The sequence below is a fragment of the Sander vitreus genome, chromosome 20 (assembly GCF_031162955.1).
Source record: "Sander vitreus isolate 19-12246 chromosome 20, sanVit1, whole genome shotgun sequence".
In the NCBI taxonomy this organism is placed as follows: Eukaryota; Metazoa; Chordata; class Actinopteri; order Perciformes; family Percidae; genus Sander; species Sander vitreus.
In genome coordinates this window covers 3,276,404-3,398,723 of record NC_135874.1, presented here as the reverse complement: position 1 = coordinate 3,398,723, position 122,320 = coordinate 3,276,404, and the positions used below count along the sequence as shown (strand labels likewise).

Genomic DNA, 122,320 nt, shown 5'->3' with positions numbered 1-122,320 from the left:
GTGTGTGTGTGTGTGTGTGTGTGTGAAAACTCTTTTGACAACATGGTGAGCAGCACAGGAACTGTTTATCGCCACAAACTGTCCCTCCAGTTCCTTTCACTCTATCTTTCCCTTCCCTTTCCCTTGCAACAAACCTAGCTAATGGCGCTTTCACACCAACAAGTTCTCCAAACCACAAAACCATTTAGGTTGTTCCTAGCCTCTGTAGAATAATGTTCTTACTATTTGCAGATAAATATAATAAGAATGTAAAAGGTTTACATAAGAGACCAAGTGTGTTTTGGTATATGCTTATTGTAAGCCATAACTATAAGATAGTTAGGGTCACAGTGGCCTCGAGCAAAGTACATTGAGTAATAATAAGTGAAACAGGAGCAGAATGTACCGCTTCGCGTGAGAGCAAATGAGGACGAGACATAACACAGTGGCCCCCACCCTGGTGTGTGTTAAGACTTATCGTCTTATTTGGCTCTTGCTTAGGATCAATGTAATTCCAATTTATCGAATGTGCGGGGATATATAGGTCTTTTATTTGGAGTCAGACACATTGTCCCAAAAGGGGGGACACAGAGGAGGGTTTCATAAATGAACCCCACTTGCGGTGGCAGGAACGACCCACAGGAGCGTTTATTCAGCCCATAAAAAACTCTACTCTTTACTTTTATAAGTCAAACAGGACTGGAACCCCAGTCTCCTGGGGGAAAGTTCTGTGTTTGTTTCTTCCTGTTATGCACACAAGGCAGAACGTGACTAAGGGTGTATAGTTTGTTTGCTCTGGTCCAAATCTGTTGATGAGTTTGTAAACTTGGAGAGGTTTCCCCTTGGTTCGTTTTCATTTCACTCCTGGAAAAATCCAAGCGTACCAAAATGCGTCATTACAAACCACGGAAGAACGTTCACTCCAGATGTGTCTGGGGCGCGAGCGAGAAAGTAAATACAGGAAGAAGGTCCTGTATTCTGGACTAGTACATATTTCTTGTAGCCTGGAAATCCAGACCCAAATCCGAAAGATTAAGGGTCTGGCAACGAGTAATGAAAATGGCCCAACTCAAAGGGGCGGCACCAAGCATGCATTTGAAAATCTCACTGCACGCAATTGGATAACACTACGACCAATCACAACAATACACAGGGTGACGTATCCATACGCTTAGCTACCAGCGGAGCTAACTGGTAGATTAAACTCTTGCCGTATCCGGTCGGCAAAACAGCAAAAACGTCCTTCTTGCAAAGGAACGATTGGAGCGCCGTCTTCTGTTCCTCTTTTAGATAAAAAGCCAAGTCTAACTCGTTCATTGTAGCGGCCAAAGCCGTCTCAAACAACTGGTGTTCATCCGTAGCCATCTTGCAATGTTTACTAATGACTTTGACGTCGCAGCGCAAATTCAAATTGTGCTCTTGCGAGAACTCTGGATTTCCAGGGTATATTTCTTGCATATCCATGGTAGAAGCAGCTCATTTTATTTAAACTTGACTAGACTTGGCTCTGCTCTGCCGGCGTCTGTCTCCAACTTTAGCGGCGGCTGGTTTGACCACGGAGATGCGAGTAACCATGAGCTTGACTGCTGTCAGTTTCTATGAGAGAAACACTGCAAGCTGCTACAGTTTGTATGTTCTGCCGCATCGCAGATAGCTAAACATACCTGACTACAGGAGACATTTAGCTCAGACTTGCGGAGTGTACATAGTTGGTGCGGTTCGAGGTCGGATCACGTTCAGACCACAAAAGAACCTCTCCAGAGTTCTATTGAAAGCAAATCGCTTGTTTGGTCCGCTTATGGTGTGCTCCCGAGTGCGATTGCCGCGTTGTCACCTGCCCAAACGAACCGCACCAACGGGGCAAACCAACTCTAGTGCGAATCAACCGAACTAGAGAAGGCAGGTGTGAAAGTTGACGTAAAAACGTAGAGCCACTTGCACATTTGCCTACGTGCAGCCTGGTGAAGCATGTTTCAGCCTTTAATAGTTGGCATATCATGCTGCTGCCAACGGTGATGTTCTCTCACTAACTGAGTCTATTTGGGTCGAGCACAAGTTGAACTATGACTATGTCATACCTGTGATCTGTTCTCCTAATTAAGGATTTTTTATTTGTTTGCAAGCCCCTTCAACATTTTTTGATTCTTTAGCATTGCCCGCGTTCGACTAAATCCTGACTTCTGATTTTTTTATTGATTACACACATTTGTCTAGTTCCCAAAAGCAGTGGTAAGTTTTTACTTATTATATTATACATGGCTCTATATTATATATTCACTGTGTGTAGGACATTAGGGAACTGGAACAAAATGGTGTCAGATTCAGGTGTAAACAACACATTTTCACGAAAAAAAGAAGTTTGCTCTCTCCCAACTCTCCCTATAACCCAATTTTCATAAATATCCATATAACCATATCTCCTCAACATGTTCCTCTACTAAACATTCCTCTCTCTCTTCATCTCATCCCTTCATTTTTTTTCACTCCCCCTCTCTTTTTCTCTGTCAGCCTCCCTTCCTCTGAAGCTCATCTTCTCTATATGTCTGTCTTCATCTTTCGTCTCTTCTTTTCCTACTTTCTCCCCAAAATCCATTTTCATAAACCCGTCTCTGACAGCACATGTTTAAAAACTCACCTCACCTGTTATTTTTTCTTCTTCTCTGCTCTCCCCTGAGCAGAGAAAACGTAAAAAAGAGAATGAGTCACGGAGCAGAAATCCAACCAGAAAGATAAAGACAAAGAAAAGTCACTCAGTGTCTACTTTGCTTGCGTAGCTGACACTTTCCTGCCATCTGCCTGTTGACTTTCTTTTTGTTCTTCCATATTTTATCGTTTGACACAGCTAATGCTTCCCAAATGCTTTTAATGTCAAAAATCCCACTTCATCAACATTTTTTTTAAACATGATCTGAGATGAGACTGTGTCACATTAACTTCCAGTTGAATAACATAGTATGTTACAGAGTGAAGAAGTGGTAGCAAATGACTGCAATACAAGTCTTCTATGTACAGTAACACAGTGCACTTTTTGCCTGGAACTTCTTAGCGTTAGCTCTAGTCTTGTAGCACAATATAATGTATGTGGGCATTAACAAAGTCAACTGGAGGCAACGTTTTTCACCAATTTATAAAGGTAACTTACAGGAAATAGCTAGCCACAGTTGTCATAGTCGACAAAATTGATGGTCACCAGGTAAAAATGAGATTTTGTCTTTTTTTTTTTTTTCTTTTTTTGAATTTATATTTATTAATTTATGTGGGACAACAAATAATAAATAAAAAATAAAAGAAAAACAAAAAGAAACAAAAAGAAAATAAATCAATAAAGACAGATTTCAAAATGTTATCAAAATCAGAGTTTCGTCAAAATGTAATCTCTATTTTTGATATACTATGCTTCCCTCAATACTTATTATTGATTATATCAACCCACCCCTACCAACCCACCCTACCATCCGCCCACCTCTCCCACCCCCGTCCCTATTTACCCGCACGTTGCTGGTCCTCATTCACCACAGATATCGCTCACACACACACACACACACACACACACACACACACACACACACACACACACACACACACACACACAAAAATAAGTAAATTAAAATAATAAAGGGGGTTCTAAAGACATGCTCTAGAGGGCATTATAAATTTGGCTCCATTAGCTATCAAATTTTTTCTTTTTATTTTTGTCCTCTGACGTTGATCTTTCAATACACAGATAATACTTCATTAGGGCCTTCCAATTCTCTATTGAAGGTGCGTCCTTATTTTTCCAATTTTGCAATATCAATTTTTTAAAGATAAGAGAAAAAAAAAGTATCTGCCAACAAGTTGGATATCGTATTCCCTCTATATCTTGAAAAATACACATTTTTGGAGAGAATATGATTTTTCTTTTAGTATACTTAGATAACCAAATCTCTATACTCTCCTAAGTCTTCTTAATTCCTTTGCAGTACCAAAAGGCATGCATTTAATAATAATAATAATAATGCTTTCTTTCCATTTTTCTTTAACGTCAACCCCTAGGTCTTCCGTGCATTTATTGTATAATCTCTGCTTTCCATGCTTATCAGTAAATTGTACATAGAGCCGATCAGCCTCCTTTTTTTGTTGCTTTGGCTTAATATGTTAAACATGTCAGGGCTAATGTTCTTTTCCAAGTCAAAATTGCAGGTAATCCAGTTTTTCAGTTGCATATACCTAAATAATTCTCCATCTTTGCTTTTTAATTCACTAAATGGTTCAACAGTGTGGTGGTTTGTGACATCTGACAACTGCTTGATTCCACCTTTTATCCATGTTTCCCAGTAAAGCTGCGTGCTCTGTATATTTATTGATGGATTGCTCCAAATATGTATATGACTGGGAAGCCCTATTTCCTGATGAAGAATCTTTTTAATTTTATTCCAGGCCTTTAATGTACTATTAATAACAAAGTTCGTTGATTTAATGTTGCCCTTAGAAAAAAGTGCTAACAGTGAACTGTTGCACTGTAATTGATCGTTTTCTATGTCTATCCATGGATCTTCATTTGTTTTATTTATTATGCAACATTAATAATAATTAACATTCCACTTCCGGAATTGTTCCGATGCCGCCGGAAATTCTGCCTGACGTCCTTTTTTTCGGCTGGATGTCCGTCACCTTCCTCTTTCTTTGTGTCTGCGTTCTAACCTCTGGTGGATTTGTGAGGACTATGGTTAACTGCTCCTCAGATCTCTGCAGGGTAAATCCAGACAGCTAGCTAGACTATCTGTCCAATCTGAGTTTTCTGTTGCACGACTAAAACAACCTTAGAACGGAAAACAAGTTCCTTCCCGAGGCTATTTTGCAGCAACACCGGGGCTCCGTCTGGCATGACAATTGTGATTGGTTTAAAAAAATGCCAATAAACCAGAGCACGTTTTTCTCCCATCCCGGAATGCTGTGTGGACTAGGCAGACCTTCCTCCGCAGCGCCGTGGAGGACGGTCTGGCAATGCAAGACTAACCTCTATCTAAATCAAGGACCTATTGGATGTAGGTTTCAGCAATCAATTGATTAAAGCTATAGTGTGTAGTTTCTGTCTCCCCCATAGGGAATTCTAACTTATGACAACAGCAATGTCGGTGCATCAACATGATACAAGCCTTCAGTGATCGCGCACCACCCCCCACCCCTCCTCCACACAGTAACTTGTAACCAAGGAGGACACAGAGGATTCAAAAAACATGATGGACTCTTCAGAAGAGGTAATTAGCTTCACTCAAGCTGAACATAACCATACTGAGAAATACAGAGAGAGTTTTGTGGAGCTGATAGACTCTATTAGCATTGTATCAACTCATTTGGCAGTGGCTCAAATGTAACAGACATTTATATAACATTATTACACGCTATAGCTTTAAGATTTTTCTATTTTTTGAAACTCACTCATTTGTTTTGGGAGCAAGAACTGAAATGTTCCTAATCCCCCAAACCTGTGTTTATGAGGTCATTAAATTGAGTTAGTTTTGTGTTTTATATATATTTTTTTGTTTCCACGAAAATAACTCCTCAACCCTGGACGACATTGTGGCTAGCATGCTGCATAACAACCTAGACTCAGTCGCTGTGACAGATAATGAAAGGATAAAACAGGCTCTGCTGCAGAAACCCTGATAGACAGACTGACACCTCAAACAGAATGGAAATTCACCCTGAACCAGTTAGTGAGAAGGTGGTGGGCTATTTTTTTCTCAGAGCATACTATAATACTGGTGGTAGACAGCCAGAGAACACCCAGTGTGACTTTAAACACAATCTATGAAGACATAGGGGATGCAGATGAGGGAGAAAAGAAAGGAAAGTGACACTTACGCCTTTTCCTATCATACAGCGAGCGAACGTATTGTGCAATGCACACTGCGAGGAGGGGATGAGATTTTTTTTTCTCAATTTTATTAGTGAACTACAGCCACGGAGAGGGTCATACAGTTGTAGTCTAATTGAAAGAGTGAAGCTAGATAAAACGTGATGTGCACTGAACACTGATGTGTCCGAAACGCACTCACCTTACTATTGTTCTGCTAGTGTGACCTTCTCTATCTTGTCCAGTCTGCTAACACTCCACAGGAGTCGACATGGATGGAGCATTCAAAGTGCTTTATTCTGAAATAATGGGACACAAACACAACCACAGTTGCTCAGTATTAAAATGCTCATATTATGCTTTTTGGATTTTTCCCTTTCCTTTATTGTGTTATATATCTTTTTTGTGCATGTTATAGGTTTACAAAGTGAAAAAGCCCAAAGTCCACCCCCAAAGGGACTTACCATCTCCAACAGAAAACACCGTTCACAAACTGCTCCAAACAGCTCTATTACAATAGAAAGTAAACGTGGTCACTTCGTAACACACATTATAATGCTCGCCTAGCTGCTAGCGTGCCACACCCTCATACTCTGCTTCTGACTGGCTAGTAGTCCTTACCTAGGTACTGTTAGGGCACGCCCTCATACTCTGCTTCTGACTGGCTAGTAGTCCTTACCTAACTACTGTACATGTGCGACTCCCAACAAAGATGGAACAGAAGTGCGATGCCTCACTCTGTAGGTAAAACAGAGAGCTCAACACACAGGGTGAAAAGAGGAGCTGCAGCAATGAGCAGTACAACAAAAATATGGTGTTTTTTCAAAATTAAACCATGTAAACCTATTCTGGTACATCTGGAACATCTGGAACATCTAAATACAATTATGAACCTGAAAATGAGCATAAAATGAGCACTTTAATGGAAAGTTGGTCAGACGTCCGCTCTCTCACGAACCACAGTGCGAAATTCCAAACTACTACGTTTTCTCTCATATTATGATCGTATAGTGGTCGAATTTGTATACGAAAATATAAATGTAAATATAAAAAGGTAACAAAAATATAAATGTAGGGATAGACCGATTATCGGCCCTGGTCAGTGTCTGTGCATTTAAATGAGAAATACCAGCACCACGATTCCTCTTTACTCCAGGGCTATGGGTACAAGGTGACACTGCAGTGACGTGGTGGTGTGTGTGTGTGTGTGTGTGTGTGTGTGTGTGTGTGTGTGTGTGCGTGTGTGTGTGTGTGTGTGTGTGTGTGTGTGTGTGTGTGTGTGTGTGCGTGTGTGTGTGTGTGTGTGTGTGTGTGTGTGTGTGTGTGTGTGTGTGTGAGAGCATAACACAGTAGAGCAAATGATAGCCTTAGTGATAGTATACCTACCTTAAATGACGTTACTTCTGTTGACATTCCAAATAAATTCAAAACAAAACAGAGCAAGCTCTCCCCTCCCCCCCTGTCACTAACGCCCACCCCCTCCCCCAACCATCTTGTCGGTGATTGGCTGGAACGTGCTTGTTGTATTTTGGTGCCTATCCTGTGCCCCTAGTGTTTGTTGGATTTTTCACAGTGTATTCAGGGGGGTAATGTATAAATAAATTGAGTACATTTTTACACTGCTGTCTGAATGAAATAATAAAAAATAAAAAAAAACGGAGTAAATATCTGACTGAGGTTGGGGATAACATTAATTTGCGTTTTCTTCTCCACACAATACAACAACGCAACGGACACTATCAGATAATCTCAGTTCATTTCCTCAGCTTAACAAAAAAGGGTTTTATAACACTGCAGGATAATTGGACATTCAACATGGTCTAAGCTCATGGACATCTGGGCGCGCACACACACACCATTCACACGCCACAGTTTTCCTTTTCATTATGCAACACAAATCTGAAAGCCTGGGCTCGAAAGCAGCCGTTGTGTGGCGGAGCTGCGCCCACAATGGTGGAAAGCCCTGGAATGTTGGCAAAACCACTCATACTGTACCATCATCCAAAAGAAGGAAGTAGATGGTTAAAGAGAATAATTATACTGACACAGCTATCATGAAGAATAATAGAACAATAGAAATGAAAGGATAAATAGATGAATGGACTTTAACTGACGCACAGGATGGTAAAATCTAGTAAGTGCAGGTCCAGCTAACCATGTGCTACAGTCTGTTAAAGACATTTAGAACAACAGATGATGAAAATATCTCAACAGTGACTAATAAATAATAAATAAACTAATAAATCCTAATGACTTTGATGATCCCCTGACTTTTCCTCTAGCGCCACCATTAGGTTGACACTTTTTTTTTTTTTGGTGAAATGTCTCGACAACTGTTGGATGGATTGGCATGCAATTTACTAGACACATTCATGTTCCCCTCAGGATGAATTGTAACTTTGGTGATATGTTGACTTTTCATCTAGTGCTACCATGAGGTAAACATTCTTAGCCTGACAAGCCAGACCCACATCAAGATGTTGGGTCTGGGAACTCACCACTGGCAGGGCTCAATCCAAGGGGCAGGATAAACTGCACGCAATAGGATAGCACTACAACCAACCAGAGCAACGAAGAAGGTGACATCTTCCTTTTTAAGAATGACTTCAGTGCCGTTCTTTGTTCTTTTCTCAAAGAAAAGCTTAACTCTAAGTCTTCCAGAGTCGCGGCCAAAGCCGATTTGAAAGACAGCTGTTCGCCAGCAGCAGCAGCCATCTTCTTTGTTTTCAAGTAGCAGGGAATTCACGCAAAACCGTCAAAACTCTGCCGTCATTATGTTAAGCCCGCCCACTGACTCTATACACGTTGTGATTGGCCTGACTAGAGTTTGGTTTTTCCGGCTCGCAGGCCAACGGAGAGTTGCTAGATGACCCTGGCTGCAAATTACATTTGCTGCCGCTAGGGTGGTCTAGAGATGTTTCTAGGCTAAAACATTCAAATTTATCCAGTACTTTGGTTCATTCCCATCAGCCTCAGCTGTACTTTGTGTTTCATGTTAATTGGCTAATATTAGCATGTTAACAGGCAAAGCTAAGACGGCGAACATGGCAACCATTATACCTGCTGAACAGCCGCATGTTAGCATAGGGGCATTAGAGCACAATCGCTGTTGTCCAGTCTTTCGTACATCCTGTGTTTTGCGATCAGTACCATCTTTGATTTCAAGCTGTTGTGCAATCACCTGCCACAATCTGTCTTTAAAGTCCACATCTCTGTATTCTTTACTTTGTTTGTCATAAAGTGTTTTGTGCTAGGTGGCGAAGTGAGTCAGCTTATCAGATGCCATTTTGGATAATGATATGGTGGTCAAACAACTCTTCAGGCTATGGAAACGTTCTGAAAAACTTTATTGACATGCGAAAGCTTTGAAGTCGGTGTCTATATGTGATTGACACAACATGAGGTCATATTTATTTTTTAACAATTTCAGACAAAACAATACGGACTTGGTATGTAAAAACGCCTTTAGTCTTATCGAAGTGATAGATTGTTCAAAATGATTACATATACATGTAAAAGATTGTATTGCAATTGTGAAAACAAGAATTTCCAATCCAATGTGTTATCCTTTTGTACTGTAAGGTTTCACCTACAATTTTCACTAGAGACTTTTGGGACTGATTTAGGTCTGGAGAAATAGAAGACAGAGAAGATACGGAATGATGGATGGATGGATAGATAAGCTGTAGCTGACACTTTAGATAGCAGCTCAGTAACCGTTTCACTCCTGTGTCTCTATAAATCTGTCACTGTACTGTATGTCACACACACACACACACACACACACACACACACACACACACACACACACACACACACACACACACACACACACACACAAGATGGAGCAGTTGGTCACGATGCCACTCGTTTCTGCCCGGAAATGTTCACTGCTGACCTTTTCTGGGCCATGGAGCTGCAGCAGATGTCTGACCTTGTTTTAAACAGCAGCTGAATACAAATATCAATGTTTCTGTCCACATACTTCATTTAACTTCTCTCTCCTGCAATAAAAAAAAAAAAATGAAGATGAGGACAGAGGCTCCTCCACGACTGCACAAGAATTTTTTTCTGGCTCATCCCCAATAAATATGTCACATATCACCCTCCAGTGGAGGTAAACTGCATGACATTCATCATGTTGTATTTTGTGTCATTACAACTTTGGCACACTTTGACATGACCTGGCAAAGTGCAAGTGAAAGCAGGGAGGCATTATCAACAACTGAAGGTTTATTTTAGGTTTGTATGCAGCTCTGTGATCTAGTGGTGCTTAAAGGAATAAGAAAGTCAAGAATCCTGTTACACAAAATCATATTTATAATTCTAATTTGAGCTTTTTTTCTTGAGAACTTTGGAATACTTCTACCTCTCAAAAAAGAATGGAAATATTGTACTTTTTAGTCATTACATTCATCTGACAAGGATAATCTTTACATGAAAAATAAGCTTATAACATACAACACATTGTTAAAGATTAAACCAGTGGTTCCAAATAGTCTTGGCTTGTGGCCCCTTACAAAAAACACAATGTCTAACTGGAGCCCCATGTCATGTTTCAGACGTCTATGAGTTGTTAGCAGAGTCATTTTGTATCTAAACTTCTCAGATATAAACAGTTCAAGACTCCAATATTAACACATTATGTATTTGTTTCCAAAACAATGAAAACTGATTTGTGTAGCCTATCAGAACTATTTTCTCTCTTCCCATTAATCACCTCACGGCCCCTCAGAATTATCGGGTGATCCTTTGGAGGGGCCCGACCCCTAGGTTGGGAACCACAGGACTAAACTAGCTAGCTGTAAATAAAGTAGTTATAACTCGCTCCACCTCGAGCAGCAACATATTAATGCACCGGTATTAATGATCTACAGTGGTGGATGAAGTGCTCAGGTCTTTTGCTTATGTAACATTACAACAATGTAATAATACTCTATTACAAGTAGAAGTCCTGCATTTAAAACCCCTTTTAAAATTTCAGACTATCAGCAACATGTACTTAAAATATGGAAAGTTCAAGTACTCATTCTGCATAACAAATGGCCCCTTTGAGTCAGAGTATCAGATATCATTAGATTATTCTACATCTGAAACTTGACAAGGGACCTCAACTAGACACTGATACAAGTACCTCAAAATTGTACGGTAAATAAGTAAATGTATTTACTCTGACTGTCTAATATTATACAGTCATATATTCTGCAGAATGGGTCATTTTGATACCTAATTTTCTGATAAAAAAACAGTTTTGCACATCCTGCACCAGCCTTCATTTCTTATTGTTAAAACAGCTATATTGTATGTATTTGTTTATATATGTTATCATTTCATTTACATGTATTGTTTATTTCATCTTGATACATTTATGTATGTATACCAACCACCAAGGCAGATTCCTTGTAAGTGTTACTTCCTTCGCAATAAATCATTTTCTGATTCTGATTTCTGATTCTTAGGAACACTTTTTAATGGATAACTTGAACTTACAATGGAGTACTTTTACATTGTTGTACTGGTACTTTTACTTAAGTAATTATTAGGCCTAATTTATGACTCACGACCTGGAAACAGGAATTTACGGGGGCTCTTAAATGCAGCATGGTCACATGCTTTAACGCCACATTCCAGGTAAGAAATCTAATCTACCTGTAAATAAGCCTTGCATCACCTGACCTACCCCCCTGCCCCACCCCGCACTGTGAAGTACCTATAAACTGTAATCTTTTTTTGTATTTTAAGTACAACAATGTTTACTAGGATCACAAATCCTGTCAATAAAACAACTCAGTTGATATCTGTTTAATCATTAACTCATTCTTTGTTTTTTCCCAAACACTAGCTAATCACAGCAGAGGCAGGGAGCTCTTGTCATGTGATTTGCTTGCTTTTCTTGAAACTGGCAGCCCTTCTTTTAAAGCTTTCTTTTCAACCCCATTTTCAGAACAGGTTCCTCCAGGTAAATTCCTAACCCGACTTTACCGTAAAGGTAGATAAAGTAAAAGCATAAAGTTTCAGAGTGAAGGACATAAAAGAGCGGAAGCTGAAAGCTGCCAGAGACCTGAGCTACGCAGGTAAGCAGCTTTACTTTCCCTCTCTCTCTCTCTCAACATGCAGTATGAGCCTGTAACTTTTTCACTTAGTGCACAGTTTTTATGCATCGGTCACATCTTTGAGAGTTTAAAGTGACATGTCATTTAATAATGACATATCTGCTGATATTTACACCGTTGTTGTGTGTTGCATAATGACCAGAGTACGGTGGCCCTGAAGTGCAAATCACAACAGCAAATAGAAAAACGCAACAGCAAATCATAAAACACAACACCAAATAGGAAAACACAACGGCAAATAGGAAAACACGACAGAAAATAGGGAAACACGACTTTTAACAGGAAGGAGAGACGCGCCTACTTTTAACAGAGAGACAGTCCGTCTGTCCAATCAGGAGGGTCCTAGATAGGCCCTACCTTTTCCGGTAGAAGTTAATGCCGTTGTGTTTTATGATTTGTGTTTTATGATTTGAAGTGTTTTCCTATTTGCTGTTGTGTTTTCATATTTGCTGTTGTGTTTTCCTATTTGCTGTTATGTTTTCATATTTGTTGTCGTGTTTTCCTGTTTGCTGTCATGTTTTCATGTTTGCTGTTATGTTTTCATATTTGCTGTCGTGTTTTCCTATTTGCCGTGTTTTATGATTTATTGAAGTGTTTTCCTTTTGTTGTCGTGTTTTAATATTTGCTATCGTGTTTTCCTATTTGCCGTTGTGTTTTGTGATTTGCTGCTTGGCTAATAATGGTTAATCTCCATCTTTTATTTTCAATTCTCTTACAAAAAAATTAAGAAATCTGTATCTTTTTTTTTTTTTTTTAAACAGTAAAATGTTCCTAAAATGTTTAGCTAAGGAGTAGGGGAGATAGTTGTTACACGTCCAAATCACCTGATTCACTCTAAACATGTGCATGCTCTGTTAAGTCCTCAATACATGTGTGAAGAATCGGCCCCCTGTGACAGACACTGCACATTTTAGAAAGAAAAAAACATAAACAATATTTAGGTAAAAAAGTATTTATTTAAAATTTTTTTTTACCTCATTTCTTTTTGTGATAGTATTACAGTATCGGCTAAAGTCATTTTTTATTGCAAAAAAACTGAATCTTCTCTGATTCCAGCTTGTTAAATGTGAATATTTTCTAGTTTCTTCACATATCTGTGACAGTAAACTGAATATCTTTGAGTTTGTGGACAAAACAAGACATTTGAGGACGTCATATTGGGCTTTGGATACCAGCAGATCGGGGGGAATTGGAAAATACTGACCGACTGAATAAAACCTTTATTTATACAGGAGAAACTAAATATTTACACAGATATACAAATGTTAAATATGGCAAGTACAGTAAGTAGTTAGAAATTGAAACAAAAACAAAGTAGCAAAAAGTTTGTGCATCATATTTCATGAAGATCTAGAACAAGTTAGTACATAATCTATCTGATTATGTGTGGAAAATAATGATTTTTCAGCCTTTGTTCTGTATAAGTGGAAATAAAAAGACGTGGATGTTATTGGGCTAATAATAATAACTACAAAAGTTAGTGGACTTTCCTTTGAAATAAATTAAACCTATTACTGTAGTATTTGTGTTTTAAGGGGTTAGTTGGGATTCACTAAAGTCACACAATAACACAAACTAACTGACCGATGGAGGCAGGGGTAGAGCAGCAACTCCTGTGTCCGCAGCAGAACATTGCTTATTTTCCGTGTCGGTACGCCTGCCTGCTTCTCCAAACTGTTGTTGTGCCGACCGCCATCTACTGTAACTAACAGTATAGACTATAGAGAAGAAGCTCATACAACAACGTGATATCATGACTTTGCGTAAACATACACGCTACTTTCTAAAGCCAAGTGGCGCATGTTATCTGTACGCATCATGAGCTATCCGTGTGTATGTCTACGCAGAAGAACGGGATGTTGCATTTGGAGCTATCCGTGTGTATGTTTACGCCAGAACGGGACGTTGCATTTGGAGCTATCCGCGTGTATGTTTACGCCAGAACGGGACGTTGCATTTGGAGCTATCCGCGTGTATGTCTATGCCAGAACGGGACATTGCATTTGGAGCTATCCGCGTGTATGTTTACGCCAGAACGGGACGTTGCATTTGGAGCTCGGGTTGGCTTTAGGAAAAGAACAACGGGACGGTTGGATTTAGGAAAACAATAATGGGACACGTAACAACAACGGCACGGTTGGGTTTAGGAAAAGAAGAATGGGGTTGAGTTCAGGAAAAGAAGCTTACAATACAAGCTTTAGTAAAAGAAGAAAGCAACTGTTGGGTTTAGGAAACGTGATACGCGGGACACGATGGAAACGTGACACGCGGGACACGATCCCCGGTCTCCTGGGTGATTGACCCATTCACCTCCCCGACCAACCTCCCTACGTGGATTTTTGGCCTTTCATACTATTCACTACGGCGTAAATTGACATGCAATTGCAAAGTAATGTAAGTCAATGGAGGCCAAACGACGTTGATAAACACACTAAAAAGTGATTATGCGTCTTGATAACACGCCAAAATGGCATATGATTTGGCGTGTCATACATACGCCACTTCATGAGATCAGTCTGCATACAACCACACCGCAAAAGATCTGAACTGGCCCTTTAAGTTTACTGTAAGTTGAAGTTTGCTTACGTTCACAGGTCTGAGCGCACTATTAAAAGAGAAGGGGACTTTAGGACAAATGTATCAACATTTGAATGAACTCCTCTATTAGATGGACAGTCGGAGGACACTGTGTCGGGAGATTTCATTCAAGAAAATCAACCTGAAATAAAAATATATAAAAGTGAGGGGGACAAAAAAGCATGCTGGGACATTATGCCCTTGAGTCCTTGAGTACAGCATGTAACTGCTGTTACAACATAGTCCATGTCATTCACTCTCTGTGTTGAACTGAACTGCACTGCTAGGCGGGGATGTTATCTGTAAACAAAACCGCTCCGCCTGTCCCAGCTGACTCAAAACCACAATAACCTGCAACACACCTTAAACTGCTGTTTCACACACTCCTCCGTAGAGCTGAGTGCAGGCCGACTGTAAGCTTTCATTTGATGCTGTTTCCTCAATATGTTCCTCATATTTAACAGCACGAGAAGTCACAAATGATGGACAAGTCTACTGAAAACCCAGACGAAGAGGACAGAGTGTCCCGCAAGAGCAATGGCGGCACAAAGGAGACGCTGGGCATGCTTCAGTCGTTCAGGAGGAGCATCCTGCGGGCGGCCGAGAAGAGCCCGCTGTCGTCCGGAGGCAAGTGGGCAAAGGTCACCACTGGCAACGAGTCGGGGTCACAACCGCCTCCGTCTCCCAGTGAGTACCGTCATTGGCTGTCATGAAATCTTCTGGCAGGCAGGCAGGTACTAAGATAACGTTGTTGAATATTGCGATAACGATATTACTTAAATAAACAGATAGTAATGTCTACTCAGTTCTGCCTTTCAGCTGCTTTCAGTATTCTGCCAAAAGACAACAACTTGCTTGTTGGATTTAAAACAAACGAAAGGAAATCATTTCCCACATTCTTTCATTGAACAAACTGAACATTGAATTGGATATAAAAGGCCCCACTAAAAAAAAGAATGACAGTTACATTTTAAAGTGCAGTTTCCTATGGATATTTTCTTTCAACCAACTCAAAAAAAAATGTCTGACTGTCTTTTGCGGTATATCGCAGCCTTTCGCAATGTGTTTATTGCGCCAGTTGATATCGCGATGACGATAAAAAAAAACCCTGATATATTGTGCAGCCCTAGCAGGCACAGTCCTATGTCCTTTTAGGGTCAGAAGCATTTGGTTTTTGTGCGTGCCGGCTTATCTGGCCTAAAAATGTCCCACGAGCTGTTTGCATCTTGTTTGTGAAGCACAGTTCCAGGATGTAATGACACGTTTCAGCCTTCTTATCAACTGAGCAGGAGATAAGTGCTTACTGGAAATATATGTTAATGTAAGATACGTAGGTTTTTGTACTATTTTTTTCCTCAACCTGCCTCCTCTACTGTGATTTTCTTTAAATTAGTGACTGCCTTCATTTCCCAGAATTTCCTTTAACACCTGCGTGACCTCTTTCCATTTAGGTGTGGGTGATACTGCATGTGCAGGTGGAAAGAGCAACAGTGTGGGAATATAGTGCAGAAAGAGCAAGAAAGCTAGTTTTTCTAGTTAAGGAAAAAAACAAAGACGAGCAATATTTATCTTCACTAAAAATATACATACATACATTCATACATACATACAGTGGCACTCATAAGTTTATAACCCATGCTAAAGTTGACTAAAAAGAGGAATAAAAAAATCATCTTTTGTAAATTGATCTTAATGCCTTAATTAAAACAAATTGGAAAAATCCAACTTTTAAGGACACCAATTTTCTTTGTGAATGAATAATGTATCATAAATAAATAAATAAATGTTCTTCCTTAAAATACAGGGGGCATAAGTCAGTACACCCCTGTGTTAAATTCCCATAGAGGCAGGCAGATGTTTATTTTTAAAGGCCAGTTATTTCATGGATCCAGGATACTATGATCCTGATAAAGTTCCCTTGGCCTTTGGAATTAAAATAGCCCCCCCACATCATCACATCCCCTTCACCATACCTAGAGATTGGCATGGTTTGATTTCAGTTAGCCTAATAGCTGGTTTGGTTTGCATTGAGAGATAATTTTATGGAAAGTACCCCATGCCAATCTCTATGTTCTGCTTCAGTTGGTGTAAACAGCGGGGAGATAAAGTACCAAAAACATCAAACATCCCCAAGATAATAATAAACAGCAAACTAGTGTGATGGGCTGCGAGTAACACAGGGGTTAGGATCGACCTATCGACCATTGTGTTATTTTTTAGCGTGTGCTCCTTTCTGGCTTTCAAGACAACAAAAAAAATATGTGCAAGTTGGTGGAAGAAGCCATTATGTTTGGTTTGTTCAGTCCCTGTGGGCTTGTTACACTTTAAAATGAGGCAATGGCTAGAAGTAACCCCAGATACAAAGAGAGAGAGTCACATCATCATCTTAATCTTTCCTGATTGGACAAATTTATTTTAAAGCACATGTTTTCTAGACTCGAGTCTTGTAGTAAAAAGAAGAACAGATAGTGGCTAGAAAGCACCATGAGCAGTTTTTTAATAACTGTTTTAAAGTGTTTTTACTTGCAAGTCCTTACATTTTGAAAATTTCTGCAGCATTCAGCAAGGTTACATTAGTCCATTTTAGTCATATGTGTTATAGTAAGTCCTGTGGCTTTTGAAACAAATCATTATCTCTGTCAGCAGAAATAAGAACAAACTCTCCAGTGACTTTCGCTTTTAAAAGTTGGAGCCGGTTGGAGCTGAGCCAAACTGACCTGTCACTTTTCATCAAGACCTAATCTGTGCATTCCTCAGTTGGTTTAGTTGTAGGACAAAACACTGCAAGTCATGCACCCACATATAAATGTAAATAAGTGAACTGAAATCGAAATAAAACACAACAACAGGTTTGATTTCTTTTCTTACTGACGTGACAGAGATCAGATAGTGAAACAAGAAAAACTTTGGAGTCGGTTTGCTGAGAAACGTTGTTTCTCTCTGTCAGGTCTGAGTGCTGGCTCTCCGGTCACATCTCTGAAGAACATCGGAGGCCTTTTCTACAAAAAAGAGGAAGACGACAGCGACGGCGCTGCACAGAAAGGCAAAGGTCTGACACGCTCAAAGACAGGTAAAGCAATCATTTAATACTGAAACCATTTTTTTCATATCAATAGGTCTCCTGGGCTGGCTGCTGATATTAGATCTTTTTTTGTTTTGTTTTTTTGTTCACCATTACTGTACATACATCATTGCCAAAAGCATGCAGATACCCAAATAAAGTATGTAGACACAAAAGTTACGCAGGCTTGCCTATAGGTCTTCTTATTCAGGTCAGTTTAAAAGTTGACAACTAATAGACTTTGAGATGTTTTCACTGCAGAGCCAAGAATAAACGTTCAATCTTAAAATGATTGTACGCTGTAGCACTGAGATTTCCCTTAATTTGGAATAAACCATGTAAAAAAACAGCCCCAGACCAAATGCACAAAAAATGTAATGGAGAAAGGTGTGCACATACTTTTGGCCATATCACGTATTTTAAAGGTACAGTATGCAGCTTTTCCCCCTTGAAGCAGTGGTGACCTCCACTCTGATTTCCCCACAACACCTGTCATCTGTCAAGAAATAGACACATGAAGATAAGCTTCTGAAAGTAAAAACCCTAGTACTGGTATTACTGTCGCCATTTGCCAAAATTCCCGTGGAAACATACCTTTTCAACCTGTCAACACGTTGACATTGAGAAGAGTGTATTTAATAACAAAATTTGTTGAGTACTGGTATTGTGCATGCTGGCTCACTGACATGGCTTAATGAGGTACCTATATGGCACAGAACCATTTTTATTGATTACACCTGTGCTTTTTATGCTAATGTCTGCTATAAAAAAAAAGGCCTATTGTCGGTTATCCATGGTTTAATATCTGCTAAAGGTTCAATATCATACATCATGCAAAACAAAGATCAACACCACAGCAGGGAAGTTTTATTAGCTTACTATGCACCTCTGTGGTGGACAGCAGCACACACAGTATAAAACAAACAACACAGTATTTTAGTGATTTTGGACAATATGTTCCCAACACCAAGCATGCTTGACTACAGCAATAGAGGGAAAACAGAAAGAGCAGAATTCATGTATGGGTCAGTAAACTGGTCACCATACATGTAAACTGTGTTTTCCATCCAATCAGATCCAAACATGGCCGGGTTCGGGGACTCTCTCATGAAAAAAGGAGCGTCATTTCGCCGAAGCCTGAAATTCAAGAAACCCAGCAAACTGGAGGCAGCCGTCCTCGTCTCTGAAGGCTCGCTGGAGGAGAGGAAGGAGGAGCAAGAGGAGGAGGAGGAGGAGGTGTGTGAAGAGTTAGAGGAGTCGTACACGCTGCCAGAAATACCCCACACACCACTGTCAGGTACAGTCTAACATGTTTTTATAACTCCATTTAGTAATGTTTCAGCATTCCAAATTTTCAACTGGCAATGATTGCTTTTTATTTTTTTATGGCGACTTGTGGGCAGCAGGTACAAGCTGGGAACACAACACTGACATATCGTCACCTTTAAGTTGGTATGGTAAACAAGCGGTTGCTTAGTTACACATCCAGCAGGTAGTTTATGTCCACCTGATGAATGTAAGCTGTATTCTCTTTCTTTTAGCTGTTTTTGGTCTCCAACAACTCCTGAGGGAAATATCTGTCTTTTTAGAAGATGAATAGTCTTTATTGTCACTGTACATGTACAACCAAATTGGATGCAGTCCTTGTGCAAAACATCTGAAAAAGTGAAAAAAAACAGGTGAATAAATAAATAAATATAAAAGAGCCTCTAAAATTCACTAAAAAATATATATAAAAGAAAGGAGCTAGTCTTTAACTATGTCTGTCTGCTGTTTGCTGCTGAGCAGGTAGTCTACAGTGGCTTTATACAGCTTTTTCTCTGAAAACGACGCTATAAGAGTAGTGAACCAGAACAGTAAAGTTACAGTCAGACAGCTAAACAATGGGAGACGATCTGGCAACGGTGAAGTGTAGAAACAGTGGATGAGCAGCTGCGTGAGAAGAGTGGCAACTCTCAGGTGATTGATGGGCCCCACCTCCTGACCTACTTACACAGACATTATGGATCATTGCCATATTGTATTCACATTTCATTCAAAGCATATAAATTATAGCCGCTTTAATGATTTAATTTGAGATTTTTTGAGAACACTAGTTCTGGCAAAATAAGTCCACAAATTACACATTTTTCCTGGTTGAAGCTTTTGAACTTAGAGGAACCATTGACCATTTTAGGTATATTGTGATTTGATTTCCATTTGCTTATATTTGCATGAGTGTTCTTCAGTTAACATCAAATGAAATGGGCTGTCAACCTAGTAAATGTTTAAAGACATGATTGCAACCTTTTCTCATAATGTTCCCAAACTCCTTTCCTGTCTCTTCCTCTGTCTGTACATTCAACTTATCTTTCTTTGTTTTGGCCACAAAAGCAGCCAGTGATAGGCATCTTATTTCTGGTGTCAATACACAGGGGTTCAGTTTGTCTGTGGACAATCAGTGTCTAAATCCTGCCTCAAAGAGGATTCATCTCTGTTATATTGACAATCCCAAATGATTTCTCTTTAAGACTTTCCGTGCTGTTCTTTCTTCCTGATTTATTGAGAATGTGTCTGCTGAGAGTAACATTGTTTTACAGGACAAATGCGCAAAGAAAGATTAACAGTGTGTGCGCTCCCTTGCCTCTCTCTCACTTCTTTGTTTCTGTAACATTTAAGCTCTGCAGTTGAAGTGGCTGGCCATCTTCTCTTTTTTTCTCTCCCAGTGATGCAGATCAATAACCTGATAGAGACGGAGGTGCTGGAGGAGGCTCACCTGAACCTGCTCGCCCTGCGCCAGGAGTTCCAGCAGGAACGGGAGCGGTGTGTCGAGGACTCCCCTTTGGAGCTGGCCAAGAAGGAAAAAGACCTCAACCTCCTTTACGGAAACCTGAGGGTCAAAGTAAACAACATTGTGCGCGACTCCAACTCCCTTCCCTCCAGGAACAAGGGGCTGCTGGTACCCGTGGCACGCATCATCCAAGAGGAGGACAGGCGAGCAGAGGAACCCGGCGGGCTGCAGGGCGGCTGGCTGGAGGCCTGGAGGGAGGCGGTCGGGGAGGGAGTGCAGACGAAGGTGCAGAGCGTTCACCTGGAGCCCAGGGAGCAGAACGCCTCCTGGCTGGCAGTCCATCTGGCCCTGCTGGGTAAGAGCATCGTGGAGGATTTGGAGAAGGTGAAGAAGGAGCTGCGATGGTCGTACCCACCCAGCTTTCAAGTCTTCAGCACCTACGTGAGGAGTTATCACCGAGTGGTCGGGCAGCACCTGAAGAAGCTGGAGCCGCAGGTGACGGAGCTGAAGGACCTGTACGCTCTGCTGGACTGGATCATCAACTGCTACAAGAGGTCAGTGGACGTAAAATCTGTGGATAAAATATGTTTTCTTCACAACAAACCATATTAAAATACCAAAACCAACAATTCATGTACAGTGGGGCAAAAAAGTATTTAGTCAGCCACCAATTGTTCAAGTTTTCCCACTTAAAAAGATGAGAGAGGCCTGTAATTTTCATCATAGGTACACTTCAACTATGAGAGACAAAATGAGAAAAAAAATCCAGAAAATCACATTGTAGGATTTTTAATAAATTTATTTGCAAATTCCTCGGGAAAATAAGTATTTGGTCACCTACAAACAAGCAAGATTTCTGGCTCTCACAGACCTGTAACTTCTTCTTTAAGAGGCTCCTCTGTCCTCCAATTGTTACCTGTATTAATGGCACCTGTTTGAACTTGTTATCAGTATAAAAGACACCTGTCCACAACCTCAAACAGTCACACTCCAAACTCCACTATGGCCAAGACCAAAGAGCTGTCAAAGGACACCAGAAACAAAATTGTAGACCTGCACCAGGCTGGGAAGACTGAATCTGCAATACGTAAGCAGCTTGGTGTGAAGAAATCAACTGTGGGAGAAATTCTAAGAAAATGGAAGACATACAAGACCACTAATAATCTCCCTCGATCCGGGGCTCCACGCAAGATCTCACCCCGTGGGTCAAAATGATCACAAGAACGGTGAGCAAAAAATCCCAGAACCACACGGGGGACCTAGTGAATGACCTGCAGAGAGCTGGGACCAAAGTAACAAAGGCTACCATCAGTAACACACTACGCCGCCAGGGACTCAAATCCTGCAGTGCCAGACGTGTCCCCCCCTGCTTAAGCCAGTACATGTCCAGGCCCGTCTGAGTTTGCTAGAGAGCATTTGGATGATCCAGAAGAGGATTGGGAGAATGTCATATGGTCAGATGAAACCAAAATAGAACTTTTTGGTAAAAACTCAACTCGTCGTGTTTGGAGGGGAAAGAATGCTGAGTTGCATCCAAAGAACACCATACCTACTGTGAAGCATGTGGGTGGAAACATCATGCTTTGTGGCTGTTTTTCTGCAAAGGGACCAGGACGACTGATCCGTGTAAAGGAAAGAATGAATGGGGCCATGTATCGTGAGATTTTGAGTGAAGACCTCCTTCCATCAACAAGGGCATTGAAGATGAAACATGGCTGGGTCTTTCAGCATGACAATGATCCCAAACACACCGCCCGGGCAACGAAGGAGTGGCTTCGTAAGAAGCATTTCAAGGTCCTGGAGTGGTTTAGCCAGTCTCCAGATCTCAACCCCATAGAAAATCTTTGGAGGGAGTTGAAAGTCCGTGTTGCCCAGCGACAGCCCCAAAACATCACTGCTCTAGAGGAGATCTGCATGGAGGAATGGACCAAAATACCAGCAACAGTGTGTGAAAACCTTGTGAAGACTTACAGAAAACGTTTGACCTCTGTCATTGCCAACAAAGGGAATATAACAAAGTATTGAGATGAACTTTTGTTATTGACCAAATACTTATTTTCCACCATAATTTGCAAATAAATTCATTAAAAATCCTACAATGTGATTTTCTGGATTTTTTTTTCTCATTTTGTCTCTCATAGTTGAAGTGTACCTATGATGAAAATTACAGGCCTCTCATCTTTTTAAGTGGGAGAACTTGCACAGTTGGTGGCTGACTAAATACTTTTTTGCCCCACTGTATCTACTAACAAGTATTGCAATCTTCTTTTCCTCTGTGCCTTAGATTTCCGTTGTTGTTAAAAACACATCAGTGAGCCTCACTGTTGCACTGGCTGACATGTTCCTTTATAACCACGAACACACACACTGTAGTTTATTTTCACTCAATCCTACACACGCCATCACCACAGAAAACTCACTACAGCACCAAATGTGTAATAACCCGCCGCTGAAAATAGTCCCCAACAAATGCTCTCACCGTGACCAGCTGTTTTACTGAATTACTAACCCTTGAAACTATATTTGTGAGATGTTTTCAAAGATGTATGTCGTAAGGTTTGTTTGCATTGAGAAAAATGAAGAATAACACCACTTTTTTGCTAGTTTCTTGGGGCATTGCATGGCCATATTAATCTTAATGTTGGGCCCCTACAGACCCCCCACCTCCCACCTCCCACCCTACTGTATAAACATAATGGCCCTGATTTATCAACCTAACGTCGAAACCAGCACAAATATGAGTGCAGAAATCATCTTACGACAGGCTTCACGTGTGATTCATTAAAACGTTCATATCACACCAATCAGAGCGTAAGAATGGTCGTACATTGATAAATGCAGCGGCTGGAAACGATCGTAATTTAAACATCACGGCCCAATATATTCTGGGTTTTGAGGCCTCGCCCCTACAATTTACGACATGGTGAGTCGTAATCCGGCTGAGAAGCGGCACTTTTCAGAGGTGGAGATTGAAACCTTGATATCTCAGGTTCATTTGCACTAACGTGTGTACTATTTGGCAGCCTGAAAACTGGGATTTAAGGCTGTAGAAAGAATGCGGAATGGAAAGAGATCACTGATGCAGTCAACAGTGTTGACGTAGTAAATCGGACTCCAGCTGAAGTTTATTTAATTTATGCATCCTTGACATATGTATATGTAGTCCTAATAGTAATATACAGGCTTATATTGCAATCCCTTAGGCCTACATGGTGTACCTATATTTAAATAAACACACAGTAGCGGAGTTTATGCAGTGTCTTTTATTTTACTCGTGTGTTTTTCATGAGTCAGAATCAGGAAACAGCTGTGAGGGAGAGCGTGTGTCCTCCGCCCCCCGCCCCGTGCTGGACCACCACCCCAACCCTGTCTCCTGAGGGGCTGGAAAAACAAGCAATTAATGACACTTTAAAAGAGAAACGAAAACCTGAAGAATAAATAAAAATGTTGTGCATCGTCATGTTTTCTGTATTGAGTATCATTGCCAAACATAACACTATATCTTTTAAAAGCGAGGAATAATATCCTGTCTCCTTCGTATAGCCCCAGTTGGAGCTGTGCTGGACACTGGTTTCTGGGCATCAGGTCATCTGGCTCCATCATTACATTTATGGCACCCTGTTTTCCTGCGCGATGTTGTGCAGAACCCCACAGGCTAAAACAATGTTGCAGACTTCTTCTGCCGTGTATGGGTGATATCGCTGATGCAAGACAGAGCCATCTGCCCTTAATCAATCCGATGGAGCGCTCCACCGTGGCCCGTGCGCATACGTGTGCACTGTTACCGCCGCATATAGAGGTCCTCTATAAGAGCCAGATCTGCCATTACTGATAAGTGATCAACTGATGACTTTTCCTTCTCCTGTTAAACTGATTATATGCTGCACCGCAAGTCCACACTGACTCGAAAACTTGCGTACACGAGTTCAGACCAGATGTGAGATTTTATCGCAGCCTACACTCACGTTCAAATTGATAAATCCCTTGCTTTGCGTAGGAATCGGCGTACGCCCGTCCTACGCCTGTTGTAGGTCGTACATACGTTTCATAAATGAGGGCCAATGTGTGTACCCTGTCAACTTCAAGTTCACATAATATTCAATGCAGCCAGTACTGAAATAATACTTTGTTTGTGGTAATAAAGCTCTTTAGACTCGATTTTAACACACAAGACATGCCCTTAAAAGTCCAGTGTGTAACGTGTTTAGTTGTTCATTATCAAAATCTCTGTTGCCCGTTCACAAACTTGTCCTTTTTTTCATGAATATTTATCACCACCATCAATTCCAAGTATTCCTATTGGCTTGAAATTTTACATTTGCGTTTGCATGAACTGGGGTAGACGCTCCATATTCATGCTCCATCTTGAAATACGTTAGCCAGTAAGGGACATACAGGACATACTGCTCTGCCTTTCACGTTTTCACTGTCACATGATAAACTCACAGCTGCTGCTAATGCTGCTAACGGGTATCGTAGCTTCCCGGCCCCGGCAAGTTTGAAGAAGGAAACATGGAGGACCACACGTATTCAAAATCCAAATTTCAGGAACAGGAGTCTTCTTCTTCGCCTAGAAAAAGAAAAAGGAGATTGAAAAGAGTAAGAGACCAGCGTCATCAGAAAACAGCGTGAAGGCTACCGTAGCTGTAATACGTACTTTGAACTGCGTGGCGCGAGAGAGTTGATTGCGATATATGATCTCAACGCTAGATGGGAGAAATTCCCACACGTTGGACCTTTAAAATAATCTACCGTAATAACACAGGACCCACCTTAGATAGTGCAATTAATTAAAATACTAACCAATTAACATGCTGTGAACCTGCGGCTTTTGAGGCCTAGTTGGAAATCGACCTTTTCTGTGTATACATTACCTACGTGGATAACGCCTTGTAGGACGAAAACACAAGTGGCCAGACAATCAAACAGGTTGTAAACTACACCGTGATGTAGTGGTTGCTTATTTAGGCATCTGCACATACAACCGTTTGCTTAGGCTAAACAACGTCCACAGAATCAGTGCATGCATTTTTGCCTCCATTCAATGATCTGAAAACACATCTCGACTGCCCACAGACAGCGGAGATGGCTTCACAGATGGTGCAGACAGATATGTTGTTGAAAGGATCCCTAACACCCCAGCACAACACCAGGGTGAGCTGAGTCAGGGAAGCAGATAGCACTGCTGACATTATTTGTTGAATCAGGCCACGCCAAAAACTGTGCTGTGCTCGACACATTTGGCAGACCAAAAATAAACTGCGGCACAACACTCTCTGGAGGCTAAAATGGAAAAACTTAAATCAGGTCATGTTTCCCCCCAGATTATGTAAAGCAGCATCCTAAAAAAGACTTTATACAGTATATGACACATATACTGCAACACAACTCTTCATACAAATAAGTGCAAATCTCCTATGAAAATGAAATCATTATAAGATATTATAGATAATAATTATAAGAATGATGCATCCTGTTACTCAGCTGCAGCATTTCTGGGGAATGGTATACTGCACTGTACTCACCTATTCAAAGATTATATTTCCAGTCATCACAAAGCTTTTTATTGAAATCTGCAGAGAACAGGATTTTCTTCTTTCCCTCGACATGAAGCAACATGTCTTCAGCATTCTTTAGTGCGGACAGATCGCAGCAAATTGTTGAATGTATCTTGTTTCACCCCGACAGCGAGAGGATCATGGGAAGTCCCTCCCTGCAGCCGGACATGAAGGATGAGAGCGCTGATCTGCAGCTGCAGGACGGCCTGCTGAAGCAGCTGAAAGTCAAGTACTGCTGCAAAGTGAAGGTGAGGAGCACCACTCAGGTTACTCAAGGCATATTGTCATTTGTCTGGGAATCTGGGCATACCTTGCAGGGTTAATAAAAACTTTGGTTCTCTAGATCCAGTTTTTTTTTTAAATCAGGATTCAGAATTTCGCCACAAGAGTTAAAGTAAACAGGCCCTTTAGTCCTTCATATTGGGAAATAAAATGTCTATTTTATAGGAAAGAGAACAAATAAATCCTGCACACTATCGATCCCTTGGCTTCAGACCTTCATCAGGTTAAATTCAAGATGGATTTATTTTTTTTATTTTATTTTACCTGATGAAGGATTTTTGGAAGTTTTCACACCTGCCTATAAGAAACGTTCTGGTGTGCAAGAACGTTGTAGTAAACAATATCATGCATTCACTCTTTTTGCTCAAATTTCAGTCACAAAACTAAAACATGAGAACTATAAAATGGAACTAGAAATGTATTTATGTTTATTAGCATTACTTGAACTTTGAGAGGTGAGCTGCCCTCCAGTTTGGACACTTTTATTTTGACCTACAAAATAAAAGCACAATGCCTCTGATTGAATTCTGTGTTTCTGAATTCTGTAAGACAATATAAACCAATGTCTCCTGTTATGGCTGAATCAATGGACATGGCAATATATATATATATAAGAACTGGATCACTAAATGTATATTATTACCAGTTATTACATGTTTACAGTCGCCGAGAGAAGATAAGTTAAAATAATTCCTTTTATTGAAATGTATTGAACATTTTCTGGTTCAGGATATAAAATCCTTTATTCCAGACTCAAACAACACAAAAACAAAAATGATATAAACAAAATTTGAAAGCAGATTCATTTCATAAATCACATTCATAATTAAAAATGACTTCCATTTCATAAATAAGTTACATAAATTACACACCAGCTTTGTAGTTGTACATTACATCTTTTGAAAGACAAAGTGTATCCAACCTATTCTTGAGAGAGTTGACTGAAACGCACCACTTCTTCTGGAAGCTCGTTCCATGCTTTCACCGCACCAAGTGTGAAGAAATTCTTTCTCTTTTCAGACATTTCAGGCATGTTCTAGGGTAACATTTTAAAGAATTTCCTCGTATCTCATACCTATTGCTCCAGAACTGAAAGATAGGCTCAGTGGTTGCATCATACATTCCCTGTACAAGCTTATACACCTGATTCGTATCCGTTATACAAGAGTCTGTAAACTTAATTTTCTCTATCTTTCTTCATATGAAATATGTTTCATTACTGGGATTAATTTTGTAACGCTTCTCTGGACCTTTTCAATCGTTTCTATGTGTTTTAATTTATATGGACACCAGACTGAGCTAGCAAATTCAAGATGGGCTCTTACCAAGATGTGATGGAGTTTTTTTTACAAACTTCCGCCTGTCTCTGTTTGTGACTGCAGGAGGACATGAAGTCTTCCCTGAACAGAGTCATTGAACTTGAAAATGAGGAAGTTTGGAGGGACAGACGGTCCCCCAAAAAGGAGGAGGACTTCCTCAACTCTCCATTTCACATGGACATCTGGACGGTACGGCACAATGAGATGTTTTATTCACCTTTCATGTCAAAATAAAACTGAATGTTTCTTTAAATATCATAGGCATGCTTTAGTGTATTGTCAATTTCAGAAAACTTGTATGCTAAAAAGAAGTGTTTTACCACCAAAACTGTCAATCACATGAATACCTAAAACACACAGCAGATATAGTCTCATATAGGAAGAAAGTCATACTAACCCGAACCCATTTAAACATAGAAAAATATACCACTATATCTTCTATTTTTTAAGATCATTTTTTGGGGGTATTTCAGCCTTTAATGGATAGGGCAGATAGATATGAAAGGGGAAGAGAGAGGGGGGAAATATGCAGGAAATCAGAATCAGAGAAGCTTTATTGCCAAGTAAGTTTTTTACGCATACAAGGAATTTGTTTTGGTGTTGTAGGTACATGTCACACATTCTCTAAATAAAGAAGGTTAAGAAAATCAAGTATTAGAATATAAACAATATAAGTATAAATATATATACACAGTATGTATTAAAAATAAAACTAGAAAGAGCAGTACAGCAGAGTAAGTACAGTGGCCTGTAGAGCCAGAGGTGGGGTGTGAAGAGTGTCAGGGTGGGTTCCGGGCCTTGTTGATAAGGCTAGCGGCGGATGGGAAAAAACTGTTCTTGTGGCGTGAGGTTTTGGTCCTAATGGACCCCAGCCTCCTTCTTGGCGGACTGGTGACTGGAAGTGCAGCTGTTCGTGTACAGGGAGAAGAGCAGAGGAGAAAGAATGCAGCCCTGGGGGGATCCGGTGCTGATGGTCTGTGAGTCGGAGACGTGTTTCCCCAGCTTCACATGCTGCTTCCTTTTAGACAGGAAGTCAGTGATCTACCTGCAGGTGGAGTCAGGCATACCAAGCTGGGAGAGCTACTCCTGGAGCAGAGCCAGGGTGATGGTGTTAAAGGCTTAGCTGAAATCCACAAACAGGATCCTGGCGTAGGTTTCTGCAGAGTCCAGGTGCTGGAGGATGTAGTGGAGGGCCAGGTTGACTGCATCGTCTACAGACCTATTGGCTCTGTAGGCAAACTGCAGGGGGTCCAGGAGATGGTCGGTGATGTCTTTGAGGTGTGAAAGCACAAGGCGCTCAAAGGACTTCATAACTATAGAGGTCAGGGCGAGTGGTCTGAAGTCGTTAAGTCCTGTGGTCCTTGACTTCTTGGGAAAAGGGATGATTGTAGAGGACTTGAAGCAGGCTGGCACGTGACATGTCTTCAGTGAGGTGTTGAAAATGTCTGTGAACACTGGAGACAACTGGTCAGCGCAGTGCTTCAAGCTGGATGGGGAGACAGCATCTTTCCGGGGGTTCTGTCTCCTGCAGAGTTTGTTGACGTCTCTCTCATGGATCGAAAGAGTCGTCACTGAGGTGGGTGGTGGAGGGTGGGACCTTTAAGGTGGGCTGTGGTGGAGGGGCCCAGGCCCCTGCTGAAGTGGGGGAGGTGGAGGTGATGCACTGTAGCTGGAGCTGTTGGGAGGTGTTGTGGGGAATGTTTACAGGACTGTCCTTTCGTCTTTCAAAGCGGCTGTAGAACTTGTTCAGGTCGTTGGCTAGGCGTCGGTCATTGACGGATTGGGGGGCTTTAGGCTTGTAGTTGGTGATCTGCCTGAATCCTTTCCAGACAGACGCAGAGTCGTTGGCTGAGAACTGGTGTTGGCGTTTCTCAGAGTACCGCCGTTTAGCCTCTTTCACCGACTTGCTAAACTTGTACTTCGCCTCTTTAAATCTGTCTTTGTCCCCACTCCTGAAGGCCTCTTCCTTATCCAACCTTAACTTTCTGAGTTTGGCTATGAACCAGGGTTTGTCATTTTTGTAACTCACCCTGGTGCTTGATGGAACACAGCAGTCCTCACAGAAGCTGATGTGTGACGTCACAGCCTCTGTGTACTCATCCAGACTGTCCTCTCTGGTCGGGCATTTAATATGCTGTCTGTATTTAGGGAGTATGTTAGTGAGGTTTCCCTTGTTAAAGTCACCAAGGACAATAACTAGGGAGTCCGGGTTGGTCCGCTCCACACACAGTATCTGGTTGGCGAGCATGCGCTGTGCGACCTGCACGTTGGCCTGCCCTGCTGGGATGTAAACACTGACCAGAATGAATGAAGCAAACTCACGGGGTGAATAAAAAGGCTTACAGTTTATGATGAAAGATTCCAGGTGAGGAGAACAACGCTGCTGGGTCACTGTCACGTCGTGGCACCAACAGCTGTTGATGTGGAAACAGATTCCTCCACCTTTTGTTTTGCCGGAGAGTTCCTTGTCTCTGTCCGCTCTGTAGAGTTGGAAGCCTAGTCACAGGTTGGACTTGAACCCTTGACCTTCTGCATCAAAGCACACACCTCTATATATGTGCACCTGCTCTGCCAACTGAGCTAACCCAGACACTTTTGACTTTTTTTTTATGATTAAAAACAAATAAAGGAATTATTTACATATTAATAAATGTAATATTTGTTTCAAAGTATGTGGCTCAATAGACTCGAGTTTATGTTTTTGTCTAGTTTTGTGTGATTTTGTTTGTTTTCTGTGTTCAATTTTATTCAATTAATTGTGTTGTTTTTGTGTTTTCCTTACTGTTTGTTTTTTCTTTTGTACTTTTGTCTAAAAAAAACAAACAATGGAAATATCCAAAAGTCTAAATGACAGTAGTGGAATTTTCTCCCATCATCCATCCATGATGGGACACAGTAATTCGACCATGTGGGAGCAGCAGAGAGCTTCATATTAACTTCAGTCTTATGTATCCTTATTATACAGTGTGCTGGTATGTTTTCTCTCTGCAGAAAGTGAAGGGGAATGCTATAAACTCTCGACGGATTGATGCTCAGCTGGAACAGGAAGTGATCTCCTCCTGCCTCCAAGCGTTGAAAGAGTTCCCTAAGAGGTACGATGGTAAAGATGGAGGTACAAGTGTGAACCCAAAGAAAGTAAAGTCCGCCCAACAGCATAATGCGCCGGAAAAAAATACTTTAATAGTGCAAATAAGGCACACAACGTTTCGGCCCACAATTTGGCCTTCCTCTGGTGTATTTGATTTTAATTGTAACTATTCTTCATCTTTGACACTTGTCTGTAGTGCAGCAGTGAGGCCAGTGTTTTTGTCATCTTTTCTTTTAGTTTTTATTATTCTTTTTTTCTTTTCAAACAAAAATTAGACAGAGCAGCAATAGTTTGCATGTTATACAGGCATTACGATGATCGTGTCAACGTTTCGATTCGATATTACGATGCATCCCGATGCGTCGCCTCATCAAAATTATTATATATCGCTACACATGGTATCCATCAACACATTTAAGCAGTCAGATATATATGAACTCCCCTTTTTATTGGCTCTGCTCTTAAAAATACTTCCTGAATGTAGTGGATTCTGAACACAGAAGACGGCAAAACGTTAAAAACAAAAAAAGCACAAGTAATATCATTAGGCTTATGGTCTGTCACTGCATCGATGCAGAATCGCCTAGGTCCGCATTGTGATGCATCGACCCAATGATTAATTTCAATACATATACACATATATAAATAAATAAAATGACAATGACATCAGTTAGGGAGAGAGACAAATAGGGGGTTGGTTTAGTCTATTCTGGTCTTAAGCTTGCTATGCTGTAGAAAGTGGTGATGCGCATTAGTGAAAACTACATGTTTCATCGAGAAACAACACTTTGATTTGTTAACTATATCGTCTGTTTTCTTTAGGACATGGCTGCTAAGAAATGTAACCATGTTAAATTATACTCATCTAGAGTCTACAGTACATTCATGAAGATTACTCTTTAAATGTAGCTATTTTCAACATCGCATCTATCCAATCTTGAATGTGTGGGGCACTGCTTTCGCTCCATTTACAAAAAAACTGTTTTTGGCAACAGCAAAGGCTACAGACATCCACTTATTATGTTGTTGATTAGGCAATCTTGATAGAACCCCTATACAGAGGACATGGAAAGGTTAAATACATTTTTTTGTAACATCACACATTTTCAGAAAACTTCAACCCAAACAATTTGAACAGTAATACATTCCCATAACATAAGTGACCATGTGATGTGATAAAAACTGATAAAGGTCATGGGTCACTGCAATCAAACACACCTAAGGAAGGCCAAATTGTGGGCCGAAACGTTGTGTGCCTTATGTGAACTATTAAAGTATTTTTCTGGAGCATTAAGCTGCTGTGTGGACTTTACCTTCTTTGAACATTTACTTTTTTGTCCTGCACCATTAACTACATGGATGGGCATTGTTTTTGAAACAAAGGGTGAAGACACCCTATAACAAAACAAACCAAAAACAAACCCAAAAACAGGATCCTGCCCTCGGTACTGTGCAATAACTACTCTATTGAGCAATGTGAGAATATTTCCTCTGCCTGATTTATGACTAATACTATTCTTAACTGTTTACTGTGATACAGTTTATCTTATTTTTACCCCATTCAAAGCAATACTTGACGAAATGTGTATTTCAGCAGTATCAGTGGTGTAGTGAGTGCATGGGTGTGGGGTGTGGAAAACAAAGCTAAGAAAACTCAAAGGACAATGAAACCTAAAAAAAAAAAAAAAAAAAAAAAAAAAAAAAAACGTGCTGTCTGTGAGGACAGAGAGAGCAACAACCAGCAGGCCAATCAGGAGGCGTGCCACACCTCTGCCACTCAGGCTGTATCTCACTTCCCTTAAATTGCATCCCTGGCTCTGCCACTTGCTTCCCTTCCTCGCGTCTAAGTCTGTTCCAGGAACCATGGCAGAGATGGAGAAAGTAATGGGAGGAGAGAGGAAACGAGAGAAATGTGTTTTTAGAGAGATGAGATGTCCTTTCCTCTGAAGCGTCACATGAATCCATCAGCTGTTTGAGCTGAGTTAGCTTTCAGCTGCATGGCATCCAGAAAGGCTGCTCTCATGTATTCTCGCTCATAGCTCCTCGGAGATCGCTGGAGGAGCGAGGAGCTATCAAATAAGGGAAGTGAGATTCAGCCCGGGATTGCCTTGTGAACACAAACAGGGCAAATACCCACGAGCCGCTCACATCACATTAGTTTAATCTATAATATTACAGCATCTTTTTTTTTTTTTTTGCTTTGTATTTTGTTTTAATAATCAAAATCTGTAATGAAATTTAAGCTGTCAAATCTAAATGCAGTGGTGTAAAAACCAGAATATCTGCTTCCAAAATGCATTGGAGTAGGAGTATAAGAGTGGAAATACTCGTTAGTTACATTTCACCGCTGGCTGCAGACTCTCTCAGCATATCAAGTACAAAGTCAATGTGAGAAATATGGAGTATTGATGACATGTATGGATTTATTGTTACAGATGTAATTAAATACAGACTACAAAACATGTGAAATATATATATATATATATATATATATATATATATATATATATATATATATATATATATATCCTCTCTTCTCTTGACAGATTCGAGGTGGAGTTCAGCCGTCACTGCAGCGCTCTCAGACCGCAGCCTCTTTGGACCAAGTACCACATTACATACATCAACAGCTTCTCTGCTTTACAGTAAGGCACATGACTTCCTGAAATTACCCATGAGGCACTGCGATTGAACTAGCATGCCCTGACAAAACCAAACATGGGGCAGCATGCCCCCAGGGGAGAATCTGTCACCAGATTCATTCAGTGAGGACTTCCTGTTTTAGAAGAACAGAAGCACAGCTGTTTAAATGTAAAGAGAATTTAGAGAGTACAATCTGAAGTGCAGCTGGTTTAGAAGCATGCTAAACTACCAGAATAAAAGAAAATACTGCTTTTATATTTTGGTTTCCATGTCTTTAACTAATGATTTTAACCATTGTATAATTAATGCTTGTATTATTGTTTCTGTATCCTCATAAACAAACTCTAATGCAGAAACAAGCAGTTAAAAGCACACAGATTCGGGAAGATTCTGGTTCAGGTTCTGGGAGTTAGAAAGCCATGCAGATGTTCTGTGGATTCATCTCTGAACTATTTTAGGCTTTTCAGGGAAATTCCCAGCAACTGTGTTCACGCTATTTATGAGATTCAAGCATGAGTCTTTTCTTAGAGCGACAGATCACATTCTGTTGATAGGCTCCGAGTTGTTTAGGAGACTGTTTCTTTAACAGGCTCAGTGTGGCTGCCAAGGGAAAATGTGCCAGTCTTGGAGAGAGTGCTGCCCCACGTGATTTGGGGGAATCAGGGCTGTGATTGAGAAACTCTGCTGTGTTAAGTGGGGGGAAAGAGAAAGCACTTTCTGTTGATAGGCTCAAGGGCTGTTGGAACGAATTCCGAAAGTCGAATATAATTCGAATAGTAAAAAAATCAATACTATTTGAATGCTGAAATTACTGTTCAAATGTGATTATTTTTATAAATAGGTTGGCTAACGTTAGCTAATCTCCCTCTTCTCATGTCACGTCTGATGAACAATAAGTACGGGAGTGAGAAACACAAGGGATTGTGAGCCAACGTTACGTACCGAGTAACGTTACAACACAGGGGGAGTGACAGGCTGCGGCTGGAAATCGGAAGAAGGACGGGAAATAGTTTTAACATGAATTTAAAATCGACATCCACTGAGCCAAAGTGCTTATGTTATCATTAGTTAACTCGTTCTGGTTTCCTAACTGCGTCGCGAGTTATAGGAGCTTAGCTGGGAGCTTCATGGAGAAAGCTAAAGTTAATGTTAGCTATCCTACAGCTGTCAGAGTTAGCTTCGACTTCATATATTACCTTCTAATAGCTGTATTTTCAGTAACGTGACAATCTGCAAGAAACAGATTGCTTTTAAATCACTAAAATAGTAGTGGCAGCACTGTTTGGCTTAGTTATCAATGTCGTTAGCATCATGGCTAACACTATTGTAACTTAGTTTATGACAAATCGTTTCAGCTGTGCTTTCTAACATGATGTCGTTGTGCTAACCGAGCACTGTTAGCCTTAACAACAGAGCCGCTTCACTAGCTACACTTGTTGTTAGATAATGTTACACTACAGAGTTGTCTGTTGATTTGTGTTTGTCACTGTGTGCTCGTGGTGGAATATAATGTAAACAGAGAGCCAGAAATGCAATGCGCCGTGACGTAGGTCCCCTTCAAGGCCAGGCTGATGTTGGAAGTCCCTCTAGTGGACAGAACATGTAACAACAACCACATGCTTATAGTGGCATTTACAATGCATAAGCCTGAGTAGTGTGGTACATATTTAACAGGCTGCATTTGAGCATTAAATATTCAAATATTATTCGAATATAAAAAAAAATATATATAACAAATTAAATTTGAATGGAATTTGAATGTTGTTTAGGAGACTGTCTCTTTAACATGCAAAGCAGAGGCTCAGTGTGGCTGCCAAGGGAAAATGTGCCAGTCTTGGAGAGAGTGCTGCCCCACGTGATTTCGGGGAATCAGGGCTGTGAGTGAGAAACTCTGCTGTGTTAAGTGGGGGGAAAGAGAAAGCACTTAGAATACAGCCTGCTGAACCTCTAAACCGCCCTAGCTGCTTCTTTCACTCACAACAGAAGCAGATGTGGCTTTGCTGTGGGTTGTTTAAGGACATTCATGCAGGTCTAGAACACATATGAATATCGTGTTCATAGCTGCAGGTGTAGCTGCATGTCTCTGAGGTTTTAGAAGTAAAGGTGAATCTGTAGTGATCTAATAACCTCTCCCTCTTCTGGGCCTTAGTTCTGTAGTCCATGACATTTACACACAAAAAAACACTTCTGAATTAGATGGAAATATGCAGGACCTCTTGCATTAGTTCTAAAGTACATTAAAACACTTATTTTAATGAGTTTGTATATCACATATATTTAATTCATTTAATAACTTAGTGTTTACAGTAAGATACCATGAACTGCAGCTTCCCCCGGTTCACATTCCTTTTGACATCCATTTGAAGAAATTTCCCCTTATGGACAATAAAGTATATTTTAGTACGGTGGTTCCCAATTTAGGGGTCGGGCCCTTCCAAAGGGTCACCAGATAAATCTGAGGGGTCGTGAGATGATTAATGGGAAGAGGATAGAAGACAAAACAAAATATTTCTCTGATATTTGGATAGTTTCACCTCTTTGAGCATTGAAGTTATTTCAGCAAGTCCTCCAAACAATACCACAAAATAGGTTGATTGTTCCTACCCTCTAATACGACCCACAGGAGTGCTTTCTGTCCTTATATCTATACCAGAGACTGTAACGATGGTTTTAAACCTGTGTATAACCTGAAATGGTCGCAGTTTGGCTAGGTTTAAAACTACTTATTTAAGTTTAGAAAAAGATGGCGGTTTGGGTTAAAATCAGACATTACTTCACTTTTGGGGCATTTTAGGCCTTTATTTGACAGGACAGCTGAAGACATGAAGGGGGGGAGAGAGGGGGGGAATGACATGCAGCAAAGGCCCACAGGTGGAGTTGAACCCTGGCCTGCTGCTTCGAGGAGTAAAGCTCTATATATGGGCACCCCCTCTACCAACTGAGCTATCTGGGTGCCCAATATCTCTTTTCAAAAGGGACTCAAACCTCACTGTACCAGGGGGAAGTCCTGTGTTGTTTGACCCATACACTACCCCAACCTGCCTCCTTACGAGGATATTTGGCACGTATACTTCCTCACCTTACTTCCAGCTTTGCTCCCGTCATGATTACAACTGCCACTAGAGGGCATCGCCGCTACAAACTTAAATATAGGTCGTAATCGCTGCCTGAGTAGTCTTTATCCACAACGTTCCACTTCCCGGGATTGTTGAGGTGCCGCTGAAAATTCCGTTGGATGTCCTTCATTTCGGCCGGATGTCCGTCACCTTCCTCTTTCTTTGTGTTGGCGTTCTAACCTCCGGTGGATTTGTGAGGACTATGGTTAACTGCTCCTCAGATCTCTGCAGGGTAAATCCAGACAGCTAGCTAGACTATCTGTCCAATCGGAGTTTTCTGTTGCACGACTAAAACTACTTTTTTTTAAGATCAATTTTTTATTTATTTTTTAATTTTAAACAACAGAACAGACAATCCTCCTATCCGTAGGACTTCTCCTACGGATACTTGCATCAGTTTAGCATATATCCCGGACACTAATCCTCTCGCAGGAGAATCAACAAGCCATTTAATGATTGGGTGGGTCTCAAGACTGTTCCCCCATGGTACTCCATAACATTTTATGGCTGACCTTAAGCGAAGATAAAGGAAGAAGGATGTCCTAGGGACCTCAAAGCTAGCTCTCAGGTCTTCAAAACTTAACATACCTTCATCATTGAATAGCTGGTCTAGAGTATAAGTACCTCTGTCACTCCATTGGTTATAAACAAAAGGTTTGTTACCAGACATTAAGTGCATGTTGTGCCAAATTCGGGTGCTCAAATGCCACTTTTTGGTGTAGTGTAGTTGCTCCTCCAACTGTTTAAAGTTGGTCAATGTGTTGGTGATAATAGGGCCATAGGCTAGCATACACTTTTTTGGACACACACCTGTAAAGGCGAGGTCTTACAGTCTTAGACTTCCAGTGAGGTTTTGCTCTATTTCTCTCCGTGGGACTGTAGATGTAGGGGTCCATCCACACTCTGAGGGCCCGTAGCTGGTAGGCTCTGTGGTACACTTTAAGGTTGGGGAGGGCCAGGCCTCCCGTGTTTGTGGTATGTTGCAGGGTAGAGTATTTTAAGTTGTTTATTATTACAAATATACTGCCGAATTACGGCATCAAGTTTCTTCCAGAAATGTATTGGTGGGGGTAAGGGGATCATTGTACTTAAGAAATTCACACGAGGAACTATGTTCATTTTAACAACAGAAATCCTGGACCGTAGCGATGCCGGCAGCGCAGACCAATTAGTCAGATCCCTTTGAACACTACTTAATATAGTTTGACTAAAACAACTTTTGAACGTACACGTTCCACAAAAACAAGTTCCTTCCCGAGGCTATTTTGCAGCAGCACCGTTGCTCCATCCGGTGCTTAGCGCCACGCAAGACAATTGTGATTGGTTTAAAGAAATGCCAATAGACCAGAGCACGTTTTTCTCCCATCCCAGAATGCTGTGTGGACTAGCCAGACCCTCCTCCGCAGCGCTGTGGAGGAAGGTCTGGCAATGCAAGACTACTGCTTGAACAAACAACCTCTGTGAGTTTTTTTAGGAGGAGAACAGTCTCAAAGTACAATATTTCAGAGTGAAATCTAGTGGAGTTAAAGTCGAGTGGAATAACATGGAAATACTGCATTGCATAACAAGTGTAACTGGACTAACAGTAAGGCAGATATACTTCACCAGAGCAGTTTTTGTTCTCACTGAAATACTTTACTAGAGTCAAATATGGTGTTATAAGCTCAGTCAGTGATGCTGTTTGTCCTCCTGCAGGCAGCACATGGACGGGTACCAGGACACCTGTCATAGAGAGGTGGAAGGCTTGAGGAAAGAGGCCAAGTGGCTGATTATCAGGCTCATACAGGTGCTGGAGGACCAGTACAAAGACAACGTCAAGGTACAATCACACTGCAGTTATTTGAGTTGAAATCCCAGTTCTGTTTTTTTTCATCGATTAATTTCCTCACTCTGAGAGCAGTTGTGGTTTCTAAAAGGAGAAACAAAAGAAGGGATGCTCTTTTCCTAAACCTCTTCTCACATACAATGCAGAGATTCTTTCAAGCATTCAAGCAGGTCACTTCCAGTAAATGTTCACAAGGGATTTGGTGCAGGGATGTGAAAACAGGATGTACAAATTGTAAAATACCTAATCTAAGATGTCCAATCTAAAAGGTCATTTGTGACTTACTAAAAAACCAGCGGACATTTTTTCATTTTCATATATTTAGCTTTTATTCATATGTGCTCTGTTAGTCTTTGTGAAGAGTGAAAACACCTTGAACTGCAAAATTTCCCTTACATGTGCTTTCCTGTTGAACTTTGTTTTTCATTCAGAACACAAGACAAAATAAGAGTTTATATGCAAAACATAAAACAAAATAATAGTTTTTCTTGATTACATTGTTTTTGTGATTGTTAGGAGCCAAAATCACGATCAAAATTCTATAAATTGCACGGCCCTACATAACACTACTTCCACTTGTATTTCTGAGCAGCAACAGTCATTATTCACACAACCTAGAGGGCATTTTAAGCTGCTAAATACTCTGTTCACCAGCTAGTCCCTAACTATGTCTGTCTGCTGTTTGCTGCTAAGCAGGTAGAGTACATTATGTTTCGACCGTTTTTACACTGAAAGCAGCTGCCTGCCTAAAACGACACTATGAGAGCGGTGAGAGTGATGCAAAACAGTAAAGAGCCGGGCAGCTAAACAATGAGCTGGAACTCACTATAAAGCTCTGTGAAGCCGGACGAGCTGCAGATTCATTGTCATTTGATAGATTCTTATTATAAAAATGTTGAGTATAGCTGCTTTAACTATAGCTTTGTCCTGCCAATAGAGCATCAGGTTAGAAAATATTGAGATGTGTTGTTCTAAAGAGCAGTTACAGTGCAAATGATGTATTATGTCATTTCATTTGGAGGACTTATTCAAATCTAATCTGCTGCCCATATGAGAGTCACTTTTATCTATAAGCACATGATGACGAATGAGCAGATAAAAGCCATCCGTCAAACCATTAAAATGAAAACCGTAAAAGCATGACGGGCCCTATTTCAACGATCTAAGCGCACGGCGTGAAGCGCCTGGCGCAGGTGCGTTTAGGGCGTGTCCAAATCCACTTTTGCTAGTAAATCAAATAACAATGAAATGCTGCGCTATTGACTTTAGACCTGGTTTTTGTTGGTCAATGGCGCGATCACTTCCCGCTGCCTCAAGATAGCAATACGCCCAGAATGCACCTGAACACACCTCCCTGTAAGACCAGCACGCCCATGGGCGCACAGATGGGCGCAAGTGCATTTGCTATTTAAACGACGCGGGCGCTGGACGGGAAATTGACAACTGCGTCGGTCTTAAACTAGCAAAGATACTTGCGCTGCGCCAGGTGCAAGACAGGGCCCTAAAACTCATTTATTTCCTCCACTTTGAACCTGCTTTCCAGCCGTACCTGAGGAGAATGATGACGAGGAAGTGGCTCACCAACGACGAAGACTTTAAGCAGCTTTACAGTCAGACGGCGCTGCTTTCTGAACACTGCGCTCTGATGAGGCCTCCACATGTCCAGGTAAGGAGGGGGGGGAATTTCCAACATTTACCAACCACTTTCTTATCTTAACGTACCAGGATAATAGTTTGACTTTCAGGAAACACTCCCACCTCCCAACTCCCACCTAATGATTGTTTCCCTGCTAACGTGCCGGGTAAGATATAATAAAGTTCCCAGTTAGGGCTTTTACTGGCATTTGTCCCATCTTGATTAGAAAATCCCCATGTACATGTAACCGGGAACCAACAGGCTTAACATTTTTTATAATTGCTTTAATGAGGAAAACAGATGCAGAATATCAGCTGAAAAGTATATATATTTTTACATTCATTTGTTATCTCTTTGGAGGTCAGGAGAGGAAATCTCTATTTGCTTTTTTATTGACCCTCTTGGAAGTTCCAAGTGAGCTAATTTAGGCACCATTGTTTGCGGCCGGATGCTGCAACAGCAGAGTGGTGAAGTGAGAAGGAATAAATCCCGAACGCTGGCACCAATGAATAGGTGGAAGTGGAGGTGTTGATGATCTGATGGCGGCTGGTCGTGTGATAGACAAATAAAGACAACTACACTTACATTTCCCCCTTTTCCTGTGTTCCTTTTCCTGTTATTCTGCCACATCACTGCCTCTGTGTGTGTTCTTTTTTCCCCTGTGACAGGAGTTAGCGAGCCGACTGCACTACCACGTGGTGAGGGAGTACGTCGGCCAGCTGATGATGAATAACTACTCGTGCAAGAACCGGAAACACGAGAAGGCGGCGAGCAAGATCCGTGTGCAGTGGGGAAGACTCAGAGATCTGTTTGAGGACATGGTAATAATAACTCTTTAACTTCCCTATCAACATCAACGGCATCTCTTCTGTTACCTGGTGATAGTAAGATATTCAAGTCATGTTCAAGAAAAAAAGGTTCATGTTCAGATGTGCTGGTATCCAAGTCATTTAGAATTGCTCTAAACGCGTGCAACGAAACCAGCTGCCGAAGTGTACCAAGCAGCATACTTAAACACTCTTTTCCCCAGTTCAGTACGGACTTTAAGGACAGTTAGAAGGAAAAACTCCTGGGAGGGAAGACAGTAACTTCCCGTACTTGTATGAAGGACGTAGATCCGTAGATAAAAAGAAGCTGTCCAAGAACAGCCTTATAAAAAAGAATATGCCAGTGGTTAAGTCTGCGGGTAATCAGGATGAATTTTTAGCAAACACATACAGGGAATTTGACTCCGGCTTTTTGTTGCTCTTGAAGTATGTATACATAATTTGACATACAGCTAAAAACAAGGACATAAAAAAAAATAACATTTGACTACTATGTACAAATATATACACATACATATTCATACACATATGTACATTCACAAACATAAACAAACAGCTCTATGAGGATCGTAAACAGTAAGACAATAGGGCAATGCAAAAGTGCAAATGTGCTGTAATAAATAACTATTAATATAACAGGTTGCTTACTAACAGTGTATGTGCAGTGTATATTCAAGAGATATTTACATGTTTAAATTATGTGTTTAATCATAGAGGATTAAATATATAATTTACTTGAAAGGTGGATAATTGTAATTGGCTTAAAGCTACATTGTGTAAGAATTTCTCCTGTCTAGCGGTGACATTGTACTCATTACCACCACTGAGGTGCCCTTGAGCAAGGCCCTCAACCCCGACCCCTCCAGTGGAGCTGCTCAGTGGCCAGCAGATCAGACTGTGGTTGTACTGGGCAGCTTCCAGGTATGAATGTGGAACTGTGTGAATGTGACCGGTCGTCGTTGCAAATGAGAAGTTGTTCTCAATCGACTTACCTGGATAAATAAAAAAAAATAACATATTTCAACTCATATTTGTTCTTTTTTTCTCTGGTAGAAGTCGACTCATGAGTGGCTCCACGCTGTAGGAGACGACCTGAGCAACATCATCATACAGAAAAACAAGGCAGACATAAAGGTCCATCTGCAGCCTTTGGTGGAGCATTACCCCGACTTCAGGTAAGCATTTCTAACTCGCTCAATCCTTCTGTAGGAATAAACCTGGCTCACCAGCAGAATTCACTGCAGAAAGCCTTAAAAATCCAAGTGCAATCTTACCAGTGGCTAAAGCCAGTTACTGTATCCTATCAAACCAGGCAGACACCGTTTGGATTAAGCCTTGCTTTAGCCCCGAATTATCTGTGAGGTATTTTTTGTACATGTAGTGGCTGAAACTGTGGTCGTCACTGAGACTCAACCATATTAACTACAGCTCCATTTTTATTGTTGTTTCTTCTGACCTTATGTTCATTATAGAACTGCACAAAGTAATGCAGCCTTTCTCTCTTTTTGTCAACATTGTTGAGCACGCAGCCATTTTGTTTGAGTAAACTTTATTGAATATTGTCACTGGACAAAACGTGAAATAGCATCACCTCAAATTAATCTGCAAACAACTATCAACTATAGCGGCAAATACATGGAGTAAAAAGTACGATTTTTGAGATGCATATCCCTCTGAGATGTAGCGAAGTAGAAGTATAATATACCACAAAATGGAAATACTCAAAGCACAAGTTACATTCCCCCTCTGGTTAAAACACAAAACAGATCATACATGTTTATCTCAGGGCATGATCTCTCAGATGTTATAAAATGGTATAAACCTTCATTAAGGCTTTGTTAATAAAAATGTGACAAAATGAAGACAAATTAAAGTGAAGGTGAGGGTGAGTGGACATTACCACTGTGCGACGTGTTAGAGGAAACATAGGATTTGGGCTAATTTTACCTGTAGTTTAAACATATTTATGGTGAACATCCAGTAGCTTCAGGAGTAGTCTATATCCACGATGTTCCCCTTTTTCGGGATTGTTCAGGGGCCGCCGGAAATTCCACCAGATGTCCTTCATTTCGGCTGGACGTCCGTTACCTTCTGCTTTGTTTGTGTTGTAATTCTAAACTCCGGTGGATTTGTGAGGACTATGGTTAACTGCTCCTCAGATCTCTGCAGGGTAAATCCAGACAGCTAGCTAGACAATCTGTCCAATCTGAGTTTTCTGTTGCACGACTAAAACAACTTTTGAACGTACACACGTTCCACAAAAACAAGTTCCTTCACGAGGCTATTTTGCAGAGGCACCGTTGCTCCGTCCAGCTCTTAGCTCCACCCAAGACGATTGTGATTGGTTTAAAGAAATGCCAATAAACCAGAGCATGTTTTTCTCCCATCCCAGAATGCCGTGTGGACTCGCCGGACCCTCCTCCGCAGCGCTATGGAGGAAGGTCTGGCAATGCGAGACTACTTCAGGAGAGACCTCAGGTTTAACCAGGCGTGAGCATGACGCTGAGCAGCCAGGCTTACGAGACTTACGTCAGCTTTTACCGTCACAGCAGAAGGTTGTTTTGAGCCAGAGGTGTACTCAGCTCAGAGCACGCCGATGTCATGCAGGTTGAAGACAGGGGTTTTCCTGTCGCACTACCAGTCAGTTTCCTATAACCCAGGCAGGTTTGTTAAAGTGCCCATATTATGCTCATTTTCAGGTTCATAATTGTATTTTAAGGTTGTACCAGAATAGGTTTACATGGTTTAATTTTCAAAAAACACCATATTTTTGTTGTACTGCACAGCTCTCTCTCACTGCTGCAGATCCTCTTTTCAGCTGGTCTCTGTTTTAGCTACAGAGTGAGACCTCTTTTCTTCTTCTGTACTACTTTGATTGCACTCGCACATGCGCAGTAGCTCAGATGTAGATCATGTCAGCTAGCTAGCTCCATAGACAGTAAAAGAAAGGCCGTTTCTCCACCTTCAGTCAGTTACAAGGCAGGATTAGATGGGAGACTTCTAAATGAGGGCGCACATGGAAGTAGTTCTTTTGTAGATTATGGTGAACTTGTGTGTGTTGTAGCAGTGCTTTGCTATTGAGAATGAGGTAGCATGCTAGCGTTAGCATTAGCGTTAGCATACTAACGCTAATGCTACGAGCTAACGGTTGCAGTTGGCCAGCTCGTTTCGGCTTGTGACGTCACAAGCCGTGCCGATTTTGAACAGCTCACCCGGAGACTGAAGGCAGGACACATTCAGAAACCGTATCTCACTCAAAACAGCATGGATGGATTTTTTACAAAGTTTGTATGCGTGTGGAAGCACCAGAGACACAAAAGAACACCCCAAATCCTAGAAAAAGTGATTTTTTCATAATATGGGCACTTTAAAGTGAAGCATGCATGGAGGTTACCAGAGGGCTGCGTGTAATCTCTGTGTTGAAAAGCAGCGGCTATGTTGCCACAAAAAGCACAGAGTGATGAAATTGAACAAACATCCTGATTTTAACTTTTAAATGCTTGAAAAGCGCCACAGTTTCCCCTTCTTGTAATTGAGGAAGTATTCGACCAAGGTGCTTCTATTTTGCATGGAGGAGATGGAGAGGTCAACAGTTTAAAGCTGTGCAGAAATCCCCCTCATTTTGTTTATTTTTTTGATATTTTTGGGGGCTTTTATGGCCTTTATTGACAGGACAGCAGAGAGAGAGGGGAGACGACATGCAGCAAAGGGCCGTGGTTTGGATTTCGAACCCGCGGCCGCTGTCAAGGATTCAGCCTGCATGGGGCGCACACTCTACTGGGTGAGCTAGAGGTTGCCCCCAAATCCCTCCATTTTAACCTGAAACATGCCCAAATGTACTCAAAATAGATAGAAGAATGAGGAAGTGATGATAAAATAGGAGGGGAAATGGCAAATGAAATTAAGTGGAAAGTATGTTTACTTATTAGCCATAAAACAGAGAGCAAAGACCATTTGGCTGCCTTCAGTTTTCACATTAAACCCCTGCTGTCACTTACACGTACACTACACAAAGGAAACATCACATTCTTGGTCTGACGAACGGCCTCAGTGCTAAAACTTTAACCCCAATAAACTAGAAAGTTCACATGGAATACTGTATTAACATTGTGATGATTTTGACATCCGCTCTGAAATCATCAGCTGACTGGCACTTAACCAAACTGCAAACATATGAGTGGATGAGTCAACCAAACATGCAAATAAACCAAACAATGACATGTTGAAGTTGACCTGAGATCTCTGAGATTCATTCAGATGATTTTTTACTGGTGGGATTGTTGACTTAAGAGTTACTTTGTTATGTATAATGTTAAAACATACATGTTCTTATTAAAAACAAGTAAAAGTAAGGAACACTTGGATGCTCCTGGACCTACATGGGAAAAAAGCAGCCACCTTACAAATAAAATCTTGGTTTTAGACACAACAAGCTCCACTCAGACCATGTTTACTCCTTCAGAGTCTCTCTGAGAAACGCTGAACAGTCTTCAACAGTCGACAAGAAACAAAGTCTTCCCACCAGTTTCCTGCTCTGAAGGAAACTCTTCATCATGGACAGCGAGACCAAACTCTTTAGAAAGACATTTCTCAAATCAACAACTAAAGAAATGATCCCTGAAAGTGTAGTCTTGGTTTGTTCTGGATGTTTCTCAGGGTCTTATGTGTGGATATGAGCACTTCTACTCCTGGTCAACTCCTGACACTCCCGAAGACACTCCTCCTACTCTGAGTAACATTCATTTATTTGCTTGTCAGAACATATTACAAGTAAAAGAACGAATGCATTAACATCTTTTCATTGCCTACAGAAATTAATCCTCTGCTGTCACACATCAAAGCAAGTAAGCTTTTCTGAACGTTGACGTCGTGTCACTGATGATTCACTAAAAATAAATAAATATACTGTATCTGGGATGACGCTGTGAGTGTAGGAGGAGTGTCTTAGTGAGTGTCAGGAGTTGACCAGGAGTAGAGCTCAAAGTGCTCGTCTCCATACATAAGATCCTGAAAAAACGTCCAGAACAAACTAAGACTACACTTTCAGGGATCATTTCTTTAGTTGTTGACTTGAGAAATGTATTTCTAAAGAGTTTGGTCTCGCTACCCGTGATGAAGAGTTGAGATCTTTCTTTCAAAGCAGGAAACTGGTGGGAAGACTTTGTTCCTTCTCCACTGTTGAAGACTGTCCAGAGTTTCTCAGAGAGACTCTGATGGAGGAAACATGATCTGAGTGGACCTTGTTATGTAGCCACAAAAAACAATAATTAAAATGTACCACATATCAGTATGTGCTACAATAGAATTTTGGCAAATTATTTACACTTTTAGTTAATATTTTGGGATGTGACATGCTCACTTTTTTCTGCACCTAAAAACAACCCATTGTGTGCAGATGTTGGAGAATGTTTTCTCTTATTTTACATAGTTAGTTACGTATTTAACAGTGTGTTTTTTACTTGGTGCTCTAATAGGACAGAGAACAAGAGGCTAATTTCAGTGTAACTTTAGCTGCTGTTATCACAAAGACAGAGAAGACAGACCATGAAAGTATTAAAGTGCTCATATTATGCTCATTTTCAGGTTCATAATGGTATTTAGAGATTGTACCAGAATAGGTTTATGTGGTTTAATTTTTCAAAAAAACACCATATTTTTTGTTGTTACTGCACATTGCTGCAGCTCCTCTTTTCACCCTGTGTGTTGAGCTCTCTGTTTTAGCTACAGAGTGAAGACATCTCACTTCTGTTCCATCTTTGTTGGGAGTCGCACATGTACAGTAAGTACTGCTAGCCAGTCAGAAGCAGAGTATGAGGGCGTGCCCTGACAGTACCTAGGTAAGGACTACTAGCCAGTCAGAAGCAGAGTATGAGGGCGTGCCCTGACAGTACCCTAGGTAAGGACTACTAGCCAGTCAGAAGCAGAGTATGAGGGCGTGCCCTGACAGTACCTAGGTAAGGACTACTAGCCAGTCAGAAGCAGAGTATGAGGGCGTGCCCTGACAGTACCTAGGTAAGGACTACTAGCCAGTCAGAAGCAGAGTATGAGGGCGTGTCCTGACAGTACCTAGGTAAGGACTACTAGCCAGTCAGAAGCAGAGTATGAGGGCGTGTCCTGACAGTACCTAGGTAAGGACTACTACCCAGTCAGAAGCAGAGTATGAGGGCGTGCCACGCTAGCAGCTAGGCGAGCATTATAACATGTGTTATAAACGTTTGTCTCTGAAGTAAAGGCTGGACTACAATAGAGCTGTTTGGAGCAGTAGTAAGTCCCTTTGGGGTGGACTTTGGGCTTTTTCACTTTGTAAACCTATAACATGCACAAAAAGATATATAACACAATAAAGAGGAAAAGCCAAAAAGCATAATATGAGCACTTTAAGAACATCAGACAGTCAGTCATACCGACACAGTTCTGCTGTGGGAGGAGTAAAGATTATGTATGTACATTGGAGAGACGGATGCATTTACACCTTTTGAACACCGTCTCAAACCTGTTTCTTGAGAAATAGGATTTCAATCTGTCTTGAATGCTTCTTTAATTTAAACTTTACAACTCCTACACTCAGTGACAAATTGGGTAAAATTGTACTGATCAATAAAATCACTGAATACGTTGCGTTTTCCTCTTCTCCCCCTGCAGCAGGAAGCACCTGATTGCTGTCCTGTACTTCAGAGGTCTACTGAGAGGCCGCGAACACCAGCTCATTCTCCAGCAGTTCACGGAGCTCAAAAAGAAACTGGGCAGCGTCGACAAGAACCGAGTTTTATTCGAGGACATGCAGGTCACCGTCAACACAGACTGCTTCTCCAATCTGCCTTTCTCCTGCCTCAGCTTCCTGCTGCCCGACAACTAGTGCAGCGTGGAGGACGAGTCGCTGAGTGGAGGAAAACCAAAAGCTCCAGAAGTGGACTTGTGACAGAAAACGTTACAGCTTTTTTAAGCTGGTTGACACAAATTAAGGTCCTTGCTCTTAAACACAGCCATCTAAACTCAAACAAACTGCAGCTTTGGCACAGAATTAGGTATATGATATATGGTATAGGTATATGTTTCTCAGGCGAATACTTCACAATCTACCCATCACTACATCGTTGACAGTAGATTTATATATAATTCAACCTTGCACACAATTCACAGACTTTATTTATGATTTAAAGGATGATAACTTTCAAATGTCTAACTTATTCTGAGCACACATAGCTGGTCATCTGTGTGACATCATCATCTCTCTCTTTCACTCGCTGTCTGTAAGCTGCTCACATTGTTCGCCTCCTTCAAAAATGTTAGGAACACTTAAAAACCAGAAAACACAAGACGTTATACATTTTGTGTTGCTCCATTATTATGTTGTAACACTCTGATATTCAAATAGACCAGAGGGCGTTTGTAACGCGTGACATTTCTTTGCAATGTTTTGTGTTTGACAAAATGCAGCGTGAACGCTAACCCAACCAAATGAAAAATGCAACAATGTTGCAACTTCAACCCAACGCACCAAGGCTACCAAACTAGAGGTGTGAAAGCGCCCTTATATAGAGAGGCCCTTCCCTTTTTTTGTTCCTGTATGAATTGCACAATGCAGATATGATGTTCGTCAATTTAAAAGATAATTTAGCTGACTTTCTTCTTGTCATTTTTAGAGATTTGCGTTGGAAAATTTCGAACTAAACACATTGTTTTGGTCTTTTCATGGGATTTCACGACAGAAAAATATAGTCACACCAGCCGTAGCCTTTAAATGAAGTTTTAATAAAGTAAAAATGAATCTAACACACGGCCACTGTTTTTACACTAATGATGAGGGATCTTCTGTTCTTCTAAAAGCAAAAAAGATGTCTCCTCTCACACACTGACAAATGTAGAAATTCTGCATGTTACTACTTACAAAGCATATTAAATGTGGCGCATGTAGTGTGTTACTCACATTACAGTAAGTGTTTCCAGCATTGTGAGCAACTGAGGAAAACTTTTCACCAACTAATCCAGATAATATTCACTCACAAAAGTTGTGTAAGCTTGGTGAGTGAATGAATGTGAAGCTCTGAGCAGAAGGAACAAATAAAACCCAGGTTTCAACAACTTCAACAATTATACAGTACTGGCTGTGTTGGACCTTGGTTTGAGTCAGATCAACTGATAAAAACTCTAGGAAACTCTTTGCGTGTGACTGTATCGTGTGCTGTAACCTACTGTAGCGGATGGTACCAGACTCTGTACGGGACATTTATCATGCTCACCATATGGCTTTGATATGAGGATTTTCTTTAGTGAAATATGTTTTTCTATTGTCTAAGCTTAATGTGATTTTTCTTTGCACATTTTATCTATTAATTTAATCATAAATCAACTGGGAGACGGGTGAAGAGTTGAGTATCTCAGCATCAGTGCCATCTGATCATTCCCATCAGTGTAAAAGAAGGCAGAATGGATTAGAGAGAAAATATAACCTAGAACCTATTTAATCTTTATAAAACACATGAAACACATTTAGCCTTATGAATCTCCAACGACTCCATCTGCATGTTTGGAAACCCAGATAGACAGCAGGAAGCGTTTCAACCCTCATAAGTAACATTAACAACTTGTCATTTTTTATGTCAATGGTCAAATGTAAAATCTTGAATGTTGGCCATCTGTGGATTCACTTTAAATATATTGTCACTGACCTTAAAAAACCCAAGTCTTTGATATCCACTCATTTACTTCTTCTCCTTTTTAAGATTATTTTGGGGCATTTTCACCTTGATTGGCTGCACGGCTTCCGGGAAGGCTGCTCTGGTGTATCCTCGCTCCTCAGGGTAGAAATAAGGGCTTTGAGACGGCCTTCACAAAGGAGGGCCAGAACATCTTCGGGTTCCATGGCGGAGCGAGGAGCTATCGAAAGAGGGAAGTGAGATGCACCTATGGTCAAAAGACTGGCTTCTTCAAAGCCCCATGCACACCCATGATGCACCTGCACATGTGTCTTCACTTATGTGGCCTGATTAGACATACAGTCATGTGAAAACATTAGGACACCCCTGCTAAAGTTGACTAAAAAGAGGAATAAAAAAATCATCAACATGCATTATTCATTCACAAACAAAATTGGTGTCCTTAAAGATTGGATTTTTCCTCATTTTTTTTAATTAAGGCATTAAGATCAATTTGCAAAAGATGATTTTTTGTATGCCTCTTTTTAGTCAACTTTAGCATGGGTGCCCTAATTTTTTCACATGACTGTATACTCAGGAGTGGAACATGGTCTGAGTGGACTGATAGCTGTAAAAACAGAACTGTTGCTCCAAATCAGTATCTCTGAAACTGAGTGTGATGTTGGACACTGCTTTCCCACACTGCAATGCACAACATTGTAAAAGTAGCTACTCACAGCTGCAAAACAACATAGTGGTGTGAAGTCTGCAGCGACTAGTCAGAAACGAAAAAGTAAATGTGTAGAAAGTCATGAATCAGAATAAAAATACTGTTTAACCTCTGGCTATCAGTCAGAGCTTTATCCAGTTTCCTGTTATTCCTTTAATTTTTCATATTCTGAGTGCCAAAATGGTGCACTGCCAACATTAGTACATTACAAAAAGTAATAAATAGTTTGTTTCCTGTAAAGCGTCAGATTCAGATATGTGGTTACTGTTCCAGTTGTTGTTGGTGCTGATGAAAGTTTGAGCCTGGCAGTTAGAGTACAGTTCTGTTTGCTAATAACCTCTCTAGTGTTCACATTTCTCAGAGCATTGAGGCTTTTAACAAAAATGTAAAGCTGCTGTAAACAAGACAGGAAATGAAAATCGAATCCATCAATCGACTCTGGTGACATTGTGTGAGGGGAACATTGGTGTCAAAATCCCCTGCAGTCCAAATGAATCTATTCAGGCTACGTTCAGACTGCAGGCAAAAGTGGCCCAAATCTGATTTTTTAGTATGAACACTCAAATATCACAACACAAAAAATTTTGCCCAGATCAGATTTAGACCACTTCCATATGTGGTCCTGAATCAGACTCAGGTCTGATTGTTTTCAATGCGGCCACAGTGTGACCAACCAAGGCGGATTTGATGCGACTTTTACGTCAATCGACATTTGTCACAATTATGCGCCGGCGGGTTAGCCCTAGACACAGACAGTAAAATTAAAAACTTGGCTAGGCCTACAAAATGGAGAACAGTGATGGAGCAAGTCGATGGAGGGAGAGGGAGGTGTTAGACCTAATTAGTGTATGGGGAGATACTTCAGTTCAATCAAAACTAGAAGGATCATACCGTAACCGCTCCATTTTTGAAAAAATAGCCAACGAAATGGAAGGCGGACGGGGACACAGGAGAACGTGGCTACAGTGTTAAAGGGTTATAATAGGGTTATCAAATAGCCAATTTGGCTCTCTTTCTCTTCATTCTACTCCTCCTCAGCACCTGCTCATTAATGTTACGGCTGCCATTACACAAACATTTTGAAATAAAAGTGAAAATGCTTACTTCCTCCATAACCTCCCTAACTTTAGTTCAACAGCGTGCTGCGTCTGATGTCATCGTTATTGTTCTTTTGTGCGTGTGGGTCAGTTCGAAACATTAACAGTTCACACTGGAATCTGATATAGGCCACACTTTAAAAGGTAATGTGAACAGACAAACAAAAAAATCGGATCTGAGCAAAAAATCTGAATTATGCATTAAGACTTGCAGTGTGAACGTAGCCTAAGAACCTAAATACAATCTACTTCTTGTTCTTCTGTGAAAAAAGACACAAAGTGAGAAGTGAGAAACATTTAAAATCAAAACACAAGCCTGGAAGCTGCCATCACTTTCTAAATGAATGTCAATAAATTTCTGACGGGCCTTTTAATACGCAGACTGACACTTTTGGGGTGTGTGTGTCTGTCAAACAACAACCATCCACCACACACTGTATTTCAGTATTAGTCATGGAAAGCTTTTTGAGATACAGTGCTTCCTCATGCTGGTCACCAGCCTGGTCACTTACTGCTGTGGGATGGCATCCCACAGAGTCCTGACCTCAACCCCATTGAACACTTGTGGGATCAGCTTGGGCTTATTAAAGACAAGTAAAAGTAAGGAACACCTGAATGCTCCCAGACCCACATGGGGGGGAAAAAGCAGCCACCTTACAGATAAAATCTTGGTTTTAGACATAACAAGCTCCACTCAGACCATGTTTACTCCTTCAGAGTCTCTCTGAGAAACTCTGAACAGTCTTCAACAGTGGAGAAGAAACAAAGTCTTCCCACCAGTTTCCTGCTCTGAAGGAAACATTGCAACTCTTCATCGTAGGCAGCGAGACCAAACGAAGACGATTGAGATTGGTTTAAAAAAATGCAAACAACCTAGAGGTTTTTTTTCTCCTATCCCAGAATCCATCTGTGGCCTTACTCTACAGCGCCATGGAGGTTAGTCTGGCAATGCGAGATCAGTTTGTGGTAAACGCTTCAATGCTCTGAGAAATGTGAACACTAGAGATTATTACCAAACAGAACTGCACTGTAACTATCAAGCTCAAACTTCAGTACCAACAACAACTGGAACAGTAACCACATCGACACATGAAATATTAAAGAAATAGGAAAGGTTCCTGCTGGTAACCAGAGGTTAAGCAGTATTTCATTCTGATTCATAACTTCCTACACATTTACTTTTTGTTTTTGAAAGGTCATTGCAAAGTCAGACCTCAGAAATACTGTGATTAAGAAATAGTCTTGTAACTAAAATTTCACAACAAGCTCCACTCAGACCATGTGTCCTCCTTCAGAGTCTCTCTGAGAAACTGAACAGTCTTCAACAACAGAAAAGAAATAAAGTCTTCCCACCAGTTTCCTGCTCTAAAGGAAACATCTCAACTGTTCATCATGGGCAGCGAGACCAAACTCTTTAGAAATACATTTCTCAAGTCAACAACTAAAGAAATGATCCCCAAAAGTATAGTCTTGGTTTGTTCTGGATGTTTCTCGGGATCTTATGTGTGGAGAGGAGCACTTCTACTCCTGGTCAGCTCCTGACACTCCCTAAGACACTTCTCCTACACTCACAGTGTCACCAGAGACAGACAGGCTGACAGCAGTATTAACACTATGGCTGCATCTCATAACCCTTATCTGATTAGAATGCGGATCGGGCTGCATTTTTCTGTCCGAGCCCGGCCGGCGTCCGACAGAGCAGTAACCGAACCCAGCCCGAGCCCGACAGGCATTAAGGAAAGGACGTCTCATCCCTCTAAAACACATTTGCTCGTTTGCTCTCTCCTCCCCGTGATTTCCTCACATCTCTCCCGTGCCTCCTCGGTGAGAGGGACTAAGATGCGAGGAAGGGAGGCAAGTGGAGGAGTCGAGGAGGGAATTTAAGGGTTATGAGATTCTTTGTATCTTACTAGCACATGTTGAAAATCTGCAGGAAAAAAAGAAATCCAGTGTTATGTGAATATTATGAATTTTGCAATTTGAGATAAACAGTTAGAGGTAATAATTCTCTACACTTAAAATGGTGGAAAACATGATGTAAATATGACATTTTTGTTTGTTTCATGTGTTAATGTGAGGAAGGCTACAGCCTCCTCATCGCTCGACACAGATTGAATGTTTTCAGCTCTTCGGTGGACGTTTCAGTCTCATGCTTCATGTGCGTAAAGCTGAACTTCCCCGCCGTGATACTGAAAACAAAAACATTTCCTATAAATGCTCTGTTTCCCTAAAGACCATATGTACATATAGGCTACATGCTTCCACTTGTTCTACCTGTGGTTGTTGTGGTGTCGGCTGGTGCTGAGGCAAGTCTGAGCAGCATCATTTTGGATACTTTCATTTTTCACTTGGTTTATGTTTTGCAAAAGTCTCCATGTGCCAACACTTTGATTGCATGTCAAATTGACCAAAACGCACCTTGTGTCATTGTGGAAAGAAATTATGTTAAAAAAAAAAAGTTTCAGTGAACTGTTATCTTTGACAGAAAGCAGCAGGGACAGGTAACACATTCAGAGAGTCCCTTAGATAAAACAATGTCACCTGACTGAGGAGAAGAAGTCTTATCTTTGACAGAAAACATCAAAACACTTCCTCTTTTTGTCAGCTTAAAAAAACTGTCAAATAATTCAAATCTTTTTCTAATAAATGTGCCAGATGAATGCAGCATACGTGCTAAGTAGCAAGTGTTTGCATGCTGACATGCAAAACCAACATGGGAAACATGAACATCAACATGCTGGCATTATCATTGTAAGCATGGTAACATGCTAATGTGAGCATTTAGCTCAAGTACAGCCTCACTGAGCCTCAAAAAAAGAAGGTCTACAGCTCCATGACTTCTGGCCAAACTCCATCTGCTGATGAAGATCATGTGAAACAACCACAGAAAAAAACATACTGTGGTGGTCGTGGTGTTTGTTTCTGTGTAACCACACACACACACACACACACACACACACACACACACACATGCACGTACGCACACACGCACGCACAGGGGCGCAACTACCCAGTGTCAGGGGGGTATGCAGCAATAATTTTGGCAGAACTTACTGGACATTTAGTTTTGTGTGGTCTAATAGAACTCCTACCAGAGACAGACAGGCTGACAGCAGTATTAACACTATGGCTGCATCTCATAACCCTTATCTGATTAGAATGCGGATCGGGCTGCATTTTTCTGTCCGAGCCCGGCCGGCGTCCGACAGAGCAGTAACCGAACCCAGCCCGAGCCCAACAGGCATTAAGGAAAGGACGTCTCATCCCTCTAAAACACATTTGCTCGTTTGCTCTCTCCTCCCCGTGATTTCCCCACATCTCTCCCGTGCCTCCTCGGTGAGAGGGACTAAGATGCGAGGAAGGGAGGCAAGTGGAGGAGTCGAGGAGGGAATTTAAGGGTTATGAGATTCTTTGTATCTTACTAGCACATGTTGAAAATCTGCAGGAAAAAAAGAAATCCAGTGTTATGTGAATATTATGAATTTTGCAATTTGAGATAAACAGTTAGAGGTAATAATTCTCTACCATTAAAATGGTGGAAAACATGATGTAAATATGACATTTTTGTTTGTTTCATGTGTTAATGTGAGGAAGGCTACAGCCTCCTCATCGCTCGACACAGATTGAATGTTTTCAGCTCTTCGGTGGACGTTTCAGTCTCATGCTTCATGTGCGTAAAGCTGAACTTCCCCGCCGTGATACTGAAAACAAAAACATTTCCTATAAATGCTCTGTTTCCCTAAAGACCATATGTACATATAGGCTACATGCTTCCACTTGTTCTACCTGTGGTTGTTGTGGTGTCGGCTGGTGCTGAGGCAAGTCTGAGCAGCATCATTTTGGATACTTTCATTTTTCACTTGGTTTATGTTTTGCAAAAGTCTCCATGTGCCAACACTTTGATTGCATGTCAAATTGACCAAAACGCACCTTGTGTCATTGTGGAAAGAAATTATGTTAAAAAAAAAAGTTTCAGTGAACTGTTATCTTTGACAGAAAGCAGACACATTCAGAGAGTCCCTTAGATAAAACAACGTCACCTGACTGAGGAGAAGAAGTCTTATCTTTGACAGAAAACATCAAAACACTTCCTCTTTTTGTCAGCTTAAAAAAACTGTCAAATAATTCAAATCTTTTTCTAATAAATGTGCCAGATGAATGCAGCATACGTGCTAAGTAGCAAGTGTTTGCATGCTGACATGCAAAACCAACATGGGAAACATGAACATCAACATGCTGGCATTATCATTGTAAGCATGGTAACATGCTAATGTGAGCATTTAGCTCAAGTACAGCCTCACTGAGCCTCAAAAAAAGAAGGTCTACAGCTCCATGACTTCTGGCCAAACTCCATCTGCTGATGAAGATCATGTGAAACAACCAAAAGCTCCAGAAGAGATATCACATTTCTAATTTTCCATCTCAGAATCAAACAATTTAGATAAATTAGATTGTGAAAAAAAGCAGAATGAAAATGAATCACTGACTGATGTTTGTTTTATCACACTGTCTGTTGGTGTTGTCAAGCTATACAGAATGTGGGCCACAGTGATTGGCTGAAATGTAATTTATAAAAATGGGCTGCCAATGAGTTTTATGATTGTTTTTTATGTTTCATTTCTTTTAGTTTTGAAACAGTTTAGTATTCATTACAACTAAGATAGGGATCCAGATTCAGTCAAGTTAAGTTTGACATATTAGTGATCAACAGCCAGTTGCTATCACAGTGAGGTTGCTTTGTACGTAAAGAGACCTTCACCAAAACTTGCTCACGCCCACACCCAGAATATCTGGCAACCTGCACTGTAGCCTGAGACAAAGGTTCTGGGTGGATGGAGAAACTTTTGTCCATCCCAAAACAGTTCCACTTCATAAATCCTCCTGTTGTATATTTAGTTGCAGCACTGCGTTGCCGATGTGTGGAGAAGGAACTTCGTTGACACTGTTCTTGATTATAAAAAGGTTTATCACATCAAAGGTTCAGCATCAATTTTACAAGCTTCTGCAGGAGCTCGGAGAGACGACCAACCCAATCTTCAAATATTGTCGCTCTGCCGTTCTGCAGTTATCACACAATATATATTCTGTGCATTGTAATAACATAAGGCGTGATATGTGTAAGTATATGATTGGAGTAGGGAACTGACCAATCAATGCCTTTTATCTGGCATAACCCCAAAAACAGGACTCTTCTGTCTTGGGGGGCCCTCTGTTCATGTTAACAGTTTCCAGATGTTTTCAATACAAGTGGGGTAAAGTTCATGCATCTCCTTATACCAAATCTTAAAAAGACAAAAACTGTCTTAAATATTTATTTATTTATTTAATGTTTTAAGGGACAAGTATGTAGCATAGACCTTTGCCACACACCACAGCATTTGTTGCCTAAGCTAACTTGCAATGCACATCCCTAGATGGACCCTTTGGACCACATGAAAGTTGGGATCAAAGTGTATGAAAATAATCTCAACTCAGCCTCCACTGGCTAGCTTTTCCTGAGCTTTCAAATGCAATAACTTGAGATCTCAGAAAACAAACCCAATATGTTACGTTGTGTTAATAAGTGAGCTTTAGAGGTGTTGGTGGCTGTATTTTTTCGCACATGTGCCAGTTTTCCTCTACTTCCAGACTTTATGCTAAGCTAAGATAACCACATCCTGACTCTAGCTCTGTACTTGAACTGTAAAGGCTCTGACACACCAACCCGACGGCCGACCGTCGGCAGAAAAGGCAGTCGGACTGATCAGTCGGCTCCCGTCTCTCAAAAAAGTGCTTCGGAACACACCAAAGCGACGCCGACTTGACGTTCTGCGCATGCGCGAGACGTAATACGTCTTTATAACAGCAGGCGGCGCTAATTTGTATTGTCTCCCAAAAAATTAAAACCGGGAAATGACGGAACATCTCTCCAGACCTAGTAAACAGAGCACGCTGTCGTCAGTCATTGTTTTCATCAGAGAGTGGTGATAGTAGTCAAGAAGGGTCGTTGTTGTCATTACTCGCTGAACGGAAGAAAATACGATGGCTAGTAATAAGAAGATACTGGCGTTGTCAGCTCTCGGGCTTCTTCTTGTGGAAGAAGCACTGATTCGCTAGTCAAGGGCTAGCACTCCACCAATCAGATTGGTCATTGAGTCCGACTGCCCGCTGGCCGATTCAACAAGTCAAATCAGCCGAAATGGCTGTCGACGGCTCCTCCGACTGACGACGGCACGGAACACACCGAACAGACTCGAGTCACCGACCAGGGATTATCTTCTCATCTTATTCTAGGACATAATAACTATTACTTTAAGTTACATATTTTGACACACATCTATCAGATCAGATCATAATTTGGTGCAGCATCATTTGGTGCAGCACAATCCTACTGCACCTGTTTGAGTGAGTAACGATAGCTTTACATTTAACTAAGCTGTGTTAGCAACCACGCTGCTTATTTATAAATCAGCGAGGTGTGTGCTACTGTTGTTTCACCTCAACATAATTAAACATAAAAGTTCTCTCTGGCCAGAGCAGATAAAACTGATTAAACCTAAACTCGCTTTGGACTTCACTGTTTTCTAAGGAAGTAAAAACTTTACCTAATATTTATTTTTATTCTTTGAGATCAATTTGTGATAAGCACTATATTGTGAGATGCTGTGAAAAGTAAACGTTTTTTTTAAAAATATTTTTATAGTTTTTTTGATCTGTGTATTTTGTCCGGATTTTGTTTGATTGGAAGTTGAATATAGGAAGTTATAACTGGATTTAACGAGGATAATACATGTTTTCATGGTTTGATATAAAACTCTGAAGCTGAAGTTGATATGAAAAAACAGAACTAGGAGTATTCTGCCCTGATAAATGTTCCTGTATTTATGAATCAACATTTTGCCTTTATGATAACACCTAACCCATTGTGTTTTGTGGGCATTTTAAACTGTACACGTCATTTTGAAACCACGTATGTGTTCATCCTCACATCAAACATGTGAGCTCTCAGAGGAAATGTGCATAGGCGCAGAAATAGAAAAAGCGTACTTTCTCAATGCATGACTTAACCAACATCCTGACATCAAATGTGACTTGCACCTTATTCTCAGTTCAGTGTTGAATCGATCTGCTGCAGAGACAGATGAACTCCACACACCTGTGAGTCGGGCTGCCATTTAAGAAGGATGTGTTCGACGCTCCGCTGCTGTTTCCCCTACAGATCCTGCAGATCAGAAGGTAAGAAAAACTGCTTACAACATAGCATTGTCCAGGTGTAAAGTTAGCAGCAGGGTTTATGCGTGTCAAATGTTAGTATTACCCAACGCTGATGTGACCTGCTGTGGTTTTGATGTGGTGTTGGAACATTTACCATATAACTTTTAAGAAGTGAAACATGGGTTATCTGGATGAATCCGCAGCAGCAGGGACAGGTAACACATTCAGAGAGTCCCTTAGATAAAACAACGTCACCTGACTGAGGAGAAGAAGTCTTATCTTTGACAGAAAACATCAAAACACTTCCTCTTTTTGTCAGCTTAAAAAAACTGTCAAATAATTTAATCTTTTTCTAATAAATGTGCCAGATGAATGCAGCATACGTGCTAAGTAGCAAGTGTTTGCATGCTGACATGCAAAACCAACATGGGAAACATGAACATCAACATGCTGGCATTATCATTGTAAGCATGGTAACATGCTAATGTGAGCATTTAGCTCAAGTACAGCCTCACTGAGCCTCAAAAAAAGAAGGTCTACAGCTCCATGACTTCTGGCCAAACTCCATCTGCTGATGAAGATCATGTGAAACAACCACAGAAAAAAACATACTGTGGTGGTCGTGGTGTTTGTTTCTGTGTAACCACACACACACACACACACACACACACACACATGCACGTACGCACACACGCACGCACAGGGGCGCAACTACCCAGTGTCAGGGGGGTATGCAGCAATAATTTTGGCAGAACTTACTGGACATTTAGTTTTGTGTGGTCTAATAGAACTCCTACCTGATGTCATCATGTCTGTCTCATTCACTCCTTGCCTATGTTCTTCTCCACTAAGACATATTGTCAAACAAACATTATGTAATAGATTTTTCATGTTACCTTATATTTACCAGTTGTTATTTTACCTTAATACAATTGAGATTTGTCATGCATGTGATTGGTACCATAGGGTTAAACCAATATCGACATGTAGCTATCAGCAACATTAGTTTGCATTAAGTTAGCAAACACTAGCCTGTTAACATGAATATTTGCAAGCCTCCAAGTTTGGTAGCAAATTTATGCATGATTCCATGTAAACCAGAGTTATAGCATTAGTTATGTTTTCCAGATTCTTGTCATTTATTGTACATGCTACCTTATATTTACCAGTTTTCAGCTCAGCAACCTCGGTTTTGCATATTCTAAGCTAGTCGTAAACCCCAAATTCCACTTATTTAACTGCTGTGGCATCCCTTGACATGTCATCTCCTTTTCCCTTGATTTATCCATCTTTTTCCATAGGTGACAACTCACTACTCTCCACTACCTGCTAAAAAAATTCATAAAAACAAAAATGTATGTCAACATTCTATGATGGTATCTTATGAGACAGGGCGCCTACTCTAGCCTGTCCTCTAAAATGTTAAATAATGACATTGAGGAACTGCAGGAATTATTTAGAAATGCACAACAGCAGCTACATATAGAAAATACCATCGCTTTGGCACCCCCCATGGTGCTGCGCCCCTATGTGCCGCATATTGCGCATACCCACTTTTTGCACCATTGCGCACGCATGTCTAAAGTCCTGTTTTGTTTGATTTACTTTTGGTGGCAAAAAGGGTAAAACACAAAATGTGAAAAAAAAAGTCAAGTACACAGTACAGTCTACAGTAATTGCTTTCTCCATCCATCCATCCATCTTCATCCGCTTATCCGGGGTCGGGTCGCGGGGGTAGCAGCTCCAGCAGGGGGCCCCAAACTTCCCTTTCCCAGGCCACATTAACCAGCTCCGACTGGGGGATCCCGAGGCGTTCCCAGGCCAGGTTAGAGATATAATCCCTCCACCTAGTCCTGGCTCTCCCCCGAGGCCTCCTCCCAGCTGGACGTGCCTGGAACACCTCCCTAGGGAGGCGCCCAGGGGGCATCCTTACCAGATGCCCGAACCACCAGTAATTGCTTTCTGAAGACCCTAAATACAAAATGTAATGTAAATGTAAAATAATGAATAGACATATTACAAGGTACTGTACAAGGTTCAATTCTTTATCGTTTTACAACAGGGTTTTATAGTAAAATGTTAGCTGTAGCCCCTTCATGCTACACATAGAACATATAAACACGTTTAAATTAGAATAGAATACAACTATATGTACACTTATAGTATTATTACTGTATCCTCTGGGCTGTGCACAGGCACCTCACCTCACCAATACCACTGATGCACTGTAGATAGATAGGTACCAATGATGTTCTGGGTGGTTTTAGTCATCCGCTGCAGAGCCCTCCTGTCCTGGACCGCGCACAAACCATGCTTTCGATTGCAAAGAACTTGGCACGAAAGAAATACAGCCGTTTCGGAGCTTTCCTTACCAGGGTGGAGATGCGTGATGATGACCATTTCAGCTGCTCTGTATTCTCGCATTGCCAGACCTATCTCCACAGAAGTGCTCTGTGATGCAGATTCCCAGGAACCTCAAACTGTTCACTTGCTCCACCCTAGCTCCATTGATGTAGACAGGTAGTTGTGTCAACAAGATAGGTAATTTCCTCGCATTATGAAGTCTCACCATTGTTTGAAATCCAGCCGATGATGTTACTCCCATCTATCCTTAAGTACAGTAGGGCTGAATGAGTGAAAGTACTTAGTTACATTCCATTACTGAAAATAATCGTTAGTTGCAGATCCTACATGTATAGACACAAAATTGTTTAATGGGTGAAAAATTTCCATTTTTTTGCATGCAAGTATGTTGACATCAATGTCTGACTCATTACTTTTTGGGGTATCTAGTCCTAAATTGGTGCTGGACAAATTATGTTTTTGGTGGCGCTGGAGGAGAAGTAAGGGGATCCCCAAAGTCTGTACACTGTGGACCATGAATGTCTGTACAGAATTGCATTACATAGTGATATTTCCCTCTTAACTAAAGAAGAGTGGCCGACATTGCCTCAGCACTATGTGTGTCTGTGTGTCTGTGTGTTTGTGCGTGTGTGTGTGTGTGTGTGTGTTTGTGTGTGTGTGTGTGTGTGTGTGTGTGTGTGTGTGTGTGTGTGTGTGTGTGTGGACTTTCCAACACTCAGGGGGAGTTATTATTTTCACATACATCATCCTCAGTAGGAGGAGCCTGCTGGTGGTTTAAAGCCCACTCAGCTCAGTGCAGCTGTACCGTTCTTAACAGAGCAGAGACTGTGAGATCAGGGTGAGTAACTGAGTGAGGGCTGAATGGTTTTTATTACAGATTTCAGATTAATCTGCATGTCTGGACCGGTTCATAGTGCATTTCACTCTTAAGAAAGTGAGCAACTTGAATCTTGAGTTGTGTAAGAATTTTTAATTTTTTAAACAAAGTTTTAAAAGGTATTCATTAATGAAGATAAGAAGTGAATGTTATTATTGAAAGTTAGTATTTGTATTTGTTATTCTGTTTTTTTATTTGTATGTAGGCTACTTTCACTTTGTATTATTCATGAATACACAGCTTTTTGGAGATGCTTAGCTTTTATAAATACACTGTGATGAGAATACTGATGATATGGTTCTACTGGACACTAGGCTGTTAAATTGTGTAATTGTATTTTGTGATTTAATTGTTTGATTGTTTGATTGATTGATTGATTGATTGATTGATTGATTGATTGATTGATTGATTGATTAGAAAAAAATAGCAAAAATTCTTTGATACCATTCTCAAAAAACTGTTCATTATACTTTTATTTTGGAAATAACACAGGAAGCAAGTGTTAGGAGGCGTTAGTGAATTGTTAAGCTAACTTTTAAACTATTATAAACTATAAAACAAATACCGTTGTAATTTAAAAGGCAAAGACAGACGTTGACAATTGACATCTAATTGACATTAAAAAAAAATAGCCAAGTGAAACACTGAACTACTTTTTTTAAAGTTTTTTCTTTGTCTCCCATAGATTTATCAGACCGTCGGACCAGTGTCTCTCGGATAAAGATGACAGTCACAGACGGACTCAGGCTGAACTTTTTCCCGGATGGTTGGTTTACCTTCGGGAGGAGCCCCAGAGGTCAGGCCGTTGTCAAAAACCCCTCCACGACTGATGGACACAGCTCACCCGGTGATGAGAAGCCCCAAATCGGTCAGTTAAGTTCCATCAAAAGGCTGTTAGCTAACCTTACATAATGACCATTTGTTATTAAGCTAGCATGGTTTACTTTAATGGGACTGCAGCCCACTGTGGAAAGATAACTGCAACAAAAATGCTTTAGGAACCGAGATAAAGTTAACGTTAAGCTGTTGCTGTCAACTAAAATCACTTATAGTCTAATTTATATGGTGTTGAAAATACGATTATTGCTAATAATATAATAATACCCGGTGGTGGAATGTAATTTAACGTTAACGTTACTACTCAAGTAACGTTACTGTCAGGGGCGATTCTAGGATCAGACCTTTAAGGAGGCTCAGCCCCTCATGAGAATGTGACAGGATACAGTGCCTTGCAAAAGTGTTTACTTGACTGTGTTACAGGTGCATAGCATTGGCGACACAGGATATGATGTTTCTTTGAACCTGTAATTGTTTGTCCTCTGTCACTAACAGACAAGTTTGCAAACTCTAACTTGAAGCACTAAAATTGATTTTACCTTGAGCCCCCCTAAAAAAGGGTCTGAAATCCCCAAAGCTAATTTTCTTGAATTTGAGAAAGGAGAGGCTTTGTCCATTGAAGATTAACAACAAGATTTAATAACGGAATGACATGACAGATCAGGATTTTACGCTGCAGCGGACTGCAAGATGTATTTCCCTCGTAGTTCTACATTTTACAGTCCCTAACATTTCTCAGTTTCACCAATATATTCCCTGTTGCGGTTCCTTGGATGGAAACTTTTTCCATTGGTCCGTCATTGCCCAAAAGAAGGCGTTATTTCCAAATCCATGTGTTTTGAGGTTACTTTCTTCACAAACAAGATCCTAACATGTGGAAGTAAATTATTTTCAAGATATAGTAACTAAAGCTGTCAGATGAATGTAGTGGAGTAAAAAGTACAATATTTCTCTCTGAGACGTAGCGGAAGTAGAAGTAGAAAGTGGCATGAAAAGAAAAGACTCAAGTGAAGTACAAGTACCTCAACATTTGTATTTGAGTAAATGTACTTAGTTACATTCCACCACTGCTTGTATTTTACTTAAGTATTTCCATTTTATACTACCAAATATTGTACTTTTTAACTTTATTACATTTATTTGGCAATAATAGTTACTTTGCAGATTCAAATATAGATATAGTCTTTAAAGTGTCTTTCTAACAAGCTACCACGCTTTGACTGTCAAGGATAAAGCGCTATATAAATGTAATGAATTATTATTAGACAGAACTTAGAGAAGAAGAGCAAGCAGAACACAAACTGAAGACCATCGTATCACTTCCCTATAGAAACAAATATAAACAGAAAGAAATAGAAATACTTTCGGAAGAAAAACACTGAAAGGCTCAAATCCTAACACCTAAGTATGAGTTTTATGACAGCGTAAATTGTTATTTTGATAATGGATTCATCATTTGAGTGTTTTATCAAGGAAAAAAAAGCCAAACATTTTGATAGTCCAAGCCTCCCAGATGTGATGATTTGCTCCCTTTCTTCTGTTACATGATAGTAAACTACATATGTTTGAGTTTTGCACTATGCGTCTTACAAATAAAAAACTATTTGAGGATGGCACATTGGGTTGTAGTAAACTGTGAAACTGTGATCAAACGATTAAGCAAGATAGTACCTAGCAGATTAGTCGTTAATAGCCAATACTCATTAGCTGCAGCCTTAAATATAATCAGTATTTCTTTTATGAATTATTTTATGCTAAACAACATCTGTAACTTTTCTCCCTCAGTGACCCTCACTTTTGAGCAGAGACTTGAGGCCCAACAGTTGTGTGAGGCCGGCCAGCTGCTGATAGAGAGAGAGGATCGTCTGTTCGGGGAGATAAACGATGCAGAGGCACTTACACATCATGAGGAAGAAGTAAACAAGCTTGCTGCAGATCACCAGGCCCTGCAAGGACTTGTACTGAAGACTCTCTCGCTCAGCCTGGGGGAGGTCAGTTCGGAGGCTCTGACGTCTGCGGTGAAGGCCGTGAACCAGGAGGAGGACCAGGACCAGCAGTGGACTCAGAGGACTTGGACCCCTCCGGACTGGAGGCCCAGTGGATGGAAAAAGCTCCACGACTCCACACTTCACAGCCTGGTGGAGGAGCGCTTAGACAACCCTGCGACGCCCCCTGCTGACAAGGGGAACATGTCTGCTATCGAGGCGGACGTCTGCAGCATGGGCTGGCAACTGAAGGAGGACCTGCTGTCTGTGGTGGACGAGGTCAAGAGTTGCTACCCGCCTGAGTGGAACATAACTCATTTTTACGTCAGGTTGTACCACGAAGCCTTCAGCACCAGACTCAGGAAGATTGCAGACTTTGGTCTGGAGGACAAGGACTGCACTGTCCTCCTGCACTGGGTCAACGAGTTTTACCCACTGTAAGTCATGACTTCAGTTTATGTTTGAAGTACTTATATTTCTGGGCCCATTCTGTTATTATATTGGTGTGTTTTTAGGGTTGGGCATCGTTTTGATTTTAACAACTCTGATGCCAATTGCGATTCTTCCTTTCTGATCCTGCAGCTCTGCACGCACAGTGCATTACATAATATCCCAGAAAAAGACAAATTGAGTTTGGTTTTACAGTTTGCTTTGAGGCGTTTTTACACCCTGATGTTCACAAACCAGTTCGTCACACATCTTTTATTGACAACAAGTTGCTGCGAGTTCTTGTTTTGAAATTTTGAAATTGAAGTAGAAGATAAGGCATCGAGGGAAATCAGATGATGTACAATAAAACAGTGTACAAGTATCTGTTATAATGATTTTCTGTCATCTAAACGTGTGCAAAGTTCTCATGGTTTTCTAATGAAAGTTGTGATATCTGCTTTCTGTGTCAGAATCCTTCAAAAGCAGGAGCTGGCCAATGAAATCGATATTCAAGCTCTGGGAAAACTGCTGCCTGAAGACTTGTTGAAAAATCTGGAGGAGCAATACCTGAGCAAACAACAGGTAACCCAAGCTGCCTGCTTAATTTGAGGAATTTCAGTTAGATCTTAGTTATGTTTGGCTGTTTTTCGTTTTCGATTTGTTGGGTTAGGCAGCTTTACTTAACCTTTTACCTAACCTTTATTTAGTTTTTAGGTCTAGTTTGGAAGTTGTGGATATTCATGGTCCCCAGTGGATGAATCCTAATGGTTTTTTTTTTTGTGGGGGGGGTCTCCTGACTTAATCTCAATCAACAGCACCACGCCACATTTTTCAATTATAAACAAGAAATCTAAAGGGTAGATTGCTGAGATTTTGAAAAGTTTGAGCGTCACAGATTTTGTTTTCTGCATTCTGACACACGTTTATGCACCAATTTACGGTGGAAATACCTTTATTGTATTGTATTATATGTTGTTACATGCCATTGCGCATTTTTAAGTGGGTATATGGAAATCCTGGAGCTTTCTTAGTGGATAGACTGTGTATACCTGCGTATCACTTAGATTAAACCACTGGGCATAGCTCAATTATCAATATGATTGTTTCAACACTTATTGTGGGTTTCAAAGAACTGTTCTGTATCCAAAAACATAAACTGTAGCATACAGCCTGTGTGTTAAAAGTGATGTTGTTGTGCGTTCAGGATGATCTGACGACGTTCATCAAGCGCATCCTGGAGGAAGAGGAGCAGAAGTGGAAAAATGGAGAGGAGCCGATAAGAAGGGACGGCTGCTTCGTCAGTACTGTGGCCTACGACATCATTCAGGTACAGTTTCAATAAGACATCCCGCTTTTGTAACAGTACTTAGCCCGCCACTATTAGGCTGCTTACTGCTCAGGCACCTTGCAGAGTAAACCTGTATCAAATGCACTTTATAGACTGCACAAGAGACTTTATGGGAAGTTGAATTAGCACAAGGTCTTTACAGCTTTTTACTGGTTTGAATGATATATGTGTCTTTTATGTGCTGTATTTTCCTCTGTATGTATTGCCTTTTTTAACCTGACTGGCACCAATACAAATTCCAATCAGCTGTGTTGACATGGCAATAAAGTATTGAACTGAACTGAACTGATGTTAAAGCAGCTGTAATCGATATCTTTATAATAATGTATCACGGCAACACCAACGGCAAGGTGTCTCCTAATAAACGATGACGTTGCTCTGCAACTGCTGGATGTGGAAATCAGCTACAGGAAGCTTAAAACTTATTAAAGGGAATTCACACAGCTTGTTATTGCAGGTTTAGATCAAGCCAAGTTTGCTTTTGATCCCAATCCCAATATGAAGTTGTCATGTGATCATAAGAGAACAAAATGTAAAACATAATGGTACCAGTGTCCTCTGCTCTACGGTTTAGACCAGGAAGGAGACAAGTAAGTTGAGGCCTGTCAGGCTTTTTTCTAACATAAAGCACTAAAGCCAAAACTGGAGCAAAAACGAGCTGTCCAAACCAAACAAGGAAGACAGTGTTTATGTATTTATAGAAAGTCGTTCACTGTCAGATCAAGGTCCCAGTGTGCAGAAGCGGCCATGCTCCTGCAGCCTGATAAATCCACAAGGCACTTACACTGCCGACGTAATGGCTTCAGTTTCTGGTGCTAGTTTGACTTTTTGGGAAAATGCTGGACATACACGGCTGTGTCTCAGTCTCAGTGCTTTTCAGCGGTTTTTATTTGCTGTCATTGATCTGTGTCCTCCATCTGTCTTTAGCTTATAAATAGTACGGTGACATTGGCTGCAAAAATTGTGGGAGATCTGCACAAGGCCCAGAGCATAACGTGCCCTCTAAAAGATTTAATGCAGAGGTAAGAAGACTGAGGATCTTCTGTTAAATAGTGTCATTTTAAAATGCATTTTTGTGTTGTATCTAAGAAGAACAGCACTGTTGAAGTGAAAAACAGCTGTTTTCATTTACATCCAAACTCCTGCAGGTACAACATCTTCCAAAAAGACGTCATGAAGCAAAACAAACCAAACAGCCAGCCGATTATCAAGGCACACCTCGGCAGTATGGAGCAGTTCAGGTGTGTTTCTGACATTTAGCCATTGTGGCGTGATTAGACAAATGTCTAGCGTTATTAAGATTGAATTCTGCTTGATCCCACAAAAGAAAATATGGGCTAATGTGACTTCTGTGCTCCGTCTGCAGGGACGTCCTCGATAAGAATAAAGAGCTGTTTACAGAGGACGTGCGAGAAAGTTCACTGCATGTTCTGACTGACATGAAACAGTCTGCCCACACATATTTATTAAAACCTGTGCACGATGTCCTCAAGGTGAGTTTTTTTTTTCTTTTTCTTGTCAACAAATCTCAGGAAAAGACCAAAACAAAACTGAATGTATCTACCAACAAGTATTGTATTTAACAGCCTGATGTATCTTCCTCTGTGTCATAGAGCTCCATTGTTAAAAACACTGAGCCTCACTGCTGCACTGGGTCAAATGTTCCTTCATTAGAATGAACACACACACTGTAGTTTATTTTGACCCAGTCCCACATATTGTAAACCGTCCTGCTGCAACAGAAAACTCACTAGAGCACCAAATGTGGATTAATTCGCTGCTGAAACTAGTCCCCAACAAATGCACTTTTTACTTTCTGTTTGAGTAATGTCTGATAAAAAACATAGTATTTAGGTAATTACTGAGGCTTTTCTTTTAATGAAACAAAATTATTTGTAAGATTTATGCCTTAGAGTTAGAATTTGTTTTTTAGAGACGGTTAAATTTGTATATCTGGACCAAACAGAATATTTTATATATGGATTTTTTTCAAACAAAGGTCAAAACGTTTTGCACAATGAAGGCATTTAGCACAAAATACCAAAACAGGCATGATAGTACAATGGAACTTTCCAACAAATGGAAATGGTGTGTTGAAGCTCTGAAGAACAACACATATATAGATCCATACAGGTTTTCAAATCAGGATATTTGCATTATCTGAAATGTCCTTTCTGTTGCAAATTCTCTACTGCTGTGCATGAAAGTGTTACCTGTCTAACGCATCATGTTTGTACGTCACACAGCCACAGTACCGCATGCTGGGAACCAACAACTGGCTGCATGAGGCCGTGTTTGAGAAGCTGCTGGACAGCATTGAAAAAGAGATTCAGGATCTTCATGGTTCCTGTGAATCCTGTCACCAGGTAGAAACACACTCTTCAATTCAATCTAAAGGAGGAGCTGCTGGGTTTGACTACAAATCATGTTATATCCCATCCAAAGCACGCTATACTGATTCTAGGATCAGAGCTTTAGCATTTTTTTAAACGTTATTCTACTGTGATAACTGTGCATTTTAACGTCATTTTGGACCATCATGGTAGAGGAAAAACTGAATTATGTAACTAGAAAGACACCAACAATTCTTAGAAAACTTTTTAACTTTAATGCTGAGCCACAGGGCCATTACTACAAAGGTCATGTGGTTTTACAAATTGAGTCAGATCCAGGGAGAAGCCGACATTTCCAAAACGCAGCATCAATAACTTTTGAAAATTAGAGATTCATGCAATTTTGACTAATGGCTGACAAGCACTATTTCCTGAAAATGGCTCAGAATGTTTTTCTGAATGATCAAGGCAGCTAGATTTTGGGTTTAGTTTCACGATGTTGTGATATCCCTAGAGCAGAACTCCTTAGCTCACAATAGAGTACCACAGACTTTTAAGCAATTATTTTTTAGGGGTGCCGGGATCAAGTTTAGGGGTGCTTAAAAAAAAAAAGGCTAAAAAAAGGGCTAAAATCACCCCTGGTTTAGATGTCTTAAACGTATTTTTCCATTCAGGGAGCCATTGGTTTCAATTTATTAACATATCATTTGAAAATGAATCATGATTACTTTGATGGATGAAAACAACTCGAGCAAGTTTCTACGGTCAGCACACTGATTTTCAAACCATAAAGAAATGAATGGAAACCAATGGCTGCCTGTATGTGAGGAAAAATGCATTTCAAATTCTGAAACACTTTTGTGTTGGTTTGTAAAACATTCCGAAATAATGTGACTTTTATAGCAAATAGACTAAAATATGTAAAATCACTGGCATTGTTCAATAAACTCACTTAGAAAGATCAAATGGAAATTGACTCTCTCAGTTAAGCGTCTTTGTTGGTTCTTCAAACTATTTGAAATTTTAAACTTTATTTTTGGTTTCATGACTGGATTCATTTCAGAAACTGATTGGCCAGCTGCACCAGGAAGTCGCAAAAGAATATGTGAGGCGGCTCCTGAAAGGACAAGTCAAATTGAAGGACAAGGAGCGGCAGCTGAAGGCCTACGGAATTGTAAAGGACAACGCAGAGAGTTTGCACCATTTATTTGGAAAAATGGTGAGAATCGAGCACAAAATCGCTTGAAACTAAGTTTTATGACAAAATCTTGACAAAACATTCACTTTTGGTTGTACTTCCATGTAATACGCCACTGGAACTGACCACAGAGTGTGATTAACAAGTGATCCAGGGGGATAAAAGCCCCAAAACAAGAGGCGTGTAGATTAGACTAAACTATGACTGCTCTTTCCTCACAGGGATCAGAGGAGGATTGGTGTAAGGAAATCCTGACCAAGATTGCAGAAGTGCTGAAACTCCAAGACCTCCCCGCCATACAGATGCAAGTAGTATCACTGGGAACTGCTTATCCTGACCTCAGGTAACCTATGCTCTCTCTTAAAACACATACAGCGCACTGGTGTAATTTAGAATTTAGCTCTCAAGTGTTAACAGACCTGATAAGGACATGATAGCCTCATGATCTTAGTGGTTGAGGATAAACATACCACTTTTCAGACAGAGTTGAGAGAGAAACAGGAAAGCTGAAATGTATCCAGTTTCTTGGCAGCAGGATGCTGTTATGAGCTAAATGCAGACACGCTACAACTTAGTTTTCCTCTGGAGTAGCCAGTGTGTCAGTGAGAGTGCTGTGGTACACTGAAACACAGGCACTGCAGTGAAATAAGGAGGTTTGAGCTGGTAAAGCTTAGTTGTGGTATGTCGGTTTATAAAACTGACATTGTAATATTCTTTTGGACTTTTCCCTATCTCTGTTTTTTACTGACAGACTCTCTCTCTCTCTTCTTGACTGTTGCCTCACTCCCTGTCATTTCCCTTCTTCCTACAAAGAAAGTGCTTTTAGGGTAGCTCTCTCCCCTTTTCTGTCTTCAGCTGTCATATTGAATAAAGGCCGAAAAAGCCCAGAAAATAATCTTTACAATTTTTTTTTTTAGATCCTGGCCGATAAAGTTATTTATGAAAAAGTGCGCTTCTTTGGCTGGCTCTGTCCCTCTGCTTTAACAGTATCTGACTATCTGTTACTGTGTATTATGTTGAAAGTTTCTCATTTATTAAATAATTGCTCAAAGCATTTAAACACAGTTTTGTGTTTGCGTTTGTAACATTTCAAAATCTTGATTTAAAGATTTTCATTTTCTGTTTCATTATCTACTAATAACAGGTATCAGCATCGGCCTTGAAAACTATCAGTCGATGGCTACTGTAGGCGGCATTTTGTCCAAATGAGGCCCTACGGCCTGTCAACTCTGACTCCTATTAATTAATCCCTGCACCTTCTTTCATCGGACTAAAGTTTACCAGAACACAAGGATCAATCTGAGACGAAGAGTTCCGTTAAGCAAATTTACTGAGTCCAGCATACAGGTTACGACATAGCTGTGGGTTCACAAACAGCATCTAAGTTTCCCTGGCAACATACATTATGTCAGAGCTGGTCTAGCGAGATCTCGTCTGACGTGTGAACCCTCATCTATCCTCTCCCTTCAGTTTTTATGCTCTCCTCACAGGGGGGTGTCTTCTTGTTGCTAGGCAAAAAATGCAAGGTCGGGGCCTCCGTGTGGTGCAACTTCCTCTTCCGTTCTCACAACCTTCAGACAATGCACCTCTATTAGCCTAAACTATTTTTATGACTTAAGCTTAACTTTCTGTGCATCAGCGGTCACCTGGAGTACTTTTAACAACTTCCTGACTAACACAGCTCTTTTGCAACGAGCACATACACACATTTTGTTAATAAAATATTTCTACACTACCTCACATGTTTGTCATGTGGATGCATGAAAAGTGACATTTGCATAATTTATTTATATTTCCTTTGCTAACATGAGATATGTACACAGCTAAAAGCCATATAGTTTGGTTACAGCGGTCATGAACTTTCGTTGACGTGAGTTTATCTGTGTTGCCAGGTCTATTGAGAGTCTTTGGTGACTATGGGCCGAAAAAATTTGTCATAATCTGTGTTTACTTATCCAGTTGGAATCAATACACTCCGGACCTGCCGCTAGTCTCCTAAAGAGGCAGGGCCAAGTGACACAGTTACTGGGAATTACTCTGAGTCGGGGCGTCTCGGTTGTAAAACGTCTCTGATTGGAACACTTAAAAAAACGAAACATTCGTATATTGATTTGGATGTTGACTACCATGGGTACGGTTGAAGCATTGGGGTCAGCTGAAATAAGGCTAAAATAAGGTCTGTGGGACCGGATTCATCACTCACTACTAACATAGCAGACACTGTAGATGAAACAGTGAAAAGATGTTCATAGCATTTCCTGACCTGATTAGATCACCGTATCTAATGCAACATCTTTCACTCTACAATCCTGTTCAGGTGTCTCTTAATTGGAATCATAAATTCACAGGATTAAAACATTATTTTTTTTTAACCTGTCCTTCCCTTCTTTCACCCACAGTGAGAAACATGTTTCGGCTCTGCTCAAGCTCAAGACCAACCTCTCCAGAGCTGACAGGAAAATCGTCAAAGAGACTCTGTCGGACACTTTGAGGGAAATGGGAAGCGCCGACATTTCTCGTCCGTTTTTCTCCGGAGTTCAGGTCAAATGAGTTGAAACTGCATTCAGTTCTTCTCGTTTTAAAACTGACTAAAATTCAGGTTGTATAGTATCGGGTTGTATAGTATCGTGTATTATAGCGTTTGTGTGTGTGAAAGTATGACAAGTTGGACACAGTTTGTTTCAAATATCACGTATGCTGGAAAGAATATTATCTGCAGACTTTAAAAAGATGAAATGAGTGTTTTAGTTATGTAAACGTGTGTGTGTGTGTGTGTGTGTGTGTGTGTGTGTGTGTGTGTGTGTGTGTGTGTGTGTGTGTGTGTGTGTGTGTGTGTGTTTGGGAAATTGGGATCAGTGTTTGCAAGTGTAATTCAGTGTTAGAGTTTGTTATTCTCATAGTGTGTATATTTTTCCTAAAATGTGAGGTCAAAGCTATCATTTTTATAGTTTTTCATTTTTATTTCATCTGATGTACAGAAAGTGTTGAATGTAACTTAAGTTTAAAAATAAATTTGGTGAAACCTTGAAGTGATTAGATGTAAATTCCTTTTTTTTTAAAAAAGAACATTGAGTGCAGTACATTTTTACCTTTGTTCATTTACATCAGCGACAAAATCACCTTTGTAGATATAAACATAGACTTCTAGGTTTTACTGCAAATTCATGTGAACATACACTTACTCTTAATTCACGAGCACAAACTACAGTCTGAAAACATTAAGTGCAGGAACAAACAATATACTATAATATTCAGTGTTTAGACCCCTTCACGTTTTTCCCATTTTGTTATGTTGCAGCCTTATGCTAAAATGATTTAAATTAATATTTCCCTCATCACTATCACTATCCCGTGATGACAAAGAAAGAAAAAACTAAGAGATTTGTGTGTGCAAAGTTATTAAAGGTGCTCTAAGCGGTGTTGGGTGACGGCACTTCTCGTTCAAACAAAACGAGACTAGCTCGCCCCTCCCTCCTCCTCATCCCGTCCCCTCTCCCTCCCTTCCGCGCACTAACCCCCCAACCCCCACCCCCAAATCCTTCTTGTCGGTTATTGGCTGGAACGCTGGAACACTGTTTGTTATGTTTGGTGGTGCAGGTTGGCCAGTTTGTTTTTGTTGCAGTTTGTGGAGCCTGGGCTGTCTACAGAGACCGCGGTTTTTTTACAGTGTGTTCAGGGGACAGGCAGCTAGCAGATAGTGAGGAGATGTTTTTTACAGTGTGTTCAGGGGACAGGCAGCTCGCGGATAGTGAGGAGATGTTTGCTGTATGTGACAAAAAATGTTGTAGCCTAAAAAAACGGTTGACATCGCTTAGAGCACCTTTAAAAAGAAAGAACTGAAATTGACACTTGAATTTTAGCTCAGGTGCCTCTCATTGCTCTTGATCATCTTTGAGATGTTTCCACGCCTTGATTGGAGTCCACCTGAGGTAAATTAAACTGATTGGACATGATTTTGAAAAGCACACACCTGTCTTTATCAGCTCTCACAGCTGACAAAAACCAAGCCAGACCAGATAGAAGGACAAGACAATTGACTGGTAGTCCAGTTGGTGGTTGTAATGCACCCAAAAGAAAAATCAAGCCATGAGGACGTATAGAAGGAACTGCCTGCAGATCTCAATGATGCAGCACTGTGTTAAGGCACAGATCTGGGGAAGGCTACAAAATCGTAAACTCTTCCAGACCACCAAAAATATTACAATTCATCCTGATGGGGAGCCTGAATGTTAGTACTAAATTTAATCCATCCAATAGTTGTTGAGACATTTTACTCAAAAACACACATTTCAGGCTCTTAAGGAACCTTTTAGAAAAGACATTTCCACAGGGAGGTCAGAGGTCAGGGCTCGTAATCTTCACCAGGTCAAGACCATTAAATGACGACAACATCATAAGCAGCCAGATCGGACCTGAACAATCCCGGAAAATGATTGATCCTCTTGTGTGGGAATAGAGACTGTACACACACTGAGCTGAGGTGTTTCAGTTTATTACTTCTGAGTAATAACTGCTGTTCTAAAAAGCAGAGGAAGGATACAAGTCTGAGGCAAATTACTGTTAGCATGTATTTTTCCTGAAAGTCTGCCTGTTTGTATATTGGTGTAAGCGGAAGGATGTGGGGGACTGAGAGCGATCAAAGGAAGATAAGCTCATTGAAACTGCTGGTGGGTGTAATGAGGCTGACCATGTGGTGGAAATTCTGCTGTTAAACAATGACCCAAATAAGGCTACTGTTTTGGTATTCAGTAATCACTGCCAAAGTGTCTCTAGACAAAGCATTTGGGTCTCTGTTCTCTGACAAAGTTTAGAGAAGTGGCTGTACGCTGCTCTTCATCGGAGGTGCTCTATCTAAATGGGCCTCTGTGTCTGTCAGACGGTCTGAATGAGATACTACCATATCAGCGGAGCAATAACATGCACAGCAGACTATATTACAACTCTCCAAATCTCAGAGAACACAGATGGGAGGAGTTATATTTTGAATTTGCACAAAGTTTAAAACATGAGCAGAAATCTTGCTGAAACACATCTGAGCTATTGAAGTCCAGGGATTTATAAATGAATTAAAATGAAATAATGTATGATTCACATGAAATAAGTGCCACATGCACATTTAAAAAGGTTACTTCCCCAACAAAAGACGCAAAAGAGGAGGGAAGAGTAAATGATGCCTACATGTGTGTTGACTCAGCAGAGATAACATTAAATTAGAAAAAATTGATCTACAAGAGAATAGTTGAAAGTAATACAGAATGCCTGAGGGCCTTATTTTTCTATATTTTCAATTGTTTCCAGCATCAATTGATGTAGAAAAGGGTAGAAATAGGTGCATAAAAAATCAGTGTTTAATGCTCAAAATGATATGTCTCCTCACAAAATCTGGAAAAAAAACCTATGCCATTGGGCTGCCAGGCCAGCTGTGACTGGTCCAGATGTTTGTGCCAGCTGACCAGGGGGGGCAGATACTGGGAAACTTTGGGCCACTATTGTGCTTCTCTAACCTCTGTGCATCTCTAAATGTGACTGTAAATAATTCATTAAATGTTTCATAAAATGAACAAATAGTCTTTCTTTTCCCAAAAAATTACGCAAGTGGGGCACAGAGGATGAGGGCCAAACATTACTGGGCCTTGGCAATAAAACAGTTTGAGAAAGGCTGTGATATAACACATGCACAAAAGTAGCCATGCTGTGTCTTTTGTCTTGCTGTTGGTATTTTTCAGTCTATTTTCTGCTGGAACTTGTGGTGGGGAAAGGCCTTGATTGAAGAATGAATTTCCCTCACTGCCTAATCTAATGAGGTTTGGTCTTTGGCCACCAGTCCAAAATGGTTATTTCTATTTATTTAGTTTTGAAGGATTATAATTTATGTAAATCAGTGGTTTTCATTCTTTAGAATTTCAGTGGTCCTAGTAGATCCCTTTGGTAGACTAATATTAATTTAACTTTGGGACCCTTGGCAGCCCTGTTGGTCATCGGTGGAAAGCAACTGCAGCTCCTGGCTCTCAAAACTGCGGTTGCTTTGATCTTGTGAGGTTATCGTTGCCCTCGTGTGCATGACGTTGGAGCAAGTCAGGATCAAGTCGAACACAAATCTAACCGGCACGCATTGGCATGCCACCCTGTGTCCCCCTTCTAGCCCCGCCCCTGGCTATTATCTAACCATGTTTTGTTACAAAAGCATAAAGTCTAACTGGTTAGGTAATAAAAACATTATTAAAATGACTTGTTAGTCAAGAAAAGGACATTCAAAACAGCTAATTTAAAAAAGAACCTGAACGGCCTGAAACAGTCTAGAGTTTGTAAGGAATTGGATGTAGATTGGACAGATTAAAAAGCTTATAACTCTTATACATTTAATCTTGTGACCCCTTCCGACTGATTGAGAACCACTGTTCTGGGATCTGTTTTGCGTAGGAGTCAGTGGTGTCAGTGTTGTGGAGCAACAATTTCCCATCAAGTCCCAATTTGTTTAATTGATGTTAGTCTCCATCTAGTGATGGTATAATGAACATGCAGCCAAAATCTGACTTTTGGTTGAATATTTTATTTATTCCTTTGTTGTGTCCCTTTAACACGGTCTATAAGCTTCCAAAAAATTTAAAACCATTAACTGTTTACATTAAAGCAGAAAACACGTCTTTGCAATAGGAATAAAGAGGGAATTAAAACCCGTAAACCAACACAGTAGTTTCATTGGAATGCATTATTATAAGTTTAACATGCAGAAATCACAGTAAAACCCACAGATATACCTTGATTTAGAAGATAAATAGATCAACAAGTACTCTGCACAAGTTATTCAAGTAAAATTCAGTATATAATAATAAGTGTTTAGACAGTGTTTATCAGTGTAGTTCCATTTCTTTGACGTTTAGTAGCCTACCTCCAGCACAAAAAGCAAATGAAAGTACTAGAACATTTAAGGATTTTAAACAAAAGAAGAGTCATTTTGTAACTGCATAGCAGGCCAAAAAACGTTTCCCTTTACTGACTTGAATTATTTGTTCTTATCTTTTGATTCTCAGAGCTTAACATTTTTTCCCTTTTATAAAATATTTAGCTCTTAAAGGTAAAGGCAAACAAAACCAAATTTAAACCCTGTTAACGGTGTGAAACATTGTCAAACATTCATAAATATGTAAATTGTCCTAAAAATATTATCCACCTTTATCTAACTAAAACGAAAGAACTCTCTGTCTGTCCTTTTCCCCACAAGCGTTTATCCGATCAGCAACACTTGGCGAAGGGAATTGCTTAGAACCCGAGAAAGTGCAGTGTCGAGAACAGGCTCCTGAGATCTACGGGACCTATGTATTAGTAGTGTGTTATGTACACACTGTGTAGTGTGTTGAAAAGGTACCCCTATTAACTTTGACAGCGCTGAACGGCATGCTGGGTACAGCCCGCTCTCCGTCGCTCGCTACAGTGCATTCAAAAATTCAAACATTTCAAGAATCAGCAATGTAACTTTCAGAATGAATGCTTTTGTTTCCTGGAAATAGCCTGGTCCCAAATAGCTAGCTGTTAGCAAATGACACTTATACGCTAGCATTGCTCAGGGACGCGGCTATGCTAGCTATTGCTCAGGACCCTAGGAAGCAGTGTTGAGTGTGTAGCTGTTTGGATGAGCGGCTCTCCAGAAAGCAACAATTCCATAAGCCAAACAGCCAGGCTGTTACCAACAGGCACATTTTCAAGGAAGTAAGTGCACTATTATTTAGAACGTAAACAACTTAAACAATCTATAAAATAAATAGATTTATAAACTGCATTGGTTAGCATATTAGCATTTCTGCAGCATTGGAACACAGTATGTGTTGATTTTCTCGTTTTGCATTAAAATATCTAGTTTCCTGAAACGAAAACACTGGAAAGGAAATCAGTGACATTTAGGCAAACTCATACATGAGCAGCCACTTGTACAAGACTTAATGTTTTGTGTCATAGCTTATAAAACCCTTGTGTAACAAGTCTGCTTCTCTATCTACAGATTTGATTTGAGAAGTGACACCAGTAAGAGAGTGGGCTGAACAGGATTCCAATAATCTGAAAATGTTCATGACTCCCGAACCTCTTTGCTTGTTGCAGTTGATCTTCTTCATAGAGCAGCTCGGCCTTTACTAGCCAGTAAGACAACCGAACCAGAAAACAGATCTGGGTCTGGGTGTGGGTTGATATCCAGGGAGGTCCTCCAGGACCTTCAGCACCTCTCTAACCTCCCATCCAGAGAGACCTTTCCATTGCAGCAGTTTGGGCAGGAGCTCCAGGTCCTCGCTGCAGACAAAACAACAGGAAGAGTTCTTTCTTTTCTTGTTTAGGTGCATATCGCCACCTACTGTACCGGAGTGTGTAATATCAAGGCTTTAGTACTTCAGGTTACATTTTAATAATAATAAAAAAAAAAAAAAAAAAAAAAAAATAAAACTAGACTTTACAATCTAATCCTGTAGACTTAAGAAAACTAAATAGAGCTTTGCAGCACTCCCTTGAGTCCTTACCCATCCCTAAAATCCCCGCTAAATTCCATCCCCGTCCTAATTCATATATCTTGTCACGCAAGATGTCCCTCTCTAAATCATATTTACTACACTTCAGGATGACATGCTCGACATTTTCAGGAACATTACAGACCTCACACTTATCAGACATACATTTTGCCATGAAACAGAGCGTAGATTTTAAGGCAGTATGTCCAAACCTTAATCTTGAAAAGACCACTTCATCTCTTCTACATTTCCATTTAAAACCCTTCACCTTAATTGATTTCTGTATGCTGTAATAGTGTCTCCCTTTAGTGTCTGTGTCCCACTTCTTCTGCCATACCACACTCACTGCTTTTCTAATCAATGACTTGGCCTCTCCTTTACCAAAGGGAACATTCAGTATTTCACCATCCTTTAATGTCAACGCTGTCTTTGCAATCCCATCTGCTGTTTCATTCCCCTCAACACCAACATGAGCAGGGACCCAAACAAATCTCACATCAACTCCAACTCTTTGTAGTATTGTACACATTTCAGTCAATAGATCATCTCTCACCGTTTGTTTGGAATTCAAACTATGCAGGGCTGCAGTAGAATCTGAACAAATGACAACTCTGTCTGGCCTCACCTCCTCTATCCACTGTAGCCCTAAAATAATAACAACCATTTCTGCTGTATATACAGATAATTTATCATCAATTCTTTTACATATAACTACATTAAACTCAGGTATATACACCCCCGAACCTACATGTTCACTCCCTGGATCTTTAGATCCATCTGTAAAAATTAGCATATAGTTGTAATAGTACCTCCTCACATAATCTTCAATCAAATATCCAATATTATCCACATTACTTTCACTCCATTCTTTCTTCTTCTCTAGTAGCTTCACGTCCACAATGGGCACAGGAAATATCCACGGAGGAACATTACCCCATACAATAGCTGGTCCATAGTGCTATTTAATCCGTACTCTTCTGCAACTGCATTAATAGGCCAACCAAATCCTTTACCTTTCCGTTGTTGTTCATATTCCCAACAATCACACAAAACCTTTGTTGTAGGTTGTTCCTCTCCAGATCCTTTTAACTTGACCCAATATGCCAATGACAACTTAGACCGTCTTAAATATAGTGGCAATTCATCAGCTTCCACCAGTAGCGCATTAGTAGGGGTCGTTTTCACTGCACCTATTCTGAGTCGCAAAGCTCTGAACTCTATTCTGTCCAGTTTTTCTAAAATAGTCTTGGCTGCTGCTCCATAAACCATGCATCCATAATCAATACACAGTCGTATTAAGGCTCTATAAAGGTCAAGCAGAGAGTGTTTATCTGCTCCCCAATGATAACCGGAAACGGACCTCATGAGATTCAGTACCTTTTTGCATTTTGTTTCAACCTGTTTAACATGATTCCTCCATACACATTTCTCATCAAGCCACAATCCAAGATACTTGAACTCTTTCACTCTTACCATATTTTGTCCATACAATGTAAGCTGAACATCATTAATCCTTTTCTTTCTGGTAAAGAACATATAACATGACTTTGCAACCGACCCCAATTATATGACCATCTTTCAACTTCTAATATAGCACTTTGTATTCTATTAGTCACATGTCTAACGTTTTTCCCTCTTTTCCATATAGCCCCATCATCAGCATAGAGTGATGACCCAATATCTCTACCAACACTTACAAAAATATCATTTATCATGATATTAATCAGAATAGGGCTTATAGCGCTACCTTGAGGAACACCATTTACTATACTGAAGTCATCCGACACAGCATCTCCAACTTTAACACAGAATGTTCGGTTAGACAGGAAGTCCAATACCCAGTTATATAGCCTTCCACCAATACCCATTTTATGCAATGTTATCAACAAACCTTCTCTCCACATTGAATCATACACTTTCTCAATATCAAAAAACACTATAGCCATGACCTCTTTTATACTAACCGCCTTTTCTGCCTCATTGCTAACTGTAACTAAAGCGTCCACCGTAGATCTTCCTTTACGGAATCCACTTTGATATTTATTCAAGAGTCCCCTTTGCTCTAAATAAAATGTCAATCTATATCCAATCATCTTTTCCATCCATTTACACATATGCAAAGTCAAGGCTATAGGCCTGTAGTTTCCTGCATTAGTCATGTCTTTACCAGGTTTACCAAAAGGCAGTATCAAAGCACTTTTCCAACTATCTGGCAGAACACCTTCTCTCCATATCTTATTAAACAGTTTCAGTATAATTGCTAAGACTTCATCTGGCAATTGTCTAAACATAGCATAGCATACCAGGAAGAGTTAAGTGAGATGCACTAACTTAAGGAAGTGCCTTAAACCTGCATTCTTTCTAATGGCCAGCATGGGGCGACACATGCGGTTGCAAAAAGGAGTCAGTTTCTATAGAGGTCTATGGGGAAAGTAGCCTACTTCTCACCTGATTTAAGATAAGAGATAGACTTTATTAATCCCACACTGGGGAAATTCCTTAGTACCTCTGTAAACATTTTCAGAATGAGTTCATGGTCTTAATCGCTAGTTTCAAGTCTTCTTCAATACAGCGTGATGTTTATTTTGTAAATTATGGTCCCATTTATTTTTCAAATTTTAAAAGTAATGCAAATTTAAGGCTCCATCTATTATTTTTTTACTGTCTATGTAGTAAACACAAACTCTTAAGAATGACTTACCTCCATGTGCAACAGTCTATCTGCATGCTTCCAACCGTCAGCTTTGTCATGTCGCTGCTTTCACACTCCAACAGGTCTTTGACTTTCAGCAGCATGAGGTTCCACTGTCGGACATCAGGAGCCTGATGCAACACAACACAAACAGGTCAGGAATTTATGTTGAAACCAGTGAAGATCTGATCCAGCTGCTGATGAATGAATGTCATTAACAAGCAGTCCGTTGATCTCACCAGGACAGAGAAGATGTCGTGAAGAATCTCTGCATCTTCAGCGATTGTTTGTCCAACATTTGGACTCCAGCACCTTCTCAATTTGCTCCGTTTGTTTAGGATAAGATGTTTTAGGTAAACGTGAGCGATGAGCTTGTAGGCCTCGTCTGTCACTTTCTGAGAGACACAAAGAGAGAGAGACTGTTTAGTTTTGGTCAAATATTAGCAAGAACAGAGCAACATAAAAGCATTTAGACACAAAGATATGGAAAGAATGCTGCAAATAATGCAAAGTCTTTACAATTTATTCAGAGATCATATATTTTCTGATACTATGTACTATGGTTGATACCTCCCAACCCCCCCCAGCTCAGATTTTTACATACCTTTTGTAGGCCTATATCCTGACAGCATGACAGCTCAGAGAAAAGACTCTTTACTTCGTCGATTAGGAGGAAGAATTCCTTGTTGTCTGATTTGAAGTATCTCTTAAGGTGGCTCTGTGATTTAACAAAACATTCAAATGAGTGAGACATTTCTCAATAGAAATGTATGCCCCTTTTGAAATAAGAAAACAGCAGGCCTACATTTGTGACTAAGTTGAACAGCTACCTTTGCAGTGTTATTTACGATTGTCATCAGAAGATCCAAAGTAGAACGCTTCATGTCTTCAAGCATTGCCACGGTTTCCTCAAAGACGCTATGGTCTTTGGTTTCCTTGAGAAGGGTGCCTTTAGCTTTGGTCTGGACATACTGCCTGGGAAGAAATATCATAAACAACATCATCATATTTATTTTCTCACATCAAGTCTTTAATCTACCTACATTGTGTCCTGATTCATGTGTTTTAACTGTGTTTCTATATTGCATTGCAATGTTTTAAGAAACAAGTTTGAAATGAATTAATATTTGGCAAATACTTACTTGAGTTTATTACAGTTGTTCAAAGTCTTAAAGACGGGTTTTGTTTCTGGTTTGTCCATTTTTGCTTTCTTCTCAGTCTGCACAGTGGTGTAGCTACAAATCACAGAATATATGCAGCGTTAACAATGCAACATACTGCCTTTAATTGGTGAGATTTATGTTAAGTCTGCTGTAGAAATCTGTAGCTTATTCTCACCACTTCAGAAACATCGCCAGCTCTTGGAAACAAACCTCCTGCACGTAGTCAGAGAGCTTTTGGCTGATTGTTTGTGCTGTTCTATGCATGGCATCAATGCACTTAAAGAGAAACAACAACAAAAAAGAAACAATTTTATTATACAACCAATAAACAAACAAAACAATTCTAAAAAGCAAAGAAATTATAATTTCAAAAAGAGACTTTATTATCAAATCAAATAGAAATACATAAAAAAACTACCAAACAAATCAATTAATAGGAAAATAGAGTAATAATAAACAAATATATGCAAACACACACAAATCATTCCCCATGTTCTCACAGTAACAACATACACTCCTTATGATATGTGTATCTGGTTTAATAAGTACCTGAATAGTGTCCAGATAAAGTTCATCGTAAGCTTCTGTGCTTCTCTCATGCTGCAGGATTCCCTCGAGGATCCCTCTGACCTCCTTCTGTGGACCAAAAAGACACATATAAATCCATTAGAAGTAGTAGAAATACAAATTATCAGCAGAAAAAAAGTGTGGTTTTAGTGGTACATAGTAATTTAAAAATGAATATAATTCTGGATGAATGCATGACATAAACAAAAATCAGTGAAGGGCATAATAAATAACGGCGTTACTTTTTTTCAGTAACGAGTAATCTAATTGATTACTCTTCCCATCTTAATAACGCTGTTACTGTTACTGCCCAAAAATGAGGCGCGTTACTATATTTGAAGCTGTTTTTTTCATCAGACCAACTAGATCTCTGAGTCTGAGCAGAGAGGCAAAGACTTTTTTTTTTACTGTTCTTTCTTGGTTAGTGGGCAGTGCACGACACAAGTGCATAAATGCTGATGATTGGCTGAGGTTGAGTAACGAACCTTGGATGTCATGGACAAAAAAAAGTTGACAGACTAGCTTCTACGTCGTCTATACCACTACACTACAGACCAATGCAAAGACTTTGGGATTTCTAGCTATATATTGGAGTTTTAGTCTAAGTTAACACAGGTTAACATATGAGAGAAATATATATACACCACTGGTGATATCACAATTTAACATGGGCAAATGCAAGCCTCGAAACAGTAAAGTAGGTTCATCTTTGCCTCACATACCAAAACCTAACTGATGTACAACAAACAGGCATGACCCCACTTAACACTTTATTCCATTTTGGGGGTAAATACCATATAAAAATGAAACACGTCAGTCATGCGCAAACGTGATCATTTATCATTGTTGTTGTGGGCCATCTCATACGAAGAATGTGAAGGCCTATCTCAGCACAAACAGTCTCTTTCAACCTGTGGCACAAGTCAACTGATTATAGTTGTGTTTAATTTCATTAGACCCATATTAGGAATCTGAAACGGCAACATATCTGTATGTTATCAACCTCTCTCAGTACATCGAAGTTTTGTAATCATATACCATAATGACCATTTTGTGACGTCAAAGTAGGCCAACAAATTATGTGTTGGATAAATAAAAGTCAAACTCTGAGAAAATAAGCTTCATCTGTTCTTCACTTCAAATCACTGCAACTCACTTCATAACTTAACCGAGACTAAGATAACACTGATATGGTCATAACAATAGTGTGATTCTGGGTCGACATAGACATACTATGGGTCTAATGAAAACATCAGGCCACTTACATTATTTGCACTACAAAGAGTGTATATATTTGTTATTTATTTTTGGTATAGTGCTTAACAAGCATAATTTCATTTTGCCCAGTTGTGGCCTGTTGAGGTGTTGTGTTATTTGTATCGATCCACTATATAAACATAATATCTACATACATGGCATTTGATTGGAGGCTAGTCTCACTTTGTCCCACAGCAACATTAAAAAAGTTTAGAGTTGTGTACATTGTTTCTGTTAATAATGTATTGTATTAAGTGTCCATTTCATTATAATATTCAGATTTATCATAAATAATTGAACATGCACATGTATTTTAAGTTTCATTAAAGAGGGGTAGGTGGAGGTGGGGTCACATTTGAGCATTTAAAAATGTACTTGAAAGTAATAGTTACTTTCTAAAGTAACTAGTTACTTTCAGAATTTGTAACTGAGTAACTAATTTAGTTGCTTTTTGGAAGAAGTAACTAGTAACTGTAACTAATTACTTTTTAAAAGTAACTTGCCCAACACTGGTTATTTATCATTATTCTACAATTTATGTATGGTTTTAAATGGTTTTAAAATGTGTTTTAAAGGTCCCATGGCATGAAAATGTCACTTTATGAGTTTTTTTTAACATTAATGTGAGTTCCCCCAGCCTGCCTATGGTCCCCCAGTGGCTAGAAATGGTGATAGGTGTAAACCGAGCCCTGGGTATCCTGCTCTGACTTTGAGAAAATGAAAGCTCACATGGGCCGATCAGGAATCTTCCCTTTATGACGTCATAAGGGGAAAGGTTACCTCCCCTTTCTCTGCTTTGCCCGCCCAGAGAATTTGGCCCACCCATGAGAGAGAGAGAGACATCATGGGCATTTCTCAATCTGTGTTCTTCTATTGACTTGTGTTCTTGTGTCCCTGTGAAACGTCATCTCGTGTTGCCAAAGTACTGTCCCAATACACAAGTTTGCATTTCACCAAGAACAGTTAAGATTCCCGGAAATGTTCTTGACACGCCCATTTTACCGAGGATGCATTGGTTGGTAACTTGTATGAACTTCGCAGTACCCGTATCCCAACATTCATTTTGGCATTCAATGATGGTCGGGTTTCCGGTACATAGACAGCCCAAAAACGTTTTTGTTTCTATAGAGAAATTATTCATCACTAAATTCACTTCTGAGAACATTTTTAGGCGATAAATGAACGGTTTAGATTTCGAATCTATCTAGGCAGTCTTGCACAAATCGTTGCCGAATTGACAATTTGCTCCAAAGTTCTCCAGAGCTCCAGAGTTTTCGGAGCTCCATGAAGTGAGGCGGCCGCCAGCTTGCGCCTGCCGGGGCCGCTAGCTCGTCGCTCGGATAGTCACGCTCAGAGACCCTGCTGGAAGCCGGAGGTCTTTTAGACCGGTCCCGTAAATAAGAGGTTTTTATTTCGCCGTTGACGGGAACCTGTGGTTAGCTGTCTTTTCGGAGTTAAACTCCACAAGCAAGCACACACACACACACACACACACACACACACACACACACACCGCAGCTTCACACACACACACACACACACACACACACACACACACACACACACACTAGTGCACTAGTGTAAATAAGTATGCCTATACACACTAGTGCATAGGCATACTCTTTTTTTAATTTAAACTGACTTATACACTAATAATAGTAGGGATCATGTTCCACTCTTTTGAATAAGTAAGGGGTGTTTGAGCTAAACCATAAACAATAAAATTAAAGCTCAATAAGTTTTATTTTTCAATATTATTGCAATAGTTGTAGCATTATGGGGGTTTTCTTGTCCGGAGATTGTTTTAATACAAAGTGGTTATATTGTTGTGGTTTTTATTTCTAGCTATTATTTTGGAGCCCTGCAGGTAACCTCTGTGCTGGAGGTGTTGAGCAATAACAGGAAGAACACATCGTCTCAAACTCTTAACAGTGTTTTCTGTGCTTGTGAACTTGCAAGTTCATTCTTCCAGGTACAACTAGCAAGAACGTTCTCCCCAAGAATACAAGTCTGTTCTTTGCATTCTTGGTATTGGGAAACGCCCCATGGCTTGTAAAAAAGCAAAGCATGGCAGTTGGTCAAGGCCACACCCCCACCCTCCACCTTGCCCCCCTCTCTCCTCCTCAATAGCATTTAAAGCTACAGACACAGAAATGGCACATCCTAAGGAAAGCTCATTGTGGGACTGGCTCTAGTGGCTGTAATTCTGCACCAAGGCTGAATTTCGGGAAAGAGATTTCAGATACAGTATTAGGGGACCACTGAGGCCTATATAAAAGAGACTTCAGATACAGTATTAGGGGACCACTAAGGTCTATATAAAAGAGACTTCAGATACAGTATTAGGGGACCACTAAGGTCTATATAAAAGAGACTTCAGATACAGTATTAGGGGACCACTAAGGTCTATATAAAAGAGACTTCAGATACAGTATTAGGGGTCCACTAAGGTCTATATAAAGAGACTTCAGATACAGTATTAGGGGTCCACTAAGGTCTATATAAAAGAGACTTCAGATACAGTATTAGGGGACCACTGAGGTCTATATAAAAGAGACTTCAGATACAGTATTAGGGGACCACTAAGGCCTATATAAAAGCATCCAAAAAGCAGCATGTCATAGTTCTCTTAATACATCCATGGTTTTTCCCCAGGGGATATTGTTTTTAAAGCATTCATATGTTAAAAATATTCACATTTAAGGTGGAGAGGTTAAAAGGCTGCTAGCTGGTACGGTCAACAACAAGCTTTCAGAATATCAAGCATCTTTCTGGGAGGTTAGATTTCTTGAAATACCAGAAAGTTCCTTTAAATGTTAATTTAATAGGTTAAGTAGTGGCCATAATATCTGTGTTTACTTGGACATATGCTGAGATTTCTGGGGGTTTCCTTGTTACAGCTGCTTTCATTTATTTTATTCTTTTGTTTTCATGTTCCTCATGTAGATGCCCCGTTACCAAGTAACCACAATACTGTCACCACAGTGATGTGTTGTGTTCTGGGAATTAACCTACTTCCATGACTCCATTACACAAAGACACACATGAATAAATACCTCATAAAAGGTGTAGAAGGCTAAAACAATTGAGCTGTTTGAATTGTGCTACCAAATATAAGCATAAGCAGCCCAAACACTATAAGAGGTAGGTAGTATTCTTACCTTTACATGTTCCAGCAATTTGTCCTTTGCTTTTGCTGCACACTCTGTGAACAGCAGCATGTCAACTGTTTTCATGGGATCCATTTCATGCAGGTCAGACTGACCACATGGCTCTTGACTGGGAAAGTACCACAAATATCAAAATCAGAACTGGGCAGCTGCATGTGTCACATCTGTATCAAATATTTTATTCATAAATAATAAGTTCTTATACAGCAGTAGTTACTGTGGTGCATACAGCGATAAATACATGGAACACATACTCTTTACTTTTTGAGCTATAATGGTTCATGAGAAGAACAGCCTGAACAGGGTGAATTAGATATAAAGGCTTGTCTCTATTATAAGCCTGCTTAAAATAAAGGCCCGGTGCCCTCTGCAGTTGAGGTGAAGAAAGATACAGTAGGTAAACATGCAGAGATAGATACCTCAGATATGTATCTCGGAGCCACATCATCAGCGTAAAGAAATTCTTGGAGGAGCTGATTTTGTTGAGTAGATCATCGAGGTGTTCAAATGTGTGACGATGGTAGCTTTCAATCAGACATTCCATCAACCCCATTGGTTTCAACAGGGGACCCAGCTTCACAAGCTCTTTGTGCACAGTTTCCTGCACATTAAACAGGTGCTGATGGAGGTTCTGGGCCACATCTACCGGTGGATTTGGGAAGCGCTGGGACACAGAACTTAGTATGAGGTGTATGTGGTCAGCATCAGGGGCCACACCCAGAAGTTCAGCTAGCGGCTGACCGTTGATCTGTTCTTCACTCTGCAGGTGTCGTTCCTCGTTCCTATTGGAATTGTTCTGAGCCACAACGCTGTCACAACAGGTACCATCCTGTTGGTTTTCTATTAAAAAAAAAAAAAAAAAAAAACTTGTTATAGTTTAGAACACTATAGGCCTAAATATTACTTTAAAACAAATACATTATACATGTATGTTGGCAATTATTGGACAACTCTAGTTATAATCAATTAGATCGTTTTTCGTGTAAAAAAAATCATGGTTCCAAAAGATTTGCTTATTCTTTTAATAATGTTAATGTATTAGTAATAATGTTGAGGTTTGGGCTGTTGCTTGGACAAAACATAAATGAAGGTGTCACTTTGGGCTCTAGGTAACTGTGACAAACATTTCTCACTATTTTCAGAATTTTTACAAAACAAACAATCCATCCATTGATGGAGAAAATAATCAGCAGATTAATCCATAATGGATATTTGCCATGGAATTTGGTACAGACACTCCCACAGATAATTAATTGTAAAAACTTTGGTGGTCCTCTGACCTTTCATCTAGCGCCATCATCAGGCTAAACTTTCACTTTATCAAATTATTTGGTTAATGACCAAATACCTGCAAAACTAATGATATTCTTATTAGCCTCAGCTGTACTTAGTCCTGTGTTTAGTCCTAATTATAAAAATGTTAACGTGCTAGTCTTGTTTTATGTATGGGCATACACAGAATTTAAAAAAAATATGCACACTATTAAAGGAGCAGTAGGTAAGCCTTATAAAACTACCTTTCTGTCATATCTGCTGAAACTGACCCTATGTTCCAGTAGAACTACATGAAGCAGGTAATAAAAAAAAATAAAATCCAGCTCCTCTGTCTCCACTTACAGCCTGTAGTGAGATTTGCAAAAACCCACAGCTCCCTGTTCAGATGCACCAATCAGGGCCAGGGGGGGTGTCTAACTCCATTTTTTGGCTACGTCCTGGATCTTCACAATCCTACCTACAGCACCTTTAATCTATGCTCAAGTTTACTCCTGATTTCTGGTTCATCCATCGAGTTCTTGGCTGCCATTCATTGATTTTATACTCAGTCATGAAGCAGAATAACAGTTTGTTTTCCAAAGAAGAGAGGATCAAATGTGTGTGTGTGTTCTGCACGCTGTGTGTGTTCTGCACGCTGTGTGTGTTCTGCACGCCGACACACCTCAAGGGTAATTTAGGTCACACGATTGTTCAGGTACACAGGAATTGCCCCGACATGCCTGATATTATCACCAGAGGCTACGCAGCAGTTTGAAAAGGTCCGGTTTGAACGGCACTATCACAGTTCTCAAATATTGCCTCCAACACTTTGATTTGGCTCCCCCATTGGTAACAGTTTTTACGTTTTATATCTGTCTTTTTCTTTTAAATCTCATCTTGAGACACACTTCAATAAACCTGTTTTCAGAGGGGTGAATCAGAAGAGGAGTCCCAGTAAAAGTATAGCCTACAGGGGTTTTTTTGTGGCATTTTTACTTTTTTAAATCATCATTACTGCACCTGTTTGTTTTTTTCTGTTTTTCTGTGCCATCTCTATTGTTTCTCAGTTGTTTTGTTAATTTAACACTTCATAACTTAGTTTTGTATGCTGTACAATTCACACATTTAAAAAACATTGTATTAACAATTATATTTAACCAACCTTTTCAAGCTGTATTGAAGTATAGCTCTACACTAAGAAGAGAGATGCTAGTAATTATAGAGGATATAGTCTAAGTAAGAAGAAGCTCACTCGTGCTTTCAGCTATGCAAACAAAGACAACTCATAATCATAAAAAAGTCTTACCATCGTTGTTGTTGTTATTCTCTATTAAAGGTCTCCTGCTGTCCCTCCTCCCAAATTTTGTCTTCCACAGTTTCATCTCCAGTTTGAAAGATTTCACACAAGCTGCTGTGTCTTTGAGTGGTGCACGTTTCTGCTCAGTGCTGCTTTCATTTGTAAGTCAGCAGCTTATAATGGCAGTAAAAGGGGTTTCCCATTACATCACCCATACTGTACTTTTGTTTTCCATCAGGACTGTGAAAGCTGGTGAAAGCTGTTGCATCAGTCACAATAATAACTTATACTTTGGGTGCTGCTACTTCTACTACTACTACTACTACTACTTCTACTATGATAGTATGACATAATAATAATTGAATAATTGAAATTGAAATAAAAGTCCCTGACTGGAATTGAACATGTGACGTTCTGCTTATGTGGGATCATCTTGGAGGAGAGGACACTCACCAGTGTTTTTGGAAGCTCATTTACTACAAATTGTGTGAAATGAAATGCATTCCATACAATCTGCATAAAACTTTGTCATGAGAAGACATTTTGGCTGACAGCAGAAAAAGCACAGATGTAAATAATCCCTCCAATTGATTGGCAGCTCATAAAAGCGGAGTTTGCGGCCTGGGGAAAACAAAAGACAGAAAATGTGTGTTTGTGTCCTGGCTCCCAGCAACCTTTTGTCGGTTAAATTTAACTGTAAAGACCGCCGGCAGTCGCCTAATTCCGTAAGATATCATACGAACTGGTGCACATAAGTTTTCATATAATATCTGACGTGCTGCTTTAACGTTTCAAATGATTATTCTTAGATTAACTCAAAGTCCAGTTATTAGCTTTTTCTATTGCTTCTCACACATTGTCTCACAACGTCTCTCAGTGGATGTAAATAAAGTCAGCAAAAATAGGCTACAGCCTCATACAACCGCAATGGCTGCACCTGACTGGACAAACACGTCACATGGGGTTGTATGCTCCCAGATTTCTAAACACAGCATAGTAGCGGCTGGTGTTTCTGAAAACAGCGAGAAATAGGTTATGCAGTTGGTGAGTCTTCAACAGTCAGTTTAAAAGATTTCCGTCCGCTTTTGAGAGGATGCCGAGCCGGCCGCTTCTCGTTTCCATGAAGTTGCCTGGATTCAACTGTATGCAAATGAGGAGCAGGCAAAGAAACAGCAGAAGGAAGTAGGAGTCATTGTTTGCATGTGCCTGCAGGTATGTGTGTATTGTTAGGTAGCAAGCACGCTGTACTGGAAAAACCTTCACTTGTGTATGTACACTTTCTCATACTGGCAGATTGTTAGGGGAATGAAAGACATCCAAAGCTAATTTGAATGTGAAACTGCTGTGGATTTATTTATTATTATATTCCCAGTTTCATATTTTGTTTTTTAAGTCCTTCTCCATGACTGAGTAACATGTATTGTGTTAAGATCATTTACTGTGATGTTCAAGATTAAACACAGAATGATCCATCATGTTGATAATGTTCCTAATTATTGACAGTGTAAAGCATGTCTGAAGTGTTGATCAGTGCACAGTTGCAATTTTCTGTGGGTGTGTCTGAAAAAGGGAGAGAGAGCCATTAAGGGACATTCCCCCTCTCTATACACCATAGAGCACGGGGAATATCTATTCTCTATGTACAGGAGAGCTGGATATTCCCTTTAATCCCAACAAAGTATTACCTAACTATGTTCACATTTTGGTTTGATGCAGGAAGAGGTAGAATGAATCTCATTAGTTGAGTTCAAAAGAAACCAAAATGCTTCTTAACCACTGGCTGGTGCATTTAAATGTTATGTGGTTGGGGGGGAGGGGTAATGCACAACAGAGTCCAGTTTGAAAATTACCTTTTCACAGCAGCAGCATCTAAAATGAGGAGCTGAGTCATCCAGAATAAGCAATGTAAAAGTACCACATAAATAAATAATATCAAATCAAACAAGAGAGGAAGCACTTGAATAAAGAGAATGACATCACAATATAAAAATGAAAATACTGTTGTAGATAAACATAGTGAGTTGTGATGTTAAAATATAATAAGACTAGTCTACAGCCATGCTAGTTTTTCTGTGAGGCTGTGCTTTGGGCTAAATGCTAACAACAGCATGCTCATAATGGTAATGTTACAGTAATGATGTTTATCAGGTATAAAATGGGGTGCATGCTTTTTTTATATAATGTAATGAGTTTTACCTTATCCAAATCAAGGGTACAGGGTGTCATATGGTGTACACATTGTAAAGCCTGTTGAAGCATATTTGTGACATCAGGCTGTATAAATCAAATTGACTTGGCTTGACAGGTAATGTTACTTAAGTGTGTTAGCATGCTAACGTTTGCTAATTTGCACAAAATACAGCTGTGGCTGATGATGGTGCAGAAGGAAAAGTGAAAAGTACCACGAAAGGTATTATGTACGATTCATCCTGTGGGGATAATGAATGTGCTAATTTCTTGGTAAATCGTAAATATATAAAACTGAAAATCCATGCTGACAAATTAACCGTTTAAAAAAATCTGTATTGTCGCCCAAAAATGAAAACCAGCAGCTGATTGGACGAACACGTCACGTAGGTCTGGTTTCTCCGGAAATTCAAAGACAGGCTGTCATGGCGGCTTGTTCAGAATACTGTTTCTGAAAACATTTTAAGCGAGAAATAGGCCGTGCAGTTGCTGAATCTGTCTTCATTTCAGATCAACAAAGGTCAGTTTAGAAGATTTTTGTCAGATTTTGAGAGACTCTAGTCACGCTTATTCTGCTCCCCGTTTCCGGGTTAGCACTCTACCAATCAGATTGGTCATTTGAGTCCGACTGCCGGCAGTGCCCGCCCCGCCAATTATACATGTAAAATCGGCCAAAATGAAGGCCGACGGCCCCTCTGACGGATGACGGCACGGAACACACCGAACAGACTTGAGTCACCGACCTCGCCAGGCTGTCCAACAGCCGATTATCGGCTTGGTGTGTCAGCGCCTTAATACTGACAAAGAACCAGGTTACTAAATAAAATTTAATGTTGAGGAACACAAGACATTCACAAGGGACTTTAACAACTTTAGTTCACCTGATTTGCATATGAAAAGAAAGAGAGCACATATTTTGTGTGCCTTTCTTAGCCTCTCTTCATTGGCTCGTGGCATCTCAGCTCTTTCAATCGCTCCCCCCCCCCCCCCACACACACACACACACACACACACTCACACACTCTCTCTGGAACAACCTCCCTGAGGAGATCAGACTAGCGAGCTCGAGCTCTCTATCCTCTTTTATTGATGTTTAGCTTCTTTTTCTCAATGTTGTATACTTTTAAGCTGTTTTTATATCATTGTTTATCATTGTTTGTCTACCATTTTTATGTTGGAGTGTTGAATCCAGGACATTTTACTGCAATGCCCACTATAACTTCATTCAACTTATTTTTCCTCTTTTGTTTCAACAAATGAGCTGTAGGAAAGGACCCACCCACTGGCCTTCAAGGTCCTGAGTGAGACCAGACAACTTCTTTACTTTAATTATGTGGACTGACCTCAGTCTGTACGGATATATTTTTAAACAGGCGTTGAACTGGCTGCTGCTGCTGCTTCTGCTGCCAGAGGATACTTGACTGTGTCTTTGTTTCCTAACATGAAAAAACAAGTGACATTTGCAGAAAATCAGACGATCCACAGGCTCCATCACGCTGAGGCTATGCAAAGGTAAAGTAATGATTTCATTTTAGTGCATGCCTGCAACAAATATTCTATTCTTATGATATATATAGTTTGTGTTAATGTCACTGAGACAACACTATAATATTGTTCTTTCTGTTCTGTTCTTTCTTCTTCAGGAGTACTGCGATGAACGAATCAAAGATGGGTAAGTGTAACTCCTAAAAAAAAAAAAAAAAAAAGACAAGTTTGTAACCCTTGTATTTTCCTCGGGTCAAATTTGACCCATTTTCCATGTTTTTTTATATCAGAAATATGGGTTTCTTTCAACCAAACATAACAAAAATGCCCAAAAATAATACTTTAAATGGTTTCAAAACAGTATCCTGACTAAACTTTGACATGTACCAGTCTGTGATCCACTCAACCTCTGATCTTAACTATTAGTCGAAATAATTCACAATTTCTGCTTTTTTTAACTCAAAAATTAAGTATAATGTGATATAAATTAGGTTTATTGACCATGAATTTTAAGAAATGTTGAAAAAAGTGACAAAAACTTTTAAAAAGCATCAAAAGCATAGAAAAAAGCGACAAAAACGTCAAAACAAACAACAAAAAAGTTCATTTTCAATTTTGACCCAGAAGTACAACAAGTTCATGGTCGACGCCAAGACAACACAAGGGTTAAATGAAAAATAGGCCGCAGTAAAGAAGCAAAAATAAAAGGGAAACCCAAATAATGTCTCATCTTTTTATTAAGCATATTAAATCCAGTCTTTTCTGTCTACTTCGCTGTCTTCCGTTGGTTCAGATTTCCTCGTTAAATAAACAAAACGTGTCCAGGATCCTGTCTGCTTTGAAACCTGAGAGTCAGGTTTCCTATCGGGGACACGGCGCATCAGGAGATCAGACACGGCGCATCAGGAGATCAGTGGAAAAGACAGGAAATGCTACACCTACACCTGACCTGGGTCACGCCTGATGTGTAACAGAAAGAAAGCTCACTTGTGCTATTTACTAATTAGATGCACAATACAAGCCACATGTACCAAAATACACAAAACACTTTGACTACTTCACAAGCCAAATATGACATCTTAGAGTAGACTTACATTTAAACCTAAACTCAATCGTCTAATTGTCTATTTGGGAAAGTTATAAAAACCACCGGACACTTTTAGACAATCTGACAAGCAGTTCATTTGAATTCATGTTTGTTGCCGTCACTGTCATACTATAAAGCAGTGTTTCTCAAATGGGGGTACGTGTAACCTTGTTTTTTTTTTGGAGGACTGCAGGGGGTACGTGACATTTTTTGCAAAATGTTTTTCAGTTACAAAGCTGTAGTTACTTCTACTGTCTTTTTTTTCTCCAAGTTTGTCGCTTTTTTCAAAGTTTTTGTCGTTGTTTTTGAAGTTCGTCACCTTTTTTTGAAGGTCTTTTTGTCTCTTTTTTCAAAGTTTTTGTCATTGTTTTTGAAGTTCGTCACCTTTTTTTGAAGGTCTTTTTGTGTCTTTTTTCAAAGTTTTTTTCTGCTTTTTTCAACGTTTTTGTCACTTTTGTCAAAGTTTGTTGCTTATTTGAATTTTTTTGCCACTTTTGTTGCCCTAGTGTTGCCTTCCTTCTTTCTACTGTGTTATTCTCCGAAGTTTTTATTGCTATTTTCGACCTATTCTTGTCTTACTTCCTTCTTTCTACCGTCTTTTTCCAAGGTTTCGTCGTTTTTTTGTTTTTTTTTAAGTTTTTGACGCCTTTTTCCAGGTCCAAGGCTGTTGTTTAGTAAATCTATCGCTGACATCGTTGTATTGTTCCTCTTTATATAGACTTTTTTTTTTTACCAAAAATTATTTGCGCTGGTTAGGGGGTACATGGCTTAAAAAAACTGTTCAAAGGGGGAACATTATTGAAAAAAGCTTGAGAACCACTGCCATAAAGGATCAGTATGCTTCAAACTTTCCACTTCAAGTGGCAAATAATCACGTGTGCAGAGGTGTGAAAGTGGGTAGAGCTTGAATTTTTCTTTTTTCATTGTTCATTCTTCAACTATTTCTGTCAATTTTCCTGTGTACTGACACAACTATTTCTGTAAATTTGACTGTGTACTGACGCATGTATGCGTATTGCCCTTCTCTTTAACAGCAGGGGTTTCTCTCCACCTTTGAGCCCGGTGTTGCTCAGACCATCAGTTCAAAGTGTCCTGCCTCTCAGCAAACACTCTCAACTGAGGGAAAAATGTGTCACAAATGTCTGTTTTCTCTTCCCCTAACAGCATTAAAAGATGCTGGTGTGAACTTCAATAATGGTTTGAAGTTCAACAGGCTGCCAGCTGCAAGATGTGAACCACAACTCCAACACGTGACGACCATACAAATCCCCAAAACCATTACCGCAGCCCCGTTCCTGAAGGTACAACTAGTCATCCTGATCTGAAACATTTCCATTCACTTCAATGTCCATTTTGATACTGTCTGTGATCAACTGGTGTCTGGAGTCTGTTCATGAAGGTTGTTGAATATCTAACCTGTAACTTAAGTACATTTATTGAAGTACTGTCCTTAAATACAAATTTCAGGTAATTGTATTTACTTGTATTCCCATTTTATGCAATGTTATACTTTTTACTCCACTACATTTGTCTGACAGCTTTAGTTACTGTTCAGATGACCATGTATCTCCAGATGTTGAATGTTTGTGATAAACTGAGGGATGAAATGTTCCTTTATGTATTTAAAAATTCTCCTAATCAAGTCTTTAAAAAGCCTCTTGGGGGCCCCCAGATAGCTCAGTTGGTAGAGCAGGCACCCATATATAGAGCTTTACTCCTCAATGCAGCAGGCCTGGGTTCAACTCCAACCTCAGCCCTTTGCTACATGTCATTCCCCCTCTCTCTATCCCCTTTCATTTCTTCTGCTGTCCTGTCAATAAAGGCCTAACAATGCCCAAAAAATAAATAAAAAATAAGCCTCTCGATCAGCTGGAAAATGCATCATCACAAAGCTGAAAACAGGGCTGTTTTTCTGACACCATGAGAAGATACGGGGTTCTCACAGGACAGCGACGCTACAAACATATGATGATCTTATAGACCATGATGCATTGCTGTAGATTAAACTAGCCAACAGTATATAAAGGGGTTAAAAATGAGCACAAGCTTAAACATCTACAGCAGGAAAATGCAACATACTGTAGACATTAATGCAGCAGGAATATGACTCCAGAAACATCAGATATACAAGGGGAAAACACTGACAGGGAACATTTGACTACACAATGAGTACTTTTACTTTAAGTACTTTTTGCTGATAATACTTCCATAGGCTACGTTTACTTCCATGAGGTTTTGAAAACAGGACTTTCAGTAGTAGTGGATTATTTCCACAGTGTGGTATTAGTACTTTTAATTAAGTATCTGCATACTTCTTCCACCACTGTATTGTTTTTATAGTATCAAATCATAACCAGAGTTATCTCAAGACACTTTACAGATAGAGTAGGTCTAGACCACACTCTATAATTTACAAAGACTCAACAATTCCAGTAATTCCCCCAAGAGCAAGCATTTAGTGCTACAGTGGTGAGGAAAACTTCCTTTTAGGGAGAAACCTCGGACAGACCCAGGCTCTTGGTAGGCGGTGTCTGACGGTGCCGGTTGGTGGTGTGATGAATAGTGGCAATAATAGTCACAATAAAGATAATGGAACAGTGACTAGAAATAGTAGTTAATGGCGAAGCAGGTCATAGCAGGGCACTGCAGAGTGTAGCAGGGCGTAGCAGGGCACTGCAGAGTGTAGCACAGCATAGCAGGGCGCGGAGCAGGGCCACGGCAACAGCTGCAGCCATGATTTAGGTGCCACCCTAATCCAAGGAAAACTGCTGGGCAAAAAAAAAAAAAAAGGACTCCGGGGAATAAGTTCTCCAGAGCTATTAGTACTTTTACTTTAGAATATGAGTACTTCTTCCACCACTGCCTTTGACTTGATGTTAAACCTCTACACCTGTTTTAGCCAGCAGTGGTTCATCCTATGTTCCAAACCAGTGAAAGGTTGTGAGAGTACAATACAGCAGGATGAGTGAGTGTGAATCCCTGAAGGGAAACCTGACCTGTGTTCGTCTCTCAGCACGCAGCACTCACACCAGCTCAGAAGGAGTATCTGTACACCATGGCAGCTTCCTACAGTACCACACATGTGCGTCACCTCATCACCCAACACTACGTGAACGTGCTGCACAGGTGCATACAGGCAGGTAAGGAAAAAGAAAACAAACAGGTTTGTCCAAGCATCGTTGGTCCTTTTTTTTAAACAACACAAGTCTTTAAACGAAAGTGCAAATGAAGAAGAAGACATATTTTATTGATCCCGCAAGGGGAAATTACATGACACATACCCAGGACCAATACATGCACTATGTACATGGACAGGCGCCCCGAGCAGTTGGGGGTTCGGTAGTCTATATCCACAACATTCCACTTCCGGGATTGCTCCGTTGCTACCGGATATTCCGCCAGATGTCCTTCTTTTCAGCCGGATGTCCGTCCCCTTCCTCTTTCTTTGTGTTGGCGTTCTAAACTCCGGTGGATTTGTGAGGACTATGGTTAACTGCTCCTCAGATCTCTGCAGGGTAAATCCAGACAGCTAGCTAGACTATCTGTCCAATCTGGGTTTTCTGTTACACGACTAAAACAAACCACCAAAACAAGTTCCTTCCCGAGGCTATTTTGCAGCGACACCGGGGCTCCGTCCGGTGCTTAGCGGCGCCCAAGACGATTGTGATTGGTTTAAAGAAATGCCAATAAACCAGAGCACGTTTTTCTCCCATCCCAGAATGCTGTGTGGACTAGGCAGACCTTCCTCCACAGCGCTGTGGAGGACGGTCTGGCAATGCAAGACTAGGGGTTCGGTACCCAGAAGGTTGACTGGCACCTCCCTCAGCAACCAGTCCACTCAGTTTAATTGTCTTTTGTAAAACATGTTGAGAAACTTTTGTGTGAGAATGCACTTTTAAGAGTTCCAAGGTACTTTGCAATTGCACAATGTTTTTTTTTTTTTATTTCTTTCAGGAATTTATCAAAAAATATGCCGTATGTTGTCACAAAAGTTTTAACACTATTTTACTCGTGCCTCTGTTCGTAGGCTACAACCCTGAAAGAGAGGACCTCGCTGTGTGTTCTGTTTTCTCACCGAGGACTGATAAGACTGATAAACCTTGCTCAGAGGTTCCTACCAGGGTGAGGCACAAGGATAAGATCAAAACTAGTGCAAGGAATACTGGAAAATCTTTCCTTCCAAAAATCCCAAACAGACGAGCCAGGTGGGACACACACTTTTTTTTTCATTTATTCACAAAAACACAATTTAAAAGAACATTATGAAGATGTGTTTTCATGGCGATTACCCATTCATTTGGAGCAAAAGATAAATGAATCACTATTCTATAATTGCTTGTATTTATAGTTGAAAGTTATGCCATTAAAGTAGCAGAACATATGTAAACATCACCCCCACTCAGAAGGAAAAGTCCAAGAAGTAAGTCAGAGAAATGTTTGGGATTAGGTTGTTCCTCAGTAGAGGAACCTTCGTTTAAAGGAACACGCCGACTTATTGGGACTTTAGCTTATTCACCGTATCCCCCAGAGCTAGACAAGTCGATACATACCCTTCTCATCTCCGTGCGTGTTGTAACTCTGTCTGACGCCCCCAGCGCTAGCCTAGCTTAGCACAGATCCTGGAGGTAACCTGTTCCAACTAGCCTACTACTCCGAATAGTGACAAAATAACACCAACATGTTCCTATTTACATGTTGTGATTTGTATAGTCACAGCGTGTACAAATAACAAGGTCACATGAGACACAGCCGTCTTCTAACCGTATACGAACTGGGAACTACATTCTCAGACAGGCGAAGCACTGCTACTTCTGCTACTTGGGCGGAGTGATTTGCTCGCAGCACCTGAGAAGCCCCGTGGTGAGGAGCAGAGAGTTCACCTGGAGTTCACTCAGAGTTGGAGTAATAGAGTCAACAATTACTAGATAGTAAAAGCATAGTGACCTTGTTATTTGTACATGCTGTGACTATACAAATCAATGCATGTAAACAGGAACATGTTGGCGTTATTTTGTCACTATTCGGAGCAGTAGGCTAGTTGGAACCGGTTACCTCCAGGATCTGTGCTAGGCTTAGCTAGCGCTGGGGGCATCAGACAGAGTTACAACACGCACGGAGATGAGAAGGGACTCATCTATGGACTTATCTAACTCTGGGGGATACGGTGAATAAGTCCCAATAAGTCGGCGTGTTTCTTTAAATCTCTGCTTCAAATATGTTGTCATTTTCATTTCTTTTTTGTTGTCATTTTATGGACAAGTTTCTGTAAATGTTTATTACATCAACAATAATTATCTTTTTGTACCAGAAATTTTAGGGTCCATCTAATCAAATAAATATAAGTATTTAATGTATTTAAAACCATCCATGTTTAGCTGGTTATGTGTTTTTGTTTTTGTTGCCAGGAGCCAGGATCAAGCTGTTGGGGGAAGAGGAGGAGGAGGAGGAGGAGGAAGGACTGGATGATTCTCTGAGTGAAGTTCACTCTCTGCAGAATAATGGAATGATGGCACTTTCTCACATTCATGACATTTCTATTGACATTTAGGTTTGTCACAATACATTTTTTGTATTGATATAACCCGAGAATAATCTCCCCACTTTCATAGCTCTGAGTAAAGACCAACACACCTCCGGGTTTATCATAATTTAGCATGAAATTGGGATTCTTGTACAAGAAAGACATGATGGCTTGTGAGAAGCAGCTCAGGTTGCAGAGTGTACTTTGGTGCCCCCAGTGGCACCCAGAGACAACAGTTTTAAAGACAGTTTCTGGGAAATCACATGTTCAGTTCTTGGCAAAAGATGAGCAATGGGATCAAATCGCAAGGCCTGACCTTGATTTAACTCTTTAGAGCAAAGACAACCACAGGCATTTTGTTAATGAAAGACAACTTTAGAATTAACTAAACAAACAGGGACAAGGACAGGCACTAAAAAAATACCTTGAGCTGCTGATATTACATGGCCTGAAGCCATGTTTCCTATGTGAAACATTAACTTTTAACACAAGAAGATAATGTCTGGTGGGAGTGTTAAAGTAGTCGTTTAGGAGTTTGTGTATGTATTCTTTGTAATGTAATGTATTTATGACATCAAATGTAGCTTTTTTTAAGTTTTAAATCTCAAATTCTCCAAACAATTGTCATGTTCAAGTTGTGATGAAAAGATGGAAATACTGTACAACAGAAATAAGGCATTAATACTTTCCCTTAACCTCTAAAAAATACTCGCATTGTATTAATTTATGTACACTTTATACTTTGAAAGATTGCTAAAAGTTAGTTTGCTGTGTTGTCAGAAAGCAAGGTTCTTTTCTGGTAAAGGGTTTTCCCCTTAGGGATTTTTGGTTTAGTTTCAATCTTTGACCCATAGTATTGATTGGTTATTTATGTTTATTACAGTGAGGCTGCATTAATGAAGAACTTGTCAAACAACTGCTCTTTTACCATATGTCCCAATGTTTTATTAATTTTCTTCTATAATATTGTCTTCATTTCTCATGTACCATATTTAGTCTTTAAATTTTGAGGTCATGAGACCAAATCGCCTCATGGAGCACAACCCAACACCCCTAAAGAACCAAAGAAAGGCAAACATTCTTACTTTTTCACATTTTCTACATTTTATCTGCCTACACAGAGATCTAAATGTAGTTTCAATGACTTTTCTTTGGGCCTGAATGGGAGCAAATCCCTGCAGGAGGTTCAAACATCTAGTGGAAAGGGTAAAACCAGAAGAGTGGCGGCTGCGAGAGCAGCAGATGTGTGTCATGATTGTTCAGCTATCACATCAGGGTGCAATGTTAAAGGTGTCCACTTACATTTGGCCAACATTAACTGTGTGCTGGTAGAACATTTGGAGACTTTTGGGATCTTTAAACACTAATAACAGTAACAATAAAATACAACATCTCGATTGCCCCTTCAGTAACTGCTCCTCCTTTACTACCTCAATCACAGTGTTATCCATTATACGCACACAATCATTATCATTTTCAATATCATTTAGACAAAACAAGTAATGGAGTGAAATTAGATCTTTATTGTGGGAAATGAATGAAAAAAGGCAGACTACGTGAAGCTAAAGGTCTGTAGCTTACAGGACATGACGAGGGCGACGATGACAAAACAAAAAAAAGAAGAAAAATGGCACCAAATATTTCTTTTTGATAACAAATACATGTGACTTATTATTGCATTCTCTACAGTTACCAAATGACAGCTTGGACACAAGCAAATGCTGATGACTTATAAACAATATAATACAGGTTTCTTTTAGAGTTAGTTACTGCCCAGCTTGTTACAGCATTAACATTTTGGTGACTGCAGGGGAGATGCTGCCCCTTGGTGGAAAAGGAATGAAATGATACACTGAGCCACGCAAACCCAACCCCTCCTCCTGCCATCCTTTTAAGATTTCTTGTACTCGATTCTCTCCACTTTGACGTCGTCACCGATCAGCTGATAAACATACGTCACCACTGTAGACGCCTGGATGTCCATTAATACAAAAGAGGGGATGATGTTGCTGTAAGGAGAGGAGACAGATGTGTTCTTAGGTTAGGGTGTGTCCTGCACTGCTGGCTGCTTGAAATTAAAGTGAGTGTGGTTTCTACTGTTACACCTGATGTACTGTACGTCACACTGGGGAACATCATCAGTGTCCACTGCAGCTCTTTCCAGAAAATCTATTTGATAGAACGTAGTTTAAAAAAATAAATAAAAAGGTTGCTGTCGAATGCATGACTTTTACTTGTAACAGAGTATTTTGAGTACTTGTAACAGGGTATTTTTGAACTGTGGTATTGTTACATGTACTTAAGTAAGCGTAATGGTCAGTGTGCGGGACTTTCTCTAAGCTTTTGATCATATCCTACGCACCTGCCCGACAAAAGAGGTGTGCAAAAAAAGCTTTCTACGTTACATGTACTTAAGTCAAATATTTGAATACCTCTTCCACTCCTCAAGTTGCTCTTGCCGTTGAAAAATGGCCCTAAACAAATTCGACAGCAACATTGTTTTGGAACTACATTCTACCAGATAAATAGATTTTCTGGAAAGAGCTGCTATAGACACTGATGATGATACTTTAGTAAAAGTCTAAAACTATAAGCATCAAAATATAATAAAAGTACCAAAAGTAAACATATCCATTATGCAGAATGGCCCACTACAGAATAATATACATGATTGGATTATAATTACTGATGCATTCATGTGTTCATCACTTTAACGTTGTAGCTGGCAGAGATGGGGCTAATCTTAATAACTGTATTCACTGCTGGGTAGCGTTAGCTATAATAATAAATCAATTCATTAGTTCTATATTTTGTATAAACAATCTGAATCTCTTCTTCTGAGAACACAAGCTAATGTGATTTGTTTGGAATAAACTGCTGGGCTTTCTGTGACAATTTATCAATTTACCAATGTCTGTAGTTGTACAATTCTAATACAAAACAAATAATCACACTTCAGCTCAGTGTCCTAATTCTAACTTATGCTGCTCACATTAAAAGAAATCAGATGTTTTATAATCAGTGCTAAAATGGAGAAAAAAAAATAAAAACTGCACTTTGCCAATTTGTATGTATATGTGCTACAAATGTAAACAAGTGTTGTTTTTTATTTGAATGTTTAAACTGAAATGTGTCCCCAATCCATCCTTTAGGGTTACAGTGGGAGGTGGTGTTACATCCGTGTGAATGACTCCTCTACCTTTCCAGTGCACTGTAGGCTCCTGTGGCCGAACCAGGGTTGATGTAGAACTTGTTTTCGTTCTCGAATGCCTCGAACTTGTGCGTGTGTCCAGAGATGAGGATGTCGACATCCAGCTGTCTCTGGAGCAGCGCCAGACTGGCCATGTCGCCCCAGGGGATCACCTGGTGGCCGTGGATGAGACCGATCTTAAACTGGCCCACTGTCACTACCTTCTGCTCCGGGTAGTTCAGGTTCTGAGAGGGAACATAGAAGGTTTATGCACTGCTGTTTTAATTTGAAAGTGCTATTCTGGGAATAATACACTTGTTCTTATTACTATACCACTGTAAACTGTGACGTGCACAGGTTATACCAAAGGATGCCAGTTCTTAAATGTGACTTCTTTTTTTTTTTTTTTTAAATAAAAGAAAATTATAATTAACTAGGAAAGTAAAACTCAATTTACGGGAAGGGAGCAATTACAATTTCATTACGGTGCAATTATTCTTTATTACTGGCAAGAGACCCATTTCACTTTCTTCTTGCAACAAAATATTCAGTCACATAAATGTCTTTTTTTCACCCATCTGTATTCTTAGTTTAAAACCTCTGCTGGAAAATCTGAAAAATAAAAATTCTGCTGGACTTTGAAGAACAACGTCATTCTCCCCAACACATTGTTAAGTATACAAAGGCCAGTCTGGCTTATCAAGAAGCTGAACATTTTTGCATTCACACTGACAGCTTAATTAATGAATCCCTCAACATGATTAAAGAAACTGGGTCGGCCTTTTTGTCATTGTATGGTGGTGTGTAATGTCACGGTTTTTTCTTTCATCGTTGTCTACAAACACACAGACAGACCTCGTCAAAGTCTCCTCGGACTATGTGGACGTCTCCAGCGAGAGTCTTCAGGTAGTCATAGCTCTCCTTGGTGCACAGATTGCCTGTGCAGAGAATGTGCTGGATCTTCCCCGGGACCAACAGCTTCTTGAACTTGGCTGGCAGGGTGTTGCACCGGTGGGGGATGTGCAGGTCACCTAACACCAGGACCAACTGATAGCATCGCACAGACACACACACGGACAGGTTAGTCACCCACCGATGAGGGAGAGTTCAGGCTATGAGATGTCGCTTCTGAACACTGAAAAAAGAAAGTGGGCCGAGGATAGAGCTCTGTAGGATGCCAAAGGTCGGGATCCACCAAAACCACTGTACTCCTCAACTTTTTTCTTGTTTAAAACCATCAAAATACTGTCCAGTTTTATGTTATTGCAGCCGAACAACAACCTGCTACAGTTTAACTCATTACAGTGGCTAAAACACTTAATTCGTAAAGCTTAAACTTGTAAATAAGCAATGTTTGTGAGTAAGAAGCTGAGATTATTAAGTGTCCGAATTCAAACTGAGTTGTGAATGTAACTTCTCACATAATCAAAAAAAATCTAAAAAAATAAAACGTGGATTGGGAAACTCTAGATTGAACCAGCAGGATTTCAGACACTCAATAGCAGATGTAGAACATGAAAGCGAGATAATTATGTTTTGACACAACACAAGAAGTCAATAAGAATCAAAACACCAAAAAACTTGAAGGTTTATACTAAACATGAAACCCATAAATAACCTTTTCACTCCACTGGCCAGCAGAGAGATGTTGTAAATGTTAGTTGTGGTTGCATGTTACAACTTTGGTGAGAAACAAACAAACATTTCAGGGTTCTATTTTACACCATAAATCAATTTAGCTGATAAAACGGTGCATACAGCTGGTGAGCTTTGAGACAAACCAGGAGCTGATGGACAATGAAATGTGTGCAATTAGAGGAATATTTTTTTGTCACCTCATACACATGCATTGTAAAAACATTGGTAAGTATTTATTTAGTCTGAGCAACTAAAGTTATTGTTATAGCATCAATCGTCATTCACTTTAAATACAAAAACAGGAAACTTGGTCTGGATTGTAGTTCCTTACTAAGAATTGCTAAACATTTGTCCAATCAGAACAGCTCATTATTTCTAAAGTGGAAAGCCTCCATGAGGAGTTCTTGTTTTGAAATAGATGAGTCACTAGTAAGGACTCCAAAAAAAAAAATTTAAGTTGTGAAACATGACCTTAAAGCCTGTCTGAGTCATAGTAGATACATATTATTTCTAAACACATTCTTGAAATAATATACAGGGGCTTTAGGTTTCCTACTCTGACTTATTTCTTAACTATTTCGTTTAATGGAGTAACGAGTATTTTCTTGTTCAGGTCAACAGTCGAGAGCAGGTGTGATTAAAGCATTGTAGCCTGCTGGGCACCAGATCCCAGCACTGTAGTTGCTGAATTAGCAGCAGAAAGAGCAAACCTCCACAGCTGTGCAATCCTGACCCCATGTTAGTGTAGCAGGCAGAAGAGCGAGCAGAAAACAGGGATCCAACACAGAGCGAGGGAACTTACCCGGTGACCAGCCTGGTTGATTGCAGACAGGCAATGAGGGGTGGGAGGAGGAGAGTGGGTGAGATAGGGAGGAAGGCAGGATGTGCATGGAGAGAACGACACGAGGCATGATCAAAGATACAAAAAAGAAAAACAAAAGACAAGAAAGAGTTGGGACAAGAGGGGGAAAAAACTGAAATTAGAAATTAAAAAGTGAATGGATTAAGTAGACAGATAATCATTCACAAACAAACAAGAAAAGTTAAACGACAATGTGGTTGAATCGATTGTTAATGGCCGATGGTTAGTGAGGATGATAAAGCATTTTCATACTTTTCACCTGACTGTGAGCAAAATCATGAGGGGAAGCAAATCAAAGTGCCGATGGGAATTTAGTTATTAAAATCAACGAACAACATAGATTTAAACTGCACCTAAACTTATTACAAATATCTTGCTCCTAATTATTGTACTGTCTTTTGCATTTTTTATTGTAATATTTACATGACATATTTATGTTCTTGACTGTTGCAGTACTTAGCTCTGTTGTGTATTCGTATCATATGTTTATTGTATGCACCAAACGCGTGAAAACACAAGTGAAAACTTACTTTGGCAATAAATCTCATTCTGATTCTGATTGTACAACCTATTGTCATTCCAGATCAAATACATAAAGACAGAGAGGTGAATGAATGAATATAAACTAATAAATAACTTGGAGTTGTAGTCCTAATGTGAAAACAGTTTTGTCTTACTAGTTGGCTTACTTCAGAAATAAGTCAGTTACAGTTAACTGGGTGATAAACATCAATATTGACGGAGAGAAGGAGGAAAAAAAAAAAAAGTGCCTCATATCATAAAGTAGCTGTTAGCCTGTTAGCCCGGATAGCTCACTGATTGACATACAGGAAAAGTAACAAAACGTCGTGATATCAACTAAACAGACAACAAGAATGGTTGATGAACAAACACGACAAGCTGAAAGACCACCGTGCAAATGAAAACAGGGTCTTTAAGGGTGCTTGGAGCTTGTTGCAGTGAATTTTTTGGGAGACTAAACTGCCCAGCTGTCATGTGATCGTTGATCCATCTCGGAATGAAGCTTTGCTAAAAAAAAAAAAATTGAAATTGAGACTGTGTTGACGCGTTTAAAACCCATGATGTCGCCCTCTTTACCTCGCCAACTAGTCTTAGAAAACATCGTGCGAGAAAAGTGCTCAAAACGCGGGCTGTAAATGTGGGAAATTGTGGCCTTTTCGCCATTTTATACTCACCATCTTCTATTTAGCTGTTTCTGCTAGTCAAGTTGAGGAAGCGCCTACGCACCACGTACAGCGTCAAGCCGTCAGCCAATGAGAGAAGAGAATGTTTCTCTGGTATGCGTAAGATACAATACTTCCTTTTGTCCTTTCCAAATAAAAGAAGTGAAACTTAACGTCTGAGGTAATGGGGAACAATTCAATACATCCTTAAAAGCAGTTCTGAAAGAAAGATTGCATGACTAACATTATTTTATGAGTCTGAAAAAGTCCTGCAAACGGGCTACATAAAACTCCCATATTTCATATGTCAAGGATATTATCAGTGGTGGAAGAAGTATTAAGATATTTTACTATTTATATATATTTAGCCCACTATTTAAAAAATATCTATATTAGAATCAGAATTGGGTTAATTACCAAGTAAGTTTTGACATACAAGGAATTCGCCTTGTTTGTTGTTTCATGTGTGTATGTATTTTTCATAGTTTGCTTCATTAAATATCCCCTGTAATTTGTAATTGGTTAATTTAAATTATTATTATTTAAATTGTTTGTTTGATAACTGTTGCGTGTTTTTATATTAGATGTGCTATATGTGATGATTAAATTGTTTTGTAATATTAATGTTCTAGAATAAAAAGTACGACGAAGGCGGACATTTGTTTTTAAAATGCTACGACCGGAAGTTGCTACCTTTGTTGCGTCTGTTGGCTCGACATTCGTCAGTAAAAGCAACGTTAGAAGCAGTGTTTCGCGGAACATTCGAGAGGTAAGATGCGAAATAATTTCATCACGTTTTCTTCGGCCTCATTCTGATGTGGATTTCACATCGATGGTCGTAATTCCACGGAAGAAATGTAATTAGTTAAACCAACGTTACATTTATTGGTCAATGATGTATTATCTTTACCCAACCGCGTCGTCAGGCTAGGAACTGCGTAGCTGCGGAACGTCTTCGCTTTAGCATCTGGGCTCTGGCTATTTCCTGGAGTGCCTAACGTTAATGCTGTGAGCGCCTATTTATATAACGGACTAACGACGAAGCTGTTTTGAGAAGCACAATATACTCTTATCACCTTGAGGATACATGTACGTTTATGAACGTATTTTGTTATAATTTCGGGGTGATGTAACGATGATACACGTGTACTAGACTCAACGGAACCTTTGAGAATCGTCCTGACTTTGGTTATGCTGCAGTCAGGTGCTCCTCGGATTTTCCCATTTCCAGAGTTGGGAAGTCGTTCTCCTGACTTCGATGTGTTCTTGAATCGTTAAAACAACATGGATGCTACAAAGAAAATGTGATGTATTTTATTGCTCAGACGTAGAGCGTGTAATCAACACGCTGATAGCGGTTTACAGTTTAAAGGTTTATATTATTGATTTTGTCCCAGACTTGTTGCTGCACCAGTGACGTAACATTACATTATCTCAAACCACTCAAATATTGCTATACCTGATTTGATAATGCTAATAATAATTTAAATCATATTAGTTACCAAAGTAAGTTTTCACTGGCAATGAATTTACAATAAGGCGAAGTACTGCTACAGTCTATAACATAAATACATAATAGATACATTACAATTATGTGTATAAAGACGCTATTTAAATAACTTTTCTAACTAATCTAGGTCACTCTACGTGGGCCGCAACTACCTGTTACAACCTAATACCAAAATACAAATGACATGTGATCAACAAAATTTATACATTTATAAAAAGGTTTCTAATCATTAACCCAACATTTACTTTCGTCCGCCATGTTACTGCGTAATATAACGCCAACTTGGCAAGTCGTGTAGCAAAACTTTAGCAGACTTTCCGAGTTGTTCTGACTTGAGGGGGCATTTATGTTAATATTCCCAGTCGGGACCTACGTTTTCCGATTATTCCGACACCACGTGAATGCTGCACATGTTTTTATAATACTGTACGTGACGGTCGAGCTACACACCCAATGAACGACATCGGCTGTCACACCTGATGATGCTAACGTTGGCATTTTTAGTCCGCAGTTTGTATGGATAACAATACGCCTCTTCTCCCAAAGGTCCCCCAAACCCCGAGGACGTTCCAGATAATAACCCCATTCTGTCTCTGAGCCTGGCGCCTGCACTGTTTGGACGCTTTCGGGTGTTTAACTGTGCATCTTTGGGAGCCGAAAAACCATTAAGAAACCCTGCTGCAATCAATACAACACCAGCACCAACCATCGACCACCGTTCACTGCGGCTCTTGGACGATCAGCGTTGTGTTTATGTCTTTGTTTTGCGAAAACGGTAAGTTGTGGGAATAATTCATGTCGCATTTTAAATGTTTGGCAATATGTATGATGTGTGGTTAGTCTCTCAGCGTTGTTAATGTGAAATATGACGTGTTTTCTGTGCCACTGTATCAAAATGGCGTCTCCCAGTCCCCTCACTCGTGTGCAGTGACTGTATGACGCACTCTGCACCAAGCAGCCAGCTAAGCTAGTTAGCCTCCTTATGAAATAGCATCGACCCCTGCCCTTCTGAAACGCCTCAGCCCCAGACGTCATTGTGTCACTGTCAAACCGGCTGTGAGTCATTTTATGTTGACTGAGTTAACTACAGACTTGCTGGTGTTAAAGCCGTGAGCAGGGGGAGAGTTAGCAGCTGCTAGGCCTCCTGTTTGTGACCTAATAACAAGAGAAGGCCTTATGTGACTAAAGCCAGAGGCCCTCATGTAAGACAAAAGGCTTCACAAAACGATTTTTGTACGTGTATGGCCACAAAAGAATACAGTTTAGTGCCTGGGATTTATTTTTCTTCTTTTGATTAATCTGTCTTGCTTGCTCACTGTTGGGTCACAAGGATATTTGCTGGATTTGATTTTGCCAGCAGTATTTTCTGAGGATTTGTAATCTACCATTGCAGGTATTTAATATCAGTTTTGTTTAAGTGGAGACATGCAGTAATTACATAAGTGACCTCTCAATATCCCTCAGCTGTCTCTGGGCTCTCTATTGCCCGTCCTTCTGGACTTCTGGCTAATTGGTAGCGGTCACCCAAGAATCATCATTCACCACAGAATTGGTATAATATAATACCAAAGAACTTTTAATACAAAAGGAAATGATATAATCAGTGTTGTAATTGGTTGGGCCTTAAACTGTCAGATAACATTAAAAAAAATCACAATTTCCCAGAACCTTAATTAATCTCTTCAAATTGCTTATTTTGACTGACCAACAGTCTAAAACCCAAAATATTTAGTTTGCCATCATACAAAACCAATCAGCCATTAAATATTGACATTTTTAACCAGACTAGAAGCTCAAACCAGTGGGATTTTTGCTTAAAATAAACTAACTAATTTAATAAATGTATTGGAGGCTTATTAAGTGTAGTAACACCACTTTGCATTCAGTGTAAAGTACAATTTAAAATATTTGGACTGCAATCAAATCAAATTTGACCATTAAAATAAGTTTAGTTGAGTTCTAACTTTCTCTATTCAGTCAAGTTAGCTAGCAGAGGCTACTATGAAGTTGCTGTTTATTTTATTTTTTATTTAAATATTCATTATTTTTGTCACTTTCCTCTTTCAGAGCTGTTGCGCAGCCGTTGGAACCTGTGTGGTGGAAATCTAGCCTTCAAGAAAGGAGCTTGCGGCCACAGCGGCACAGCGTTTTTCATGTCAGAGACAGAGCGCGCTTGCAGTCGTTTATGTCATCCCCTCTTTTCCAGACAGAAGATCCCGAAAAATCCCCAACCAAGATCCTTTTATCTTACTGATAGTGCTAACATCCAGCCAAAATGTCTGTCAACGTCAACCGCAGCGTGTCAGACCAGTTCTATCGCTACAAGATGCCCCGTCTGATTGCCAAGGTAACTGCTCGCTGTGATGGGGTTTTAAGTTTGTTTGAGTTGCAAATGTTTTCAAAAGAATTCCTACAGAAGTTGAGCGAACACCAGCTTTATCATGTTGACTCTGATCAAATTCAAGTTGCCTGAGATAACATTTATGAAAATAAAGGAATGACTGTAGTTTTGGGTGTTGATGGATTGATGGTTCTGTCTTTTTCTCATCCAGGTTGAAGGCAAAGGGAATGGAATCAAGACGGTTATTGTCAACATGGTTGATGTTGCAAAGGCACTGAACAGGCCTCCAACATGTAAGTAACGCATGCCATGTGCAGTATCATCTTCGGTTTGTCTTACTCCCACCATCTGGCCGGTATTACACCGAGGAAAAAAGTCAATTTATACCCAGAAATAAACCAAACTTAAATTGATTTAGAAGATGTACAGCTGTCTTTTAACCCCTGCTGTGTTCCTGTTTCAAAGCTTTACTTACATTTCTCCCTCCTTATCGCTTCTGAACTTACTTTACAATGCATAGGGATTATTTATATATATATATATATATATACACGCGCAACACAGAGTATATACATGCTTACTGTGACCTTTTAGAAAGGGCTAACCAGATGACCCATTTCATTGCGTCCTCTGATGTCACGTCTGATCTTCTTCACAGACCCGACCAAGTTTTTTGGTTGTGAACTCGGTGCTCAGACCCAGTTTGATAGCAAAAACGACCGTTACATCGTCAACGGATCCCACGAGGCGAACAAGTTGCAGGACATGCTTGATGGGTTCATCAGAAAATTTGTGCTGTGTCCCGAGTGTGACAACCCTGAAACTGATCTGGTAAATATTTCACAGCATCTGTAACATAGATCCAGGGAAGACTTGATTGTGTAGCTTTTTTTTTATTATTTATTTTTTACATCTAATATTTTATGTTTCTTTCTTTCAGCATGTCAATCCCAAGAAACAAACCATTGGCAATTCCTGTAAGGCCTGTGGATACCGCGGCATGCTCGACACCAGACACAAACTCTGCACGTTCATCCTCAAAAACCCACCAGGTCAGATTCAGCTCTTTCTAGTAGCTAAAGCAGAGTTGATGGCCCAGCTCCCTGTTGTGTTGAACATAATCTGAACTTGCACTTTTTGACGCAGATTTTGATAATAACGGTTTTATTTCTCCAATAACAGAGAGCACTGAAGGTGGCTCTGCATCTGTAAAAAAAGAGAAGGAGAAGAAGAACCGCAAGAAGGACAAGGAGAATGGCTCTGGCAGCGAAGCTGGAAACCAAGAAAACTTTGATGCTCCTAATCCTGTGGTGGGTTCTTAGTTCAGGATCAGGCAACTAGAGTCTTTCTCAACAGCAAACACACAGCCTGACGATTCCAGTCAGACACGTAACCACTGTGTTATTTGCTCACTTTGAGAAAAGGTTTGTGTTAACTCAAAGAGTTCAACGTCCCCGTGAGCAGCTGACTCTGTACTTGCCAAATTGCCAAAACAAAGATCAGAAGTCCCTCCCTATCACGCAGTGTTGCTTCTGATTCTTATTTAATCTGTGTGGTGATTGAGCTTTATCAACTACAGTTTTGTTGACAAAAACTGGTTTTAGCATTTAAAGCTAGTAATCCAAAGTGATGGCTTCAACAGAAGAAGCCTCGAACCTCAACAAACGTTTGCAGTGAGATAAGATGATTAGGCTGTTTACTGCTGCATCCAGAGGTCAGTTCTCTGGAGTGGATGTCATTTAAAGAATGGTTTAACCAGTTAATGGAAGAAAGTGAAGAAATGATTAGTCAAAGCCGAGTATTTTGTGTCTTAAACATGTCTGGAGAGGCTCTTTAAAGACCAGGCCAGGGTATCTGAAATGTGAAACCTAACAAGTACTTGCCTGGTTACTCGTACTCTCCTTTTTTTCTTTTTCAACCACTTTTTCTTTTTTTTAAGGCAAAGTTCTCATACGGCTGCTTGTTTTTTCTTTCACACAGAAACTGAATAAAAAGCAGCGATTAGGTAATTGTAATAGTTTTCCAGAACCAGTTTTTTTTTATTCCTGAGCTTTTGCCTCGCGACTAAAGGCATCAACCAATCCGTTGTTTTTTTACTCATGAGGGTTATAATACAACAGGAGGCTGTAATATTTTATGTTTCTTTCTTTCAGCATGTCAATCCCAAGAAACAAACCATTGGCAATTCCTGTAAGGCCTGTGGATACCGCGGCATGCTCGACACCAGACACAAACTCTGCACGTTCATCCTCAAAAACCCACCAGGTCAGATTCAGCTCTTTCTAGTAGCTAAAGCAGAGTTGATGGCCCAGCTCCCTGTTGTGTTGAACATAATCTGAACTTGCACTTTTTGACGCAGATTTTGATAATAACGGTTTTATTTCTCCAATAACAGAGAGCACTGAAGGTGGCTCTGCATCTGTAAAAAAAGAGAAGGAGAAGAAGAACCGTAAGAAGGACAAGGAGAATGGCTCTGGCAGCGAAGCTGGAAACCAAGAAAACTTTGATGCTCCTAATCCTGTGGTGGGTTCTTAGTTCAGGATCAGGCAACTAGAGTCTTTCTCAACAGCAAACACACAGCCTGACGATTCCAGTCAGACACGTAACCACTGTGTTATTTGCTCACTTTGAGAAAAAGGTTTGTGTTAACTCAAAGAGTTCAACGTCCCCGTGAGCAGCTGACTCTGTACTTTCCAAATTGCCAAAACAAAGATCAGAAGTCCCTCCCTATCACGCAGTGTTGCTTCTGATTCTTATTTAATCTGTGTGGTGATTGAGCTTTATCAACTACAGTTTTGTTGACAAAAACTGGTTTTAGCATTTAAAGCTAGTAATCCAAAGTGATGGCTTCAACAGAAGAAGCCTCGAACCTCAACAAACGTTTGCAGTGAGATAAGATGATTAGGCGGTTTACTGCTGCATCCAGAGGTCAGTTCTCTGGAGTGGATGTCATTTAAAGAATGGTTTAACCAGTTAATGGAAGAAAGTGAAGAAATGATTAGTCAAAGCCGAGTATTTTGTGTCTTAAACATGTCTGGAGAGGCTCTTTAAAGACCAGGCCAGGGTATCTGAAATGTGAAACCTAACAAGTACTTGCCTGGTTACTCGTACTCTCCTTTTTTTCTTTTTCAACCACTTTTTCTTTTTTTTAAGGCAAAGTTCTCATACGGCTGCTTGTTTTTTCTTTCACACAGAAACTGAATAAAAAGCAGCGATTAGGTAATTGTAATAGTTTTCCAGAACCAGTTTTTTTTTATTCCTGAGCTTTTGCCTCGCGACTAAAGGCATCAACCAATCCGTTGTTTTTTTACTCATGAGGGTTATAATACAACAGGAGGCTGATTTCTTACCGCCAAGCCAAAGGCCAGAGCGAAAATTCAAACTTTTTTTTTTTTTTTTTTTTTAATTATTATTCAACAAGTGTCGCACATTTGCATCTCTGCACAGACGTATGGTCCCCATGTATGAATAAGCACAGATTCATATTTCAATGTTTCAGCTTATTCCAACTTATTGTATGGAAGACCCTACAGTTAAAACTTTCAGAGTGCATTTCAATCCGTTTTTCGGACCCTTCCGTTGTCAGGATGGCGACGACGATGATGAGGACTGGGCAGAGGAGACTACAGAGGAGGCGCAGAGGAGGCGAATGGAGGAGATCAGCGACCACGCCAAGAACCTGACACTCAGCGAGGACCTGGAGAAACCACTGGAGGAAAGGGTCAACCTGTTCTACAACTTTGTTAAAGTAAGGATTCAATGCTTAGTCTTTATTCACAATGTCCTTGTTTTATTTTTATTTTTTTTTATTCCCCTCAAAGTCTACTAATTTAGCTGTAATGATGGAGACATCACTGCCAAATTTGAGTTCATCTCAATCTTTAAAAAAAATGATAATGACAAAAGTCCCCTTACAGGAGTTATAATAGTCAAAGTATTAAAATGTATGAGCTGAAAAGAAATCTTGAGAATTTAAAAGTATGGCGATTCTTAACTTTCAAACTTTATTTATAATACGATTTAGCTTCTAGGTATAAATTCTCAGTTATTAACAGAAGAATTAAGGGCAACATGAAGGGAACATTTAAATCTTGACTTGTATGTCCACCACTCATAACTTTACTGCTCTCCATTTCCAGCATAAGAAGGAGACTAAAACCATCGACGGAGCCGATAAGGAGATCTTGGCGGAGGCAGAGCGTCTGGATGTGAAGGCCATGGGCCCCCTCATCCTCAGTGAGCTGCTCTTCAACGAGAACATCCGCGACCAGATCAAGAAGTACAAGCGCCACTTCCTGCGCGTAAGTTGAATGACGCCCCACTGTAGTTGTCACGAGGCCGTCTTTGGGCCCAGATGGGCCGATTGGAAACTGCAACTTCGTGCCTCCATTTTCTTGGATGAATCTCAAAACATCCTCTCCTGCACTCTGAAACATGTCTGTAGATCAAATGTTATTGTATTTTTATTTGTGCAAAAAACATTTTGTTAAAGAAATGTACAGTAACATAATAAAATGCACAGGTGGGATAAAAATAAACAAACCTGAGGGCTTGTAAAAGTAAGCCACATAACATTGAAATAAAGACAGCTGTACATGCTTGCCAAATTTACAAATCAACACAAATATTTTTAAAATATTTAAAGAAAAGAATACAAATTCCAGACAAGGGGTACTACAGATGGGAAAGAGAACCATTCCAGTAACATATATCTACACTGCGTTTAAACACTATTGTCCTCTTTGTGGCATTGGGAGTGAGTGCTTGCTCCTGACTGTTGTGTGATTTTTAAATTCCCACACAGTTCTGCCTGAGCAACAAGAAGGCCCAGAAGTATCTGCTGGGAGGCTTTGAGTGTGTCGTGAAGCTGCATCAGAACCAGCTGCTGTCTCGAGTTCCCATCATCCTCAAAGACCTGTACGACGCAGACCTGCTGGAGGAAGATGTCATATTCGCCTGGGCAGAGAAGGTGGGAGAGTAGAGATACCTTTATGTTCATCTTTTTATTTAATGTTAAATGCATACAATGGTCCAAAAAATGAAAATGGGGATAAAATGCTCAGCATGGATATTATTTTGGCCAGAAAATCAAAAAGAACTTACATTTTTTTTAATTTTTTTTTTTTCCATGTCAAGTCTCAGCACGTGTCAGCTTTTAACTGATATGAACAAAAAAAGCAAAGTTGGTATCTGCTAAATATTGGCTTTAGGGCATATTTTTGGCTTCTATAGAAGTGTTTAATTGTATGCAACTGTTACATTAGAATAAAGTGATCAGTTGTTACTTTAAACAAGTTTGGTTAAACCAGTTTTGCACGTTTTTTAAACTAGAATTAATGTTTTTATCAAACAACATATGTGAAGAAAATAGCAGATGTTGGCACTGGCTTCCAAAAAACATCTTTTAAATATCCAGCTGTGAATTCATCATGTCAACTTACTTTGTGCCTTGATATTTACTATACGTTTAATTTGGTAAGAGTTACATTGCCACACGAGGTGGTTATTGTCAAATTATTGTATATTTCTACTCTGGGCACTGTCTGTAGTAAAGCCATTAACTCATCACCACTAATGATGTGGTTAAATGTTTGGGTTGTCATTGATTGTCTCCGAGCTGTTACCAACCAGACTGCCTGTGTGTCTCCACCAGGTTTCTAAGAAGTACGTCTCTAAGGAACTGGCCAAAGAGATCCACGCTAAGGCTGCTCCTTTTGTCAAATGGCTGAAGGAGGCCGAGGAGGAGAGCGAGGGCAGTGAGGAGGAGGAGGAGGAGGAGGAAGATGACGATGAGAACGTGGAGGTAACAGACTGACTTAGATCACTTTATCAACGTTGTTTTACTAAGTCGTGTTTTTAATTCTACATTAAATCTAAATAATTGTATGTAGAAAAAAAAATCTAACAAATGTCTGTAGCAGCAGTCAATACACTGTTCATCAAACCTGCTCATCAGAATGTTCCCATTTTAATGTTTGTTTGATTTCACATATGCAAATATCAAAAACAAAATATATATTCAACTTTTTTTTGTTTGTTGTTCATTAAGGCAGTGATGAAAACTTTAAGAAAGCTGTTTTCAAATGAATCTTCTGAAGGAGGAAAGTTCTTCTGTACTCTTAATTTAAATCCAAATTTATGATGTATACATAACGGGCATGATATTTTTTATTTATTTTTATCATAACCATAAGTCCTGTATCATACTCGAGTTACCCAACACTGAGAGTGGACTTTTTAGTGACATAAGACACATCTTGTGTGGAGTAGTTAACTTTTGATATTTGATTATTCATATATTCTGGATTGGATGTTCTTTTTAACAGAGTAATTGAATGTTTTTGTGGCAACGTCATGTGGACATAACTTCTTAGTCAAAGCGGGGTCATTTTATGTTTAAACATGTCTGGAGGCGATCTTTAAGCCTAAATGTTCTTAATTGTTTTGAAACAAGTGTGAAAACTAACGAGTACCAAAAGTTGGCGCTGAATGCCTGGTTAGAGTACTTCCTTCTTTTCTTCCTTCGAGCGAAGTTCACGTACAGCTGCTTGTGTGTTTTAACATTTGACAACTTGAGTTCTTTTTGTTAAATGTAAAAAAGGCTTTTATAGAAAAACTTACTTGTATATTTACCAAAACCAGCCTTATTCCAGACCCCAGTGTCCGTTACAGGTTGGATGATAAAAGGTAAAGCTGGTGGTGTTCTCTGTCCTCAGGTGGTGTACTCTTCCTCTGCCCGCGAGCTCAAAGTTGAGACTGTGAAACCAGACAAGCCTGAAAAAGAAGAGGACGACATTGACATTGATGCGATCTGAGAGACTCCGATGATGATGATGATGATGCTTTTCTTGTGTTGTGGCTTTGACTCACGATGCCCTGTACCATCTAAATGGCTGGCCTCCCCCTCCTTTGCTTACCCCCCCTCCCACCCCCCCAACCCTCCTCTGCTTTGTGGCATGGCTTAACATAGCGCTTTACTTGCTGCACATTAACTCTGATATTTTGAGATGTATTGAGTTGATAAAATGAAGTCGCTTTTGGGATTTTAATCATGGGTGTTTGGGGATCGTTTTGACTGCACATTTTTTCTTTTTTGGTCCCTGTATTTTTCCAGTCAATAAAGAATGAATGTTTTGCTATCCACCACACTTGTTTACTTTTTGTGTGATGGTCACTGTTATCTTGTTTTAGGTTTATCGTTAATGGATGAAGAACATGCAGTGGGAACAGCTGCACTTTCTTTATCCAAGACATATGTTGTTGAGTAGAAGATCCAAATTGTTTAAATATAAGTAATTAGTTGACAAATTAATCTTAAAGTAATTTGAAAGCAAAAATGCCAAGAATTCTTTGCTTTCAGCTTCTTGAATGTCAACATTTTCTGGTTTTGTTACTCTATAATAGTAAACTGAATAGCTAGTATATTGTGATGGCAATTCTTTTCACTTTTCTTGCCATTTTATGAACTTCACCATTTAAGCGATTTATGAAATTTTTCACTAGCTGCAGCCATGGTCCAAATATGTAGGAATTGAAGGATTATTTAAATGCTCTTACTGTTTCACAGGAGGCCTAACTTAGTGATTTTTATTTTTCATGTTTTCTGTGTATAAAAATAGTTTTAAGTTGTTTAAGACAACATTAAAAGTTTGAGATACTGGCTGCTGGTCTACCTGCAGGGAATTACTGCCTGACACACCTCCACCGACAGAAATCAAGTGAGGCCTTCTGGGGGAGACGGATCAAACACCTTTGTCAGACCTTAACGGGTCGTCAGCTGGGGACCACCATTCACGGACGTTTCTCTCTTTTACCCCCAGTATGTCTCCTGGTGGCCGAGCGATTGCAGGGATTTCTCCCTGCTGATACCCTAGGTGTTATCTGGCCCCTAACTCTTCGCCTTCCTCCTCCACCACAACCAGAAGCTACCTTTTGTTACGCCTCTTTGATGGCTTTGCGATGCCTCGCTCCTGTAGCACCCTGTCTCGAAGCAGTTGAGAGGTTGAGGAGCCGACAAAACCCCGGCACCCCACCTCCCCTGGGTTTGTGACAGCCCTCCATTCATCCTCCCTGCGCTCCGCAGCCAAGTCGGAGTACTTTGTCTGCTTCTGCTCATGAGCAGCAACGAGGCCACCCCCTTCCACAGCACTGTGAGCTCCACCATTAGGACCTTCTTGCAGGCCACCGACGACATCACAAGGTCAGGGAGAAGAGAGGTTTCCACTATTTCCCTTGGTGGAGATTGCAGGGGCAAGGTAGAGTGTCGTAGGTGGCTCTGATTAGAAAACTGAGCTTGGCCTAAAGGCCGTTTTATGCATCTGCGAATCAACGGCCTACCCCCGCAGACCCCTCTGCGTCTACGCCGGACCCTACGCCTCTCGAAAAATGTAACTCCATGTCGCTGCGACGTGGCTTGGTAGCGTTGCATTTCCCCCTGCTCATTTCCTGGTTCTCCTTCTCCATAAAGAACATGAAATAAAGGAGAGGGATAACTTTTCCTGCTAATGATTTCCCACCGTGGTCAGAAAGCACAGGGGAGACACTTTGTTTCTCTCACTATGACTATAGAGTCGGTACTCGCTCCGAAGCTAATCGCAGTCACTCTCTCACTTCGCTCTATCACCCACTCCCCACACACACACATGCCGACTCTACACACACACACCAGCGCACAAGAATAAACATCAGGCCACTTAAGTAGGCTACGATGAAAGCTCTGCGTAGATCCTCCGCAGAACCACAAAACAGGCTTAAGGGATCTTCCACAGATTAGACCATGACAGTGGCCTGTTGATGAGACCTTCCCACGACATCCAACCTCCCTGCTGGCCTTATGACACTACTTTAATGTTATATCTTTCCTACTCGGCCTTTGACACCTCTGGCACCACCATGGCTTTCCTCTCGACTTTCGAGGCCTTCGACCAGAAGATGGGGTCTCCCTACCCAGGCCTGCTCAACCCTCGTGGACTCGGCTGACTACCTCACGGTGCTGCAACCTGCTGATTGCTGAGTCAACCTTCTCCTGGACTTTCCACTTCTTCCCGGTTCATACTTGGATGTCCGCTGCTCTCGCCACTTAGTCGGTGGACACCCTCAGCTCAGAGACTTCGAGACTTGGAGGGCTTGATCCTCATTCTTGCCCACTCCACAAGCTCATCAATCCTCTTCAGCAGTCTTGCTCTACGTGCTGCTGTCTGGAGTATGGTGGTGATGTTATCCACATGGCCTCTCAATGGTGGTAGCCTCTGGCCTGAAGGCAACTTCACTCCTCCGACCACCTGCCTTGCATTAGTGAGAATGATCTCGAAAGGAGCCAGCTGAGGTGGTTTGGGCATCTGGTAAGGATGCCCCCTGGGCGCCTCCCTAGGGAGGTGTTCCAGGCACGTCCAGCTGGGAGGAGGCCTCGGGGAGACCCAGGACTAGGTGGAGGGATTATATCTCTAACCTGGCCTGGGAACGCCTCGGGATCCCCCAGTCGGAGCTGGTTAATGTGGCCCGGGAAAGGGAAGTTTGGGGTCCCCTGCTGGAGCTGCTGCCCCAGCGACCCGACCCCGGATAAGCGGACGAAGATGGATGGATCTCGAAAGCTGCAACAAACAAGATGGGGGAGATTGATCACCCCATGGCAATGCCTACCTCTAGCCTTTGTCAACCAGTGGTGAAATCCTGATGGCTGCAGCACATCTGGAAGTCTTCAAAGTACCCACCTTGGCTTGGAGTTAGGGTTGGAAGTTGTTCTGGGTGTGCTCTCCACGGTGCCACGTTCAGGGAGATTACCCTCCACTGTTGGTCCTCTTCCCTCCTCTTCCATGCCCCACGGTGCATCTCATGTCGCTTAAATAGCAAAAAAAGCATCCCCGACTCCTCCACTTGCCTCCCTTCCTATTTGATAGCTCCTCGACTCCTCGGTCCTTGGCTGAATCGGAAGTGGTTCCGTCCCTCTTCGGGGAAGGTCGTCTCAAAGCTCTTATTTCTGTCCCAAGGAGGGATCATCGAGGAGCTATAGGCGAGGATAGCCTACACGAGAGCAGCCTTCCCGGAAGGTGAGCTGAAGGAGTTGCTAACTCCGCCCAAACAGCTGACGAATGAATGTGATGAACAGAGGAAAGGATGTCTCATCCCTCTAAAACACATTTGCTCGTTGCCTCTCTCCTCCCGTGATTTCCTCGCGTCTCTCTCGTGCCTCCTCGGTGGGAGACTTGGTTGCAAATCACCTCTTGAAAGTTTTTACATGATTCACCAACTTTATTTTCTGTAGCGTTATCAATAAAAATAGCTGGTAAATGACATGATTTAAAAAAACAAAACAAAAAAAAAACCATTCTGATTATCAGACAGTGGTAGAAATGTGATATATTATGGGGAAAAAATAGTTAAGGAATGTAATTTATTGTGGCAAACCTGAACATGACAGACAATATATTTGCAGTGACATGTGTCAAATATTTAGAGAAAATTGGTATTTTAAGAAAAAATCGGATTCATTTGCGTATGAATATGGAAAGAATGAAAGTATACTTTTGGTCTTGTTATTCTGCATTTCCTCCCTTTGATCTGCATTTGTGCAGAAACATTTTCCTTTGAAGCCAAATAAATCCCCACAGAGACGTTTCCTCCTGGATGATGACAGACTCTCTGTACTTTCTGGTCCAATGGGATTCAGATCAGCCGGTTTCCTCACTTCCTCCACTCGTTCAATAGGGCTCACTGATGCTGCGTTCAGGGGCTGTCGGAAATATACCAATTAACAATTCAACACAATCTGACAGGAGGTATTGTGTATATTTATTCACAATGAATCGATGAAAATGTCCCCCAGGTGTATCAATAGTAAAACATATTTTTTTCATTTTTCAAGTATAAAAATATAGCAGGTATTTGCTCCATAGTTTGAAAATTTGGAGCAAATACCTGACATTGTTTTCTACGTGTACACAATAAAATTCATTTTAAATTGAGGCTAAAAAATTGAAAATAATGATTATTAATTGATCAGTGGTGGAATGTAACAAAGTACATTTACTCAAATACTCTACCTAAGTACAATGTTTAAGGTACTTGTACTTCCCTTTTCCACTTTATACTTCTACTTCACTACATTTCAGAGGGAAATTTTGTACTTTTTACTTCCCTACATTTATGCATGCATTATGAATGCCTGACTTTTAACGGAGTATTTCTACACTGCAGTACTTTTACTTAAGCAATGGTGGAATGCAACTAAGTACATTAACTCAAGTACTGTACTTGAAGAGCCCTTATTATACTCCTTTTCAGCATCATATTCGTACACGTGGGGTCTGCTAGAATAGGTTTACATGCAGGGTTCAAATGTAATGATTACATTATCCACCAGCCAAATGCTGGTAAAATATGCAAGTGTTAGATTTGCTTCACTCACTAGCCAAAAAACAATGGTAATCTATTAAGTGGCTGGTACAGTTTGAACAGTCTAGCCATTTGTCTGGTGGACGAAAAAGTAAAGTTGGAACACTGTTTACAGTACATGCTTTGATATTTCTCATACAGCCCATTGCTGCAGTGCCTCTGCCTGAAACGCTCTGTCTGAGCTCCACTCGCACTTTACTTGAATAACATTTGGAATTGCGGACTTGTACTTGTTATAGGGCATTTTTAGACTGGTATTTCTATTTTTGCATAAGTGTACTTGAGTAAAAGCTATTCCAGTAACATTAGTGCAAGACGTTTTCGGATCTTTTAAAGAAAAAAAAGTAACAATAACACCTCCTGCATTCAAA

At 40.3% G+C, this 122,320-nt stretch overlaps 6 protein-coding genes, 1 non-coding gene and 3 pseudogenes across 14 annotated transcripts; 5 read left to right on the top strand and 5 right to left on the bottom strand.

The window, feature by feature from the left end:
* Positions 1-11,667: 11,667 nt before the first annotated feature.
* Positions 11,668-48,406, top strand: exoc3l4 (exocyst complex component 3-like 4). 4 transcript variants are annotated; one of them, XM_078276675.1, is made up of 14 exons: positions 11,668-11,892; positions 14,982-15,195; positions 17,456-17,578; positions 18,645-18,866; positions 20,275-20,893; positions 26,028-26,145; positions 27,562-27,687; positions 30,490-30,590; positions 33,133-33,231; positions 38,041-38,164; positions 39,714-39,836; positions 40,475-40,627; positions 41,687-41,808; positions 43,026-43,301. In XM_078276675.1, the coding sequence occupies exons 2-14, from the start codon at positions 14,988-14,990 to the stop codon at positions 43,243-43,245; spliced, it is 2,358 nt and encodes a 785-aa protein (XP_078132801.1). In that variant the 5' UTR covers positions 11,668-11,892; positions 14,982-14,987; the 3' UTR covers positions 43,246-43,301. The 4 variants fall into 4 exon arrangements, with proteins under 4 accessions (XP_078132801.1, XP_078132804.1, XP_078132802.1 ...); XM_078276678.1 differs by lacking the exon at positions 14,982-15,195 and having other exon boundaries at positions 11,675-11,892; positions 43,026-43,286; XM_078276676.1 differs by lacking the exons at positions 11,668-11,892; positions 43,026-43,301 and adding an exon at positions 47,276-48,406 and having other exon boundaries at positions 14,687-15,195.
* Positions 45,068-45,266, bottom strand: LOC144535780 (small nucleolar RNA U3; annotated as a pseudogene).
* LOC144535775 (small nucleolar RNA U3) lies at positions 45,665-45,871 on the top strand. The gene has a single exon (XR_013503693.1). It is a non-coding gene; the product is annotated as a small nucleolar RNA U3 (small nucleolar RNA).
* Positions 48,407-51,785: 3,379 nt separating the features above from the next.
* On the bottom strand, positions 51,786-51,984 carry LOC144535781 (small nucleolar RNA U3; annotated as a pseudogene).
* Positions 51,985-52,363: 379 nt separating this feature from the next.
* Positions 52,364-52,568, bottom strand: LOC144535779 (small nucleolar RNA U3; annotated as a pseudogene).
* A 5,599-nt stretch (positions 52,569-58,167) lies between these two features.
* Positions 58,168-72,690, top strand: tnfaip2b (tumor necrosis factor, alpha-induced protein 2b). Of its 3 annotated transcripts, none has more exons than XM_078277272.1 (12): positions 58,168-58,311; positions 62,217-62,399; positions 64,154-64,790; positions 65,253-65,364; positions 65,987-66,109; positions 67,058-67,152; positions 67,279-67,371; positions 67,497-67,623; positions 68,377-68,496; positions 69,527-69,682; positions 69,883-70,004; positions 72,061-72,690. In XM_078277272.1, the coding sequence occupies exons 1-12, from the start codon at positions 58,260-58,262 to the stop codon at positions 72,209-72,211; spliced, it is 1,971 nt and encodes a 656-aa protein (XP_078133398.1). In that variant the 5' UTR covers positions 58,168-58,259; the 3' UTR covers positions 72,212-72,690. The 3 variants fall into 3 exon arrangements, with proteins under 3 accessions (XP_078133398.1, XP_078133399.1, XP_078133400.1); XM_078277273.1 differs by lacking the exon at positions 58,168-58,311 and adding an exon at positions 61,407-61,492; XM_078277274.1 differs by lacking the exon at positions 58,168-58,311 and adding an exon at positions 61,514-61,613.
* Positions 72,691-76,191: 3,501 nt separating this feature from the next.
* Positions 76,192-89,776, bottom strand: LOC144535240 (exocyst complex component 3). Its single transcript, XM_078277576.1, has 11 exons — positions 89,563-89,776; positions 87,422-87,842; positions 86,994-87,111; positions 82,558-82,644; positions 82,184-82,284; positions 81,988-82,080; positions 81,676-81,820; positions 81,450-81,563; positions 81,085-81,240; positions 80,855-80,976; positions 76,192-77,941 (listed from the first exon to the last, which is right to left on the bottom strand). The coding sequence occupies exons 1-11, from the start codon at positions 89,636-89,638 to the stop codon at positions 77,788-77,790; spliced, it is 1,587 nt and encodes a 528-aa protein (XP_078133702.1). The 5' UTR covers positions 89,639-89,776; the 3' UTR covers positions 76,192-77,787.
* A 709-nt stretch (positions 89,777-90,485) lies between these two features.
* fam216a (family with sequence similarity 216 member A) lies at positions 90,486-101,535 on the top strand. Of its 3 annotated transcripts, none has more exons than XM_078277577.1 (7): positions 90,486-90,765; positions 93,114-93,252; positions 93,384-93,412; positions 95,477-95,613; positions 97,326-97,452; positions 98,340-98,517; positions 99,718-101,535. In XM_078277577.1, exons 2-7 carry the CDS (start codon positions 93,182-93,184, stop codon positions 99,776-99,778), a joined length of 603 nt encoding a protein of 200 aa, XP_078133703.1. In that variant the 5' UTR covers positions 90,486-90,765; positions 93,114-93,181; the 3' UTR covers positions 99,779-101,535. The 3 variants fall into 3 exon arrangements, with proteins under 3 accessions (XP_078133703.1, XP_078133705.1, XP_078133704.1); XM_078277579.1 differs by having other exon boundaries at positions 90,755-90,820; XM_078277578.1 differs by lacking the exon at positions 90,486-90,765 and having other exon boundaries at positions 92,758-93,252.
* On the bottom strand, positions 101,337-106,828 carry vps29 (VPS29 retromer complex component). Its single transcript, XM_078277580.1, has 4 exons — positions 106,720-106,828; positions 103,879-104,070; positions 103,033-103,268; positions 101,337-101,842 (listed from the first exon to the last, which is right to left on the bottom strand). The coding sequence occupies exons 1-4, from the start codon at positions 106,720-106,722 to the stop codon at positions 101,725-101,727; spliced, it is 549 nt and encodes a 182-aa protein (XP_078133706.1). The 5' UTR covers positions 106,723-106,828; the 3' UTR covers positions 101,337-101,724.
* Positions 106,829-107,386: 558 nt separating this feature from the next.
* eif5 (eukaryotic translation initiation factor 5) lies at positions 107,387-117,702 on the top strand. The gene is made up of 12 exons (XM_078277581.1): positions 107,387-107,476; positions 108,764-108,992; positions 110,285-110,564; positions 110,770-110,851; positions 111,217-111,389; positions 111,499-111,610; positions 111,741-111,868; positions 114,145-114,306; positions 114,698-114,859; positions 115,363-115,527; positions 116,212-116,361; positions 117,275-117,702. Exons 3-12 carry the CDS (start codon positions 110,493-110,495, stop codon positions 117,371-117,373), a joined length of 1,305 nt encoding a protein of 434 aa, XP_078133707.1. The 5' UTR covers positions 107,387-107,476; positions 108,764-108,992; positions 110,285-110,492; the 3' UTR covers positions 117,374-117,702.
* Positions 117,703-122,320: the final 4,618 nt, after the last annotated feature.

What these genes read in the sequence shown, in the direction of transcription:
- eif5 (XM_078277581.1), top strand. Translation starts at nt 110,493, where the DNA reads ATGTCTGTCAACGTCAACCGCAGCGTGTCAGACCAGTTCTATCGCTAC. An exon ending in TGCCCCGTCTGATTGCCAAG is followed by an intron (nt 110,565 to 110,769) that starts GTAACTGCTCGC and finishes TTTCTCATCCAG; the next exon opens with GTTGAAGGCAAAGGGAATGG. An exon ending in ACAACCCTGAAACTGATCTG is followed by an intron (nt 111,390 to 111,498) that starts GTAAATATTTCA and finishes TCTTTCTTTCAG; the next exon opens with CATGTCAATCCCAAGAAACA.
- exoc3l4 (XM_078276675.1), top strand. Translation starts at nt 14,988, where the DNA reads ATGATGGACAAGTCTACTGAAAACCCAGACGAAGAGGACAGAGTGTCC. An exon ending in AACAGCTTCTCTGCTTTACA is followed by an intron (nt 33,232 to 38,040) that starts GTAAGGCACATG and finishes GTCCTCCTGCAG; the next exon opens with GCAGCACATGGACGGGTACC. An exon ending in GAGCATTACCCCGACTTCAG is followed by an intron (nt 41,809 to 43,025) that starts GTAAGCATTTCT and finishes CTCCCATCCCAG; the next exon opens with AATGCCGTGTGGACTCGCCG.
- fam216a (XM_078277577.1), top strand. Translation starts at nt 93,182, where the DNA reads ATGAAAAAACAAGTGACATTTGCAGAAAATCAGACGATCCACAGGCTC. An exon ending in CACGCTGAGGCTATGCAAAG is followed by an intron (nt 93,253 to 93,383) that starts GTAAAGTAATGA and finishes TTTCTTCTTCAG; the next exon opens with GAGTACTGCGATGAACGAAT. An exon ending in CCGCAGCCCCGTTCCTGAAG is followed by an intron (nt 95,614 to 97,325) that starts GTACAACTAGTC and finishes TTCGTCTCTCAG; the next exon opens with CACGCAGCACTCACACCAGC.
- vps29 (XM_078277580.1), bottom strand. An exon ending in TCCGAGGAGACTTTGACGAG is followed by an intron (nt 103,269 to 103,878) that starts GTCTGTCTGTGT and finishes GTTCCCTCTCAG; the next exon opens with AACCTGAACTACCCGGAGCA. An exon ending in GCCTACAGTGCACTGGAAAG is followed by an intron (nt 101,843 to 103,032) that starts GTAGAGGAGTCA and finishes CTCTCCTTACAG; the next exon opens with CAACATCATCCCCTCTTTTG.
- tnfaip2b (XM_078277272.1), top strand. Translation starts at nt 58,260, where the DNA reads ATGTGTTCGACGCTCCGCTGCTGTTTCCCCTACAGATCCTGCAGATCA. An exon ending in CAGATCCTGCAGATCAGAAG is followed by an intron (nt 58,312 to 62,216) that starts GTAAGAAAAACT and finishes TGTCTCCCATAG; the next exon opens with ATTTATCAGACCGTCGGACC. An exon ending in CTGTGCACGATGTCCTCAAG is followed by an intron (nt 67,624 to 68,376) that starts GTGAGTTTTTTT and finishes TACGTCACACAG; the next exon opens with CCACAGTACCGCATGCTGGG.
- LOC144535240 (XM_078277576.1), bottom strand. Translation starts at nt 89,638, where the DNA reads ATGAAACTGTGGAAGACAAAATTTGGGAGGAGGGACAGCAGGAGACCT. An exon ending in AATTGCTGGAACATGTAAAG is followed by an intron (nt 82,645 to 86,993) that starts GTAAGAATACTA and finishes TTTGGTCCACAG; the next exon opens with AAGGAGGTCAGAGGGATCCT. An exon ending in TCGTAAATAACACTGCAAAG is followed by an intron (nt 81,564 to 81,675) that starts GTAGCTGTTCAA and finishes GTTAAATCACAG; the next exon opens with AGCCACCTTAAGAGATACTT.